The sequence below is a fragment of the Leptopilina heterotoma genome, unplaced genomic scaffold (genome assembly GCF_015476425.1).
Source record: "Leptopilina heterotoma isolate Lh14 unplaced genomic scaffold, ASM1547642v1 Lhet_26, whole genome shotgun sequence".
In the NCBI taxonomy this organism is placed as follows: Eukaryota; Metazoa; Arthropoda; class Insecta; order Hymenoptera; family Figitidae; genus Leptopilina; species Leptopilina heterotoma.
In genome coordinates this window covers 4,105,252-4,249,430 of record NW_025110969.1, presented here as the reverse complement: position 1 = coordinate 4,249,430, position 144,179 = coordinate 4,105,252, and the positions used below count along the sequence as shown (strand labels likewise).

Genomic DNA, 144,179 nt, shown 5'->3' with positions numbered 1-144,179 from the left:
TTCCGCATTCCACTTTTCAGGTTCCCTATTCTACTTTTCAGATTCCGCATTCCACTTTTCAGGTTCCCTATTCTACTTTTCAGATTCCGCATTCCACTTTTCAGGTTCCGCATTCCACTATTCCGATTCTACATTCCACTTTTCAGGTTCCGTATTCCACTTTTCAGATTCCGTATTCTACTTTTTTAAATTTCACATTCCGCATTTAACTTTTCAGGTTCCGTATTCCACTATTTTAATTCCGCATTCCACTTTTCAGGTTCCCTATTCTACTTTTCAGATTCCGCATTCCACTTTTCAGGTTCCCTATTCTACTTTTCAGATTCCGCATTCCACTTTTCAGGTTCCCTATTCTACTTTACAGATTCCGCATTCCACTTTTCAGGTTCCCTATTCTACTTTTCAGATTCCGCATTCCACTTTTCAGGTTCCCTATTCTACTTTTCAGATTCCGCATTCCACTTTTCAGGTTCCCTATTCTACTTTTCAGATTCCGCATTCCACTTTTCAGGTTCCGCATTCCACTATTCCGATTCTACATTCCACTTTTCAGATTCCGTATTCTACTTTTTTAAATTTCACATTCCGCATTCAACTTTTCAGGTTCCGTATTCCACTATTTTAATTCCGCATTCCACTATTTACATTCCGCATTCAACTTTTCAGATTCCGTATTCCACTTATTTCAGATTTCGCATTCCACTATTCCGATTCTGCATTCCATTTTTCAGGTTCCGCATTCCACGCGGAATCGAAATAGTGAAATACGGAATCTGAAAGGTTGAATACGGAATTGGAAAGGTGGAATAGAAAATGTGAAAAGTGGAATGCGGAATCTGAAAAATGGAGTACGAAATGTGAGAAGTGGAAAGCGGAATTGATAAAGTTGAATATGGAATGTTAAAAGTAGAATTCAGAATCGGAATAGTGAAATGTGGAATGCGGAATCGGAAAAGTGGAATGTTAAAAGTGGATGCGGAATCGGATTTGTTGGAATGGGGACTAGTTACATAATCGCCCCCTGTAAATGTTTTAAAAAAAATTCAAATCACATTCTCTTAGGTATAAGAAAAAATTTATTCTCAAATAGAAATATATACTTAGCACCTATTTTAGAATATTGGAAGTATGGGATGAAAATGAATTTAAGTACTGACTGCCAGTATTACAGTACTGACTCCAGTACTAAGTCAGTACTGGGAAAACCCTGGCTGGTAACGCTGTCCACCCAGGTGCGAATTTTGGTCGGCCGCCAGAGTTGGAAGGTCGGGCGCAGGTCGGCCCATCTATGGCTGCCAATAGGTCGGCAGCCAAAGTCGGGCCGACTTTGGTTACTGTTTCCACCCAAGTTTGGGCCGACTATGGGTGCCAAAGTTTAGAGAACCTAATTTTAGTTGGTCGGGCCGACTCTGGCCTCAGTCGGGCCGATGGTCGGTAAAACTATGGCAGCCAGAGTTTAAAAAGGTTAATTTCTGTTGGTCGGGCCGACTCTGGCCTGAGTCGGGCCGACGGTCGGTAAAACTATGGCAGCCAGAGTTTAGAGAACCTAATTTTAGTTGGTCGGGCCGACTCTGGCCTGAGTCGGGCCGATGGTGGGTTAAACTATGGCAGCCAGAGTTTAAAAAACCTAATTTCAATTGGTCGGGCCGACTCTGGCCTGAGTCGGGCCGACGGTCGGTAAAACTATGGCAGCCAGAGTGCAAAAAACCTAATTTCACTTGGTCGGGCCGACTTTGGCCAGAGTCGGGCCGATGGTCAGTTTGAAGTTGCAGCTTATAAAATCATTTTTGTTCTTAGGCTTTCATGTAAGCGTAGCGTAATGGTTAGCGTGTTAGACTTCGGTGCGTTAGGTTGCGAGTTCGATTCCTGCGAGCGTTAGAAATTTTAATTTGTATTTATGTGTAAGATTGCGTTTAGTGTTAAGATGTATACAATAAACAAATAAATAATGAATAATAATAATTAATAATAATAATAAATAATTAATAATTTTTTGCAATCGGTCGGCCGACTTTTGGCTGCCAAGGTCGGCACGACCAAGGTTGCCAAAGTGAATCCGACCTTCTTTCTCATGGTCGGCAAAGCTTTGGCACCCCTGGTCGGCCCGACTTTGGCAACCATAGTCGGCACGACCATGTCAGCCACTGGACGGCGGGTGTTACAATTCGCTAGTTCGGCCGACCTTTGGCTGCCAAGGTCGGCACGACCATGGTTGCCAAAGTCAAGCCGACATTCTTTCACATGGTTGGCAAAACTTTGGCACCCCTGGTCGGTCCGACTTTGGCAGCCATAGTCGGCCCGACCATGTCAGCCACTGGACGGCGGGTGTTACAATTCGCTAGTTCGGCCGACCTTTGGTTGCCAAGGTCGGCACGACTATCCACTTGGTCGGCGCGACCATGGCCCGACCAACTTTTCGCACCTGGGCAGTACTGATTTTTACCGGCGGTCAGTATAAGCTCCTTATTTAATTATTAAAGCATGGGGAGTAATTTATTGAATACTAATAATTATTATTAGTATTAATTATTATTAATTAATTATTAGAATTCCTTTTAATCAAATAAGTTTAAAAAAAATATTTTTCTTATTTTTTCATTATTTATTTAAATCTTATTTATTTAAATTAATGACTAAATTATTATTATTACTGGTTATTAATTATTTAAACTTATACTTTATGTAACACTGTTAAGAATTATACACAAAACACTTAAAACTAAGACGGAAAAATATCGCACGCACGGGGGACCGAACCCTAGACCTCGAGGACGCAAGTCGAATACACATACCGCATAGCCACGCAAGCTCGGGAGTTATCTCGCATAAACTTCCTTTTGAATTGTGGAACCGATATATACAGTGCTTTAATAATAAATCCACTGCATATTATATTTATTTCAAGAAAAATTATTATACATATATCTTTATATACATTTTATCAAGTCATTATGTAGTAATTAATAGATACATCATAATAATATGGTAAAAATTATTAATATAATTATTTATTTATTATTTATAATCTAATTATTTATTAAAATAATAATAAAAAAAAATTTATTTAAGAAAAATTTTTGTTAAATAAATAAATAAAAATATATATACAGCTTTAAAAAATAAAATGTTTGATTTTATTGTTGATGAATAATGTTTTTACAAATCTTTTCAAATATTTTAATTGTTAATAAATGAAACGATGTTTAATGTTTAATTACATTATAACAAATTTTGATTGTTTTTTTAACTCCTTCGCAGTACTGATTTAGTGTTAAGCCAGTTTTCTGCCAGTACTGATTTTAGAACTTTTCTAACTCCGACATAGTACTGATTCGGTTTTGGAGTCAGTATACTCCCAGTACTGATCGGGTTCCGAAAGTCAGTACCGACGGTCAGTACTGAGTCAGTACCATGTCGGTGTTTAACTCCGTCCTAACTCCGGACATTTCTACTTGGGTGAATGTTAAGCGTTAATATCAATTAAGAAGATACAGAATGACAGTGATTAAAATAAAAATGATTAAAAGTAACATAAATAATATTTTAGTAAAAAATTTAAATATTAACATAAGCATCAGTAGCGTAAAACGTTGAATCTCTCCGATTTGGCTCCCCGATGGGAAATTTCAATGAATACAAATATCGGACATTGACGATAGGATTTCCCGTGACCAATAAAGCGCGTTTCTCTCTCTCTCTCTCTCTCTCTCTCTCTCTCTCTCTCTCTCTCTCTCTCTCTCTGAATACTCCTGTCCAAAGGAAAAATTCGTACCGCGTTGTCACGGCGGTTAGATTCACATCAGCTTCCGCTTGTGCTTAATGTACTATTAAATGTAACCATTGTGTTCACCGTCCATCGCATTCACAAATTTACTTCCTTTTTGGTCCATGGTCCGAAATCTCCCCTCTTTGCAAGGAAGAAAAAAAACGTGGCGAGGAAAATAAAAATGAATCTACTCGTGTCGAACGTCCCTAAAAATAAATTCGAAAGTAATGCGATTCACCCCGCCTATGTTCTTTTTCGATTCGGTCAAGTGTGTGCGTATAAGTGCACTGAACTCACAAAAAAAAATTAATTTTTTACTTTATCGCACAATATTTATCTTCTTTTTAATCAACTTTGTTGACTTGTGTTATATTTCGTAATTTCTAAAATGAAATATTAGGTGTTTCATCTACACTTTTTAGCCTTTTTATTTTTGTCGCAACACTTTCGGAGAGTAGACTCTTTGAAATGTAGATATTTTTATGTGCATAAATTTTGAAAAATATATTATATTTCAGTGAGTGTTTACTAGATGGTAGCTCTTTGAAATTACGTCTACCTTTTACGGTGACGTTACTGGCAGTTTCCTGTGATAACCCCCGTCGAACATTATGCGTGAAGGGCTGCTCATGGAGATTCCACAATAGTTTTACAATGACTTGGACAACATTATGAATTAGGCTCGGTTACGCGTTTATTGCTGATTCCGGTACTATTGCATTGGTGTATCAACAAAAATTTTCATTCTGTCGGCAATTGGAAGAATGAAATTTTTCGCATATTCACAAACTCCGCCAATGCGGGGATGCGAAGTATTAGCATTGGTTAGCTTTATGGGGCGTTCAGTTCCGGCCCTCTCGCATGGCAGATCAATAAAATCTGTCTGTCTGGAAAAGTCATCCCAAATTGACTGGCTATTTCCAAATTTGCCCGATAAATTTTGCTCTTTATTTTTCTTTTTTCAAACATTTTTACTATACGGAAGTTGAAAAATTAAGCCATTTAACTAGCATAGGCACAAAAGCATAAAAAATCGTCTGTCCATTATACTATACCATATCTAGTAGACCTATCATATCTAGTATCTTCGGGCGATCCAAATTAATTCTGTTTAAGATGAATTTTGAGACTTAACTTATATTAAAAATCTTAATTACGAAAGAAGATTTCGACTTTATCAAAAGTAATTTTTAAATATTTTTGTAAGTAATTTTTTAATTTAAAAAAGTAGTTTAAAAATATTTAAAAATTAATTTTTTAAATATATAAAAATCTTATTTAGAAAAATTTAGATTTTACCGTATTGCAAATATAGTTAATTAAATGACTCTAAAATAACCATCTCGTAGTAAACGTTAATTGCTCTTTGGAAACAATAAATTATTTAAAGTTTCTGGGGTCACTCATTACGAATGTAATGTTAGATTTTCAAAATCCAAAATGTCAGATCCAATATGGCGGACGACTTTTTGAAAAATTCACCGTATTCTCTTTAAACTTGTCACTCGGGGGTTTTTGGGGTCTCTGAATACAATTATAATGTTTGTTTTTCAAAATTCCAAATAGCGGACGACTTTTTGAAAAATTTATGGTATCGTATTTATGCGCTACCTAGGATTTTAATTTTTTTCACTGTGTGGAACCTAATTAAAAAAATTAACAAAAATATTTCTTAAAAGTACACATTCAGGAGAATTATCTGTAAAAATTCCAAAGTAGTATCTCCAAATTAAGATCAAAAAAATTTTTTTTTTTTTGGTATTTTGTAGGCAAAATTTTTTGAAATTTTTTTTTAAATTCCTCTTATTAATTTATAAAACACGTATAAATTTCATTAAAATCGATCCAGTGGTTTTCGAGAAAAAACAAATTTTTGATTTTCCTTCCCCCCTGCATAACTCTTACAAAAATGCATTTTTTGAAAAAATGTTTGGTGAAAAATTTGGTCTTAATGCTGCCAACATGTAACAAGAATTTCAAATTTTTTTAAGCGGTGGCAGATGTTATATGCTTACTCCGCTAGGCCCTTTCTCTTCACGAATATTGGTTTAGTTCATTATCAGGGTTGCCTCAAAAATTTAACTTCGTTTTTCCCTGATTTCCAGACAGTATTTTAACTTTTTCCCTGACCCCAAAGAATATTCTAATTCGCTCTAAAAATTATTAGATAGGTACTGAGAAAAATGTTTCTCAAAAAAAAAAATCACTCCGAGTCGAAGACTCGGAGTGATCGATTTCTTCGTGTTTTTATAATAATTAAAAATAACCTAGTAATAAAATTATTATTTTATAATAGTGCTCCTAATATTAAATTATTATCTAAAATTTCAACCGAAATTCATTTTTAAATTAATTTTTATTTGAAAATTCTACGAGAATTCAATTATTTAAATACAAAAATAAATAATTTATTGAATAATTGAATAGTTCTTAAAATTTAATTTTTAATGAAGAATTTAATTAACAGATTTTGAAAAAAATTAATTTCTTTTAAGGAATTTATTTAAAATTTACTGAAATTTATTAAATTAAAGAATTTTATAACAATTTTTTAAAATAATAAATTGAAAACTTTTTGAAGAATTTTATTCAAATTTTAAAAAATACTTGAATTCCTGAGAAGAATTTAAATAATAATTTATGAAAATAATTGAATTCATGCGAAGTATTTTATTAAATTTTGTTTAAATAATTGAAATTTTGCCAAGAATTTTATTAAAATTTTTGACAATAATAATTGAATTCTTGAGAAGAATTTCGCTACCTATTTATATATAGTTAATTTAATTCTTGATGAAATTTTTTTAAAAAATTTGAAAAGAATTTAATTTTTGCAGAGTATTTTATTATTTTAAAAAAAAATTAAATACTTGTAATGAATTTTGATATTTATGAAAATAATTAAATTTTGGAAAAGAATTTTATTAAAATTCCTTAAAATAATTAATTTTATAGGGAGAATTTTGTTGTTTATCAAGATAATTGAATTCTTGACGAGATATTCGTTAACATTTTTTAAAATAATTAAATTTTTGTGAAGATTTTTGTTATTTATCAAGATAATTGCGTTTAAACTTTTGAAATAATTAAATAATATTAAAAAATTCATTCTGGTCAGAAATAGAAAAAAATTTTTAAGGTTTTCTATTAGAATTCATGTTATAGTTTCATAGTTTACGAGACAAACAAAAAAGACAAGAATTTTCTACTGAATTCTAAAAATTTAATTTTTCCCAGTACTTTTAATAAAAATCCCTGACTTTTCCCTGATTTCCCTGACCAATTCTACTTTCCCTGTCTTTTCCCTGACCTGTGGCAACCCTGATTATGCTCTTTTTATATCATTTTATAATGTGTAAAATTAACAATCTCACTCGTTTTCTTTTATAATAATTCAACTTATTTTACTTCGATTTAATTATTTTCAATTTATTTTATATTTAATTTTATAATTTTTTTAATAACTTCGTTGTTGCCAGGCAAGTTTTTCGCAAGCTTTCAAATTCCTAAGATGGTCTTAATTGCAAAAATTCTCAATTTTTAATGAATCTATATGGGTGATTCTACAAACGGAGGACGAAAATCAAGAAAATTTGGACACAACATTTTTTTCTCATTTAAGGTCTGAAAAGTATTTTACCTTCAAGTTAATGGTACTAATAAAGACATCCATAAGTGGCCAGACAAAATATTAAATTTTACAAAAGTTATGGTTATTTATAAACAATTTATCCAGAGAATTAAAATCGTGTCAAGAAAATTCACATTAACATAAAAATTAATAAATGGATTTTTATAAAATTGGTTACTCGGGGGTTTACGGGGTTGCTGATTAAGAATCCAATGTCAGTTTTTCAAAATTCAAAATGGCGGATCCAATATGGCGGACGACTTTTGAAAAAACTGATCGTATTCGTCTAAAAATCGTTACCCGGGGGTTTTTGAGGTCGCTGATTAAGAATCTAATTAAATGAATTTTAAAAAAATTGTTCGATTTTTATTAAATTTGATTTTGTAAAATATATTTAAACGTTAAATAAGTTATTAACCTAGAGGAAAAGTTAGAACTAACAATTTACAAGTTACCACCATTTTCGCAACTTTTGAATCAGATAGTTCAAGATTATTTAAAATACGGAATACTTGATGCATACGGAAATTTCCGAGGACTGAAAAGAAATCGAGTACCCGAAAAAATCGAATACTAAATACTTTGAGTACACCTCTATTTTTTAACGTTGAGTTTAATTTTGAATTTACTTTTTAATAATTTATTAATTTATTTTTATTTAATTTATTTAAGTAATTAATAATTAATAATAATAATAATAAATTGTAATTAATTAATTAATTATGGTTATTAAAAATTATTTAAAATTTATTTATTTATTTTTATACATCTATGAACTATAAATATAGTAGTAGAACTAAAAAACATAATTAAATTGTTTAAACAAATTGTAAAAACAATGGTTAATTTGAAAAAAAAGTTGACCTCGGATTGGTAATAAGCGAAACAGAAAATAAATCACCGAGTAACGATTTTCAGACGAATATGTTAAGTTTCTCCAAAATCGTCGGCCATATTGGATCCGCCATTTTGAATTGAAAAATTTTAAAAACTGACATTAGGTTCTTAATCAGCAACCCCGAAAACCCCCAAGTAACGATTTTTACGAGGATCAATAAAAGTCATCGGTTTAATTAATTTTGGTTGTAATTTAATTAATAATTGTTTATAACAAATTACGGATAGTGTATTATTTGTTTCTATAAGCACAATTTCACAAATCATAGAATTGTAAAAGTAAGTTCAAGTGTCTAATAATAAAGAACTACTTTGATTTTAGTGGGCTAAACTTTATTCATATAAAAAAATACTTATTCCATTTGTTTGTTTATGTCAATATAATTATTTATGCGAAATGAAAATTGAAAATTCAGTTATAGCAATTTCTTGCAAATTTAATTAGGATTATTTTAAGACCAGAAAATCGAACAATAGTTGAAAATTGTTAGTTTTACGCTATTTTTAGTGATATAGTATACATCCTATCTCAAAAGTGCCAGACGAATGAGAACCAGACGAATGAGAATTTGGCATTTTTTGTTTAAAAAAATATAAAAATAACATTAAATGAAAAAATCCTTCAGTACTATCTTATAGAGAATAATAATCTACAAAACATAAGTCTATAGAATAACCAAAAAATAAAATATTTTTTTAAAAAATGTATGCCAGACGAATGAGAATTTGTCTGGTCACAACACAATCTCCGTCACAAATTGAGAAATCTTGGTTAATAGATTAGAAGATTCAATAAAACCCGATTGGTATCACATTTAGTTTAGTTTGATTAACAACTACAACGAACAGTCACTTCATCAGAATGTTGATTTTTAATAATTTTTACATTTTTTGCACTGCCAGACGAATGATAAAAAATTCAGGGGACAAACTTCCCGAAGATATTTTATAAATAAGATATAGAGAAACGTCATAATTATTTTCATATTAGTAATCTACAACTATTCAAAATTACTAATTCAGTATGAAATTTCCGCAAAACATTTGAAAAGTGATATTTATTCTCAATATGAACTGTCATTCTCCCAAAGGGACATGCCAGACGAATGAGAATTTAGCACTATAATGTGTATTTTTTGCAAAAAAATATTTTTTTTCATCGGTTTTTTTTCTGTACCATAATAGAAACCATTAAGATTTACAATTTCCATTAAAAGTAAAATTATTCTTTCCAAAATTAATATACAAAACATGCTTCAGACATCAAAATTCCCTCTTTTGTAGAATCACCCATATATTATAAAAATTATTGAAAATAAAAAAATTAAAAGTCGTTACAAGATCATACGTAACAAATCCAAAGATAAAATTGCTACATCACCACCCATTTTTTAATAAAATTAAAAAAAAAAACATTGAGTTATAAAACTCTACCTCGAACAGTTACAAATTTTACTATATTAACGAAATTTTTAGCTGTTTCAGTTACACAGAGAAAAATATGTGTTAAATCCCAGTAAGAAGTAAGGAATTGAGAAAAATTGAACATTTTTAACTTTTTACAGAAAATGTTAAATTATCAATTTTTTTGAATTCCGTTTCTGTCCAATTCCTATGTATTCCTTTTTAAGGCAAAGATTTCTTGAAAGTGAATTCCAATCAATTCCGTTTTAATATTTCTTTAATTTTTTAATTTTTGTGAATTCCGAAATACTGTGTGATACTCGGTAAGTTCAATTCCTGTCTATTCCGTTTTAATATTTTGTAATTTTTTAATTCCTCTGAAGTTTGCAACACTTTGAGATAAGTGCTTCTAAAATTCGCTAGTCATAGTACAGTTTAAATAGCTGAGCGAACAAGCTGTTTGTCTCCGACAATGAAACTTGAGGGTTCAAATCTTCAAACCGACAAATTTTTTTCCGCTTAAAATATCAAAACGGTATTCAAAAGAATAAACTTAGTTTCTTTTCGGCTTCTCCAAATGAAAATGAAAAGAATTGGTCAGAAACGAAATTCAAAAGAATTAAAAATTTCGAATTCTTATTAATTCCTTACTTCTAACTGGGATTTGTTGCGTGTAGTTTTCAGGTGATGTTGTTTTAACACAATTTTGTTGTTATTTTAACCCCATTTAAAATGTTAATTTAACACATTCCAGTGTTATTTTAACACCAATGAAGTGTTAAAATCACACACTGTCGGTTAAAAATGTTGCGTGTAGTTTTAACAGTACTTTTAGTGTTATAATAATACTTCTTTTTTCCTGTGTAAGACTCTGGCTTTTCTAGAGAAACATATTGCCGCGCTAGGTACAACTTTCATTTGCGTGTCAGTTTATTTTTGAATGTTAATTATTATAATATTAATTCTTTATATATTAATATAATTATTATCATATTAAAAACTATCTTTAATGATAAATTTTTACTTTTAAGAGCACGTAAAATTTGTCCTGATTACTACATGCTTTACTTTATAAGAAAATTTATTAAATAAAATTCAAATAAATTCGGTTAGATATATACTACTAAAATGTTTCTACAGTTACCGTCGATGATCAACATCCAAACAATTGTTTGAGGTATTTAGAGATAGGAATGTCACCTAATTCCACTTCTTTCATTTAACCAGAGAGATACAAAATTTGTCAAGTTAAGCTTTTCTAATTCAAAGCCTTTGAAAAAATTGTTTTTCTACGCTCACTGTTGACGCCACTTTCAGACACTTCTTCTTTAGAATTAAATATTCTGATAAATTGTATTTATGAATTCTTGGATACTCCTTCATTATTTAACATGTCATTATTTTACAATATTGCGCAGAAATTCGTTTTTTGTATGTTATTCTATCTTAACGGAATCGGAGCGTAATTATTAATCTATAATACATTAATTGTTTTCTCGACGTCGGGTTAAGTGAGATGTTGTGTTAGGTTTCTGGCAAAGTATGAGCTGTACCAGTTTGGGTGTTGCACGGGAAGATAAATTACCCTTTGAGTCCTTTATAGATGTGTGTTTGTGTATATATATGAAAGGTAGCGAAGCAAAAGAGGTCAAAGGGTGTATTTTTTTCCTGTGCTCTTTTTGCTCGTTAATTTTATAAATGAGTTAATACAAAAATAAACTGCTCTTAAAGTTTTATTGCCGTTTTTGTATTGGGAAGCAAATTATAGAATATTTTTACTTAAAAATAGCAATTGATTTGACTGCCTAAAATCTATTCCTATGCAGTCATAATAACACAGGTATTGATGACAATGTTGACAAATGATTGGATTCGTTTAAGTACTCACACAAGCAAATTTTTTTCGCAGTTATAATTTTTTTATTGAATGACATCAGGGATATGTTCAGTAAACCTTATAGTGGTGGCGGGGCTTTTCACTAAAGGACAATCAAAACATTATAATGAGCGATTGTAAAACTAAGGAGTATCTGTGGGTTAATGCTTCGGCTGTGATCAGTGACCCAAGGATGCAGGGGAAAAAATGCGTTGTTAGTACCAAGAATTATCTTGGAGAGGGTAGAAAGACGAGGAAGTGCAAGCAGCGTGACAAGTGTAGTCAGCTGCATTTCTGTCTTCTGTAATGCTTCTGTGAATGACATTGCTAGCTTTAATAAAGATCGAGATGAATACATTATGCTGCAGGAGGGGAAGAGTCAGCTATCATTTTAAAAATGTCAGAAGAGGTCAGCGAGATGCTGAAGTCCTGTGAAGTCCAAAGAAATGTCCATATGACTATCAAGGATGGACTCAAAAGCTTAACATCGCTCATACAGGATGTCAAGGAGAAGCAAGCAGCGGCGAACAAAAAAATTCTACCAAGGATTAACTTGGTTGGAAGAAGCACGCCAAGACCGGAGGCTGGAATGAGATCGTTTTAAAGCTAAAAAAAGTTGTCTTGGAGGCTCAGAAGCGGAAGAGAAACAGTCCTGAGTTGACGAAGAAAGAGGAGGGACTTCCAAAATGATCAAACTGGCACCAAAGCCAAGTTCATCGAATAAGGGAAGAGAGCCACAACAACGATCTACGATGATAGTCAAAGTTGCTGAAGGTACGACGTACTCCAAAGACCTAGGGAAACTTTATAAAGAGGCAGACTTAGAGACCAGCCAGACAATAATTATGGGAGTGAGACTCACTAAGAAGCGAGACCTCCTTATCAAAATTGGAGAGTCTTCGAAAGAGGTATCATTCACCGAGGAGGTGACAAGGGTAATCAGAAAATTGGTAAGGTGCAGATGGTTGACCAACAGACTAGACTGGAGATTCGTGACATGGATGGCCTTACCGTCAAGAGGTGTCATAAATGCCTAAACTTTGGCCATATAGAAAGAGACTCTAAAGCTGTAGATAGTTCAACTGCGTGCTCCAAGTGCGTAGAAGCAGACCATAAGCTAGTGGAAGATCCGACGCTGCTTTTTATGCCAGGAGAAGTTCAACGACCAGGAGAATACCACGTCGCAGGATCAGAAAGTTGCAAATTCTTCAGAACTGCCCTACTTGTTAATGGGGGGGGGGGTATCAGGATTGCTGATTACGAATCTGATGTCATATTTGCCCAATTCAAAATGACGGATCTATTGTTTCAAAACTTAACGGATACGTTTGAAATTCATTACTCGGAGTAAGAACCCCTGTATAATGAATTTCAATCAAACTTGTAGAATTTTTAAAAAGTATGTCTGCCATATTGAATCACCTAAATAAAATTAGTTTTTTTCTAATTTTTACTTTTCTTTCTCATCAGTTTTTTTAGCGATTAATCAATTAAAATTTTTTAAAATAGCATTTACCAGTTTTTAACAGACGAATAAATTTTGGTATTATAGAATAATGTGCCTTTAGAAATAAAGAAACTATTGCAATAACTATCAACTTAAACTTGACCGTTATTATAATTCTTATATTCAAATACCTATATAAATTCTTAACATTTTCCTTGGAGACATCTGTGTCTCTTCTAAAATTTTATTCTTTTTTGACGATGTCTGATTCTGTAAGATGATAATTTGAACCACAGCTGAGTTACTTTCTTTCTGGTCTGTCAGCTTTTTGGTTAATGAATTCAGAGTTTATTTTTGTGAATGTGAAACAAAATGTCATGTCACCTTATAAAACTAATAATATATCAATATGGCCTACATTTTTCGTCACAATGTATGTTGTCAGTAGTCTTTTTTCTTGCCTTTTTGACATGACATTATAATTGGTTTTGATTACATAATACTAACAGTTTCTACTGTTATTACTCCTTTTGTTTGGCCCTAATAATTTTAATGTCGATTATTACTATTTTTCACACTTTTATTTGTAACAATTCCAATTTCTCTATTCGTACAAAAAATTGAGATATGGTTTTGTTAATATATGTATACTATATTTCTTCTATATTATTATTTCCCGAACGTAAAAGAATTTGATTTATAATTCTGTTAAAAGCTATATAAAAAGCAAATTTTATCCACAAAAAAACAGTTAAAAGATTTCACTTTGAACAGAGCAGATTTTATTTTTGAAGGGATTTGATAACGTGAGTAAAAGTTTCTTCTTTAAAAGACAAAAAAAGGGTCTCTCGCGAAATGAGATTAAGCTGGTACTCAGTTCTCAGCCACGAAAGAGCCAAGTTAGTTTTATTTTACAATCCATCGGCTACCAAGATGCAGAGGGTGTCCCACCCCAATCCTCAATTTATTTTTCTCTCTTTTTCTTGCTCTTTCACTTGCGAAGGGAATGGTTGGTGGAATACTTCGGGGTTGGTTCGTTGGTTATACGGAGAGAGAGAGAGAGGGTGGTCAGACCGGCTGTCAACTAGTGTTTTAAAAGTTTGCGACAGCCTACAAATTGACTCGCTCAGTTCTCTTTAAAAGCACCGTCAACCAACCACGGCGCCTCTTTTTATCACCCCTTCAATTCCCCCGTTCTTTAATTCCAATATAGCAAACTGCATATCGTGTCCGAATGTTGGAGTATATCTATGAATTTTGAACGACACTTATATCGATTCGAATAGGGAATAGAAGGAAAAACTCTAGATGAACTCCGATTTTAGTGTGATTGAAATCGATTGCTTTCTATTACACTGGAATGAATAATTAATTGCCAATGGTCGTCGAAAGGGGTCTTGGAATAATATCTGATATATAATTTATATAAAGTTAATGAATCATTAGTTTCAAACGCTCAAGGGTTTGGTTTATAAAGAAGATGTAATTCCTCACTACTTTTTAATTTATTTGTCTTAGACGTAGGGAATCAGCTTAAAACTATAAATTTCAGAAATATTCTGATGACTTTAAATTTTACCTATCAGGTCCATTTTCATCATTCCCGGAGTTACTAAAAAAGATATAAATTGATATTGATTATGTTGTGTAATGGGCTAATGATAATAATGGACAGGATCTCAACTCGGATAGGATTCAAGCCATGCTAATAATCTGAAAAATGTACGCGTTGATCGATTGCTTGTCCTTATTGTCATAAAAAGTGTTTGAAAAGTTCTATGTATGATATCATTATATCAAAACAAATCGATATAAAATGAAATTGATGAGTTTCAATTTAGATAGAAAATATGTTGGTTCAGATTCAAATTTGCCAAAGTTTAAAAGTATTTCGGTATAAAAAACGATCATTTCTCATACAGGCACGCGCCGTCGAGCATGCTTTGATACACACTGTTAGACTCATCCCTCCAATTTTTGATAAATTGGAAGATTTTACTTTACTATTTTTACAATTCTAAAAGCCAATCGTCATATACCACGGAAAATTTTCAGCTTTTAACATGGACATCCACTTTTTTCTCAAAAAAAACTTTATCATGACGTTCAATATTATCCAATAGATCACATGCAAAAGCTCATGAATGCATTCTATTCTTGTTGAAATATTTCAATTTTTCATAAGTAAAGAAGTTTCGTATACAATATCTGTGAATAAACGTGGAATAAATGAAAAGAAGAATAAAACTGTCAAAGAGAAATAAATGACCGTAATAATTTAAATTTACTTAAAATAAAGTATACCTTTTTGCATTTACATTTGTTTGAATAGCTTTTGACAAGCTCAAGACAAACGTCAAATTTAGGAAAATTGATGTTCAGCAACTTTACTATTAAAATTAGTGCAATTTTATTCAGCAATATTATGTCACACTTGATAGAAACTCATGTTATTTTTCAAAAGGAGGATTACGAAAGATTCAATGTAGTCTATTTTTCAGATAATTATGTAAGAGATTTTCAAATTTTTGTACAATTAAGGACTAAATTCTAGAAATAACACAAGTCTATGAAAATTAACAAAATTGCGCACGAGGGGAATCGAACCTATAACCTACGGACCTATATGCTATAGCGTTACATTGCGTGAGTGCCATTAAGAAATATAGATCTTATATCAAGGGATATAATGGATTCACGGCCATAACAATAGATTAGTGCACTAAGGTGTCTCAGGAATCTTAATGATTCGTCAGGTCGATTGGCTCGTTACCAATGAAATGTCACCGAAAAGATCCTTCGTTGTTGACAATCACCGGCAAAGAAGAGGGTTTGAAGTTAGTGCTCCCAGAGTAGCACCGAATTAAAGTGTTGAGGGATGTTCATTTCGAATTTGCGGTAGGACATTTTGGTACAGAGGTGATATATCGTCGAAGCTACTACAATACCGCGTTTCTTTAGAAATAGCCAATATTGGGATTTCGCATTTGCAGGTACATAAACATAAAGCAAATGTAGATGCGCGGTTTTGCAGTAGCTCAGACGATATGGTATGTGTGGTGGCCATGGAGTATTTTACTAACCATTTATTATGATGTCCCGAGGTTTGTTTGTGAGTATCCTGAATGTCAGCAATTTAAGATATGGCAAGAAGAACCTCAAGGTTTAATATGTCAGAGGAACACCCATCGGTTGTGGTTGCAGCAGACTGTATGGAATTTCCTTCCAGTAAAAATCAGTGTAAGTATTTGGTATTCCAGGGTTTGTTTTCACGCTGAATAGAGCTTAAACCAATTCAGTCTGATGTCAAGTACATAGTAAAAGTGTCTGAGGAATTGGTTGTGTTCAGATGGGACGCTCCTTATATTCTGTTAACAGATAACAGAAAAAAGTTTAACAACCATAGCATCTTCAATCAACTTTGAAGAAATACAGCTGCCTATAGTGCATATTACTAGTCAATGGAAATTAAATAATTTAACAAGTACTCACAATTCTTACGAAACGACAAAGAATTAAAAAAAAACTCAAGGGAAACTCCGCTGAGACCAACGACGCCATATGCAAAGACGCTGTGACGAGAGATTCCTAAAGAAATTACTCTTGCCAATTCAGAATATGTTCTCCTTCTTTCAACGGGATTTGAAAAGTCGCTAATCCTTCTTGATAGAATTCTTTACATACCCTTGGGTTGTGTAATTCTAAATAAATATTGGACAAATACACTAATTCGATTTATTAAGAACTCTAAACTGATAAAATTAGTAAATGAATTAATAAATTAATGCACGTCCCTGAAGTCCGCTAAATTTGACCAAATTAGAGACCCTTATTTCGTAGCCGGTATGCATGCCGACTCAAAAATTAACAAAGGAATGACTATAACGATTTCTTTTTATCTATACCAATAATACTGATAGTATTTCAGTCTCAATAGTAATTAAACATAAAATAATAGAATAAGATACAAAATATAAAAGAAACGAATTCATGAATAGTGGTCTTCCAACATGACCACAGGTAAGGAAAATAAGTACAATAAATGCCAATCTTAGAAATAAAGTAAACCAAACCAACTCATTATCGAACCCAAAACACTTAAGAGGAGGACGACTTGTGGCGAAGGCCCTCCAAAAATTGAATGCGGATTGCACTCGCTAATTCTTCCGGAACATTCTTTAAATGTTCATTAAGTTCTTTGAGGCGTTTTAACATTTCCAATGGGTCCAAATCTTCCGTTTGAGTTGAAATACTCTTAACAATTTTCGATGAGGAATCCGTCTGTTCCTTGGTTTGTTGCTGACCTTTGTAGAGGTTTAAATTGGATCCTAGTGAAGCACTTAAAAGTGTTCCTTTTGTCCACTGAGCCTCTTGAATTTTGGAGCCTTTAGAATTTTTTGAGTCCGCTTTACGTCGTAACCACTTAGGAAACACTCGGGCACACCTAGGACAACTATCTATGAGCACGTTCCTCCTTCCACAGTTTCGGCAAAATGTATTAAGTTGATCCGGGCAGTCTTTCAAATGATGCTTCTTTTCCCAACAATTAAAGCAGGACCCATGTGGTGGATCCAAATCCGGATCCGTAGCTATCTGGTCCAAGGAACCAAACATGCGACCAGATTTAATGATCGGACGCGTTGGTGTAGCCCCGGTTTCACCGTACTGGTGTTTATTACGGTCCACAATGGTCATGTTTGGGGCTATCAGTTGAGGCCCACTAGTACCAACCTTCTGAGTTTCATTAGCAGAATTTATCTTTGCCTGGGCTTCTTTCGAACGCTGACCCTCATTCACCAAATTTTCTAACTCATACTCGGCAGCACGGCTTTCCCAAGCCTGTAAACTTTCGCCTAGTTCACGTGGTGTCAGTGTGGAGTCATCACTGACATCGCTAAGGGCGGGTGTTACTCCACGATACTCCTGATTATCCGGAGCTCCGATTCCTATTTTGGGGATCGCTTCCAAGGACTTTTGGTCAATGACGGTGACCCGTTGGATTCTCTCTATCTGAGGATCGACTTGAAAGTCCTGTGACTTGATAACATTGGGTCCATCAATACGGCGCTTTAACATTACCTCCCGTACCATCCGATTCAATTGTCTCTGCTCGCCTTTGTCCGTCACTGGAGGCAATTTGGGAGGGCATTGTCCGTCAAATGAGAGGCGACTTGACCATCTTCGGCGCCACGCTGCGTTTACTTCACAATGTTTTGGCATCGTTCTATGATCCGTAGATTGTTGACTTTGACTGGTCCGTTCCGGATCTCCGATTGACCTCTTAGATGTATTTGGCATCGATCGCCCTGAAATAAACACATTTTAGTAATTACTCTTTAAAAGGACTTAATTACGAGATGTCAAATATCTTTTGAGATCTGACACATGTACTTTTTCTACATGATGAGTTGCATCAAATCCCAATTCGTAACTGACCAAGAGAAGTGTCTAACTATCTCATAGGGCTTTTCAAATTTAGCACTAATTTCGCTGAAAACTTCTGAGCTGCATTTGCAAGTTTATGTTATTTAACACATATCCCTCTTGCCCCAAAATCCCGTAATGCTTCTAATCTATGCATCCTATCACACTACACTTTCAGATTAATTCGTTAAACTGAAACTTTACTCTTAATTTCCCTACCTGAAGTCATAATCTGCTGAGATTGACGACCGTAATTCAAAAACCCTAGTGAAAATTTGGAAGTAGACTGAACCGCCCTGTTAACCGTATGACGAAACTCATGGACATATTTGTCCTAGTTCCGATAGTTCGCTCCTACAATCGAAAAGTTTTTAAGTTTTAAAAAAATAACTTTTTTCTTGTTGATCGATTAAGATAATTGTTTTAAAAAATACTCATAATTTTAAGAAATACTTTAAAGAAAAAAATAAGAGGAAAAAAACTTTTTTTGTCTGAAAACAATTTTTAAAAATTTTTTGAATTCAAAATTTGAAAAAAATTTATCTTCAATTTAAAAATTTTTTTTTGTAAAGATTTTCTATAAAGTAAAGAATATTTCCTGTAAACTTAATTAACGGACAACAATAACTTTACGAGAAAAAAATAAAATGCCCAACGCGGCGTGCCGGGACTCGTGCAGTATTCGCTTATGGTGGCGCAACTTTCGTTTCAAATCACTCTACAGGTCACAATTTATTATCAAAACGCTTTTTCTTTTTTTCCAAATCTTCGTAATTAAATTCTCTATCGATCTCTTGAGCCCTATTTTTGAATTTTTATTTTTAAACATTTCTTAAATAACAATAAGTATTAAAAAAAATCATAAAATCGAAAAATATGGGACATTTCACGTCAACACGGACAGAGCTCCAAACAAAAATTGCTTTGATGGATTTAAACGTTCTAGAGCTTGAAAGATTTGTATAGTCGTGTACTTTAAGATGCCAATGGGCGTTTTATGAAAAATTCCATTTCCGATGCCAATAGAGCTGTCAAAAGTCAAAAGATCTAAAAATCACTTTTTAAAAATTCAAAATGGCGGATCCAATATGGCGGAAAAAATGTTCAAATTTGATACAATTCGCTTAAGGGGGGGGGGGTAAAATCTAAACGGTGAAAAAAAGCATGTTTTTAAGAATTTTTTTGGCGATACGCAATAGAATCATCTAAAACAAAAAATCAAAGTTCATTTGTCCGTGTTGAAGTGGAATGTCCCATATCTTTTTTTAGCTTCATTGATTAAGAAAATTAATCAAAAAACCTATTAAAATAATGTTTGATCGATAAAAAATAAATAAATTAAACATTGTTTTAATAATTAAGGGGTTACGCCACCCTGAAATTTTCAAAAAAATTTATTTTTTTTTTTTGCTTAATTTCAAAGTTTATATTCTAACGAATATTTTGAGATGTCGCCGAAGACAATGTCTCACTAATTACAAAAGTTATGGTCATTAGAAGTCAGCGCGGTGGGGACGCGCCGAGAGCTGCTGGAAGCAGCGACTTTCTATTTTCGAATGGTCTAGGGGGCCCTTTCATGATTTAGGAAGGGTCCTTTTCATTGTATCCCTTCCATTCTTAAATAAAAAAAATTATGGCCCAGGAATTGCTGATTAAATAGTAAATTGAAAAATTTTCAAGTTATAATACACTAAAGTTCATTTTTTTCTTCTTTTGCGTTTTTCTCGAAACCACAATTTTCGAGACGATGTACACGATAACTCAAAAACTATTCAATCGATTGACTTGAAAATTAATATACATCTTCCTAAATAGATTTTCCACAGAGTGACGTGGGATTTTTTTGATTGAATAATTTGAAAATTTTTTATCCAATTTTTTATACGGTAATTTTAGCCAAAAAAAAAATGTCAATTTTTGAAGTGCTTCCATTTGCGTAAAAAATTTTTTTTTTTAAAATGGCTTCGTCACTCTGTTCAAAATTTATCACTTTTTAAGAAAAATATTGTTTTACTTGTTTCTGACAAAAATTGAACTGCCAATCATGTACACCATCAAGGAGTGCTCCGGAAAAATTGATCCACGCCAATAGTTATATCTCCGCCATTTTTAATTAAAAACAATTTTTTTTAAAATATTTATAAAGCTCAATATATGTACTAAAGCATCAATAAATGTAAAGAAGTCCTACCTGAAACAGTTTTATCAAAAAAATTCCTAAAAAACCATCCGATTTTCATGCGTTCAGGGTGGCGTAACCCCTTAATTGTTATTTTTTCATAAACTGTACTTAGGGCAAAAATTTTTAGTTTTTTCTCAATAGTGAAATTTTTCAGGAGTGCAACATCTATATACTATACTAATTATAGAAAATTAAAAATTAATTAATTAAATATTTGTTTTAACAATTAATTGTTGATATTTTTTCATAAACTGTATTTAGGGTTAGAAATTTCTAGTTTTTTCTCAATTGTGCAATTTTTCATAAGTAAAACATCTACTGATAATAAAAAAAATTATTAATTTTGAAACTGTTTAAACAATTTACCTATACTTTATTTTTTATTGCTTAGTTGCTGTGTTAACTTTAAAAAATGTTGCAAAGTGTCCGGTTTCCCCCACCCCCTGGGGTAAACCGGCCACCTAGGTTTTTTATCTATAATATTGCATTTGTTTAATCTATAATAACAACAAACATAAAGAATCATGTAAATAATGGTTGTAATAATGTAAATAATAATACAGGATTGAATTTTAATTAAATAAATAAATTTTTTTAATAACAAAACAAAAATGTTTGAAATTATCAGGGAAACAATATTAAAGGATCTAATTCTTATTGGAAGACATTTATTTTTCATTGAAAGTAAATATTTTAATGAAAAAAACATTCTAATTAATAATAATTTTCTTGAAGCTCTGATACAATGCAAATATCCTATCTATGGCCGTTTTGCCCCACAGGCCCATTTTGAGAATTAATATTTGTTTAAAAAAAACGCTTTGCAAATTCATCAAAGTTTTTGGTGGTAAATATTCCTGAGGTGTGAACCTTCAAAACCTAAGACCTAATATTTGGAAATATTACACGATTTCCTCAGAATTTCCTTAAGAAAAAATTTGTGAAAGTGTAGAAAAGAACTAAAAAAAACTTTTGCTCCCAGCGTTGCACAAACAGAAGTAAAAAATGTCAAATTGAAAAAATAAGGTATACCACACACGAAGTTGAAGTCCACAACGTTGATCAACGAAAACGCTTTTTTAATTTATTTGAATATTATATTTTTGTTAAATATACAACAATTATTATTAAAATATAAATAAAACTCTACTTTTTTAATAAATTTTTGTGGCAGCATTGTTGGTTTTTCCTTTTTTTTCTATTAATTACCACTTATTGAAAAAAATTTTTCGTTGATAAACGTTGTGGACTTCAACCTGGTTACTACACATGGAAGGAGTTTACACCGTAAGCCTTAAATATAAGCCTCCGCGCGCATAAACGGATATACCTCCAGGAGCATATATTTGCGCCTGCGCGAACACGCGGTCAAGGCAAACTCTTTCACAACACAGCTGCAGGCAAACACTTTGCGCAGACGCAAGTATATCCTCATGGAGGCATATCCGTTTATGCTCGCGGAGGCTTATATTTAAGGCTTACGGTGTAAACTCCTTCATGGTTGTTTCAAGTTTCTAAATAGCACTTTTGACAATTTCGACATTTCGGAGATATTGACACCTGGCCGGTTTGACCCACTCTCCCCTATAGTAGATTGAAAAATTAACAAAATTAATTGTTTAAACAATATTTAAATAATTAATTTTCAGTTTTTCTTATATACTTGACTGTTTTAGTTACAAAAAAATACACAATACAGAAGAAAATAGAAATTTCTAGTCCTAAGTACAGTTTATGACAAAAATAATAACATTTACTTGTTTAAACAATTTTTAAATAAATAATTTTTTATTATCAGTAAATATATTACTCATGAAAAATTGCACTACTGAGAAGAAACAAGTAATTTCTAGCCATCAAAAGTACAGTTTTTTAAAAAAATAGCAACAATTAATTGTTTAAACAAAGTTTAACGTTTTGGTATAAAATTGTGCCACCATATAAGTGAATACTGCACGAGTCCCGGCACGCCGCGCTGGACATTTTATTTTTTTCTCGTAAAGTTATTGTTGTTCCATAATTAAATTTACAGGAAGTATTCTTTACACTTGATAGACAATCTTTACAAAAAGAAAATTTTTAAATCGAAGATAAATTTTTTTCAAAATTTGAATTTTATGAATGAATGAAATTTTATGAATGAAATCCTTTAAAGAAAAAAGAAACTTTTTTTTGCCCGAAACATTTTTTTTAAAAGTATTTCTTATTATGAGTATTTTTAAAAAAAAATTATCTTGATCGGTTAACAAGAAAAAAAAGTTATGTGCTTCTTTTGAAAAACCAACCAAAATTTTGAGTAAGAGGTAACTCAAAAAATTTTGAAAATTTTTAGAAAACTGTTATACATTTTTATTCCATGTATAAAAAGATACAAATCCAGAAAGTATTTGTAATATTGCTAAAATCATCGAAAATTCTTGAGATCACTTCGCGTGGAATTGCTCAAATGTGAAAACAAAAAATTTAAACCACTGTCAATCTACGATGCCTGCACCATATAAGTGACCTTCTACATTAATATTTCCTTCATTTTCATTTTTTTTTCAATATTCTTGAGCTGCTACGATAAAAGAAAAAATAGCCGATAGCGCTAAAAAGCACTCGAAGCGCTCTTGGTCACCTTCTGCAGATATCGATTTTTTTCACATAAAATAACTTTGAAATCACTTCTCATGATTAGATATAATTTCTATTCTACACATCATAAAGTATCGTTTAAGTAAAAAAAAATAAAATCACTTTTTAGGGTCAATGGTGTCACTCCTCCTTAATTAATTTAACGAGTACTCACAAATCTTACAAAATGACAAACAATTAAAGAAAACTCAAGGAGACTGCTGAGACGCCATATGAAAAGACGCTGACATGAGAAAAGCATAAAAGGATTACACTTACCAAACCTCTGGATCAACGGCCGCTAATCCTATTCGATATAATTCCTTACGACCCCTTGACTTGTGGTAATCCTTAACAAATAATGCACAATTAGACACACTCGATCTATTAAAAACTCTAAATTGATACAAATAAACACCTAAGTAATGGACGTTCCCGTTGTGAGCTAAATTCGATCTAATTTGAAACCTACTTATTTTGTGTTTAATGCTGACTAAATACGCGCCTGCGACAACGTGACGATCGGGCCCTTCTCGCCAGTCGCCGGTAGCGTGGTCCTTGTCTGTTGACATCAAACCGCATGCGTCTTCTCTCACTTGTATTCTCGAACGGCAGAAACCTGTGGAAAACTTCGGAAAAACCCGCCAAACCTCGCGAATTTTCGTAGCTCACATGCGTAATTCATTTCTACTTAAAATCTATCTGAGACGCTGAGACCACTGGGACTAGAACAACCATGTCCATGAGTTCCGTCGTGCGGTTTGTATGGTCGTATGGTCGTCAAACAAGGTTTCCCCGGACTTTTTAATTCTAGCGATAGGTTACTTAATGCAACTGTCGTCCCAAGATCCACAAAATGAATCAACAATCATCAGCTGATATGTTGCCAGTGAGGATTATTGGGTTTTGGATAAGTGTTATCGGATCGACAATAAAATCAGGGATTTTGCTGGCATAGGAGGGGGGATTGTAATTTGCATTTCGTGATATAAACCTTTTATGACACTGTAATGTTACTGTAATATTAGGGTAAGTCCGGGAGAGATGGCCATAGTTTTTTAAAGTACTGTAAAAATTATAAATAAGCGATGTATGTCTAAACTTTTATTGATATAAACTGCACTGAATCCAATCTTCAATCAATGTCGTTTGATTTTAACTTTCGATTCAACCTACAAATATATCTCCATCTCTGGTGTCAATTAGATCAATAATTATTTTGTTCTCAGACATTTTTAATTTGTTTTTTTTAAATATTTCTTAAGTATATAACATTAACATAACAAATTTTAAATAAAAGTCAGTAATGGCCATCTCATCCAATAATATATGACAAAAGTAAACATCAAAATATTAAATAAATAAAATAATTTTTCCATTCATTTTTTGTGTATATCGAAGCGTGGGTTATGCTCTACTTAATAAGACTTCAAATTAAAAAATCCGTTAAAAGATAACAATATAGCAATAAGAAATCTGAAATTCTCAAATTATTTTGGACTCATGCAAAAAAATGTAGAAGGATTACGCTTTCATTTTCATTATTTTTCAACAATTTGTTGTTTACATTTATTAGTAGTCACAAAAGGTTGAAGAATAACCCATAATAAGTGATATTTATTAACAAATTCTGTAAAATATTTTAACTGGCCATCTCCTCCGGACTTACCCTAATACAGAATATTACTATATTATAGCGGCATCTTAAAGAAAAATCACTGTAATAAATGAAATATGAATGTCAATGACTATTCTAAAGTTTTTGGGGTCGCTGAATCCAAATCTTTGATCAAAATTAAAAAATTCAAAATGACGACCAAAAAAATTTTTAACGTTTACGAATTTACCCAATGGGAAATTTACAACTGGCGGAGTACTGCGCCAGCACTGGCAGTACTGGCAGCTACGCTGACAGACAGCACTGGCATAACTCTGGGATGATAACGCTGTCTAACGCTGGCGAAGTACTGCCTGCCAGTGCTGACAGTCAGCGCTGGCGCAGCACTGGACCAGTGCTGGCTGAGAATATTGCCGCAATAAATGCCGTATTGTTATTAATTAGTCGTAAATTCATAATTATAGATAATTTAACAACAAAATGGTAAATAATATTAATAAATAGTTATTATTCATAAAATATTTCTCTTCTTAAAGAAATTGTATTAAAGATGGAGACTAACAATGGATATAGTAAATGAAGTAGAAAAAAATTGTTAATAATATTTAAAAATTAAATAATAAACAATTACAGTAAGTGTGCATTAGATTTTCATATTTTAGTACCTAAAGATTGGAATCTAGAAATATCGCAAACCTATGAAAATAAACAAAATTGCTAACGAGGGGAATCGAACCTACAACCTACGGACTAACAGACTAACGCTCTAACCACTATGCTAACGACACATGTGTACAGTAAAGTATTAATATCTCAGTATCATTCAGACATGCAATTATTGAGTCAAAGATGAGAAAAAAATAGGGATACGTTAGAAATAATAAATTGAAATAAAATAAATTAAACTAAATTTTTAATAATTAAATTTAATTACTTTACTTATTGCATTTAACATTTTACGTAATTCCTAAATTACGTAGTAATTTTTTAATAATTTTTTATTCATGGTAAGAAGTATAATAGTATTTTAATAGGAACCAAATTATTATTGAGAATAAAGTTTAAATTTTCTTATAATTTTAATTTGTTTAAATAATTTATTATTTACAAAATTAGACAATTGTGTTAAATTGTTATTATTAAATTTATTAAGAATAAAAAATGAACAACTGAAAAGTAAAATATTAATTTTTTTCAATAAATTTATATTTATAAACATTCATAAACCTTTTTTATAATTTTTTTCAAGTTTATGTCAAAAAAGCAATGTTGGCAAAGAGCCAACATTGTGAACAATTTTTTGTTGTGAACAATTGTGAACAATTTTTCTATACTCAGCCAGCACTTGCCGCCGTGGCTTGTCCAAGCTTTGGCGAAACAAAAATTCTGTACTGCGCCAGCAGTAATTGTCGAGGCTCGGCTAGACTACGCCGAACAATCGTCTGAGTACTAAGCCAGTGGTGAACATCGGCACTACACTGGCATTTCCCATTGGGTATCTAAAAATACTCATTCGGGGTTTTTTTTTAACTTAAAAGTTAATTAATTTGACTGAAAATGCTCACCCCGCCCCCGAAGGTTTTTAAGGTTACTGATTTCGAATATTTGGTCAAAATTTTTAAATTCAAAATAGCGGTTTAAAAATGTAGACGAAAAAAATTTTCAACTTTTCGAATTTGGTTGAAATTATTTTCTCGTGGTTTTTTTGAATCGAAAATTGAAATCTTTGATCAAAATATAAAAATTTAAAATGGCGGCTTTAAAACGTTGACTAAAAAATTTAAAGTTAACGGAATCTGAATGAAAATGTTTACTCGGGTTTTTTGGAGTCGCCGATAACGGATTTCTGAAATTAGTTTTTAAAACTTAAAGTAGAGGATCTAATATCAATTTTGATCAAAGGTTCGGATTCAGCAATTCTAAAAACCCCCGAGTATAAGTATTTTCATACAGATTCATAAACTTTTAAATTTTTTAGGTCGCCACTTTGAAATATAAAATTTTAACCAAATATTCGAATTCAGCTACCCCAAAAACCCCCAAGTGAGCATTTTTAGTCAAATCCATAAACTAAAATTTTTTTGGTCACCACTTTGAAACCGCCATTTTGAATTTTCAAAATTTTGATCAAAGATTCGGATTCACTTGTTTTCTGGATAAAGAATTGTAATAGAACTTTTTCTCTGAGAGTGTTAATGTCCTACTAAAGCACTGAAAAAATTTATTTGGTTTAAATAACCGATTACTTGAATATTATTATCAATTAAATATTTACTTGGGTCAAATAATTGTTATTTGAGTCAATTAAATGGTATTTGCTTTAAAGTACTGAAATTGTTGGTTCTAATACCATTTAATGGTTTTAAAGAAAAATTATTTTGATTCAAAAAATATTTATTTGATAACACAGGAGAACAAATTTGGGTCAACTTTTAGACCCGAAAAAGTAAGAACTTTTTTTAACTTATTAGGAACGGCTAAACTGCAATACGCCATCTGGTGAGAGACCGATCTCTCCCTCCATTTTCTTTTTTATCTCTCTTTAATTAACAGGTTAGAAAGAGTAGAAAAAACAAAATGGAGGGAGAGATCGGTCTAAAGTCACTAGATTGTTAATAGACCACCGTTCCCAATTATTTATGCTGAATTCGAATCAGTCGTTAGATTTTCTCTAACACGTCAAATTTAAAAATCGCGGATCCAATATGTCGGAAAAATTAAAAATCAATACCCCTAGTTACTAGGGGGTTTATTTTTTATGTAACTTCAGATTTGTAATTATAGGAAGCCGAAAAATATTCGAGTAACAAATTTAAAGCAAATTCGTTTGATTTTTTTTTTTTTTTATTCAATTAATTGCATCTGACATTTTTATTTTTTAAAATCTGACTTCAAATTCGTAATCAGCAACTCTAAAAACCCCTGAGTAATTAATTTCTAGCAAATCCGTTAGATTTTTAATATATGTGGACGTCCGCATGAAAAGGGACCACTTTGGCACTATTGGACTTATCTATATGGGCGAATTCCTGACAAAATTTGGAAAATTTTGAGTGGTCTTACAACCTTTTTGGTGAAAAATTCGATGAGTTACAGAATTTTAAAGTTTGGAGTATCAAATACGTCATTTCAAGAAAAACGAAATCAAAGATTGTAATATGAATATCTGTGGTTCTTCTGGGAAGTTATTCAGATAATAGTTGTTTTAAGTCTAGTACACCCTTAAGATTGAAAATCAATAGGTTTCGAATTCCCCCCCCCCCCTCATTTTTTAACAATGACAAAATAATGGATCTCCGACAAAGTGGTCCCTTTTCTAAAAATACGGTTATTAATTAATAAAGTGGAATATTTAACGAATTTAAAGGTTCGGTGTTATTTTTTAAAGTTATTTCAAGCAAAGAAAAGAAAAGTAGCCTAAAAAAATTTTTTAAGCGACTTTATTATAAAAAATCTTAGAAAAAATTAAAAATTCCTTTTCCAAAAACACGAAATTAAAAATTGTAACGCGAATTTCTCCGGCTCTTCTGGGAAGTTATTCAGATAAGAGCCCGAGTAAAAAAGTAGCGTGGGCTATGTATAGCCTACATACAATTTAGATAGGTTTAAAGTCGTCCTCCTATGTAGACCATTTAATATACATACGAGGTACATACTATGTAGGCCTTTCCTACATAAGCGTTTTAGATGTAGGATGTATGTAGATCTCAAATAGGCCAGCCTATGTAGGTCTGCTTATATAATACCTATATACCATCTACATAAACTATCCTATATATACAAAGGACATAGGTCATCCAATGTAGAATCTACATAGAATTTTAAAAGACCAGCCCATGTAGGCCTGCTTATGGAAAATCTATGTAGAATCTACATTGACATTCTTATATCAAAGTGATATAGGCCGCCTAACGTAGACTGTACATGGACTTTTAATAGACCAGCCTATGTAGACTTGTTTATACATAGTTCCTATTACAATTGGTCTACATAGAGTGGACTTAAAGTTCCTATATAGAAACTATAATATCAAGTCTGCATAGGAATTATGTATAACCGTAATGTAGATCATACATCATTTAACCCATGTATAAATATAACGTACGAATTCTATGTAGATTCTACATAGACTGAACGACGTAGTGAGTATGTACACCTTCTACGTAGGACCAACATCTTTTACCATACATAGAACAGATGTAGATGAGCGTTACATTCTTATGTACACTGTTAAAAAAGATTGTAAATTTACAATACTTTCATACAAAAAGTGATTGAAAATTTACAAATATTGTATATGAAATAATTTCAAAAACGCGTGTTTGAAAGATTTGTAAATTTACAATATTTTCAAACAAAAGTGTTTGAAATTTTCAAAAATTTTTGTATGGATTAACTTCAAATACATATGTTTGAAAGGTTTGTAAATTTACAATATTTTCAAACAAAAGTGTTTGAAATTTTCAAAAATTTTTGTATCGATTAACTTCAAATACATATGTTTGAAAGATTTGTAAATTTACAATATTTTCAAACAAAAGTGTTTGAAATTTTCAAAAATTTTTGTATGGATTAACTTCAAATACATAAGTTTGAAAAATATGTAAATTTACAACCTTTTCATAAAAAAGTGTTTGAAAAATTTATGTGTAAAATAATTCAATACACATATATGTTTTAAAATATTGTAGGTAAATTTACAACTTTTTCATTGAAAAGTACTTAATTGAAATTTTTTTGAGTTTTTATACAAAATTGCTTCAAACATATGTGTTTAATAATTCTCTAAATTAGTTTAAAACATTATTTATAAGTAAATACATTTTCAAATGTTGAAATAACTAAAATTTTTTTAATCAGTTTAATTAGTTAAATTTGACAAAACTTGTTAAGAGAATAAAACATTTTGGATGATATAATATAATTAATTAATATAGTTAGTTATTTTGTACAGATTAAAATTTAAAAACTGCTGAATTAAATAGAAAAATATTTTTCCATAAAAAATCTTCTGTGTATAAAGTATTGTTTAAAAATTTCTTAAACATCTTAATACATATCATAAATTTAACAGAAACGTAAAGAGAAAAAAATTAAAGAATACTATGAATCGGTTGGTGAAGAATTTTAAAGATATTGAATCTTTAGAAATATAGAAGAAGTAAAAAAAAGGGAATGGTCCACATGTTTCTCACTACTGATACTTTGCAAGAGATTTTCATAGCCTCCCTTGGTCGAGCGCGTCTAGGCGCAGCTCCCAAGGTTGATGGCTCCATACAAGACACACTATACACAGACAACATTATATACGACTAAGGGTTCAAATCGTAGTGTCGCATTTCCGTAAAAATGCTAATGAAACTTTTTTTTTAATTAATTTACATTTATTGTAACATATCAAAACACAATATAAACAGTTTAGATTTTTTATTTTAATATTTAAATCGTTTTCCAAAAGTCCAAAAGTTTTTTGTATAAAATTTGGAACAAAAATTTTTAACAGTGTAGGTAATACATCGTTTGGCCTATGTATAATCTACAGTATGAATCCTATGTAGATTCTACAAAATCGAGCCTATGTAGAATAGATGTCGAACAGCGTTACATTCTTACGTAGGCAGAATGTAGGATTTGAGTCGCAGGCCTATGTCGCCAGGTAGGCTGGCTGACATAGGCCCTATATAGAAACGACTTTAAATTTTATTCGGGGTTGTTTTAAGTCTAGTACACCCTTAAGATTGAAAATCAATAGGTTTCGAATTCCCCCCCCCCCTCATTTTTTAACAATGACAAAATAATGGATCTCCGACAAAGTGGTCCCTTTTCTAAAAATACGGTTATTAATTAATAAAGTGGAATATTTAACGAATTTAAAGGTTCGGTGTTATTTTTTAAAGTTATTTCAAGCAAAGAAAAGAAAAGTAGCCTAAAAAAATTTTTTAAGCGACTTTATTATAAAAAATCTTAGAAAAAATTAAAAATTCCTTTTCCAAAAACACGAAATTAAAAATTGTAACGCGAATTTCTCCGGCTCTTCTGGGAAGTTATTCAGATAAGAGTTGTTTTAAGTCTAGTACACCCTTAAGATTGAAAATCAATAGGTTTCGAATTCCCCCCCCCCCTCATTTTTTAACAATGACAAAATAATGAATATCTCCGACAAAGTGGTCCCTTTTCTAAAAATACGGTTATTAATTAATAAAGTGGAATATTTAACGAATTTAAAGGTTCGGTGTTATTTTTTAGAGTTATTTCAAGCAAAAAAAAGAAAAGTAACCTAAAAAAAATTTTTTAAGCGACTTTATTATAAAAAATCTTAGAAAAAATTAAAAATTTAATTTCTAAAAACACGAAATTAAAAATTGTAATGCGAATTTCTCCGGCTCTTCTGGGAAGTTATTCAGATAAGAATTGTTTTAAGTCTAGTACACCCTTAAGATTGAAAATCAATAGGTTTCGAATTTTTCCCTCCCTTCGTTTTGAAACAATGAAAAAATAACAGATTTCCGACAAAGTGGTCCTTTTTCATTTTTTTTTCTAACAACGAAATAAAATACTTAGAGTGTCAATAAATTAATAAAAACTGCATGAATCGACGTGGTAGACCCTGTAGATTAAGAAAAAAAGATAAAAACAATTTCGATATTTTTCTTCAAAATTAGTAAATTGCGAATATCTCGGAATCTAGAACCGACAAAGTGGTCCCTTTTCATGCGGACGTCCACATATGCTTGCACCGTTTATAGTTACAAATGTTCTGGTTTTGGTTTAGAGACAAATTGTCATAGAAAAAATTAATCCAAAAATGGATTATTTTAATCTTTATTCGTGTTATTTTTATCATTATATCTTCTTTGTATATATATAGAAATAAGGAAAATTACTGATTTCGGTTATAAAATTTAAGTATTTATTTGGCGTTAGTGAACGAGCTACTTTTTCTTATCAATCAAATTTTACTTTTGTTTGCAATAATAAACTAATTTAAGTTAAACGAAAATTTTTTATTGTCTTTTTAGTAAATTTTGATAGTTGTCAAAACTCTGTATATCTCGACTTTTAATTCAAATTCAAAGTTAAAGACTGACATTTTATAAGATAATTTTCGGAAATATATTGTGTGGATATTAAATATCATTACTACAAATTTTATCAAATATTTCTTGTAAACTTTAATTATAAAATATATAAATTTGTTTATCCTCTCAATAACAATTTGTCTACAAACAATAAATTAGTTGTATATTATACAGTCAGTTATAAAATTTTTTTTCGTCTTAATTTATGAGTCTACAAAAAGTATACATTCTATATAGTCTTTTAAATGTTTTTTTTGGTTATATATCTTCGTATTTTGCTGGTATCATTTGCTTTGGCAAATTCATGTAGTTTTGTTCAGCTAAATATGATGGTGACTTTGGTAAATTAAAACCATGTTGTACTTCCTGAGATCTTGTTATCGTTGAAACGTGAATTGTTTGTTGTGAATAATCGAGCCAATGTTTTCTAGCCGACCTGACGATTATTAAAAAATAAGCGCTCAACACTGGAAAAAGTAAAATTTACAAATATTTTAAATTAGTAATATAATAACATAGTGTTTACATCTTATTGACTTTTTTTTTATCTATTTACAGGTTTGTCACCTATTTTTAAAATTTGTTATTTATATTTTTTTTCTTGATTTGATTAATTTTTTAAACTCTTTTTTTAATATTTCAAAAATTTTTGAATTCACAATGTAAAAAAATATAAAAAATGTTCCAGAATGATAAGAAAAATTCATTAGATTATGAGAAGAATTTTTTTCAACTTTTCTGGGCTTAAATTAATTTAAGAGAATTTGAGATATTCACTTTTTGTTTTTATAAATAATTTAATTGATCTAAGCATCAATTTATCAAAATGTTTGGTCAATTTAAAATTTATTTAATTCGAATTCTAATGAATTTTTTATCCCACATGCACAAAAACGGCGCTTTCTGATAGCAGCCGACAGGGAGGAAAGTCATTCATTTCTTCGACCGTATGAAAATGGCGGCCGTGTTCTCCCAAGGGCAAGAAAATTAGCTGTTCACATGCATTTTTCTTGCCCAAGGGAGAAATCGGCCGCCATTTTCATACAAATCGAACAAGTGAATGACTTTTACTCCCTGTCGTCTGCTATCTGAAATCGCCGCTTTTGTGCATTAGGAATAAAAAATATCGTAAGTAACACGAGAATAAAGGCAGCCAATTTCTTTACGATGATTTTTGTGACACTTGTTCCGGTCTCGGGGCGCCTACGGCGCCCTCGACCTCCACTCGTGTCACAAAAATCACCGTAACGAAATGGCTGCCTTTCTCCTCTTGTTGCTTAATATACTATTAATTTCCATTACTTGAAGTATTTCTTGATTGGAATTGTAATATATATCGACAGAAGTATAAATTTCTTCCTCTAATGTAGTAAAAAAAAAATTTAATTAAAAAAATTAGTTTTTTCTTGACTCTTTAATTTATACTTACACAAGTAAGAACTAGATAAAGGCATGCTCCAATCAGATTTTTTGAAAAATTTTAAATCCGAATTAAGTAAATTCATAACAATAGCAAAACTTTGGTCAATTATGCTAATGATTTGTATGTAAATCCAAAGTACAAGGTAATTTGGTCTTTTCTGTAACAATAATACATGATTATTGAAATATCAAAAAGTGCGTGCTACATTCTTTGTTGCATTGTCATAAAAATTACATTCGTTTCACTGATTTTATTTTAATCTATTTTCAAACATTTTGTTATCAAACGATGTCATAATTAAACAATCTTATCGAAATAAATAGTACAAAAAATTTAATATAATAGATATAAAAACACAATCATTCCATAAAATTTACTAATTTCTTATATTTTCTAATTAAAAATGTAGTTTATTTTTATTTATATTTTTGGAAGATTAACATTTAACATTTTGTAATCCATAATTAAGATATTGTTTGTAAATAAATTAATACCTAATATTTGTATTAAATATATTTATACATTTATTTATTTACAAATAAAAACAATATTAATCTACTTTTTTATTTATTTTATTTATTATTATTAAAATAAATATAATTCCTATGTATTTCTATTTTATTTTTATTTAATAATAAATTTTATAAATATTTCATTAATTTATGTTAATCACTTTGAATTGATTTACTCACCGATATAGAAGCTAAACATAACATTGTATTTGCTACGAAAGAGCATCCAGCGTAAAAAAGAACACAAAATAAGAGTATTTTGGCTGAAAATTAATTTATCAAATTTACTTAAATATATTATATTCTTGGATTTGATATAAATAAAATTAAAATGCTCGCTTGTTACCTTGATAACTTTTATGTACATTTTTCACGAAATAAGTCCAATTTAAACCGAAAAGTGTCCAAGATTCAACAGTAATTGAAAACTTGTCGGGCTCTTCTGCCGAGAGAAAGTCAGTCACTAATATATTTATCATCAATATTGAAACTGTCTGTAACGTAAAGCCAAAAGGGAAAAGCAAAACCAATTTTATTTTAAGGGACAAATTTTAAATTGAAAAATTATAAATTCTAGCACTTTTTTTAAAATTAAAAATGAAATAATAAATGAAAAAAAACAATTAAAAAAATCGTTGCTAAAGAATCAGGTGAGTCCCTCCAAAATCGCTTTGTAAAATTAATATAATTCAGATAAAGAATCCTACTGAAAATTACTAATTTATATAGGAACCCAATAAATTTCCAATATGGGATCCTAGAAATCACTACGAAGGATCGTATCTGATGTTAAGGAATGTGGAAACCAATATGGGTTCCCATTTTTATTTTTTTGGAATTATACATGGGAACCCATATGAGAGTCTGTATAGGAACACACATATATGTAGGTTCCCACTTAAATATATAATAATTCATATGGGAACCTATATGGGTTTCTATTTTAATTATATACTGGAAACATGAATATCAATATATTATAGCCTTTCTGTAATATTTTTATTAAAGTTATTTAAAAATTTAATAAAAATAATCATTATAATAGTTATTATTAATTAAATTATATAAAGAATTCATAATAACGCCAAAAGTGTTAAATTTTAATATAATTATAATACTAAATGTTAAAATAAATTAGACGTTATTTTATTTATAAGCAGATATAATTATAAAAATTTAATTTCATAAACTAAATATAAAAATTATTAAGAAAACTATTTTAAAAATAAATAAAGCAAAATATTTTTAATTAAATTAAAAAAAATAATATCTAGTTATTGTATTTGCAGGGCTTGAACTAGGTCCGTAAATCCCGTAAAACTCCGTTAATTTGCTTGAAGTTTTTTTTAGTTTTAGTTTTTTTTAAGAAAGCTCCGTGAAGTTCGTAATTTGATTGAAAAAAGACAAAAAATTCATAAATTTGTACGATATAATTTGGAGAATTTTAGAGAAATTACAAATGATTGCAGAAATTCAATTATTTTCAAAAGTAATAAAATTCTTCGCAGAAATTCAATTATGTTCAAAATTTTTTTTATATTTTCGTCAAAATTTCAATTATCTTTAGAAATAATTAAATTCATCTCCAAAATTCAATTATTTTCAAAAATTTCCCTCAATTTAATGTTTTTTAATAAAATTTTCCAAAAGAATTCAATTATTTAAAAAAAATTCAATAAAATTCTAAGCAAACCTTTAATTATTTTCATAAAATAATAAAAACTTCACAGGAATTCAATTATTTACAAATTTTTTATAAATTTCTTTGCAATCATTCAATTCCCTGGTAAAAATTTCGGACTAATTCCGGATTAAATACGGACAGAATATTACGGATTAGTCCGAAAATTGTACGAAAAAGGTCCGAAAATGATCCGCGTTAGTCTGATATTAATCCGAACGAAAACCTGAATCCGAAAACACTCCGATGTAATCCTAAATGTCTACGAATTGAGTCCGTAATTGAGGCTCCGGATCTTAAAAGGGCACACGCCCCAGTAAACGAAAACTAATTGAAATGAATTAAAAAGAATTCACAAAGAGCTTTCGTGAATCCCGCTTTGTGACAAATACGAATTGGAGCCATGATGCAATTTTCCTGAATTCGTGAAACTGTATTGAACTTCCGAACCTTCTATCCGTACCAATTCACTGGACAAGTTTTGAGCCTTTAATTTTTTTCAATTCGTTAGCACGAATTCAATGCATTCCTTGGCCATTTCTTTCGAATGCGAATTCGTTTGGACAAATTGGTACATATTGAATTAAATTCAATTGAATATACAAAGAGCTTGAGTGAATCCCGCTTTGTGACAAATACGAATTGGAGCCTACCAAAAATGTTAATTCGTTTCAATTCATTTGAATTAGTTTTTTTTTACTGGGGCGCGAACACACGGCAAATAATTTGGCCCCTGGAGATAAAATTTTGAAGTTGTTCAAAATGAATTTTAAATTATTGTTTCTTGTACAGAATTTCAAGGCGAAACTTTTTTCCTAATAAAAATTTTTTATATAATTTCTCGTTTTCACGTAAATTGAAAAAAACGTGATTTTTTAAGTTAAGAAATTTTAATGAATTTTTGACTTCAACTCGTGATTACTTCGTTAAATATTAATATTTTTCCACGAAATTTACACACAATATTCTTCAAACTATTCCAAGAGTGAAACAATATTTGGAAATTTAAAAAAAAATTGTATGTCAAAGTAAATAATTATTTAAATAATTTTGTTGGAAAAATGATTCTCCTATTTTCAATTGAAAAAGTTGAGTGACGAATTCTCGTTTTCGGAAAACTTTCAGCGACAAAAATGTTCATTAATATGTAAGGAAGTTTTTTGGAAAATATCTCGCCATTTGATAATAAATTAAAGACAATAGAGCAATTTTAACATCGTCGCGCTCTGCTGTAAAATTGCGGCGTGGCGGCACACGTGTAGCATGGCCGCCATTACAAGACCAATGTATATATGTAGTTAGACATTGTTTACATTTACAGCAGAGCGCGACGATGTTAAAATTGCTCTATTGTCTTTAATTTATTATCAAATGGTGAGATATTTTCCAAAAAACTTCCTAACATATTAATTAACATTTTTGTCGCTGAAAGTTTTCCGAAAACGAGAATTCGTCACTCAACTTTTTCAATTGAAAATACATAGGAGTATCATTTTTCCGAGAAAATTATTTAAATAATTATTTACCTTGACATACAATTTTTTTTTAAATTTCCAAATATTGTTTCACTCTTGGAATAGTTTGAAGAATATTGTGTGTAAATTTCGTGGAAAAATATTAATACACACTAAAAAAAAAGTTTTACTTTCAGCCTATTTTTGAGGCTGAATTTAAGGTGTAAACGGAGTCAGCCCCGTTAAACAAGGACAGACTTATGTGAAATACATGGGCTGAATTTAAGGTGTAAACGGAGTCAGACTTTTTTTTTCCTGTGTATTTAACGAAGTAGTCACGAGTTGAAGTCAAAAATTCATTAAAATTTCTTAACTCAAAAAATCACGTTTTTTCAATTTACGTGAAAACGAGAAATTATATAAAAAATTTTTATACCAGGAATTGACTAGGTTTCCTAGTTACGAGAGAGCCAACTATAGAATCCTAGTCAAAGTAATAAAATTCAAGCATAGTTAAAGTGACCAGGAAAATTAGTAGATGCAATCAGGAAAAAATAGTCAAATTGACTAGGATAATAATATTAGATTTACACTGTGTATCATAATTATTTGAAATTCTTAATCAAATTCTTATCCTTTCTTAAAAAAGACATGGAGTGGAAAGGTCGAATGTATCGAAAAGTATCGAAGTAAAGAATGGGCAATGAGAATGTAAAATCTTAATAGAAGGGTGTTTTTAAAATTGTTTGTACATGTGAAGGTGGCGCTGCAGTCGTATGTTATTTAAAAAGAGCGCGAATATATCAATTTTATTTTTGTTAAGAGAAAGTACTTATAATAAATCTTATTTTGCATTGTCAAAAAATACGTCAACATTTCAAATATAAATAAGCAAATTATTAACTGAAAAAATTTGAATATTATTATTAATGAAATAATGGACTTGGACAATGGACATATAAAAACTAGCACCGTAGACGGCCGCTTGCGGCCGTCGGAGGAGCTAGTTATCCAATAAAAGAGAAAAAGTAAATATAATTAAAAAAAATAATTAATTATTTTATTAAACATATTTATATTTTACTTTGCATTTATATACCTTGGAATTAATTTAAACTTATGAACCTAACGAATACGCACTTTGAAACCCGGAACGATAACCACTACACTAAACACGACTTGGTATTTTAATTTTTTAATAGACACTAGATTTTCGAGTCAAAATACAATACTTAATCAGATGATGTTTTATACATTTCGAGTACACAATTTTATACACTTGTCAAAAACTATTTATTTTTAATTATTTATGACATTCAAATGAAAATAAATTTAAATACACAAATTATTGCAAAGGTAAATTTTTAAACACACTGCGCGATTAAAATAGTAAAAATGTTGTCACCACGTGCGTAAAAATTTCGACGATTTATATTGAAACCTAACCAAAAAAGTCTGAAAGAATTGACTAATATAATTTATTTAATTATAATAGTCTAAAACATGGACTATCTATATTTCCAGAGGTTCTGAGAAACCAGCAATTTTTATGTATGTAAGAACTCCATTTTATGTACAAAGAATAGACGCGAGTAATGATAAAAAATCGTTTTACGAAATCACGATAAATGACGCGAAAGATATAGAGGTAAACACTGTCAGAACAGAAGCAGACGCGTGCGCATTATGGAAATAGGCAAAATTACTAAAATCCTAGTCAATTTGACTAGGATTTGCAGGGTTGTTTTTGCCAGGCTTGAATTTGTTGAATCAACCTAGCGATCCTAACCATAATAATTAGGAATCCTTATTACTTTTACTAGATTAAGATTAACTATAGGGTCATAGTTAATAATACCATCGAGATTTTTTTCGGTGCAGATTAATTCCGGACTTAATCGGACTATTTGCAAGTTGCGTATTACCAGACTAACTTCAGACTAGATCGTACTAATTCCGGATTCACTGGCTATACACAAACCTATTGAGTTTGGATTTATCCGAACTAATTCTGACTTCTGAGTGACGAAAACCTGACCATAAGCAGACTGTTTCGGATTAGCTGCGGATTCACTGGTTAAACCAATCGGATTACTTCTGCATTTACTATAGTTGCATATAATCTGACTAACTTCGGACTAAATAGGACTAATTACGGATTCAATAGTTATAAAAAACGGTATTGATTTTAAACTTAATTCAGGGTGAAAAACTCCACAATAAATCGTACTGTTGAGGACAAATTCCGGATTAGTCCGAAATCGATCCGACTTTTTTATTCAGGGTATTTACTTATGGTAAATAAAATATTTACTTTTGCAGTCAATTTTATTTTACACTAGTATTATTAGTTATCTTTATTAATATTATAATTAACACTGATGCGTTAGTTTTTTGTCATTTCTTAACCGCTTGGCTGTCAACGAGATTTCTACTGTTTGGGCCAAAAGTGTGTTGAAAAAATTTTTAATGGATTTTTATGAAACTTGGCACCTTAAGGTTTCTGGGGTCGCTGATTACGAATCTGACATCAATTTTTCGAAATTCAAAATGGCGGATCCAAGATGGCGGAAATTTTTCAAAATTTGTCGAATTTGATTGAAACTTGTTACTCGGGGGTTTTAAGGGTCGCTCATTACGAATCTAACATTAGTTTTCCAAAATTCAAAATGGCGGATCCAATATGGCGGACAATAAAATAAGAAATTGATCAGATTGGCTTGAAACTGAATACTTGAGGATTATCAGGGGCGCTGATTACGAATCTGAAATCAGTTTTCAAAATTCAAAATATCTGGTTCAATATGGCGAAAAATTTTTTTAAATTTATTGAATTTGTTTAAAACTGGTTAATCTGACATCAGTATGGTAATTTTTGGTGAAATCAAATTTCGATAAATACCCTGAAAAAATAATGATAGATTCGTAATCAGCGACCCTAAAAACCCCCGAGTATTTAGTTTCAAGCCAATCTGATCAATTTTTTATTTCGTTGTCCGCCATATTGGATTTGACATTTTGAATATTGGAAAACTAATGTTAGATTTGTAATCAGCGACCCTTAAAACCCCCGAGTAACAAGTTTCAAGGAAATTCGACGAATTTTGAAAAAATTTCTGCCATCTTGGATCCGCCATTTTGAATTTCGAAAAAGTAACAGCAGATTTGTAATCAGCGACCCCAAAAACCCCCGAGTACTACGTTTCAAGTCAATCTGATCAATTTTTTATTTTGTTGTCCGCCATCTTGGATCCGCCATTTTGAATTTTGGAAAACGAATGTCATATTCGTAATCAGCGACCTCGAAAACCCCCGAGTAACCGGTTTCAGGAACATTTAAGAAGTTTTTAATCACCTTTTTTAAGATGCGCATATATGCGTCATGAACCACTTTTGGCCAGTTTTGTTTTGCGCATAATATATGCGTCAGCGACAGTCAACGGGTTAACGTGGCACTTGATAAATTCTATTATTAATTTGAAATCCCATGCGAGCGTGGTATAGTGGTTAGTGTATTCGATTTCGGTGCGATATAATGTTAGATAGGTGTAGGTTCGAATCCCCAAACGTTAGAAATTTTAAGTTAATGTAAATAAAATTGCGATAGGTAAATCGAAAAATATGTTGAATGTACCATAAAGTAATGATAATTAATATGTGTAATAATAATTTTTTTATTAACATTCACTAAATTGTCCGGTCTAATTTTTGACTGTTTCGGACTAATTCCAGATTCACTAGTTAAAATTAACTGATTAATGTCGGACTTCATCGGACCAACTCCGGATTTACTAGTTGTTCACAAACCGTATATAGAGTTCGGATTTATTCGGATTAATTTCGGGTGCCAAAAACCTGACCATAAACCGCACTGTTTCGGACAAATTTCGGATTAGTCCGAAATCTGTCCGGTTTTTAACCAGGGTTATTTTGATAAATAATAAAATTTTTACAGGGGTTCAATTATTTTCTTAAATAATAAAATTCTTTTTCGGAATTCAATTATTTTCATAAATAATCATTTCAATTATTTTTAATACAATTTTAATCGAATTCCTCAAAAAAATGTAATTAATCACAAATTTTATTAAAATTCGTCAAAAGAATTCAACTATTTAAAAATTTATTCATAAAATTCTTTATGAGAATTCAATTCTAAGAAACATGCAATTATTCAATAAATTGTTTTTCTGTAGGTATTTATATGATTTAATTCTAGTAGAATTTTCTAATAAAAATTGATTAAAATGGATTTCAGTTAAAATTTTAGATTATTATAATTGAATATCAAAAGCTTTGGAGCGTGAATTTTTAGTAATAATTGAATTTTGAAAAGGTTTTAATTAAAATCTTTGAAAATTTTAATTTTTCATATTTTTAACTAACAATTCTGTGGAATTAATTTTTTTGAAAAAGTTTAATTGCGGTTTTTTTATAGAAATTATTTGAAGTTTTTATTTTTTAATATATATTTAATTGAAGAATTCCGAAATAATTGAAATTTTGTAAAATTGATTTGTAAACAAATAAATTTAAAAATACTCAAAAAACTTTTTCAAAAATTATTAAATATAATTTATTAATAATAATTAAAAATAATAGTTTATATACTAAATAAAAATAATGCATTTATAGAAGAAATTTAGCTAAAAACACGAAAAAAAATTTAATTTTGAAAAAGTTATACAAATTATTGCAGAAATTCAATTATTTTCAAGATTAATAATATTCTTTGCAAAAAATTCTACAAAATGCACTAACATATTTGATTCAAATAACCGATTACTTTTGTCTATTATCAAATAAATATTTACCTATTAAATCAAATAATTTTTAATTCAATAAAATAAATTGCATTTAAACCTCGACTTAAACTAATAATTTCTGAACTTTAAACAAATACCATTTAATTGATTTAAATATATATATTTTAGATATTAGACAAGTAATCTGTTATTTAAATCAAAAAAATTTTTTTGCAGTGAAAAAAATATTTATATGGTGACCTAACACTTTTTTAAAGTAAAATGTTTTTTCTTAAATTTTTAAAAAACTTCAGAAATATAACAATTTGTTAAGAATTGTCCCCAAAAGAATCCTTCAAATTTGTAAAAAAATGTTATTATAGCTCTTATAGTTTCGGAGATATAAGACAAAATGTAATGTTTACATATATACACACAAATACCTACATATATATTATATTATCTATATAAACATTGGGACATTTTTTGAATACACGATTTTTGAGTTCCTGAGGTCGAAAAAGATATAGAAATTAATAAGAAAAAATGACAATATTGAAAATGATCACTAAAACAAAGTTTTCTATGAAGAAACAAAATGATAATACTATACTACCAATAATAATAATAATGATAATAAGAACATAAAATGTTCTTTTAGGCAAATTTTTTAAAATAAAAGCAAGCCTTCATATTATAATTTTAATACATGAAAAAATTTTCAATACGACTTTTTTATATTAAAAATATTATTTAAAAGAGAATGTAAAATTTATTTTCCACATTATGAAAATTTTTAAAACATTTTTTCACCTAAAAGATAAAAAATATACTTACAATTCCAAATGAACCGATAAGTTTAGTGGCTAGAGAATAACTAATGCACAATTGATACATAATAAAATTATCAGTCAATATTTTAAGAGAGATATATTGAGAAAATAATTATTTATATACTTTTAGGTACGTTTACTGCTATTAAAATATATGTATATACTTTTAGGTACGTTTATTGCTATTAAAATATAAAATTCAATGTTTATAGTACCGAGTTAATTAATTATACTTATTAACGAATGAACACTCGTTCAGTAAATGTAAATAAATTCAGAGCTGTCACAAGTAGTTTTGTGACCCTTCTTTATATATATATATACATTATAAGTATGAATATCGAAATTTTCGTGTTACGTAAAATCTTTATTGAAAAACACTTGTGATAACAAAATTGTAAAACTGTTCTCTTTCCTATTAATTGCATGTATTTTTATTTCATTTTACCCACTATATTACGTATACTTACGTAAAAAATTATGTCTATAGAAAAAATTTTTAATTTATTTTTATTTTTATTGTCAAAATATTATCATTTTCTCGACTATATTCATATATCGCGAATGTAGGAAATAAGAATTTAAAATCGTATATATTTGGAAATTTTTTTTTCTTTTAATTTTTTTAATAATATATAAAAAATGTATAAATAAAATAATTTTTTAGGGCGTCCACAACATAATTAAATTTATCTATTTCTTTAAATTTTGTATACCATTTTCAAAACTAAATTAATTAATTTTTTTATTTAAATAAAAACTTTTTACAAATTAAAAATGTTTCTTTATTTACCTAAATAAACAGTTAATTTAATTTATTATTATTTTTATTATTATTATTTATTATTATTTATTATTATTTTTTATTATTTTTTATTATTTATTTATTATTTTAATTAGTTTATTGAATATTATGAATGGATAAATATTATTTTATAATAATATAAAATAATATTAATTGAAGGAAGTGAATTTATCATTCGGTGATTAAATATTAAATTTGAAGAAGTTAACAATTTTCCCGAATCAATCTACACAAATAAATTAAATATCTTAAATAAATCTCGATAAGCTCATGGGCTTCAATGTATCGACAGCACAGCTGCCCTAATACAGAAACCTGCTTAATTTGAAAAATATTTTCGAAATTAATTATTAATTTCAAAATTATCAAAGAACTCAGAAAAAACGGTAGCATGGTGGGATACCAAGCAGGTTTCTGTATTAGGGCAGCTGTGCTGTCGATACATTGAAGCCCATGAGCTTATCGAGATTTATTTAAGATATTTAATTTATTTGTGTAGATTGATTCGGGAAATTTGTTAACTTCTTCTAATTTAATAAACTAATATTGTTATTATTATTTTTATTTCCTTTATTTCTTTGCATACTTTTTAGATGCTATTTATTTTATATTAACCCTTTATTTGGATATCTATATATATTAATATTCCGGTCAATTCCGGTAATCTGTTCGTAGTGTGAAGTTAGTTGCTGTTGGCTTTTTTGTTTCCTAACTTTTAAAATAATTTTCCTTTTTAAATGTTTTCAATTTTAAAATTAATGTAGTGAAAATAATTGAATTCTTGTTAATTATTTTAAAAAAAAAATTGAAAATAATTGAATTTTATGACTAATTCAATTATTATTTTCAATAATTGTAATTTTAAATTTTAGTCAATTTTTAAATAATAACAAAATTTGTAAAAAATTCAATTATTTTTATATAAATAATTAATTCCTATCATTTTTCACAGGAGTTCAATTAGTTAAAAAAAATTTTAATATAATCCAATTCAAGAATTTAATTATTTTTAAAAATAATGAAATTTTTACTGCAATTCAATTATTTTAAATAGAATTTTAATAAAATTCTTCTGAAAAATTCACTTATTTTTTAAAATTTTGCAAAAATGATATATTTGCAGCTAAATAATAAATTTTTTTGTCTGGGATTCAATTATTTAAAAAAGTTTTAATAAAATTCAATTCAAGAATTTAATTATTTTCAAAAATAATGAAATTTTTGATGTACCAAAAATCATTGATTTCTTGTAAAATATTTATTAAAAAATTTGAATGTAGGTAAATTGAATTCATTTCAAGAATTTTATCAACATTTTTTCAAATAATTGAATTCTTTCGAGAAAATGTAATTAAAATTTTATTGCAAAAAATAATGAAGTTTTTTTTAATAATTTTTACTGAAAATTTTGAAAATAATTTAAATTTCAAGAAGAATTGCTTTCAAGCTCAAGCTCTAAAAAATTTTATTATTTATGAGAATTAATTGCATGTATGTATTTTTATTTCATTTTACCCATTACATTACGTAAAAAATTATGTCTATATATAAAAAATTTTTAAATTATCTTTATTTTTATTGTTAAAGTATTATCATTTCTTCGACTATATTCATATATCGCGAATGTATGAAATAAGAATTTAAAATCGTATATTCGGAAAATTTTTTTTTTTCAATTTTCTTAATTTATTTAATTTAATTTATTATTATTTTTATTATTATTATTATTATTATTATTATTATTATTATTATTATATTAATAATATTAATAATATTATTATAATTATTATTTCCTTTACTTCTTTGCATGCTTTTTAGATACTATTTTTTTGTATTAACCCTTTATTTGAATATTAATAATAATATCTTAATTTTTAATATTATTTTTTACATATTTGAACTAAATTTAAATCAAAAATAAAGAAAAGATTTAATATTTGAATTTAAATTTTCGAACCAACAACACAAGAAAGTAACGCATGCGCAGAATCGACTTCCTCTGTGCATTGATTTCCCAGGGAACTTCACACGTGTTGCAATTCTCGTTCGTTTAACATTGAAAGGTTATGTTTATATATCGAAAGTGAATGTTGTGACAGTGTTTTATTGTTAATATTCAATTATTTATTTTTTGTTTCAAGTGAATATTTGTAAAATTGTTACAAATGACTGTTCCGGAAATGGATATTTGTTTAAATATCACTACAAACGTGGTGAACAATACAAATGTAAGTAACCTCAAATTTTATTCCAATTTTTGACAAATTATAATATTTGCCATTAAATTCTTGCTATTTTCGCTCTAGGATAATAAAAAAAAGAAAAATACTTCTTCTCAAGTAAATGCAAAAAATTCAAAAAGAGAAAAATTGTCAAAAACAAATCGTTCATTACAGCATTCAGATGGTTTGATAAATAAACCAAAAACAAGAATTAAACAAAAATCACTTGCTGCAATTGTTGCAAAACAAGTAGGACATAATTTAAATAAAAAGAAAGTTAATTTTTTGATTGATAAAAAAAATTCCATTGATGTTAATTCAATAAAAAACAATGAGAAAATTACTTCTCAATCAAATGTCAGGAAAGAAAAATTAGATTCACAAAATATCGTACAATTTGTTAAAAATAAAAATGAAAATGAAATTAAAGCCACAGTGATAAGAAAAAAAAATGTCAATTTAAATAGTGAGAAGAAATCTCTCAGTGATGTTTTTTCAACGAATTCAGAAAAAGTAGATTCTGATAATAGTTCGATATTCAAATTTGGTAATTTATCAAAAAATAATAATGACGATTTGCAAATTTCCGCTTCAAATTTCAATGAAAACGAATGTTTCAAAAATAAAAAGAATTTTCACGAACAGAAACAATTAAAGTTTGACTTTAAGAGAAATAAACAACAAAATGACAGACAGAATAAAAAATTCAAGGGAAAAGACGAACGTATAATGCACAAACCAAGTGGTAAAATTTCTTCTCTTTTTGGTAATAATCCAGAAGTACCAAATATTGGACAAAGATATGTAAAGCCAGTTCAAGAAAATGTATTTTCTGGTATCAATTTTAGTGATCTCGACATTCATCCATATTCGGTTTGTATTTTTCCTTATTTTAATTTTTACTTTTGTAAAATCTTTATTTTTTATTTGCTTTTAGTTATTAAAGTTTTAATTTTAATTTTTAATTTTAACTTTTAATTTTTTAACTTTAATTACAGTGATATCTACGTTTAATTTCCTTTATATTCTAGAATCACAATGAGAATATTTTTTCTTGATTATTTTTTTATAAGAATATTAAACGTCTTAAATAAATTGAAAATTAACGTTCTACATAATCTGTTTATTTTATAATTTTTTATTTCACAAAATTTCAGTTTCTAAATAATTTAAGCAGTCAATTTTTGTTATAATTTTACAGGGTTGCCACAGGTCAAGGGAAGTAAGGGATTTTTATTAAAAGTATTGGAAAAAATTAATTTTTTAGAATTCTTAAGAAAATTCTGAATTTTGGTGACTTTTTCTTTGCCTTTTATAAAATTACCAAGAATTTTAAAAAACTTTAAATTTTTTCTATTTCTGACAATAATTTCTGTTTAAGTAACTAAATTCTTGAAGAACTATCATCATAAAATTATTACTTAGAAATTATTTAATGAATAATGTTACTTAAATATTTCAAAATTAATTAAATTTTAAAAGATGAGTTGCGTTTTACAATTTTTATAAATAGATGAACTTCAAAAGGTTTTGAAATTTTATAAAATTTCAATTTTGAATGAATTTCATTTTAGAGAAAATTTAAAAGAAATTAGATTTTTGAAAAATTTTAATATTTTAAATTCTTCTGAAATTATTTCAATTTTTGAATATATGTTTAATTTATTATTAAAACTAATTCGATTTATGGAAGAATTTTAGTAAAAACACTAAAAAATTTGAATTTTGGAGAAGTTACAAATGATTGCAGAAATTCAATTATTTTCAAAAGTAATAAAATTTTTCACAGAAATTAAATTATGTTCAAAAATTTAAAAAAAATTCTCATCAAAAATTCAGTTATCTTTGTAAATAATAAAATACTTCTTCAAAATTATTTTATTTCCAAAAATTTCCCTGAGTTCAATATCTACTATTTTAATAAAATTTTTCGCAAGCATTTTAGATAATAATTGAATATTTAAAGCATCTAAAATTTAGAAATAATTGAATTTTTTAAAGATTTCAATTTAAAAGTTTTGAAAATTTGAATTTTCCATACTTTTAATTAACAATTCTGTACAATCAATTTTTTTAAAAAAGTTTAATTTAATTTTTTTTTAAATTATTTGAATTCTTTATTGTCTAATGTATAGTTAATTAAAGAATTTCCAAAGAATCGAAATTTCACGTAAAATTGAATTGTAAACAAATGGATTTGAAAATTCTCAAACAACTTTTTGAATAATTATTAAAAATAATTGATTTATGCAGAATTTTAGTTAAAAATTCTAGAAAGTAATAATTGAATTGAAATGATGAAAATATTTTTGATGAAGTTACAGTAACAATAATTCAGGCCTCGGTTATTATGACTTTTTCGACTTTTTTCGACTATTTTCCAAAAATTGCTACTTTTATCAACTTGTATTAAAAAATTGCGACTTTTTCGATTTTTCTTCCAAATATTGCAACAAAATACCATATTTTTAGTATAAATTGCACATTATTTCGATTTTTCTAGTGTAAAAAATAACTATAGACAAAAATCATTCAAAAATTAGTTTTGAATAATTTTTCTAATTAAATTTTCGAAATATACAACTAAAATGATTTGGAATAATTGAAATTTTGTAAAATTTAATTGAAAATAATTGATTTTTTTCAAGTATTATTATTCCAACTTTTGAAAATCAACTTTGAATAAATTTAATTATAAATATTTTGTGAAAATAATTGAATTCTCAAAAAAATTTAATGAAAAATCTTCAAGTGTAAACTTATGAAAATCAAAATTACAGGCCTCGAACTGAGTAGGGTAACTGTACCAATTGTCGAGGGTTTTAGGCAACATGTGACTTTGACATTTTTTTTCTCGGAAGTAAATGCACTTAAAAATTTGATTTTTGTATATTTGGACGAAGGATCTAATAATGTTTAATATTCATATTTATTTTTTTAATATAAACTAAATTGTTAAGCAAAAAATATATTTAAAAGTCAATCGAGCAAAAGCACCATTTGTCGATGGTCTTGTGCTAATTTCTCGAGGGTCTGTTCCAATTGTCGAGGGTATGACATTTTTAAACATATAACCCAATATAACCTAACAATTAACCTGTACAGATATTAGAAAATCGAGTAGATATTTATTTTTTCGATAAAAATATTATAGAACATTACCAGAAAACAAATATATTTATTTAACTATAATTGAATAATTTATAATATCGATATAAAACATTTTTATAGTAGATGATACAGGACAGAAAATTATTTAACTGTTTTTTAAACTTTTATAAATATAAGTTAATTAAATTTAATCAATTTTGTTAATCAGACATTAATTAAAAAAATAAATTAATTTAAGTCACATTAAATTTGTAAACGAATAAAATAAACTTTTATTACGAACTGTAAATATAATGGTTAATTATAATTAAACTATAGTACAAAATTTTTTAGTTTTAAATAATGCATTTTTTTATTAATTTTTTTTCGGTCTTCCTCGTTTTTTTGGTTGATTATTTTCTGTTGGTTGTAAATTTTTGGAGCATTTTTTTTCTTTTTCTCTGTACCTATAAATGTTTGGCATTTATGTTTGACGTTTAGTAAATAAACACTTAACCATCGATAAATGGTGCATCAGCGAAAAAAGTGACTACACCAATTTTCGAGTCATTACCTCGAAAAATGGAACTGTCAAAAAAAAGGAACCAAATACTGATGATTTGCTTTTAAAAAATATTAAATATTTTTTTTTAACAAAAAAACATGCATACAAAATTAATTTAGTTCGTGTACAAAATTATAATAATAATTTTGTACCCAAAAAGTCATTATAAATACGTTTAATTTACATTTCTAAAAATCTGTTTTAATCAACCTGAAGTATTAAGAAAATGGAGATTCGTGTAAATTTCACAGCAGTGAATTATAATATTAATTAAATAATTATTTCAGTAGAATTGCTACGAAATTTGTATATATAAATATACAGTTGAAAATACAAAGATTATTTAGAAATTTTTTTTGTTCTTAAATATTATATATTATACTATTTATCTAAAAAAGAAAATTATTATCCTCGACAATTGGAGCACCCTCGGCAATTGGTGCAGTTACCCTACATAAATTAAGGAAAAGTACGTAATTTTGAATTTGGTACCTAAAAGTACGTAATTTTGACAAAAGGTCCGTAAAGTACGTAATTTTGACCATTTCGACTAAAAATCAAAATATGTATACAGATTGTGAATAAACATTTAGTTATGCCTTCTCTATTTTTATTCACATTCACTTTCCGATCAATCCGCTGACGGTGATCATTTTCAGAAACAGTGATTGGTCGAAAACAAAAGTCATATTTTGTTAATAAAGGGTTCATACCACTATTCATGCCTCAAAATTTAGCTTTTTTGTAGAATTTTTTTACGATCCATGTAAATTTTATTGATTTAGGTCTTTTATAGTTTAACAAAGGCACTCTTTAACTATATGAAAACGTCGTTTTATTAAAAAAAATATTGTTTAATTATTTAAAATTTAACAATAGAATACACAACATGAAAAAATGTGAATTGAGTTACTTATAATGTAAAAATTTACTGATTCAACTAGTAACTATGTATAGCCTTTGTACGCGTTCAAATGTCACCTAAAATAATATATTTAAAGTGCTGAGATCTTTCTAAAATTTTACACAACATTTTTAAGATATTCTATACTTTCAAAATCCGTAAAAAAATTTAATTTTTTGAAGTTGACAAAGTGGTATGAACCCTTAAAGAATTTCAAAAACTTCTTAATTTACAGTTCTTAAGTAAAATTTTATCATAAGAACATATAAAATATTATTTCAATTTTAAGATTTTCTAAACTAATAAAAATATGTTGATTGAAATCCATGTAATTATTTAAACTATATCATTCTATTTTGCGATTTAAAGTTGGCACTTTAAATAAAAAATTACAAATTTTGGTACGTGGTCACTAATTTTTCCTTTTTTGGTACGTAAAGTACGTAATTTTCAATGCCAAAGGCAGTTCGAGGCCTGAAATTAATAAAAACCAGCTTCTAAAAACTAAAATTAATTTTTTAAAAAAAAGTAATTCTTAGAATTTTTTTATTATAAATTTTTAATATTTAATTAGGTATTTTCAATATTTTCAATAATATAAAATTCCGAAAATTCAAATACATAGGTACGAAAAATAATACGAACATTAAAATTTTTCCGATTTATTTTTAACATTTTGGAGAAAACAACCATTGGGAAAATTTTTAATTAAAATTCTTCAAAAATTTGATTATTTATTTTATATTTTTCATAAATTCAATTATTTTTAAAAGATATTTTTATAATATAAAATAATCATTTTATCATATGGACTTCTTTAATGATTATAAAACATAAAGATATCCATAATTCCGAGTCGAAGACTCGGAGTAATCGATTTTTTCATGTTTTATAATAATATTCTTATAATTGTTGTTGAATTTCAAAAAGATTTGAATTTGAAATTTTTTTAAATCTTAATTTCTATAGGTAGAAAAATAATAAGTAATAATAAAATATTTATTTAAAAATAAAGTTAAGCTTTGGTAATAAAAAAAAAAAAAAAAGTTAAAGTTAAAGTTAAAGTTTAAAAAAGTTTTTAAAAGTTTTGGAATAATTTTGCAATGAAAAAAAATCGTAAATAAATGTAATATAACGTTTTTTGAGTATCTAATTATTTTTAGAGTGAATCAGAATATTCTTTAGGGTCAGGGAAAATGTGAAAATCAGGGAAAAATAAATAAAAAATTTTTGTGACAACCCCACTTTTCTTTCAAATTCATTTACTACAATGTTTAGGACAACAAAATTATAATTAAATTTTTCACTTCTTTTTATTTAATTTATTTATTTATACATGAACAGTTTTGCGTAAAAGCAATAAATTCTCAATGTGCGTTAAAAAATGTATTGAAAATGATCAAAATGATTCATGGATCTAAAAAAGTACATTTTGTCAGATAATAATATAATCTTTTATTGATTATTATTAACTGTTTTTTTTAAATTAAAATTATTGGTGAATTCTTAATAATAAATAGTTATAATTTTAATAGTGTTAATTATTTTTAATAATAATGAATAATATTAGTTGCTTAACTTAAAAATAACTTCTGTGGTAGACATTTAGATTGCTTTCTCATAAAGAAAGGATTGTATTTATGATTTAATTTGAAGAGTCAAGAAAAAATATTCTTGAACAGAGAATGTGTATTATACTATTGGATTTTTAACAGTTTTAATTTTATTACTTGCTATGAATATTAATGATTTTTTATATTAGGTTTCCAATTTAGAGCAAAATATGCAAATAACTAAAATGACCACTGTGCAACAAAAAGGAATTCCCGTGATTCTTTCCGGTAAAGATGTTTTAATCAGATCACAAACAGGTTCTGGAAAAACGCTAACCTATTCTTTGCCTATTATTGAATTATTGCAAAAAATTACACCGAAAATTACAAGAAACAGTGGATTGAAGGCACTTGTTGTTGTGCCAACAAGAGAACTCGCTTTACAGACTTACGAATGTTTTCTAAAACTAGTAAAAGTAAGTTGACATTTTTATAAAATTAAGAAAAACTAAAATTTATCAGTTTCAAATTTTTTAAATTGAAATTTAAAAAAAATAAAATTTTCAATTTTAAGAAATATATAATTATTATTCTAGTAAACAAATTTTTAAACGTTTTGAAATTTTTAAAAATTTACTCTTAAATCAATTAATATTTGATAGAAAAGGATCAATTTTGACTTGCAGGGTATCTACTAACCGGGAAATTCGGAAAATAGCCGAAAATTAAAAATAGTTTTATTATTTTAATTTGTTTTTAAAAAATCGCTTTTTATTTCATTTTTTATAGATATTTATATTGTTCTGTAAATTTGAATTAGTTAAAAATAATTAATTTTACAGTAAAAAATCAGTCACTGATTCAAATATAGTATGTATTTTAATTTAATAATTGATAAATAATTGAATTTTATAAAGAGTCACATTCTAATGTATTCATGTTTCTTAGCGCGAAGATAAATAATTAAAATTTTTTTAAGCTAATTTAAAAAAAGATACACACTTAAAATCTTTCAACTAAAATTAAATTTTCGCAAAATTTTTTTGAAAATTCTGAAAAATAAGATTTTTGAAAATTTCCAATTCTATTGTTTCAAGATAATTGAATTTTTATAAACAAATAATTGAAATCTCTTTACATTCTATTAAAAATAATTAAATTCTTTTAAAGAATTTAATTTAAATTTTTCGAAAATAGTCAAGGGAAGTTAAATTATAATTTTATTTTTTAAAATTTCTTCGCAATATATTTAATTATTTTCATAAATAGTAAAACTCACTGCAGAATTTCAATTATTTTTCATACAATTTTAATCAAATTCCACGAAAAATGTAATTATTCTTAAATATTTTATTAAAATTCGTCGAAAGAATTCAATTATTTCTAGAAACTGTAAAAAGAATTCTTTTCAAGAATTCAATTATTTCCATAAATAGCAAAATTCTTTAGATTTGCTAAATTCTTTTGAATATTATTTATAAAAAAAATTCTTAATAAGAATTGAATTATTTTCATAAATTTCCATAAAATTCTAAAAAGTAATTCAATTATTTGTTTAAATTAAATTCTCAAAATTTCAATTATTTTTATAAATAATTAAATTCTCCTCAAAATTTCAATTGTCTTTATAAATAATTAAATTGTTCTCCATAATTCAATTATTTTCTGAAATTTTAATAAAATTCTACGTAAATAATTCAATTATTTTTATAAGTAGTAAAATTCATCGTAAGAATTCAATTATTTTTCATAAATAATCAAATTCTTCTCAGAATTCAATTATTTTCAATACACTTATTAACAAATTCGATTGTATTCAATAAATTAAAGAATTTTTTCGAAAGAATTCAATTATTTCCTAAAAATTTTAATAAAAATCAAGAATTAAATTGCTTAATTTCAATTATTAAGAAACACGATTATTGTAAAAACTTGAAAGAAATTGTTCATATAAAATTCAATTACTTTGAAAATTTTCAATTAAAATTATTAAAGAAACTCCATTATTTTAAAAAAATTCAAAGAAATTCATCAAAAGAACTTAATTAGGATTATCATAAATTTCCATAAAATTCTAAAAAACAATTAAATTATTTTCAAAATTAATAAAATTCTTTGCAGAAATTCAATTATGTTAAAAATTTTTTTTAAATTCTCCTCAAAATTTTAATTATCTATGAAAATAATTAAATTGTTCTCCACAATTTAATTATTTTCTAAAATTTTAATAAAATTCTAACGCAAAAATTTCATTATTTTTATAAATAATACCTAACATTCTTTTGAAGGATTCAATTACTTTTATAAATAGTAAAATTCTTTGTAGAAATTCAATTAGTATCAATACATTTTAATAAAATTGAATCAATCAAATTTTCATTTTTTATTATGAACAGCCAAGATTATTTTAAAAAATTGAATAAATTCTTAGTTTAGTAATTCAATTAATTTCCAAAATTTTAATTAAAATTATTAAAAGAACATTATTTTCAAAAAATTTAAAGAAACTCGTCAAAAGAATTTAATTTAATTAATTAACGTCAAATCTACAAATTTAAGCCATTTATAGATTTATTTATGTTCGAAATCAAATTTTTAATTTGATGAGAAAAAAAAACCGGTAAAAATTAGGACAAAGTCGGGAATTTTGTTGAACGAAAATAGTAGACATCCTGACTTGTTTTATTGAAATTTTTATTCATTTTAAAATTATTACACTTATATTTTTAATTTATTTTCAAAAGATTGGCAAAATATGAATTTAATGACTTTTAATGATTTTTGATGGTGGGTTAAATATTTTTTTCAAATGAAAAAAGTAAATTAAATTTCTTATAAATTACAGCCTTTTATGTGGATTGTACCTGGATATTTAGTTGGGGGAGAAAAACGAAAAGCCGAAAAGGCACGATTAAGACGTGGATGTAATATTTTAGTCGCAACACCTGGACGATTATTAGATCACATTAAGCATACAGAAGCTTTAAAATTAAACGATGTCTCTTACTTCGTCCTGGACGAAGCTGATCGCATGCTCGATATGGGATACGAAAAAGACATTTCCGGGTAATTTAATAATACCTCAAATTAAATTATTATTGAACTAATTAATTATATTTTTTGTTCAATTTAAAAAAAATTCAAAATCGAATAAATTGACCTTTATTTTTTACTTAAACTTTGCAGCGTGTTTATTTTTTTATTATAAATTTATTTTATTAATAATTTTAATTTTTAGAATCGTTAGTGCCTTAAAAATGAGTTCATCTGATCCAAAAGAGACGGGATACGATCCTCTAAAAATGTTGCGTGAAAATGTTATAAAGAAATTTAGTGATGATACGGAAGAAGCAGAAGAGGAAAATGTGGATTTAAAGAATATGGATGATAAAGAAGAAGAAAATGTTGATGTTAAAAGAGTTTATAATTCTGGATCAGAAATGGATTCTGAAAATGAGGATTATTTTGTGGGAAAAAATAGAAAAACGATTAAAGAAAAACAATCAAATTTAATGTCAATAGATAATCGAGAAATTGTTGATGATTCGCCTTCTGATTTGAATCAATCAACAAGACAGACAATTTTACTTTCTGCTACTTTAACACAAGCTGTGGAAAAACTCGCTGGTCTTACAATGAAAAATCCCACTTTTGTCGACGCTGCGAAAGAGAATTTGGAATTATCTGGCGATAATTTAAGTGACATAAATGAAGATCTAATTGTTCCCCAAAGTGTCGTTCAAAGTTACATTATCACTCCTCCAAAACTGCGACTTGTCAGTTTGAGCGCTTTTATCCGGGGGAAATGTTTGGTAAATTTATTTCTTCTGCTTTAATTTATTTATTAAAATAAATTTCTATTTTAGTATTTCACTTAAATTCTCTTCATTATATTAAAATTCCAATTAAAAAAATTAAATTTTTAATTAAAAAAAACATTTTTAGAGTTCTGGACAGCATAAAATACTTGTATTTATGGCAACACAAGATATGATTGACTATCATACAGAAATTTTAAATTTGATTTTATCGAAACCAGAAGACGATGATGATGAAGATTCTGATCCACTTGTGGATGTTGAATTTTTCAAACTCCATGGAAGTATGTCTCAAAAAGAAAGAACTGAGGTATTCAAGACGTTTAAAAAGGCAAACAGTGGCGTCCTATTTTGCACAGTAAGTAAATTTTCAATTTTTTTTTGCTTTCTATAAAAAATCAGGGTTGCTACCAACCTGAAAACCTGGAAATGTCAGGGAATATTATAAATCTTGAAAAAACCTGTAAAAGTCAGGGAATTTTTATCGAAATCCTGGAAAATTGTTGTTTTCTAAAGTTATTGTGTTTATTCTTAAAATCTAATTTCACTTAAATATTTCAAAATTAATTCAATTTTTAAAGAATTGCGTTTACAATTTTTATAAGTAGATGAACTTTAAAAGATTTTGATTTATAATTTAGTAAAATTTCAATTTTAAATGAATTTAATTAGAATTATAAAGAAACTTAGATTTAAAAAAAAAATTTTTAAACTAAAATTCTTCTGAAATTAGTTAAATTTTCTAATATATATTTAATTCATTATTAAAAATAATGGATTTATAGAAGAATTTTAGTTAAAAACACTAAAAAAAATTGAATTTTGAAGCAATTACAAATGATTGAAGAAATTCAATTATTTTCAAAAACTTTCCTCAATTTAATGATTTTTAAAATCTACTACTTTAATAAAAATTCTTAAATCAATCCAATTAGTTAAAAAAATTTTTAATAAAATTCTAGGCAAACATTTCATTATTTTCGTAAATAATAAAAATTTTACAGGAATTCAATTATTTACAATTTATTTTTATATATTATTCAATTATTTTCATAAATAATAACATTTTTAACAGGGATTCAATTATTTTCATAAATATTTATGAAAACTCATTGCTGAATTTCAATTATTTTTAATACAATTTTAATGGAATTCCTCGAAAAAAGTTATTATTGTTAAAAGTTTTATTAAAATTTATCAAAGAAATTTAATTATTTTAATAAACTTTGTTACAATTTATTTATTAGAATTTAAGTATTATTTCAATAAACTTTTAATTAAATTTCTTTAAAGAATAAAATTATTTTCAAAAAATTTAATGCAATTCTTTGCGTAACAATTCAGTTTTTTTCAAAATAATTTTCATAATAATAAAATTTTTTGCAGAAATCTAATTATGTTTAAAAATTTACGAAAATTCTCGTCAAAATTTCAATTATCTTTATAAATCATAAAATCTTTCTCCGAAATGCATTATTTTCAAAACGTTTAATAAAATTCTTGGCAGAATTTCAATTATTTTTAATACAATTTTCATCAAATTTCTCGAAAAATGCAATTATTCTAAAAATTTTAATTAAAATTTGTCAAAAGAATTCAATTCTTTTAAAATTTGTTGATAAAATTCTTTATGAAAATTCAATTTTAAGAAACATTCGATTGTTTAATAAAACATTTATTTTTATAATAATAAAGTTGAAATTATCGATCACTCCGAGTCAGGTTGAAAAAAAATATAACAAATTTTATATTTTTTTTATTTTACCTTTCAACGTAATAAATATTGTTTATTTTGTAAAACATTTTTCGTTTTGTTTATGTAATTTCTTTTAATAATTGTTTATAATAAAATTTTAGTTTCTGATGAGGACGGCTGTGCCGTTGAAACGTAAAATAAAAAAAATATAAAATTTGTTATATTTTTTTTCAACCTGACTCGGAGTGATCGATAATTTCAACTATATTGTTATAAATATGCCGAGTGATAGCTTCAATTATTATTTATTTATTTTTATAGTTAAATAATTTAATTTTCGTAGAATTTACTAATAAATATTGATTTAAAAATAATTTTCAAATTAAAATCTTTGAAAATATGAAATTTTTATACTTTTAATTAAGAATTCTATAGAATTAATTTTTCTCAATAAGTTTAATGGAATTTTCTTTAATTATTTGAAGTTTTTAATTTCTAATATATTTAATTAAAGAATGTCAGAATAATCGAAATTTCGTAAAATTAAATTGTAAACAAAAGAATTTGAATAGTTTAAGTAGCCAAATTATATATTTAATTTTCTTATTCATTAATTAGAAGATATATTATACAAAAATTTAAATTTACAATTTAATTTAATTTCTTCAACCATAAAAGAAAGAATAATAATTGTTTTTGTTAAACCAAAGCTGAAAATAAATAAAATAGTCATATCGTTTGTACCTTTGGCTGTGATGTCTATTCATTATAAATAAAAATTTTAAAATCATGGCTGAACTAATAAAAAAAAGTTAAAGCTACTTTACTTAGTATTGAACATTTTTTTTATATTATAAACATTCGTGCACGTGGAATAAAACGTGCAGAAGATCAAATTTACAACATGGTATCGGAGCACATTTTGCAGTCCTCGGATATTATAACTTTTTCGACTATTTTCGACAAAATACCACATTTTTAGTATAAAATGCAATTTATTTCGATTTTTATAGTGTGAAAAGTATTTAACTATAGACAAATCTTTGAAAAGTTATTTTTGAATAATTTTTTTAATTAAATTTTTGAAATATACAATTAAAAAGATTTTGAAGAATTGAAATTTTCTAAAATTTAATTGAATATAAATAATTTTTTTCACGCATTTTATTACAATTTAAAAAAAAAATTACTTTTAAAGAATTTAAATTGAAAATTTTTGAAATCATTAAATTCTCAAAAATTTTAATGAAAGTTAGGTTATAAAAATAATGTTACAATATTTTTGAATAAACTAATTCTCAGGATTTGTTTATTCTAATTTTTTAAAATTTAATTATTTTCAATATTTTCGATTACATATTTCCGAAAACTCAAATGCATTAAGGTATATCTTAAGTTTTTCTTTTTAAATAAAATTTTTACTTAAAAATCAATTTAAAATTGGTAATCAGCAATGTAGAATTGTGAATAATTCTAATAGGTATTAGTCAGGTTTAATAGAAAAATTAGTCAGGAACTTTTGAAAATATTATTTTGTGGCTATAGGTACCCTGTAATTAATTTCATTCGTTAATTTTTTTAATCATACAGGGCTCAAACAATACAATGTTAATCAAATTCCTCGAGAAATGTAAATATTCATAAAAATTTTATTAAAATTTGTCAAAGGAATTTAATTATTTAAAAATTTGTGGATAGAATTCTTTAAGAGAATTCAGCTATTTAGTTTTTTATTTAAATAATTAAATTCTCGTAGAATTTTCTAATAAAAATTGATTAAAAAATAAATTTCAGTTAAAATTTTAGATAATAATTGAATATTAAAAGCATTATAGCGTTAATTTTGAGAGATAATTGAATTTTGTAAAGGTTTCAAATTAAAATCTTTGAAAATTTTAATTTTTTATACTTTTTAATTAAAAATTGTTTAATGAATAATTTTATTGAAAAAATATAATTGATTTATTTTGAAGTTTTTATTTTCTAATACATATATTTACCTGAAGAATTTCCGAATAATCGAAATTTTGTAAAATTGAGTTGTAATTTAGATACAAAGTGGATTTGAAAATTTCCAAAGAACTTCTTAAAAAATTATTAAAAATAATTGATTCTTTTTATATTTTTAAGTAAAATGTTCTCCTTTTTTACTCGGACTGGTTATATTTTAGTCAGTAATTGGTCCGTAATTTTTTATTGTTGGCCCGTGAAGTTCATATTTTTAAATACTTTTACTGGTTCGAGCCCTGAATCATATTTAAATGCTATTTAATCGAAATAAATAAAACTATCTTTAACCATTTCAAAATATATTTTAATCAGAAACCATTAATACAAATAAATAACACAACCATATCACAAATTATCAACATGTGTTGCAACAAAATACAGAAGCATACACAATTATGACTAAGTTCAGATGTGTACAGAATGAAAGAATAAATATTAATTATTATTGTAAAATTACCATCACCTGGATATTAAATTATTTATTTATTGTAAACGGGACATTATTCGGATTGTTTCACTGCAAAAAGAAGCATCTTAAAATATATTGTAGTCACTTTTAAGATATTTAAAACATCTCATATTTTCGAACCTCCAACTTAAAGTTCAATGTATTTTAAGATGTTTTTGATAACTTTTTCAAAACAACTTAGAAGTAACTATAATAGTATCTTAAAATAAGATGTTTCCTTCTCACAGAGATACAATTTTTAGTTACATTTTTTGTTAATTTAAATAATTTTCAAGTTTAAAAATTGTTTAATAAATTTTTCAGTTTTTTATAAAGTTTTCAGTTAAACTGACGACTATTATAATTTTTTCCTTTTCTTCCTGATTGTTGTGTATTGACATTACCTCCTTGTCCACCTTGTTCTATATTCTGCGAGTACACAATGTTTTGAATAATATTATTAATTAATATTATATTTAATTAATAGCATAATTAATATATTATAATGTAATTATTAATAGTAACATAAATAACAAATTATATAAATAGTACATAATAATATTATGTAAAAATTTAGACAATCATATTGATATTATCAAAATATTATTTTGATAATATCAATATGATTGTCTATATTTTTTAAGTTGTCGTAGCATTAGAATTACGTAAATATTTAAAACTTTTAAATAGAAATTTTTTACTTATATTAAAAAAAGAAACGGTTTCCAAATTTTTTTATTTTTATTAATTTGCAACTTACCGGTGAATTACGGTTTGAAATAGCAAATTGTCTCTGATCAGAAGGAGATGGTATTACGTTTCGATTGGTAGCATTAGACTCATGATTAGTTCCACTATAATAATGAACTAATCCTAAACCAACCAACATAAGAGTGCCAAATATATGTGCTAATACAGTCATTTTTACTCTTTAACTAACGGCAATGTGATGCAATTTCTAAGAAAATCTTCTTTAAATACAAAAAATGTCAGTTCAACATAGAAATAAAAGATTGACATTTGTCATAAACTTATTGGTCGAGGAGAACTTAAAATATTTTCAAACAAAATTGACGAATTTAAAACATGTTCTTGTACAGTAAATAATGCAATATTTAAGCAATTAAAATTATTTACAACGCAGAAATTTTATATGTTTTGTTTTAAAAGAAAGATATTTTTTATTTTAATTTCGTGTTTTTCTGTTTCGAGAATGTCATAAAAAATTTATATTTAAATGTTTTGAAAGTCATAGATTAATATTAAAAAGTTATAAAACTCTTCATTCTAAACCTTTTTACTTTTTTTATAAAATAATAAACAACTATGAGATTAATAAAATTCTTAGCAAAATTTCAAATATTTTCAAAAATTTTCCTCAATTCAATCATTTTTAATATCTAATAGTTTAATCAAATTTTCCAAAAGAATTCAATTGTTTAAAAAAAATATAATAAAATTCTACGCAAACCTTTATAAAATAATAAAAATTCCACAGAAATTCAATTATTTACAAATTTTTTATAAATTTCTTCGCAATCATTCAATTATTTTTATAAATAATAAAATTTTTACAGGGATTCAATTATTTTCGTAAATAATAAATAATAATTCCAGAATTTCAATTATTTTTAATGCAACTGATACAATTTTAATTAAATTCCTCGAAAAATGTAATTATTCTTAAAGATTTTATTAAAATTCGCCAAAAGAATTAAATTGTTTAAAAATTTGTTGATAAAATTCTTTATGAGAATTCAATTTTAAGAAACATGCAAATATTCAATATATTGTTTTCTTTTATATAATTGAATTCTATTCGAATTTTCGAATAAAAATTGATTTAAATATTATTTATTAATTAGAGCGTGAATTTTTAAAAATAATTGAATTTTGAAAAAGTTTCAATATAAAATCTTTGAAAATCTGAATTTTTCATATTTTTAACTAACAATTCTGTGGAATTAATTTTTTTGAAAAAGTTTAATTGAATTTTTTTTATATTTTTTGAAGTTTTTATTTTGTAATATATTTATTTGAAGAATTTACAAATAATTGAAATTTTGTAAACTTGAATTTTAAACAAATAACTTTGAAAATTCTCAAAGAACTTTTTCAAAAATTATTTTAAATAATGCATTTATAGAAGAATTATAGTTAAAAACAGGGAAAAAAATTTAATTTTGGAAAAGCTACAAATTATTATTGCAGAAATTCAATTATTTTCAAGAGTAATAATATTCTTCGCAAAAATTAAATATTGTTCAAAAATAATAAAATTCTTCTTAGGGATTCAATTATTTTCACAAATAATAAAACTCATCGCAGAATTTCAATTATTTTTAATTAAAGCAATAGAGCGTTCATTTTTAGAAATAATTGAATTTTTTTTATATTATTTTTTAATATTTATTTAATTGAAGAATTTATGAATAATTGAAATTTCGTAAAATTGAATATTGTCTATTCAAATAATTGATTTAAAGAAGAATTTTAGTTAAACATTCTTGAAAATAATTATTGAATTGATACCTACCTTATGATTTTATCACTTGGTCATCTTTAATTATTATAAAACATGAAGAAATGGATCACTCCGACTCAAAGACTAGAGAGTTATCGATTTTTTCATTTCAAAATAAAATTTTTAGAATTCATAAGAAAATTCCTAATTTTTGTATCTTTTTTGTTTGACTCATAAACTATAACATTACCACGTATTCTAATAAAAAGATTGCAGAAATTAATTTATTTTCAAAAGTAATAAAAGTCTTATCAAAAATTCAATTCTGTTCAAAAATTTTTACAAATTTTCGTCAAAATTTTAGTTATCTTTATAAATGATAAAATTCTTCTCCAAAATTCAATTATTTTCAAAATTTACAATAAAAAATTCTTCAAAAAAATTCAATTATTTTTAAAAATTCTGATAAAATTTTTCAAAAGAATTCAATTATTTTTCATATTCACTATTTTAATGAAAAATTTCCAAAAGGAATTCAATTATTTAAAAAAGTTTTAATTATTTAAAGAAAATTGTTATAAAATTCTTTGCAAACATTCAATTCAATTTTATTTATAATAATAATACACGGGCAATAAATACCCATTATATATATTCATAAAATAATAAAATTCATCGCAGAAGTTTAATTATTTTTAATACGATTTTAATCGAATTTCTCAAAAAATGTAATTAATTTAGAAAATTTTATTAAAGTAAAATTTGTCAAAAGAATTCAATTATTTAAAAATTTGTTGATAAAATTCTTTATGAGAATTCAATTCTCGTAGAATTTTCTATAATAAAAATTGATTTGAAAATTAATTTCAAGTAAATTTTTATATAATAATATTGAATATTAAAAACATTAAGGCATGCAATTTATAAATAATTGAATTTTTAAAAGATTTTACATTAAAATATTTGAAAATTTGAATTTTACATACTTTTAACTAACAATTCTGTACCATTAATTTTTTTGAAAAAATTTAATTGAATTTTTTTTTAAACAACTTAAAGTTTTTATTTTCTAATATAGCTCCTCCGACGGCCGCAAGCGGCCGTCTACGGTGCTAATTTTTATATGTCCATTGTCCAAGTCCATTATTCCATTAATAATAATATTCAAATTTTTTCAGTTAATAATTTGCTTATTTATATTTGAAATGTTGACGTTTTTTTTGACAATGCAAAATAAGATTTATTATGAGTACTTTCTCTTAACAAAAATAAAATTTATATATTCGCGCTCTTTTTAAATAACATACGACTGCAGCGCCACCTTCACATGTACAAACAATTTTAAAAACACCCTTCTATTAAGATTTTACATTCTCATTGCCCATTCTTTACTTCGATACTTTTCGATACATTCGACCTTTCCACTCCATGTCTTTTTTAAGAAAGGATATATACCGACAGATTAGCTCGGTCGGATAGATGCCTGGCTCGGTGGGCGGACCAAGGGTACTTGGTTCGCGCCCATTAGCCTGGGATTTTTCCGGCACGTGAGATAATCTGAGCGGGAGGTTTGACGTCGAAGTATAATGATGTTGCACCGTCGATTATTGTCCGGTACACACCATTAGAATTCGACTGTCGATAAACCGGTTGTACTCGGAGAGGTTTTCTACAGTTTCCCTCTCCACTGGCGAGAAAACCCATTGACGGGTGGTCTAGGCAAATGCGAGTACTCCTAACCTCAAAGTCGTTCTGTAGAAACGCAAAAACAAGTTGGTATATAAGAGTGTGTGTTCTGACAGTTGGCTAAGCCTGAAGTCATTTAAAAAAAAAAAAAAAAGAAAAAAGAAAGGATATACCTATACCTACTTAATTGAAGAATTTCGTAATAATCGAAATTTTTTATTATTTAATTATTATTATATTTTTTTAATTATTAAAAATAATTTATTTATCAGGAATTTCAGTTAAAAATTCTAGAAAATAATAATTGAATTGAAATGATAAAAGTAGTTTTGAAGAAGTTACAGTAACAATATTTTTAGAATAGAAAATAATAATTTTATCACTCCGTCATCTTTAATTGTTATAAGTTGTTGATTTTGAAGAAGGTTTGAATTTAAAATTTTTGTAAATCTTAATTCTCATGGAAAATTAATAATAATTAAATATTTATATTTAAAAAAAAGTTATTGTTTTCGAATAATTTTACAATTAAATAGATTCGTAAGTAAATATAATAGAATGTTTTTTTGAGTATATCTAATCATTTTTAGAGTGAATTAGAATATTCTTTAAGGTGAGGGAAAAAGTCAAAAATTTCTTTGGAAGTCAGGGAAAAATAACCCTGGCGGGCGGGTTTCACTGAATATCTACTGAATTCGGTAGACGTTCGGTATACGTTCGGTAATTGGTCGAAAAATTCAATAAAAAAGCATAGAATGTTGAAATAAACTATTGAAAATAATAAATGGAGTATTAAAGTGTAAATTTATCCAACATTTAGGGTAAATTATGTTGTAAATAATTAAATATTAATGTGTAAAGTGTAAAAGTGCTAATGTGACAGTTGAAATAGTGTGTGAAATTTATTAATTTGTAATGAAAATAAGAATAGAATGCTAAAAAAAGCAATCAATATATATTCTTTGATATGTAATGTATTTAATTCATTATATAGTTTTGTTAATTGTTGCATATTAACAATAAAAACATTAATTAAAGTAATAATTTTTTCTACCAATGTAAAGTGTCGATAACATGGAGTGTAGAGAAAGGTAGCCGCGCTCAACACACGCTAGGTGGCAATACTCACGATTTCCTTGTCTGAATCGTCTGAATATTTAATTTACAATTTAATTAAATACTATTAAAATAGACCAAATTATCAAGAAAACTAAAGAGTCAATTATAGAAAATATTGATTTAATATTCATGATTAACATTTATGCACGATTTATTATAAAACTTTTTGAAAACAATTATAATTCTTTGTATATGGGCAATTCCACGTAAAATTTCAGTCGACCTTTAGAATCGGCAAAACATACTTTTTTCTTTTCTATATTGAAAAAAACCGGAAAGGTATTTTTCTTCTAAGACAAAACTTTTTATTTTCTTTTCACGGGGTTGAGACTAAATTTCAAATTTTTAAAAAATGAAATATATTCACCATTTTTTTAAATAAGGCAACGAATCAAAGAATTGCTCTTTGTAAATAGGAGGAGTTTAAATATTATTTTTATTGGCCAAAACTTTTTATTTTCTTTTCAGGGGGTTGAGACTAAATGTTAAATTTTTAAAAAATGAAATATATTCACCATTTTTTTATTAAGGCAACGAATCAAAGAATTGTTTTTTGTAAATAGGAGGAGTTTAAATATTATTTTTAGTGGCCAAAAGTTTTTATTTTCTTTTTAGGGGGTTGAGACTAAATGTTATATTTAAAAAAAAATGAAATATATTCACCATTTTTTTAAATAAGGCAACGAATCAAAGAATTGCTCTTTGTAAATAGGAGGAGTTTAAATATTATTTTTATTGGCCAAAACTTTTTATTTTCCTTTCAGGGGGTTGAGACTAAATGTTAAATTTTTAAAAAATGAAATATATTCACCATTTTTTTATTAAGGCAACGAATCAAAGAATTGCTTTTTGTAAATAGGAGGAGTTTAAATATTATTTTTATTGGCCAAAACTTTTTATTTTCTTTTCAGGGGGTTGAGACTAAATGTTAAATTTTTAAAAAATGAAATATATTCACCATTTTTTTATTAAGGCAACGAATCAAAGAATTGCTCTTTGTAAATAGGAGGAGTTTAAATATTATTTTTATTGGCCAAAACTTTTTATTTTCTTTTCAGGGGGTTGAGACTAAAATTAAAATTTTTTAAAAATGAAATATATTCACCATTTTTTTAAATAAGGCAACGAATCAAAGAATTGCTCTTTGTAAATAGGAGGAGTTTAAATATTATTTTTAGTGGCCAGAAATTTTTATTTTCTTTTTAGAAGGTTGAGACTAAATGATAAATTTAAAAAAAATGAAATATATTCACCATTTTTTTTTATGAAGGCAACGAATCAAAGAATTGCTTTTTGTAAATAGGAGGAGTTTAAATATTATTTAAAAAAATAAAATAATATTTATATAAAAATAATATTTAAACTCCTCCTATTTACAAAAAGCAATTCTTTGAATCGTTGCCTTATTTAAAAAAATGGTGAATATATTTCATTTTTTTTTAAATATAACATTTAGTCTCAACCCCCTGAAAATAAAATAAAAAGTTTTGGCCAATAAAAATAATATTTAAACTCCTCCTATTTACAAAAAGCAATTCTTTGATTCGTTGCCTTAATAAAAAAATGGTGAATATATTTCATTTTTTAAAAATTTAACATTTAGTCTCAACCCCCTAAAAAGAAAATAAAAACTTTTGGCCACTAAAAATTGCTTTCCGCCTTAGAGAGGTTTGCCTGTAATTGAATTTTAAAAATGTTTTATATTAATTTTTTCAGAAAGAAGCAATTATTAATTCGTTTAAGAAGTAAATAATTTTTTTTATAACAAATATAATTGTTTGTGCTAATAAGTTTTTTAAGTTTTTGAGAGAATTTACATATGTTTTGAATTGTTTTCCATGGCAATGGAAAAAAAGGAAACATTATTTTTTCTACAAATATTCTTATTTGTTAACTTTCCAGCATTTTTAGGTATGTTTTTTAAAGAAGAAAAATTTGTCATACCCAAAGTTAAAAAAAACCTAATTTGTTTATAAAAATTTTTTATTTTTTTAATAAAACATAAAAAAATATTGTTATCATTATTGAATAGTACAGGGAAGAACAAAACTTTTTTCTCTTGTCAAAAAATAAAAATAAACAATATTTTTTAGTTATTCGACATTAAAAATAGATCTGCATTTAAAAAACGAAAATTTTGAAAATTCATAACTCAAAAATTTGTCCTAGAAAAAGATACCTCTCCGGTTTTTTTCAATATAGAAAAGAAAAAAGTATGTTTTGCCGATTCTAAAGGTCGACTGAAATTTTACGTGGAATTGCCCATATACAAAGAATTATAATTGTTTTCAAAAAGTTTTATAATAAATCGTGCATAAATGTTAATCATGAATATTAAATCAATATTTTCTATAATTGACTCTTTAGTTTTCTTGATAATTTGGTCTATTTTAATAGTATTTAATTAAATTGTAAATTAAATATTCAGACGATTCAGACAAGGAAATCGTGAGTATTGCCACCTAGCGTGTGTTGAGCGCGGCTACCTTTCTCTACACTCCATGTTATCGACACTTTACATTGGTAGAAAAAATTATTACTTTAATTAATGTTTTTATTGTTAATATGCAACAATTAACAAAACTATATAATGAATTAAATACATTACATATCAAAGAATATATATTGATTGCTTTTTTTAGCATTCTATTCTTATTTTCATTACAAATTAATAAATTTCACACACTATTTCAACTGTCACATTAGCACTTTTACACTTTACACATTAATATTTAATTATTTACAACATAATTTACCCTAAATGTTGGATAAATTTACACTTTAATACTCCATTTATTATTTTCAATAGTTTATTTCAACATTCTATGCTTTTTTATTGAATTTTTCGACCAATTACCGAACGTATACCGAACGTCTACCGAATTCAGTAGATATTCAGTGAAACCCGCCCGCCAGGGAAAATAAAATTTTTGTGGCAACCCTATTTTTTCTTTATTCAGGATTAAAGCTAATTAATTAAAATTACTTATTCTTTTAAAAACTTCTTTCATTTTAATTTACTAAATATACTGTATCAATTTCTAAAAGACATTTTCCAAAGAATGATATAAAATGTTATTACTTCCTCCACGAGGAAGAAAATTTTTTTGCTGATCGTAAAAAGGAAGCAAAATGTTAATGTAATGAACTTCACCCATCTTGTTATTGTGATATTCGCCATTATGTTGTGAAATGACCAGATCTATGTGTAAATTTTTCCTTAATTTTCTCCTGCAATTATATATTATTAAAAATGTTAATAAGTTGTTTAAATTTCTTAGCAGTATATTAAATTAAATATTTTTAAATTTTAAACAAAAATTTTTTCGTGTTCATATTACCTTTAATGCGATACATTCTTTTATTTTTTGTAATCTGTTGCTATGTTCTCCTGAATTACTGAGAATATTATTTTTCAGTTCCAAAATACTCTCTAAATAGCATTCACTATATTTAGGATCATCGTATTCATTTGGAAAATTTCTATAATATTCTTTAAATACTTGATTGTATGTTTCAAATATTTCTTTATTTGCATTCAGTTGTGGTTCACAGTTTAATGGCATTAATTTTAATATTTCTGTAGCTATATTTTGTGGCTTTAGACTTTTAAAAAAAATATAACCTTTCTGAGATACATAATAATTAAGTGCACTGTCACTAATCAAAGTTAGTACTCTTGTAAAATTTGATTCACTAGTTTCTAAATTATTGCTATTGGGTCTTTCATTGCACTCTTCGAGGTTTAAAAGTTTGTCGAAATATTCAATAGCAGTTTTCAAATGATTCTTGATATTTATATCTTGTGGATATGTCTTATTATTAACTTCATTTAAGTTATTATTTTTTGGAATTGTTTCATTTTCTCTTGATATTGTACTTCTCTCAATTTTTGACTGCAATAAAATAATATTGTAAATATTAATATTACTGTTTCCCAATTTTACATAGAAAGCGACCAAAAATTTTTAAAATTAGCCAAATTTGCTTCAAACTCGTTAGTCGGGGATTTTTTTTAGATTTTGTAAAGTAAAGTCCATAATTTGATTGAAAAAGAACGAAAAGTTCGTAAATTGTACGATGTATATAATTTAGAGAATTTTAGAGAAATTACAAATAAATGCAGAAATTCAATTATTTTCAAAGGTAATAAAATTCTTCGCAGAAATTCAATTATGTTCAAAATTTTTTTTTTAATTTTTGTGGAAATTTCAATTATTTTTAGAAATAATAAAAATATTCATCTTCGAAATTCAATTATTTTCAAAAAATTTGGTAAATAAAATTGTTGGCAAAATTTCAATTATTTTCAAAAATTTGTCTCTTTTCAATGATTTTCAATATTCTATGATTTTAATAAAATTTCCCAAAAGAATTCAATTATTAAACAAAAATTTTGATAAAATTCTACAAGTATATCTAATTATTTTTCAAAAAAAAATAAAAATTTCATTGGAATACAATGATTAAAAATAGAATTTGCATACATTTTTTCGAAAGAAATCAATTGTTTGAAACTTTTTTATAAAATTCTTCGCTATAATTCAATTATTTTCATAAATAATAAAACTCATTGTTGAATTTCAATTATTTTTATAACATAATTTTAATCGAATGGATTTTAAGAAACATTCAATTATTCAATAAATTATTTATTTTTGTATTAAAATAATTGGATTTTAGTAGAATTTCCTATTAAAAATTGATTTAAAAACGAATTTCAGTTGAAATTTTATATTATAATTGAATATTAAAAGCGTGGATAAATTTGAAAATACTCAAAAAACTTTTTCAAAAATTATTAAAAATAGTGTTTAGAGAAGAATTTTAGTTAAAAACAGGAAGCAAAATTTAATTTTGGAAAAGTTACAAATTGAACCGCCGGATCGTAGAAGGGCATATAGCCCATTTGAATTACATTGGCTATATGCCCTTCTACGATCCGGCGGTTCAATTATTGCAGAAATTCAATTATTTTCAGAGGTAATAAAATTCTTTGCAGAAATTCAATAAAGTTCAAAATTTTTTTTATATTTTCGTGGAAATTTCAATTATCTTTAGAAACAATATTTTCTAAAAATTTGGTAAATAAAATTGTTGGCAAAATTTCAATTATTTTCAAAAATTTTCCTGTTTTCAATGATTTTTAATATCTATACTATTGTAATAAAATTTTTTAAAAGGATTCAATTGTTTAAAAAAAATTTAATAAAATTTTACGCAAACATTTAATTGTTTTCATAAAATAATAAAAATTTCACAGAAATTCAATTATTTACAGATTTTTTATAAATTTCTTCGTAACAATTTAATTATTTTCATAAATACTACAATTTTTACAGGGATTCAATTATTTTAGTAAATAATAAAATTCTTTTTAGGAATTCAATTATTTTTATATATAATAAAACTCATTTCTGAATTTTAATTATTTTTAACGCAATTTTAATCGAATTTCTAGAAAAATGTAATTATTCTTTAAAATTCTATTAAAATTCGTCAAAAGAATTCAATTATTTTAAAATTTGTTGATAAAATTCTTTATGATAATTGAATTTTAAGTAACATACAATTATTCAATAAATTATTTCTTTTTGTATTAAAATAAATAAATATTTCTCAAAAATAATAAAATTCTTCTTCGGGATTTAATTATTTTCACAAATAATAAAACTCATCGAAGTATTTCAATTATTTTTAATACAATTTTTATCGAATTTCTCGAAAAATGTCATTATTCTTTAATTTTTTTTAAATTCGACGAAAGAATTCAATTATTTAAAAATTTGTTGAAAAAATTCTTTATGGGAATAGAATTTTAAGAAATATTCAATTATTTAATATAATTAAAAAATGAATATTAAATATTAAAAGCAATATAGCTTGAATTTTTAAAAATAATTAAATTTTGAAATTAATTTTTTTGAGAAAGTTTAATTGCCGATTTTTTATATTATTTGAAGTTTTTATTTTGTAATATATATTTAATTGAAGAATTCACGAATAATTGAAATTTCGTGAAATTGAATATTGTAAACAAATAGATTTGAAAATTGTTAAAGAAATTTTTCGAAAATTATTAAAAATAATTGATTAAAAGAAGAATTTTAGTTAAAAATTCTTGAAAATAATAATTGAATTGATAATGATTTTATCACTCGGTCATCTTTAATTATTATAAAACATGAAGGAATCGATCACTCCGAGTCGAAGACTCGGAGTCATCGATATCTTTATGTTTTATAGTTAGGAAAAATTTAATTTTTAGAAAACTTTTTTTTATTGTTATTTTTTTCTTTTAATAAAAATTGATAGTTTGGTTTTTTCTCTTTTCAAAGATATTACAGTCATATGAGGAGTGTTTTTTGGCAATACTGAAGAGAGAAAATAAATTTTTTTTCTAAATTTGGATGATAAAAAGTAATGGTCCTTGAAACGTTTTTAAATTGAAAGGTATTAATTTGTAATTTACTGTTTTTCGATAAATCTTCGAAGTGTTAGAATATAACATTTCTGACTTTGGAACTTGGTTCGGATCAGCAGTAAAAGTAGGTGTCACATTTTCATCAATGTAATTAGAATCATCAATATAATAATTAAACAGTCCCACACCTAATAATATAATAGTACCAAAGAGGTGAATAAATTTACTAACCATTTTCACAAAATTTTAGTCTAACAAAGAAAAAAAAATAAAATTTTTGTTAAGTAAAACAAATATAACATTTGACATTATATCATACGAAATAAACTTCATAAAAAACTGAATTATTTAAGCCATTAAATTTATCTACAGCGCAGAAAATATAAGTATTTTTAGATTTAAAAAGATATTTTTTATTTTAATTTCATGTTTTTCTGTTTTAAGATTGTCATTAAAATTACGGTTTAAACATTTTGAAGAAAAGTCAGTCACTGATTCAAATAGTAATATATTATTAATGAAATAGTTACTAATTAATTTGTTTTAAAAAAAACGCATTTTATTTCAATTTTTATATAGATATTTATACTGTTCTCTAAATTTTAATTATAGTTAAAAATAATTAATTTGACAGTAAAAAATCAGTCACTGATTCAAATACAGTATGTAAATAAATTTTTAAAAAAACAATCGAATTAATAGAAATTTTGTGAAATTCAACCGAAAATAATTCAATTTGTTAAAGAATTTAATTACCTATAAACTTTTTAACAAATCAAATTTTCAAAGTATTTTAATTTAATAATTTGATGAATAATTGAATTTTATAAAGAGTCACATTCAAATTTTTTAATAAAATTAAATTTTCGCAAAGTTTTTTTGAAAATTCTGAAAAATAAGATTTTTGAAATTTTTTGATTCTATTGTTTCAAGATAATTGAATTTTTATAAACAAATAATTTCAAATTTTTGAAATAATTGAAATTTCTTTGCATTCATTCTATTAAAAATAATTAAATTTTTTTATAGAATTTTATTTAAATTTATCGAAAATAATCAAGGGAAGTTAGTCACCGAAGTTACAATTTTATTTTTAAAATTTTATTCGCAATATATTCAATTATTTTAGTAAATAGTAAAACTCATTGCAGAGTTTCAATTATTTTTAATACAATTTTAACCGAATTCCTCGAAAAAATGTAATTATTTTTATTAAAATTCGTCGAAAGAATTCAATCATTTCTAGAAACTGAAAAATTTCTTCTAAAAAATTCAATTATTTCCATAAATAGCAAAATTCCTGAAATTTACTAAATTCCTTTGAATATTATTTTTAAAAAAAATTCTTAACAAAGAATTCAATTATTTCATAAATTTCCGTAAAATTCTAAAAAAAAACAATTTAACCCGTTGACTGTCGCTGACGCATATATTATGCGCAAAACAAAACTGGCCAAAAGTGGTTCATGACGCATATATGCGCATCTTAAAAAAGGTGATTAAAAACTTCTTAAATGTTCCTGAAACCGGTTACTCGGGGGTTTTCGAGGTCGCTGATTACGAATATGATATTCGTTTTCCAAAATTCAAAATGGCGGATCCAATATGGCGGACAACAAAATAAAAAATTGATCAGATTGACTTGAAACGTAGTACTCGGGGGTTTTTGGGGTCGCTGATTACAAATCTGCTGTTACTTTTTCGAAATTCAAAATGGCGGATCCAAGATGGCAGAAATTTTTTCAAAAATCGTCGAATCTCCTTGAAACTTGTTACTCGAGGGTTTTAAGGCTCGCTGATTACGAATCTAACATTAGTTTTCCAATATTCAAAATGGCGGATCCAATATGGCGGACAACGAAATAAAAAATTGATCAGATTGGCTTGAAACTGAATACTCGGGGGTTTTTAGAGTCGCTGATTACGAATCTGTCATTATTTTTTCAGGGTATTTATCGAAATTTGATTTCACCAAAAATTACCATACTGATGTCAGATTAACCAGTTTCAAACAAATTCAATAAATTTTAAAAAATTTTCGCCATATTGAACCAGATATTTTGAATTTTGAAAAACTGATTTCAGATTCGTAATCAGCGACCCTAAAAATCCCCAAGTATTAAGTTTCAAGCCAATCTGGTCAATTTTTTATTTCGTTGTCCGCCATATTCGATCCGCCATTTTGAATTTTAGAAAACTAATGTTAGATTTGTAATCAGCGACCCTTAAAACCCCCCGAGTAACAAGTTTTAATCAAATTCGACGAATTTTGAAAAATTTCCGCCATCTTGGATCCGCCATTTTGAATTTCGAAAAAGTAACAGCAGATTTGTAATCAGCGACCCCAGAAACCTTAAGGTACCAAGTTTTATAAAAATCCATTAAAAATTTTTTCAACACACTTTTGGCTTAAACAGTGGAAATCTTGTTGACAGCCAAGGGGTTAATTATTTTCAAAAGTAATAAAATTCTTCGCAGAAATGCAATTATGTTTAAAAATTTTTTTAAATTCTCCTCAAAATTTCAATTATTTTTATAAATAATTAAATTTTTCTCCACAATTCAATTATTTTCAAAAAATTCAATAAAATTCTACGGAAACATTTAATTATTTTCATAAATAATAACATTCTTTTAAAGGATTCAATAACTTTTATAAATAATAAAATTCTTTGCAGAATTTCAATTAGTAGGTATCAATACATTTGAATAACATTGAATTAATCAAATTTTTATTATTAACAGACAAGATTATTTTTAAAAATTGAAAAAATTCTTTGTTTAATTTAATTATTTTCCAAATGTTTAATTAAAATTATTAGAAAAAAACATTATTTTCAAAAAATTTAAAGAAACTTGTCAAAAGAATTTAACTATTCATAAAAAACTCTAATAAAAATTTTGGAAGCCATTTGTAGATTTAATTATGTTCGAAATCAAATAAATTTAAATTTGATGAGAAATGAAACTGGGAAAAATTAGGACAAAGTCGGGAAATAACCGGGAATTTTGTTGAACGAAAATAGTAGACACCCTGAATTTTGTTAGCCTGTGAAATCATTGCAAAAATTATGTCTGACATTTTGAATTAGATCCGCCATTTTGAATTTTTAAATTTTAACATCATATTTGAATTCAGCGACCTCGAAAACGTTAAAGTACTAATTGTAAGTCTTGTCGAAATCTAATAATTGTAAAAAAAATTTCGTCCGCCATATTGGGTCCGCCATATTTAATTTTTTAACTTTACCATCATATTTGGATTTAGCGACCTCAAAAACATTAAAATACCACAATTTGAATAGATCAGAAATTTGTTAAAAATGTTGTTAATTTAGTCCGCCATTTTGAATTCGATATTCTATAATTTTCCTCTATTCTATATATCTATTTATTTTGTTTTATTTTGGTTCAGGGTTCATTCAATTTGGTCAATTTCTTCAAAAGAAATTAGGTTTTGGAAATGAAAATAGAAAAAAAACATACTGTCAGGGTGACCACATGCCAGGAAAGTTATTGAAGTCAGGGAAATGTCAGTAAAATAAAATTTTTGTCAGTATAGTCAGGAGAAAATATTTTTTGTCAGGGAAATTTAGAAAATTGAGATTTTTTCGACTTATTTTCAAAAATAGCGACTTTTTCGACTTTTCTTCCAAATATTGCAACAAAATCTCATATTTTTTATTATTAAATGTAACTCATTTCGATTTTTATAGTGCAAAAAATAACTATCAAATCTTTCAAAAATTATTTTTGAATCATTTTTCTATTTAAATTTTCAAAATATACAATTAAAAAGATTTTGAATAATTGAAATTTTGTAAAATTTAATTGAAAATAATTAACCTTTTGAAAGTATTTTGTTAGAATTTTTGAAAATCAACTTTTGAAGAATTTTAATTGCAAATTATCAAAATAATTGAATTATAAAAAATTTTAATGAATAATCTTTAAGGTTAAATTTAAAAATGAAAATTAGCTTCTAATTTTTTTAAATTTAGTATTTTCAGAACTTTCAATTACATATTTCCTAAAATTCAAACAGATACAAGAAAATAATAACATTTTAGAATTATTTTTATCATTTTGGAGAAAAAAATCATCTTCAAAATATTTAATTAAAATTCATCAGAGAAAATTAATTAGTTTTTTTTAAATAATACAAAAACTCTTTTAAGAAATTCAATTATTTTCGAAAAATTACATTAAAATAGTTTTAAAAACTACTTAATTCTTAGAATTTTTTTATCATAATGTTTTAAGATTTAGTTATCTTCGAATAAGGCAAATAAAAATGTACTATTTTGGACTTATTATTAAAATTTCTGAGAAATCATGGTCATATTTATAATCAAAATTCTTCTAAAACTTGATTATTTTTTGAAAACTTTTATAGGGGAGAGGGCCCTAAGGTGGTCACCCATCTTTTGAACGACTGTAGATTTCAAATGGAATTATATATAAAGGTCAATAATACGGCGTTTGAAACTTTATCTTATTACCTAACTTCTTATCATAAAGTTTTTTTCATTTCATTAATAAAAAAAAAGTTATGGCACTTTTTAAAAAAAGTTGAAAATTCGACTTTTAAAAAAGTGGCCCCGTGGTCACCATACAAAAATTCACTATAAAAAAGTTTAAAAAAAATGTAAAAAACGTATTACTAAGTTGTTTATATTTAATATTAATTGTTTTTCAGGATCACAGAAACATATTACATATTTTTTTTTGCACTTTGTCCTTTCGTCAAAAATGATCCTTTTTGTGTATGTATTAGATAGGTAAAATTTTGAAAATAATTCTATTTCATTATTATTCATCATAAAACTTAAAAATTGATAAAATTCACATTCACAGTGATAAATGTTGATAAATATGGCGTATAAACACATTTTCGTAAAAAATCAAAAGTGACCACCTTGTGGCCAAAAAAGTGTCCACCTTAGGGCTAAGACAAAATTTTTTAAACGTTAATGAAAAAATTTTTTAAAGCACAATCCTTATTAATAAAATCAGATGTCTGTCTGTACATTGCTTAAAACTTCAAAATGTTAACATGATTAGTTATTATGGACATCAGAGATTCCAAAAATGTTCTTAAAAAATTTAATGTATGTATGTATGTATGTATGTATGTATGTATGTATGTATGTATGTATGTATGTATGTATGTATGTATGTATGTATGTTTGTCTGTCACAAAAACTTTGTACCCCAATCACACAAAAACATGTGAATCGATTTAAGTCCAACTTGGTAGGTTATTAGGTATTGACCCAAGGAAGGTTTATAAATTTACAGATTTAAAAAATATTAATTAGAACGGGAGATATTCAATTTTTTCAAAAAATTCAAAAAATCGAAAATTTCAAAATTTTTTATTTTTCATGGATTGCTTTTGAAGTTTATATACTTGAGTATTAAATTTTTCACACAAATTTAATTCTTTTTAAACATTTTAATAAAATTTTTCGCAATAATTCAATTATTTTAAATAAATAATATAAATTTCTCAGGAATTCAAATATTTTCGAAAATTTTAATAATTTAATTATTTTTAATACAATTTAATTTCAATTCCTCGCGAAAATCAATTACTTAAAAAAATATTTTTTTAAATTCTTTGGAAGAATTCAATTATTTACAAAAATATTAGAATTTTTCACAGTAATTCAATTATTTTCAAATATTTTAATAAAATTGTTCGAAAGAAATCAATTATTATAAATAAAATTTTAATTACATTTTTTTTAAATAATTCATTATTTATTCTTTTACATTTTAATAAAATTCTTTGAAAAATTCAATTATTTTCATAAATAACAATATTCATTACAAGAATTCAATTATTTTTAAAAGTAATGCATTTATTCTTGGAAATTCAATTATTTAAAAAAATTTTTATTAAATCGTTCGAAAGAATTCAATTATTTTCATAAATAATAAGAATTATAATAGAATTCTTTGTAAAATTGAATTATTTTTAAAAACTTTTCGCAATTCAATGTAATGTAATTATTCTTAAAAATTTTATTAAAATTCGTCATCAATTGAAAAATTTGTTGGTAAAATTCTTTATGAGAATTAAATGTTGAGAAACATTCAATAATTCAATATTTTAAATTATTTTTGTATTTAAATAATTGAATTCTAATAAAAATTGATTTAAAAATTAATTTCAGTTAAAATTTTGGATAATAATTGAATATTAAAAGCCGTATAGCGTGAATTTTTATAAATACTTGAATTTTGAAATTAATTTCTTTGAAATATGTTAATTGAATTTTTTTAATTGAAGTTTTTATTTTCGAATATATATTTAATTGAAGAATTTACGAATAATTGAAATTTCGTAAAATTGATTAAAAGAAGAATTTTAGTTAAAAATTGTTGAAAATAATAATTGAATTGATAATGATTTTATCACTCGGTTATCTTTAATTATTATAAAACATGAAGAAATCGATCACTTCGAGTCGAAGACTTGGAGTTATCGATATCTTTATGTTTTATAGTTATGAAAAATTTAATTTATAATTTTAAGTAAAATGTTCTCTTATTTGACTCGGACTGCTTATATTTTTGTTCGTAAATGGTCCGTAATTTTTCATTTTTGGTCCATAAAGTACGTATTTTTAAATACTGTGTCACTGGTTCGAGCCCTGATAATTTTTTTAAAAATGTTCATTTTATATTTATAACTAGCTGTCGTACCCGTCTTCGACGGGTTTTAGTTTCTACCAATACATTTAAGTTTCTACCAATCTGGAAAATCAGGAAATAGCTAGGGAATTTAATTTGACCGGAAAAAAATAATAATTAGTTACCATTATAGCTATTTTAGTAGGAAAATATTACTATTTGAATCAGTGATTGACTTTTTGTTATCAAATTAGTTACTTTAACCAATTCAAATGCAGAGAACAATATTTATCAATTTGTAGTACTTTAATTAATGTATTAAAAAAATTAAATTTTCCATACAGTTTTTGGAGTTATAGTAGAGTCTAATTGGAACTAATTGTATCGCAAGTAGACCCTACGTTACGACTGCTAAAACCTAACATAAGACCTAAATTTTAGGCTGAAAGTAGGGCTTAAATTTTGACTCGGGTCTGTTTTCATAAATATTATACATCAATAAAAATTGAAGTAAAAAGCAATTTTTTAAAAGCGAATTAATATAATGAAACTTTTTCTTAATTTGATAGGAAAATTCCCGGTTCGGCATATTCCCAGCTTTTTACAGTTTTTCCCGTTTGGTAGATACCCAGTTAAATGTATTAGTATAAACAGAAAACTGTACGACAGCAAGTAATACAATCTATATTTATATGAACTTAAGAAACAGTATTTTCATAAAATAAGTAAATTTTTATAGCCATTTGTAGATTTATTTATGGATAAAATCAAGTAAATTTAAATTTGACAAAAAAGAGATAAACCGTGAAAAGTTTGGACAAAGCAGGGAATTTTGTTAAACAAAAATAGACACCGTGTTAACTTTTGTCTTTACATTGCTCAAAACATCTCTTAAAGTTAAATCTAGAGTTAAAATGAAAAAACGTTTTAACATGTAAGTTTTTGCCTAGTGGCATAATATGCTTGTATTGTATCACAGGTGACTTACAATTCTTGACATCCTGCGAAATCATTTTAATCATAAAAAATTTCCATTTTCAATATTTCTGAACTTCTTGAAAATATTAGATTGATTTGATAAATAATTTTGAATTGCACTATTTTGACATCAAAATATTAATCAGAGACTCCAAAAATACTACTGAATTATACTTCATATAGTAATTAGTATCGATTTTTTGATATATTGAAAATTTTTTTATATTTCTTGTAGGATAGTATTTTTTGCAAAATTATGATAAAATCTGACTAAATAACATATAATATTCATTTTTAGAAAGTTTAAAAGCTATCCATTAAAAATTGTGAAATTTGGAAATTTTCCATTTTTCAAGTTTTTGAAAATATTTTTATATTTACATCTTAGTTGTAGAATAGTATTTTTTGAAAAATTATGCTAAAATGTGACCAAATAACATGTAATACTCAAATATAGAAAGTTTAAAAGCAATCCATAAAAAAATTTAAAATTTTTAAATTTTCGATTTTTTGAAAACATTTTTATACTTACATATTAGTTATAGGACTTTATTTTTTGCAAAGTTATGCTATAATGTGACTAAATAACATATAATACTCAAGTATATAAACTTCAAAAGCAATCCATGAAAAATAAAAAATTTTGAAATTTTCGATTTTTTTGAAAAAATTGAATATCTCCCGTTCTAATTAATATTTTTTAAATCTGTAAATTTATAAACCTTCCTTGGGTCAATACCTAATAACCTACCAAGTTGGACTTAAATCGATTCACATGTTTTTGTGTGATTGGGGTACAAAGTTTTTGTGACAGACAAACATACATACATACATACATACATACATACATACATACATACATTAAATTTTTTAAGAACATTTTTGGAATCTCTGATGTCCATAATAACTAATCATGTTAACATTTTGAAGTTTTAAGCAATGTACAGACAGACATCTGATTTTATTAATAAGGATTTATAACGTTGCTGACGTTTACAATGATTTAGAAGAAAAAATAATTTTCTCTTCAAACTTTTACAATGTTTCTTGAACAAAAAGTTAAAAAAGGAAAATTTTGTAAACGTAAAATATTGTTTTCTGAGTGAAAAACAGTTTTTTCCTTCAAATCGTTGATGACAAACGTTGTGAATATTTCTCCCACGTCATTTATAAGTATTGTCAAATAAAATTTAAGCAATGTATCTTTTATTATGTCGATTCTTAAAACCTGGAAAAAAAATTTTAGAAGGCCTGGAAAACCTGAAAATTCCATCTATTACAATAACTTTGGAAGTTTGCTACGCTTAATTTTATTTAATTAATTAATTATTTAATAATTAATTAATTAATATTTTTTTAATTAATTTTTTCTTTTGAACACCGAGAAGAAATTCCACAGGACCTCTTTTCAAAAATTCTCGTCTGAATATTTGACACCTAACTTGGAAATTCTTAGGTTTTTCTTTTCTTCTTCTAATTTCTCTCTTATTTTCACGATCCTCCTATAGAAGGATCGGAAAATAATCCTCAGTCAGGATCGGAAATTCTTTCATCTATTCCTAATTATGTTCTTTCTTCAATTTCACTATTCTCTATGCAGGATCGGAAATCATTTAATTGAAAAAAGAAAAAAATGACTTGGACATTTCGTTCAACATCATCGAGGAATAAATATTCTCGATAACAAGTTAAGCTAATTCTGGACACTACTTATAAGTTAAAACTCATTTACGCTTGATAATAAGTAACGGACAAAACGGTTCCGTTCTGAAATATGCAGTCAGTCATAAATAAAATTCATAGCACAATTCTTGGCTTCCGTGATCATAAAAATTAATAACAATATTAAGAATAAAGAAGAAATGAAAAAAAAGATACAACACAGGGAGCTAAAGAAAAGAGTACTTGTATATATCCGAGGAGAGTCAGGGCACGCCCAGAATTGTAAATTAGAGCGTAGCTTATTTTTTCAAGCTTGGAATTTAATATCTTTTGACCCACGCTGAGACCTAAGGTTAAAAAATAATGCGCGTATGTGGCCCGTCGTTATGCGAGTATAATTATTATAGCCATGGTCTAAATCAGTGGTTATTATCCGCTACAATGTAGTGTTCCTCTTATTGCTCGACTCTTTTTTAATATACATTATCATCTTATAAAAAAAACATGCTAAAAACAAGATATTTCATTTCTTGTTTATGCACTAGTACCTTTATTTTATTGCGTATACAAATTGAAAGCGAATTATTAGAATTTGTAATTTTCTTACACAATTGTAGTTGGGTAGGTTCATGCTAAATGGAAGATTATTTTATTTTTCTATATGCAATTGTTTATATTGTTGTCAATGATGTTGAGAGAGACAGAGAGAAATAGAAACTTTGAAGCGGAACTAATAACATGAGAGTGGCAATTAACAGAATACACGATTCTGAGAATTAGAAATTACAGGTCATTCCTCATATATGTATATTGAACCAATTTGCAAATTGTCTCAGCGTGTTTTCAATCATCTATAAATTGCTTTATAAATGCGTATAGTATTGCATTGCGGTAATAGCTTTGCAGATCGTTACAGATAAAAGTGTTTCGACATTTATCGAAATAACGGATCGAAGGAAAATTATTCTGTGGCGATTTTTTGCAAATTCTTCAATTCTATATCTAATATTTTAGAAATCGTTTATTTAAGGGCAGGGACAAATTTGTTTGCACAATAAACATGGTTTTATGTAGAATGGGGCTTTTTTTTTAAAGAAAGGTTTGAAATAACTGTTGGCGATTCTAATTTTTAAGAGATCACCTCGATGTTATTAATTTTCTCGATGAAATGTTGGATCAGTGCTCGGATTTCTGCACAGCAGGCTCAAGCGGTGGCGAATTTCGTTTTCAATGATCTATGGCCCGAGTGAGATGTTTTGAGTGGCTATCCGTTCACGAACCCTAGTTCTCTTGCCGTCTCTTAAACGATCGTTTGTTTTAATCGCTGCTATTAATCGCCTTCACAAATGTCGGATATCGTCGACCCAAATCCAGTGGCAAAGTAACCGGTTCAATGCATTGACTAATTGTATTCGAATCTTTCGATCGCAATATACATTGTCTAGTTTGTTTCGTTTTGCAATTTATTTTCTTCTTGGAATTAGTTTTCAATACCTAGAAAATTATAAATTCAAAATTTATAATTGTTTATCTAAATCAAAATTGAAGAAAGAATGGAAAAGAAAAAGTGATTTAAAATGCATTATAAATTTGTTAGTTAAGAAAGAAATTAAAATTGAATGTAGAGCATGACAGAATACATTTTTCAAATCTGAAATTGTGAAATTGAATCAATTAATCTGATGAAAAATTTGTCTTCATTGATACATGGGGATGTAAGCATGAAATGAATATTTTGCAAAAACAATCTTTAAAAAACGAAAATGTTTGGTGAAAAAATGTTTTGCCACCCCCCACTGTTCTTGGGGATTCCTGGATCATCAAGTGTAGAGTATTTCGACTGGTTGCACTACTAAATCATTGGCTAGCGAAAAATAGTCGAGTGGACTGCAGAAACCGATGGAGTTCAACTCAAACGTTCGCCGTCGGGGTTCACAGCGGGCATCATTACAAGCCAGGCACGTGTATGGTCTTGGGGTACTCATTACAAAACGAGAAACCTGTCCGGTTTTGTAAGACATTTGTAGGAGGAAAACCGCCAAGACTTCTGACAATCTCCAACTCTCGATCGACGGGAATTAGTTCCATTAATTTTTTTATTTGCAATTAAATAGGTTTCATCAAAATAATTAGACATATAGCAGAGCTCATGCACTTGAAAAAAAATGTAAATTGTACTTATGGGGCATTCCTCATCAGACGAGAGACTCCTAGAAATGGTTTTGACGTAAAGAGTTGTAATAAGGCTTTAAATTTAGTTCTCTCCGTCTGCTTTTCAATGCAAAGTAGAATATGAAAGTATTCAAGATGACTGATTTAGTATTTAGTCACTAATTATGAATCTGATAACAGATTTTTAAAATTCAAAATGGCGGATCCAATATGGCGGACGACTTTTTAAAAATATTATTGATTTTTTTTATGAAACTTCGTATCTGGGTGTAATTAGGGTCTCTGATAACGAATCTGATATCAGTTTTTCAAAATTCAAAAGGGTGGATCTAATAGGAATGAAGATTACAAATTTAAAATGAAATAAGAAAATTTCATTGTGTGATTATTTCTTGTTCATTGCAATTAAATATTTCTTAATCGTAAAAATAAGCGTATAAAATTTACGCGAAAGTAATGTAAGAATTCTTACGAAAAATTTCTACTAACTTTAATTTATTTTAATATATTTGTTCTGTAATAAGTTGAAAATAAAAATTTTTAATGCTATGAATTCTAATAAAAACTTCGTTAATAAATGAAAAAGTTTTTAGTTTAAAAATCGTTTAAAATAAGAAGTTTAGAATATTTAAAATTGCAATAAACAAAAAAAAATCAGAGAATTAAATTTTCCAATTTTATTTTAGATCTGTAATCTTCACCTTTATCAGATCTGCCATTTTGAAATTTGAAATTCTGACGTAATCAGCATAATCAGCAACCCCAAAAACTCCCTGAAAATCGAGTTTCAGACAAATTGAATCGATTTTTAAAAAAATTGTCCGCCATATTGGATCCGCCATTTTGAATTTTGAAAAACTGACATTGGATTCGTAATCAGCGACCCTGATTATGATTATGATCCGACAGGGTTGCCACACAACCTGGAAACCTGGAAATGTCAAGGAATTTTATAAACCTTGAAAAAACCTGGAAAAGTCAGGGAATTTTGATTGGAATCCTGGAAAATTATTGTTTTCTAAAGTTATTGTGCTTATTCTTGAAATCTAATTTTTCTTTAATTCAATTTTCTTAATTCAAATTTCCTAATTCAATTTTAAAAAAATTGCCTTTACAATTTTTCTTCGCAATAATTCAACTATTTTCATAAATAATCAAATTTTTTACAGAGATTCAATTATTTTCATAAATTTAATAAAAATATTTATAGATATACAATTATTTTCATAAATAATAAAACTCATCGCAAAATTTAAATTATTTTTAATACAATTTTAATGGAATTTCTCGAAAAATGTATAATTATTCTTCAAAATTTTATTAAAATTCATCAAAGAAATTCAATTATTTTAAAAATCCTTCCTATAATTTATTTATTAGAATATAAGTGTTATTGTCAATACATTTTTAATTAAATTTCTTGAAAGAATTAAATTATTTTCAAAAATTTTAATGAAATTCTTTTTAATAATTCAATTTATCAAAATTCAATTATTTTCAATATCTACTATTTCAATAAAATTTCACAAAATTTCAATTATCTTTATAAATATTAAAATTTTTCTCCAAAATTCAATTATTTTCAAAAATTTTAATGAAATTCTTTTTAACAAATTCAATTTTTTTTTCAAAAATTCTCCTCCAGTCAATGATTTTCAATATCTGGGTGATTCTCCGCGTAGCGCACGATTTGGTTTATGAAATTAAAAAATTTTTTTATCGTTATGGTTATTATCAATATATTTTTTTAAAGATAAAGCCTTTAAAAAGAAAAATCCATAGCGGGCCGGAAAAATTATTTATAATTTTTGTTGTAAACAAGTGCAGTAATTAACTAATTCACTGTTTGGACACATTCTGTCAAAAAAAATTTTGCGGTAATTTAAACAATATTATAGCGTAAATCTCATTTAAAAATTATTATTTTGGTAATTTATGGAAATTTATCGTAATTTATGGAAATTTTTGGAAATTTTCGCGATAATTCATAAAAATATGTAAAATTTCAATTATTATTAAAAATTTGGATTTTGGTAATTTATGGAAATTTATAAGGTAATTTATGGCAATTTGTAAGGTAATTTAAAGAAATTTTGTCGGTAATTTTTAAAAATATGCAAAGTAGAAATCACAGTTTAAAATTTTTATTTCGGTAATTTATGGAAATTTTTGCGGTAATTTATAAAAATTTTCGTGGTAATTTATGGAAATTTATTTAATTAATTTATGGTAAATTTTTCTGAGCAATAGGTTTTTTTATTCCTTATATATGTGGCACCATAACACTACATTTGCACTAGGTTCTTCGTAATACAAAGGTCGGTGGAAATTCTGATGCCGGTGGAGACTAAGGTCGGTGGAAACTTTTTTCAATCGCCTTCAGTTATTTTTATTTTTTAAAAAAAAATATCATTAATTTTCAATCGGTTTCAAATGGACTTCATTTGTATTGACTAAAACAATATAACTACGCTTTATTTAACCTTTTTTTATAAATAATTGTTTAATTTGTAATAAAATATTTAAGGGTCGGTGGATGCCGGTGGAGACTATTTTGTGATTCCCTTTTCAAATTCCCAACATATAATGAGTGAAAAATGAATAAATCAATTAGAACATTGATTCCTTTCCTGAATTAACTTAAGGAAGTTATTTTTGTGTTTACAAAAGTAATTTTAAGTTAGCATTTGATTTTCATTTAAATAATTCACTGTTTGTTAATAAAATAATAAATAGCATCCAAATTTGCTATCAAGCATAAACTGAAAAAAAACATATATAAAATGAATTTTTAAAAAAAAATTTTTTTTATTCAACTGTACTAAAGTAGACAATACTAAAATGTCAATAGTAATTGTATTTATTATTGCATATTACTAAAATTATTAACTTTTTTTTCTAAACTTCATGTGGGGACAGGTAAAAATTTGACGTTTTCAGCCTTAAAACCGCTTATTTATGAAAAATTATAATATTAGATACAAAAGTAATTATTGGTTTTTGTTTCTAAACATATAAATAACCTTTTTACGTTGGAATTGTAAAAATATATGAAAGTTATTTATTATTTTTCCATTACAACATGAAAAAAACCAAGTTCTGCGCTACGCGGAGAATCACCCAAATATGTAATATAATTTTTTACAGGGATTCAATTATTATTTTTATAAATAATAAAACTCATTGCAGAATTTCAATTATTTTTGATAAGATTTTAATCGAATTCCTCGAAGAATGTAATTATTCTTATATAAAATTCTATTAAAATTCGTCAAAAGAATTCAATTATTTTAAAATTTGTTAATAAAATTCTTTATAAGAATTCAATTTTGAGAAACATTCAATTATTTAATAAATTATTTATTTTTGTATTAAAAATAATTAGGTATTTAAAAAGAAATATTATTAAAAAATTCGTCTCAAGAATTCAATTATTTTCAAAAGTAATAAAATTCTTCGCAGAAATTCAATTATGGTCAAAAGTTTAAAAAAAGTTATAGACAAAATTTCAATTATTTTTATAAATATTAAAATTTTTCTCTAAAATTTAATTATTTTCAAAAATTTTAATAAAATTCTTGTCAATATTTCAATTATTTAAAAAAAATTTAATAAATTTCTTGACAAAATCTCAATTATTTTCACAAACTTTTCTCAATATTCAATCAAATTTTTTTAGAGAATTAATTATTTTTAATACATTTTTAATCTAATTTCTCGAAAAATGAAATTATTCTTAAAAATTTTATTGAAATTCGTGAAAAGAATTTTAATTATCTATTTAAAAATTTGTTGATAAAATTCTTTAAATGAGAGTTCAGTTTTAAAAAATATTCAATTCTTCAATAAATTATTTTTCATGTATTTAAATAATTGAATTGTCGTAGAATTTTCTAATAATAATTCATTCAAAAATGAATTTCAGTTAAAACTTTAGATAATAATTGAGTTTTGAAAAGCAGGCCTCAAATTATAATCTTTGAATGTTTGAATTTTTCATACTTTTAACTTAAAATTGTGTAGATTTAATTTTTTTGTAAAAGTTGAATTGGATTTTTTTAAAGTTATATAAAGTTTTTATTTTCTAATATATATTTTATTGAAGAATTTTCGAATACCTGAATAATCGATGAAATTTCGTAAAATTGAATTGTAAACAAAAGGATTTGAAAATGTTCAAAGAAATGTTTCAGAAATTATTAATAATAATTAAAAATTTAAAGAAGAATTTTAGTTAAAAATCCTGGAAAACAATAATTGAATTAAAATAATGAAAGTAATTTTGAATATGTTACAGTAACAATATTCTTATAATATAAAATAAGGATTTTATCAGTCGGTCATTTTTAATTATTATATATATAAAACATGAAGATATCGATTGCTCCGAATCGATATCTTCATGTTTTATAACAATTTTTTATAAGTTGTTTAATTTCAAAAAGGTTAGAATTAAAAATTTTGTAAAATATAAATGTAGTTTTAAAAACCTGGAAAAATTCCGTTTTTTAGCCTGGAAAACCTGGAAAAGTCAGGGAATTTGAAATGAGCAAAAGCGTGGCAACCCTGGAATTAGTAAAAAAAGAAATGATCAGAATTTATAAACATAAAATTAATTTCATTTTCGATTATCTTAGGCAAAGAATCAGCTATTGTATCATAATCAAATATTGTAGTTATAAGTCTGATTTGAGCGAATCCTAACATAGTGATTTTAGTTATTGTAGCGTTTGAAAGGATAATATAAAAAATCCAAAAAGCTTTTATTAGTGGTTTTCAAGAGCCAAGCTTAATTTTTGTCGCCATTTTCATCATATACCAATAATTGTTTGAAGCTCATTGTCTTTAGCATAACGTGCTTTTCTTTTATAGGCCATCAAAATTTTTTTGTCAAAGTCATCAGGCTTTAATTATTTTTTTCCAGGATGTTGCAGCACGAGGGCTTGATTTGCCAAAGGTGGACTGCGTTGTTCAGTACACAGGACCATTATCAGCTAGAGACTATGTTCACCGAATTGGCCGAACAGCACGAGCCGGTTCATCGGGAACGGCGACAATATTTCTCACACCACCAGAAATTGAATTTGTCCGTATGCTGGAATCACGACGTATTAGAATCAAGCAGGACGATATGAATGATGTGCTGGCAAAATTATTGGGTCATCTATCAAAATATCGTTCACAAGAAGCGGCGGCCATTGCACTTCAAAATGAATTTGAAAATCTTGTTCACGAGAACAAAAGATTACACGAAAAGGCCTGCAAGGGTGAGTCATTGTTCCATAACAATTCTTTATAACGTTGATCATTTTCATAATTGAATTTCGACAAATTTTTTGAGACATTTAATAGTCCTGTTCGATGAAAGACAACGAACTTGATTTAGTTGGAGAGAAATGGGTGTGGGGCCTGACTTTGAGGAAGACTAAACCAATTCGAATGGCACCCTAGTAGCATATAAAGTCACCCCATACGGTGTGTTATAGGCTTTCACCACTCTTTTCGTTTCTCTCCTTCTCACTTCCTTTTTTACTCATCCGCTTATCTCTTTTTAGTTTCCTTCACTCTAGTAGTCGCGTATTTACATAGTCTATGGAGGAGGAGGGATGATCTTGTTTGCCATGCTATGGTTACTCTATTAGGGTCGTTATGGGGAAGAATTTATTTTCAACAATAATAAATCCATTATGATGCGACGACTCGTACTTGGTTCATTGGGGTGTTATGCGCCCCTTCAGAGATTTCTCCTCCTTCCCTTATGTCATCAATAGCCAGTGCCTTCTATAAAAAAAATTCCAGCATTTATCTATTTTTATTGGCACTAATGTACGAAACGTTTTATTGACAGTATTATACAGTAATTTTCTCTTTGTTTGTAATGTTTTACAATTATTTTCTTAATTCATTGCAAACAATTCAAAATTAAATTAAGTTTTCCTAAATTCTTTTATGTTAAAGTTACTAGAGCTTCACTTATTTAAAGTCTCAGTTATTTGAAATCGCACTTATTTTAATAATTTCCAGTCGCTGATTACCCTGATTACGAATATGAAGTCAGATTTTAAAAATTCAAAATGGCGGATCCAATATGGCGGAATTGTTTTTTAACCTTTAAAGTGCTAAGTGTTGAAAAATCACGCTCAGTGCTAACCCCGGTCTGTCAGACCGCTATTCCCTTTTGACAGTTTTTTAGTCATTTATAATTTTTAAAAGACAACTATTATAAATATTTTTTACTTTTTAACAAAAAAAGTCATTTCTGTATTATGCATTTATTTATTTTATTTATTTTATAAATGCAGTCTATGAGAACTATCAGTAGAACTAGCTGCGCGTCAAGTTGCGCAGACGTCACTCATGGGAATATACTGGAATATACTTTCACTTAAAGCTAACCCCGGTCTCACAGACCGCTATACTTCAAATATTTATTTATATTACAAAATTTAACGAATAAAAATTTTTGAAAAAGTTGTCTCCTAACAGATTTTCATAAAATATGAAGCTACTAAAAAGTTCAAGTTCTTATTATACTTTGAAAAAAAGTTACAAGCAAAGAAAATTTTAATAGCGGTCTGTCAGACCGGCATAGCACTTTAAAGGTTAAAATTGCTCAAATTCACTTGAAACTTGTTACTTGGGGGTTTTTAGGGTCGCTGATTACGAATATGAAGTCAGATTTAAAAAATTCAAAATGGTGGATCCAATATGGCGGAATTGTTTTTTAAAATTGCTCAAATTCACTTGAAACTTGTTACTCGGGGGATTTTTGGGATCACTGAATACAAATCTGGAATCAGATTTTCAAAATTCAAAATGGTGGATCCAATATGTCGGACAATTTTTAAAATTGATCGAATTTACTTAAAACTTGTTACTTGGGTTTCAAGCGATTTCGATCATTATTTAAAAAAATTTCCGCCATATTGGATCCGCCATTTTGAATTTAAAAAATCTGACTTCATATCAGGGTTGGCACGCAACCTGGAAACCTGGAAATGTCAGGGAATTTTATAAACTTTGAAAAAACCTGGAAAAGTCAGAAAATTTTGATCGGAATCCTGGAAAATTATTGTTTTCTAAAGTTATTGTGCTCATTCATGAAATCTAATTTTACTTAAATAATTCAAAATTAATTCAATTTTAAAAAAGTTGCGTTTACAATTTTCATAAATATAGGTGAACATCAAAAGGTTTTAATTTGAAATTTTAGAAAATTTCAATTCTGAATGAATGAATTAAATACTAAAAATTTCACAGGAATTCTATTATTTACAAATTTTTTTTATAAATGACTTCGCAATAATTCAATTATTTTCATGAAGAATAATATTTTTTACCAGGAATTCAATTATTTTCATATATAGGTTTTCAAGTATTTTCAAAAATAATAAAAATCATCGCAGAATTTCAATTATTTTTAATACAATTTTAATGGAATTTCTCGAAAAATGTAATTATTCTTAAAAATTTTATTATAATTCGTAAAAAAAATTCAATTATTTTAAAAAGCCTTCCTATAATTTATGTATTATTTCCAAAAATTTTAATGAAATTCTTTTTAACAATTCAATTTTTTTTCAAAATAATTTTAATAAAATTCTTCGTAGAATTAAATTAATTGCAATAATTTATCAAAATTCAATTATTTTTAATATCTACGTATTTTAATAAAATTTCACAGAAGAATTCAATTATTTAAAAAGCATAATATATCATTAAAATTTGTCTCAAGAATTCAATTATTTTCAAAAGTAATAAAATTCTTCACAGAAATTCAATTATGGTCAAAAGTTTAAAAAAAATTTCGTCAAAATTTCAATTATCTTTTTAAATAATAAAATTATTCTTCAAAATTCAATTATTTTCAAAAAATTTAATAAAATTGTTGGCAAAATTTCAAAAACTTTTCTCAATTCAATCTAATTTTTTACAGAGATTCAATTATTTTTATTGCAATTTTAATTTAATTTCTTGAAAATGGAAATTATTCTTAAAAATTTTATTAAAATCGTCAAAATAATTTTAATTATTTAAAAATTTGTTGATATAATTTTTTATGAGAGTTATATTTAGTTATATTTGTATTTAAACAATTGAATTCTCGTAGAATTTTCTAATAAAAATTGATTTGAATATGAATTTCAGTTAAAATTTTAGATAATAATTGAATATTAAACTCTCAATTTTAATTACTAAAAATGCTTTCTAATTTGAATTAGTGACTGACTTTTTGCTTTTGAATTAGCAAATTTTACCAATAAATAGTCGTTTCTACTAATTTAATAGTAAAATTTACTAATTCAAAAGCAAAAAGTCAGTCACTAATTCCAAAATAGTAAACATTTTTACCAATTCAAATTTAAAGAGAAATAGTATTATAGCGTGAATTTTTTTAGAAATAATTGAATTTTGAAAAGGTTTCAAATTATAATCTTTGAAAGTTTGAATTTTTCATACTTTTAACTGAAAATTGTGTAGATTTAATTCTTTTAAAAAAGTTTAATGTAACTTTTTTGAAATTATTTGAAGTTTTTATTTTCTAATATGAGGCATTCCATGTCAAGTGATCCAGGTGTCTTACGGTGTAATGCTTATTTCGATAATTTTTTACTCTTAAACTATTAAACATAAAAATTTGGCAAGGTACATTTTGGAAAGGTTTTTTCATGCTCTTTCGATTGAAAATAAGCATTTAAAAAAAAAAAATTTTTTTGACCCAAAAAAATCAAAATTAAAAATAAATTTTAATTTTTTGGAAAAAAGGTCCCATTTTTTTTTTTTTTTTTTTTTTTAAACGAAAGCTGAGGTTTTTTCCTAAAAAGACATATAAATGAAAAAGTGGGACAAGAATGTTTAAACATTGAAAAACAGACGTTTCTACTCTCTAAACCCGGTTTTTAGCTCTGTTTACGAGAAAATTCATTTTTTCAATGTTTAAACATTCTTGTCCCACTTTTTCATTTATATGTCCTTTTAGGAAAAAACCTCAGCTTTCGTTTAAAAAAAAAAAAAAAAAAAAAAATGGGACCTTTTTTCCAAAAAATTAAAATTTATTTTTAATTTTGATTTTTTTGGGTCAAAAAAATTTTTTTTTTTTAAATGCTTATTTTCAATCGAAAGAGCATGAAAAAACCTTTCCAAAATGTACCTTGCCAAATTTTTATGTTTAATAGTTTAAGAGTAAAAAATTATCGAAATAAGCATTGTACTGAAAAACCCAAAAATTTAACCCCCTCCCCCTCGGAAAATATTGGACTAGGTAAAAAAATATTTTCACGAAAAATTACTATCTATTAGTACTACAAAAGCCCCAAGTTTTGCTACGATTGGAGAAAAATTTTTCTCCACCCGGATCACTTGACATGGAATGCCTCATATATATATATTTAATTGAAGAATTTCTGAATAATTGATGAAATTTCATAAAATTGAATTGTAAACAAAAGAATTTGAAAATTTTCAAAGAAATTTTTCAAAAATTATTAAAAATAATTCATTTAAAGAAGAATTTTAGTTAAAAATTCTTGAAAATAATTGAATTGAAATGAGAATAATTTTTATGAAGTTACAGTAACAATATTCTTATAAAATATAAAATAATGATTTTATCAGTCGGTCATTTTTAATTATTATTTTAAAACATGAAGATATTGATTGCTCTGAATCGAAGACTCGGAGTGATCGATATCTTCATGTTTTATAACAATTTTTTGAAAATTGTTTAATTTCAAAAAGGTTTGAATTTAAAATTTTTGAAAATCTTAATTCTTATGGAAAAATAATAATGATTTAATATTTATTCAAAAAAGAAGCAATGGAACTTTAACGTAACATAAAAATTAATTTAACAAATATTGAATGTTCGATTTAATTAAACACACGAAGTTGTAATTAATTAAAAGTAAATGCTCAACATTATTAATAATAATTTTTTACTGATAATGAATATTTAGCACTGATTTTTAGTTGAAATATTTTGTAAATAATTGAATTAAACGATTATAATTATTTAATCAGTGATTATTTATTTATTGAAAATTAAAATTATTGTCGAGGGATTAGCATCAATTTTCATTGTAACAATTAAGCATTTTTGAGTGACGCTATACACAACTAACCACTTGACCACACCTTCAAACTCGTATTGAAGTGATTGATAGATTAATTGTCGCACCAATGCAATTTCGGACCCTTCGAAAAATCTTTACGTTCAAGCTATTTGTCATGGTCCTCTATTCATGTCCTTTTTCGATCAATAGAATTTATTTACCGTGTCAAATTTTCACTTAAAATCTAAAATAGATTGATTTAGTAGATTTATGTGTAAGATTTTTATGTCTTCTTTTTCTTAATATCAAGATGCATTCAATTATAAAGGGGCGTTTATTATTAAATGAAAACTGAAAGTTTTTACTTTTTTATTTATAAAATTTTTCTATAATATTTTGTACATAAAATTATAAAATATTCGTTAAATATTCTTGAAATATCTTCTAAGAATAGTTTTGGAATACTGAATGCAATATTTTTCGAAAATATCGAAACATTAAAAATATATTCTGTTATTTATATTCTAAAAAATTATAATCAAATTCTTTAAAACGATTCAATTATTTTCAAAAAATATTCAAAATTCAGTTATTTTCAATATTTAGTATTTTCATAAAATTTCGCAAAAGAATGCAATTATTATTTTAAAAAAAAATTTATAAAATTCATCCACAATTTATTCAATTATTTTCATAAATAATGAAATTTCCACAGAAATTCAATTAATTTAGAATAGCATTTTCAAAAAAATTTCGAAAAATCAATTATTTAACAAAATTTTTATACAATTTTTCGCAATAATTCAATTAATTTCACTAATAAAAACATTTTTCATGGAAATACAATTTTTTAAAAAATTTTTGATAAAATTCTAATAAAGAATTCAATTATTTTCAAAAATAATAAAAATCATCGAAGAATTTTAATTATCTTAATACTATTTTAAATTATTAATCGAAAAATTCAATTATTTTCCCAAATAAAGTTTTCCACAAGAATTCAATTATTTAACATAATGTTTATAAAATTCTTATTAAGAATTCAATTATTTTCCCAAATAAAGTTTTCCACAAGAATTCAATTATTTAACATAATGTTTATAAAATTCTTATTAAGAATTCAATTGTTTTCAAAAATAAAATTTTCCGCAAAAATTCAATTCGTTTTAAACATTTTAAAAAAAATTTTCGCAATAATTTAATTATTTTCATAAATAATAAAATTCTTCTAATGAATTAAATTATTTTTGGAAATTTTAATAAATTTCTTTGCAACTTCACTACTATTAAATTATTATCATAAATAAAAAAAATTTATTGAAGGATTTCAATTATTTTTAATTATAAATATTTTAATTTAAATGTAATTATTCTTAAAAATTTAATTTCAATTCCTCAGAAAAATCAATTATTTAAAGAAATGTTTTTTTGAAATTATCTGGAAGAATTCAATTATTTACAAAAATATTAGAATTTTTCACAGGAATTCAATTATCTTCTAATATTTTTAAAAAATTGTTCGAAAGAAATCAATTATTTTAAATACAATTTTAATTAAATTATTTTGAAATAATTCAATTATTCTTTTAGGTTTTTAATAAAATTCTTCCTAATAATTCAATTATTTACATAAATAATTCTTCGAGAGAATTCAATTATCTCGACAAATAACAAAATTATTCCTGAAAATTCAATTATTTTGAAGCATTTTAATAAAATTCTTTGCCAAATTCAATTATTTTCATAAATAACATTATTCATCACAAGAATTTGATTATTTTTGAAAGTAATAAATTTCGTCTTGGAAATTTAATTATTTAAAAAAATTCTAATAAAATAGTTAGCAAGAATTCAATTATATTCATAAATAATAAAATGCTTTTTTGGAATTCAATTATTTAAAAAAAAAATTAATAAAATACCACACAGATATTCAATTATTGTCAAAAATTTTAATAGAATTCTTTGTAAAATTTATTTATTTTTAAAAACTTTTCGCCTTTCAATAATTTTCAATAAATCTACTATTTTAATAATATTTTCCAAACAGAATTCGATTATTTAAAAAAAAATTTTGTAAAAGTCTTCGTAAGAATTCAAGTTTTTTCATGAATAATAAAAATGTCTCAGGAATTAAATTATTTAAATTAGTCGAAAAAAATCAATTATTTAAAAATTATAATAAAATTCTTCGCAAGAATTAAATTATTTTTATAAATATTTAAATTCTTTTATAAATAATAAAATTCACGTGGTATTACCAAATTCGTTTTGGGAATTCAATTTATTAGCAAGATGAGAAAGAAGCTTACTTCTTTTAAGTATTTTTAATGGAAATTAGAAAAAAGTAAGGAAAATAAAATATAGAATGGAATTTTTGTCAGTTTTGTGAAGTGTCTAAAACGAATTTGGTCGTTTAATATTGACATTATCTTAATATTGGAAACGTTGAAGAAATGTTGTCAGTATTGTTACAAGTTTTTCTTCTTGCTGAATAATGGATAATGAATAATGAATAAATATTGGTTTCACTTAAAATATCCAACTTCTAACGTTTTAATAAAAATGGTTGTACCATCCAACAAATCGGATTGATAATGTTAAATAAAAGATAAAGATTTAGCCGTAGCACTTATTTTAAATCTGAAAAAACCATAAGTATATCACAGATTTCAATTAGCGTATATTCGCTGTAAATTAGTAAAATATCACTAAAATAAAATTTCAGTGAAATTCAATAACAAATGTGCTAATTGAAATCTGTGGTACACATATAGCTGGGAATCAGTAAAACTTTGCTAATTCAAATTTAGAGAGCTAATTGAAATTTATTATAATTTTCTGGCACATCCCAGGGAATTTTGTTCCCAAGTGGGTTAAATGAAATATTTTCTCGTATTAAGTAAAACGATGTTCGTGTTTAAATGAAAAACACCCATTGAATGTTGAATCCATTGTTGGAGTGACACTTTAGTTGAACTTTTAAAGTGACTTTCATCCCTCCTTTTGAAGATGTGTTTTTTTTTATGTGGTGAACCTGGTGGTTTTATAGGAGAGAATTTGGAAAAGATCAAAAAGGTCAGATGCGAAGCACGTGATGGAGATATATACGGGAATAACGGTTTCCATTCGTTGGCTACCGCAGAAATTTATTTAATTCGTGACCAAGGAAGGGAAAGAGCGGTGAATTACAAGGAGAAGTGGAAATCTCACTAATTCGTAACATTATCACCCTAATAGAGCTGAACAGCCCTCAATAGCGAATACGACTTCATATAAAACGACCCCTCAGACTCTCCAAACCCTCGCCACTATAAGTAAGGGATTCATCCACTCTGTTTCGTATATACACACACACACATTCACAAATGCCGACTGTCGTTAATACTCTTCTCGTTCTAACTTTCAAACTTCGAGATTTAACTATACACTTTCAAATTTTCAATAGATCCTATGTTTAGTAAATTTTCAAAAAAAATTTAATTAACCCTTTGCTGTATGGTGGTTATCCAGATTATCACCTTTTCAATTTTCGAATTTTCTCTTTAACTTCAATCTTCTTTAAGTAAAATCATAAAATCTGTTTTTAACGTACATGCTCCGTTTATTATTAAAAAAAAAGATTTTATGATTTTAATTGAAGAAGATTGAAATTAAAGAGAAAATTTGAGAATAGAAAAGAGAGTAAAATTAAGGATAGTAGAAAGCTACATTTGAACCGCTTACTTAATATGTTAGGGCTAACGCTCGTGATTCTGTTAAAACACCTATAAAAAGCAAGTCCAATGTAGATGTTTATAGATTCGTTTCACAGTAAATCGTGAGGTGTTAAAATAACACCAGAATGGATTAAAATAATCTGCAACAGTTTAATCCCTCTAGGATTAAATTATATAATATATAATCGTGAGTTTTCGAAGAATGAGGCCAAAATTCGAAATACTTCTTCTTTAGTCATCACATTACTTGATGAAAAACTTTTTATATGTCCGTATGCAAAAATTTTATCTTTTAATTCCTCTAACAACGACTCTGCCAATTTATCAATTGAATGACACATTAATATCTCATAATGCCAGAAATAGAATCGTGCAATGCATAAAATTGTCCAAGTATTGATAATGGCATCGATCGTTGGTGGGTCTGTCAACTTGTTTAAAATTTTCCTTTGATAGGCAAACGTTAACATAAAATCTGTTTCTGCTTTCTGGGACTTCTGTTCAAGTGTAAAATTTCCATATTCTTTAGTATACTTTTCCATTTCTTTATTTTTAATTATTCATAATTTGTCGCTTGCCAAACTGTGAAGAAGTAATTTTTTCTTCTTAAAATTTTCCGATGATAATTTTAATTCAGACTGCCACTTCTGACAACCAGCTGCAGCCATTTGGCTCAATCTAATTGTCTTCGTAGAAATCCCCAAAGAAGTTCTTAAAAATGGATGCTCATTCGATCAATTCAAATTATTATTTCGTTGTCTTATTTTTTCCGCCGTTGAAGTGAAACCATTTCCCATACGTTCTTTTTTTATGGTTTCTATCCTCGAATATTTCTGGATATTTATCCATTAATTGCTTGGCAGCCATTTTACAAGCAAAAAATGGAATATCCTTTTTTAATAATCTTAACTGATCTGTGGCTTCATTCACAATATAAGTGGTGAGACGAGATGACTTAACCCCTTCTTCTAATTCATTTATTTTAGATTTATTCAAATACTTTCAATCCATTTCAAAATTCAACCAATCATTTTCGGTACTGGTACCTCTTTGAGAATGTGGGTTTAATGGTTCACTAATGTCCGATTCAGTTCCGTCGTGTGTTGCCTTCTCGATAGTATCTGTTCCTTCACTATTTTCAATTAAACCTGCACCATCTTGCAACGAATCAACTGCGGGAAGATTAGAAACTGGCTGTTGAATAATTTTGTTTTTACCGTTTGAAGATTTCTCGTTATTTTCATGTGCTTCCGGTTCTTTTTTATTTGTTGTTATCGGATTCCATGATTCGTTCTCCTGCAAAAGCATAAAAGCTTCTCCATCATCTCGAAAGGCTTCCAAAACCAAGTCATCGTCTATTTTAGTCCCATCTCTTGCCAATACAACAATCTTCCCAACAATATTCTTTAGAACGGAACCTTCTATGTCATGGTTTCCTAAACTATCACCTTGTATCTCGCAGTAAAGACTGCTTGAAGGTTGACTTTTAATTTTCTTGACTGAAATATATATTTATTATATTATTTTTTAATAATTCATCATGTAACGAATTGATTTGACTTGAAATATAAGTAACAAAATAAAATATGATAATACAGAAATTTTAACGAAATCAAACGAATAAAAAATATTAAAACAATTATAATAATAAATTCAAAAAGACATGTCAAAATAGACGAAATTAGAACACAAAATTAAATACAAGATTTTTTTTTTTTTTTTTTATTGTTTATACTCCTGCCCTATTGGCCTTACGCACTTCGACAAGAGTCCCCGAGAAATACTTTTTTGGATTAAGCATAACCATTCTACTTTAGAAATTTTTCTATATATTAACCTAATTTTGCGTCTACAGCCGACTTTATTAGGAGTACTCGCATTACGCCTGGACCACCCGTCAATGGGTTTTCTCGCCAGAGAAGAGGGAAACTGTAGAAAACCTCTCTGAGTACAACCGGTTTATCGACAGTCGAGTTCTAATGGTGTGTACCGGACAATAATCGACGGTGCACATCATTATACCTCGACGTCAAACCTCCCGCTCAGATTGTCTCACGTGCCGGAAAAATACCAAGCCAAGTGGGCGCGAACCAAGGGTACTTATACCCTTGGTTCTTAAACGACCACCAACGCCAGGCATCTATCCGACTGAGCCAATCTGTCGGTTATTAAATACAAGATCAAACGTTTTAATAATAACTCAGCAATTATTTGGCTACAAAATAAATCGCGTGTCCCGAAACTCTTATTCACACATACACAAATCATAAAATACAATCGACAATAGAAATACAGTTATAATGTTAGAAATAATAATCAGGAGAATGAATTCAATTGAAGCAGGATTTTATGTATAAAGATATGTGATATTGATGGGAATGAATTATTAAGATAGGTAGCGATAAGGATAACAAAAAAATCACTAGGGTAAAATATCGGGATATCGTTGATTAAAATAAGAACAAGGTAAGGAAATTTAAACAAAAAAAAGGAAAACAGAAACAAAAATAAAACTTATCATTCGGCGTGATGTTGCATGAACGAAAGCAGGAAAGGGTCGGTTGAAAAGCCGGGGATATTGCGGAATCTGGACTCCCTTTAAACCGCCCTCTCAGGATGTTCGTATTACCTCCAGAGGTTGATATTGATTTAAATTAATAAAAGAGATGTCCAAGAAATTATGGGAAAAGATTTTATTAGTTTCCGCGCGGCAGAAAACCCCACCCGGCGATCCTCCCCACGCCTCGAAATCCCTTTTGGCGCCCAACTCCCAAGATTACACAATTTATCGGTAGAGTAAAAGTTTAAAATTCAACCGATACTTTCCCGCTGGATTTCAAACATTACAATATAGTCCTTATCCCTTCAATCAGTATATTCTATATACCATAATTATTAAAAATATCTTTTTATTTAACATTAATGACGGGTTCCACGTTAAGTGACCCAGGTCAAAATTTTAAATGTTTGGGATCGGGTAAAAATTTTGCAGAAACAGTAGTCCTATTAGATACAATTAAAAATACCAAAACGTGGGACAAGAACTTTTAACTGGTCAAAATAAACATTTACTTCTGCAATCCACCGCCCCTGCTCGTTGTTGGGCTATATATTGTTTATAACAATTGAAATAAATTATTTTATGCTTTATTAATTATCTGGTGGTCATATTGGATGAATTTAAATTTATTTAGATCATGTGCATCAACGGAATAAGAAAATAAACCTCCTTTTTTAAAAAAGTGTATTAATTTGTTAACTTTGATTTAAAAAAAATTATAAATAATTAAAATCTCTAAAATCGGCCTCGAAGGATGTCTTAAGAATTTATTCCCCTTTAATTTAAGACAAAGAACACTCAAATCGGTTAAAAATTGTAAGCTATAGACATTTTTTAATAGTAAATTGTAAAAAAAATTCCACTGTGGGACGGTGCACGGCAGAAGTAAATGCTTAATTTGACCAGTTAAAAGTTCTTGTCCCACGTTTTGACCTATACATTTTTTTAGGAAAAAACCTAACCTTTATGATAAAATTTTTTTTAAAAAAAAAAAAACTGCCCATTTGATAAAAAAATGAAATTTTATTTTTTAATTTAATTTTTCAAGGTCAAACAATTTTTTTTTCTCTACATTTGTTCACACTATTAGAAAGTGTTGAAAAACAGCAGCAAAACCCAAAATAGAAAACGTATTTTCGTTTTGTTTTACAGAAACTACAAATTTTTCAAATATTCCATGTAAATTTTTTACCTGGGTCACTTGACGTGGAACCCGTCTAATATGCATCTCTCTCAAAATATTTTTATTTATTAATTACTTCAGCGGTATGACGTTCCATTTGGATAGATAATAAAACAATATATGTATATATGCATATAAATTTACTTACCTCGATATGAGATTTGTCACGCACTAGGCTTTTCTTAAAAAATGATTTTCATGAAGAATTAATAAATTATAACCGAAGCTTTTCCACCTTACCTCTCTTCCAAATCTAAGCCCCGAAGCATATAGAAAAAACATGCGACATGTTATTCTACACTCCCGTACACGGTAAATATACGTAGCGATGCTATTCCTACGTAGCTCTGGTAAAATAATGTATATCAACAGTTCAACGTAAATCTAACACTTTGAATATGTGACTTTTTTGTGTATTGGAATATTGCCTTAATTTTTTGTTTCTTTTCTTGATCTTTGCGAGCACATTGAAAGGTTAACGAATTGTTTTGATCAAAGCTGGAATTTTAGGCAAAAAAGATGAAAAAAAGCATTTTTTCGAAATTACAAAATTGCTCGAAAGTACACACACACACTTTAGAACAAATGTAAAAACGAAACCAAAGGAGCAAATGTGTGTTTTAAACGTTGCTGGTATCGTCAGTTGAGGTCGATGATGGAGTCACTAGTCGTTTTTTGTGACTTGTCGGTCCCAACACTCTTTTACAATTTCGAACCATCTATGAACACTAAAATCCAAATTAGGTGATAAAAAAGAAACTACGAAATACTTACGTTTTAATAAAGCACTTTAACAATTTGGAAGAAAGAATTGTGTTCCTTATAGCCCCGCCGTTTGTGAATTTGGTATTTGTCTCATAAATCTCATTGTAAATACAAAATAAACATATTTTATATATTTATTACTTAGTAAACTCAATAAAGTTTCCTATAAGAAATCACTTTGAGAAGTTAAAACAACTTACCTCGGCAATCAAATGTTTTCTACGTCTGAAACTTCACTAAAATACATTAATTTACTTACAAGCTACTACTGCTCACAAAATAATTAACCCGTTGACTGTCGCTGACGCATATATGTATGTATGCGCAAAACTAAGATGTTCATGACGCATATATGCGCAACTTAAAAAATGTGATTAAAAACTTCTTAAATGTTCCTGAAACCGGTTACTCAGGAGTTTTCGAGGTCGCTGATTACGAATCTGACATTCGTTTTCCAAAATTCAAAATGGCGGATCCAATATGGCGGACGACAAAATAAAAAAATTGATTGGATTGACTTGAAACGTAATACTCATGGGTTTTTGGGGTCGCTGATTACGAATCTGACATTAGTTTTCCAAAATTCAAAATGGCGGATCCAATATGGCGGACGACAAAATAAAAAATTGATCAGATTGACTTTAAACTGAATACTCGGGAATTTTTAGGGTTGCTGATTACGAAACTGAAATCAGTTTTTAAAAATTCAAAATGACTGATACAATATGTCCGACGACAAAATAAAAAATTAATTGGATTAGCTTGAAAGTGACTTGGGGGTTTTAGTATTACGTAGCTGCATTGAACGACGCGTCTAGTATATAATCTAGTATATATAAAAAATAAAATTAATAAATATATATATAAATTTAAAAAAAATAAAAAATGGAATGTAAAATCCTATGGCAGCTTCCTCGTGGTACATTCTGGAGTCGTGAATATAAAAAATTTAATAAAATATAAAAATTAAATTCACCAGCTAATGTTAGGGTATTTAACGAAATTTGATTTCACCAAAAATTATTATACTGATGTCAGGTTAACCAGTTTTAAACAAATTCAATAAATTTAAAAAAATTTTCCGCCATATTGAATCAGATATTTTGAATTTTGAAAAACTGATTTCAGATTCGTAATCAGCGACCCTGATAATCCTTAAGTATTCAGTTTCAAGCCAATCTGATCAATTTTTTATTTCGTTGTCCGACATATTGGATCCGCCATTTTGAATTTTGGAAAACTAATGTCAGATTCGTAATCAGCGACCCTAAAAACACTCGAGTATTCAGTTTCAAGGCATTATAATTAATTTTTTATTTTGTCGTCCGCCATATTGGATCCGCCATTTTGAATTTTGGAAAACTAATGTCAGGTTTGTAATCAGCGACCCTTAAAACCGCCGAGTAACCAGTTTCAAACTGTTAATTTTAACTAGTGAATCCGGAATTAGTCCGAAAAAGTCAAAAATTAGACCGGACAAAAAAAATTAGACCGGAATGTTAATAAAAAAAATTATTATTACACATATTAATTATCATTACTTTATGGTACATTCAACATATTTTTCGATATACCTATCGCAATTTTATTTACATTAACTTAAAATTTCTAACGCTTGGGGATTCGAACCTACATCTATCTAACATTATAACGCACTGAAATCGAATACACTAACCACTAAACCACGCTCGCATAGGATTTTAAATTCATAATAGAATTTATGAAGTGCCACGAAAAGAAATTACAAAAAAGTAACGCATCAGTGTTAATTATAATATTAGAAAAAGATAACTGATAATACTAGTAAATTTGTAAAAACAAATTGACTGCAGAAGTAAATATTTTATCTATCATAAGTAAATCCCCTGAATAAAAAGTGGGACCGATTTCGGACTAATCCGGAATTTGTCCGCAAGAGTACGGTTTATTGTCGAGTATTTTACCCTGAATTAAGTTTAAAATTAATACCGTTTTTTATAACTATTGAATTCGTAATTAGTCCGGTTTTGTCTGAAGTTAGTCAGATCATACACAACTAGTAAATGCAGAAGTAATCCGATTGGCTTAACCAGTGAATTCGCAGCTAATCCGAAACAGTCTGCTTATGGTCAGGTTTTTGTCACTCAGAATTAGCCCGGATAAATCCAAACTCCATACGGTTTTTGTATAACCAGTGAATCCGGAATTAGTCCAATCTAGTCCGAAGTTAGTCTGATAATATGCAACTTGCAAATGTGCAATTAGTCCGATTTAAGTCCGGAATTAAGGGGGAGTGACACCTTTGAGGTGCCTTTTGAACCTGTTTTTCATGAATTTTTTTAAGACACAGGAATAAAGTAAACAAAATTTAGTTTCGAGGACTTTATTTATTAACTTTTTAAGTTTACGAAAATATATTTATACTTAAAAAAAGTTTCAATTTGTTGCCTACAGAGGGCGCCAAAGTTGGTCTCGTTTCTATGCAGGGTAAATCGGTGGGCAATATTCTGGTTAGACCGTTTAATCAAAAACCAAAATTCAAAGTTTTTCTGAATCTGTGATAGATTTAGCTTTCGAGTACGTAGGATATTTTAAAAATATTAATTTTTGTGTATTTGGCAGCTGTTTGATGAAAAAAGTCGATTTTTAGAGCGAAATTTTTTCAAAATATTTATTGCCAAAAAAAACAAACACACAAAAAAAAATTCGCTACGTACTCGAAAGCATTAGCAAATGACGAACAAAAAAAACTTTGTCCGAAGTCAATCCGATCAAAACTGTTCTGGTTAGACTGCCCACCGTTTTGAAAAATGTCATTTCGAGAAAAACGCATTTAAACTTATGTAATGTGAAAACATGAAAAATGAAACCACTGTTAATCTACGATGTCTGGACCATATAAGTGACTTTCTACATTAATATTTCCTTCATTTACATCCTTTAGAGCAATTTGAAGCTGTCTTCAGTATTCTTGAGCTGCTACGATAAAAGAAAAAATAGCCAATGGCGCTAAAAAGATCTCGAAGCGCTCTTGGACACCTTTTACAGATTTCAATTTTTTTCACATAAAATAACTTTGAAATTACTTCTCATGATATAATTTCTATTCTACACCTCATAAAGTATCGTTTAAGCAAAAAAAAAAATAAAATCAATTTTTTTTCGGGTCAAAGGTGTCACTTCTCCTTAATCTGGTTATGGTCAGGTTTATGTCATACGAAAATATATTTACAGTTTAAATTTATCTGAATTTAGTACAAATTGTTTTTAACCCCTTAACTGTTTGAGAAAAATACAACATGATTGTCCTAAAATGCCCAGCGGAATCTGATACTTTTTCAAATAGTATAATATATTTAAATTATAACTAATTATTCAATTATTGTAAAAAATATCATTAATGACCCTTATAATGTTTTATAATATTGATATAAAGAAAAATATATATCAATTTATATACAAATTATATTTATTTTGAGTGAAAATGAACACGGCCCACGGGTGGGTCGGAAACAGTTATAGCCAAACTTTTCCACGACTCACCCGTGGGTCGGAAACAGGCAACGGGTTAATATACAAATTCAATATTATACCAAAATCTTTGCATACAGATTTTGGATTGTTCCATACTTGTTTCGGATTAAATCTTTCAACTGAATTACTTTCGGATTATTGCCGACTGATTTCGTATTCTTTACATATTGATTTCGCATTATTCCGTATTTATTTTAGATGAATTTTTTAACGGACATAATTTCGGATTGTTGCGTAATAATTACAGACTTAATTTATAGACATTCATGATTACTCCAGACTGATTTAGGATTCATAATTTTGCTCGGATTAAGGTTAGATTAATGCGGATCATTTTCGGATATTTTTCGTATATTTACACAGCCCCACAAAAAAAGAAAAGTACCCTGCGCGAAAGTCCACAGTACCATACCCCTATGTAATTTGATGCACTGAACACGAATCCGAAGTCAGATTTGCTCCATCACGTCAGGATTTTTTTCTAACCTCAAAAAACATGTCAGACTTTATGTAATTTATGTAAAATACAAAATTTTTAAAAAATTTATTAGATTTGTTTGAAACTTGTTTCTCGAGGGTTTTAAGATCGCTGATTACGAATCTGCAGTCAGTTTTTAAAAATTCAAAATGGCGGATCCAATATGGCGGACAAATTTTAAAAATTTGTTGGATTTTCACTTTACTTGGTATATAGGGGTTTTCGGGGTCGCTGATTATAAATTTGCAGTCAGATTTTAAAAATTCAATATGGCGGATCCAATATGGCGGTCATTTTTTCGAAAATTGATTTATTTTGCTTTAAAATGGGTACCTGGTAGTTTTTCGGATCGCTGATCACAAATTTCAAATCAGACTTTAAAAATTTCTAACAACTGGTCCAATATGACTTGATATGCAAGCATTTTGGGAGTCGGTGGATTTAAAAGTTTCGAAAAGTTTGTTGGTAAACATTTATGCAGCAGGAAATGCAGATTTTTGGTAACCTGAATGCCTAAATTAAAATGTATTTATCGAGACGACATCTAGGAACATTTCTAGAGAATTAGGCATAATTTCTGGATGAAGTTCAATTCAACAATTGCAGAATACTTTTCTCTTGGACACAGGCCTTCTAGGACATAATACAGTAGGAGAGTTCTGACATTGAAGGACTTATAAATGAATTGAAACCAAACGTATATGAAGATCAACATTGCACAGGAAAAAAAAAGTCTGACTCCGTTTACACCTTAAATTCAGCCCATGTATTTCACATAAGTCTGTCCTTGTTTAATGGGGCTGACTCCGTTTACACCTTAAATTCAGCCTCGAAAACAGGCTAAAAGTAAAACTTTTTTTTTAGTGTGTGGATGTTATTCATTGACTCTACTAAAAGAAGTCTAAAGGCAGTGCTAATTCATAACACTAATGTTTTTAATATGTAAGATGTTGTAAACTATCGATCACTCCGAGTCAAATTAGAAATAAAATAAAGATGTTTACGTTTCGACAGCGCAGCTGTCCTCTTCAGAACGCAATTTCTCAATTAAGATATTTAACATAATTTTAAAATATATATATATATAAAGACAGTTCCATGGGGAACGTCTTCGTCGTAGCGATAACAATTAGACACTCAACAATCTTACATATTATTAATTTGACCGAGTGATAAAATCAAGAGTTCTATACTAATGTTTTTACTTCAATTCCCGTAGCCCATTCCACTGAACTTAAAGAAGATTATGAAACTGTCAAATTAGTTTTGGAGAAAATTAAATATAAAGAACACAATTGGCAAATTTGTGGAGATTTTAAAATTATAAGTATCATGTTGGGCCAACAAGCAGGTTTTACGAAAACACCTTGCTTTTTATGTTTGTGGGACAGTAGAGATCGAAAAAAACATTACGTACAAAAAGAATGGCCCAAAAGAACATCCTTTACACCAGGTTCCAAAAATATTATAAAAAAACCTCTAGTTGAACCTACAAAGGTAATTCCACCACCTTTACATATTAAACTAGGGGTAATGAAACAGTTTGTAAAGTCTTTAGATAAAGAAGGGAAATGTTTCAAGTATCTGGAACAAAAATTTTCAGAGATATCTGATGCTAAATTAAAGGAAGGAATTTTTGTTGGGCCTCAAATTCGCAAACTAGTAAAAGATGAAAAATTTGTCGCAGTAATGAGTAAAAAGGAGAAAGCTGCATGGCTTAGTTTTAAGGGAGTTATTGAAAACTTTCTTGGCAACCATAAGAGCGAGAATGGGAACTAATAGTGAATGGTATGATCAAAAACTTTCAAAAATTGGGATGCTCGATGAGTTTGAAGGTCCATTTCCTACATTCACATCTAAGTTACTTTCCCAAAAATTTAAGAGACTACAGCGAGGAACAGGGAGAACGGTTTCATCAAGATATTAATGAAATGGAGAGCAGATATCAATGCAGATGGGACGTAAATATGATGGCTGACTATTGTTGGATGCTAAAAAGGGATATTGTTCCAGGAAGAGTAAACTTAAAAAGAAAACCACTGCACAGGTCTTTCGAAGACAAACGAGTCCGTTACCATAAACAGACATAAATAAAAATTACATTTTTAAACGGACATATTGATTTTTCAAAATCTAATTGAAGATTTGTTATCAGTGATCCGAAAAACCACTGAGTACCCATTTTAAAGCAAAATAAATCAATTTTCAAAAAAATGACCGCCATATTGGATACGCCATATTGAATTTTTAAAATCTGATTGCAAATCTGTAATCAGCGACCCCGAATACCCCTATATACTAAGTAGAGTGAAAATCCAACAAATTTTTTAAAATTTGGCTGCCATATTGGATTCGCCATTTTGAATTTTTAAAAACTGACTACAGATTCGTAATCAGCGATCTTAAAAACCCCCGAGAAACAAGTTTGAGACAAATCTAATCAATTTTTAAAAAATTTTGTATTTTACATAAAATACATAAAATCTGACATGTTTTTTGAGGTTAGAAAAAAATCCTGACGTGATGAAGCAAATCTGACTTCGTATTCGTGTTCAGTGCATCAAAATACATAGGGGTATGGTACTGTGGACTTTCGCGCAGGGTACTTTTCTTTTTTTGTGGGGCTGTGTTATCGTCCTAATCCACAATAATATGTCCGGATTTAATCCAGATTAGTCCGAAATTTTTGCCAAGGATATAATATGATTCGGGTGTCCGACTATTTCCGGATTCTTATCATACATATTTCGGATACGAACTTTTTTTAGCGTGCGGATTAAGTTTTTTTAACTAGATCAAATTCGGATTGTTGCGGACTGATTCCGTATTCTTTACACATTGATTTCGGATAATTCCGTACTTATTTTAGAAGAATTCTTCACCGGTCATAAATTCGGATTGTTGCGGACTAATTACGGACTAAATTCGTAGACATTCTAATATCAGACTAACGCGGATCATTTTCGGACCTTTTTCGTACAATTTTCGGACTAATCCGTACTAATCTGTCCGTATTTAATCCGAAATTAGTCCGAAATTTTTCCAGGGATATTATATTGGAAAACATGGGATATCCATAGTTAAGGTTGCTGCGTCCATATTCTATGGCTGGCTGTATATTGTTGGAGCAGCAAAAGATCTATGGTTGGGTGGTCCATAGTAATGGAAATGGGAAACAAAAAATTTGAATTACTCAATTAATTAAATTCAATGTCAGTTGAGATATTTTATACCCATTTTTGTTAATTAATGCACACCACTTATTGAATAACCGCATATTTACGAAATAAATTATTAACCGATGGGGGAGACACGAACCCTAGACTTAGCGCATACTAAACACTAACGCTATCCACTACACTATACACGCAACTACAATATTTGAGCACACAATATTCCTTATATACTCTACACATATTTCATGAAAATAAATTTACATAAACACTAATAGACAATAACAATAATAAATAATAAACAATTGTAACACTATTTATACACAATAAACTCACAACGCGATTATATAGACGCGACAGGAGACCGACGCGACGGACAAATTGAGACGACCATTTTTTAATGGATGCCATGATAATGAATTGCGCGCAACATGTATCGAAATTTTGAACTAACTATGGATCTCCCAACCAAAGTTTATATGGATGAGGCAGCCATATGTGAAAATCCATAGCATGAATTGTAAGCCCAACCATGCTTATGGATGTCACATCCATATTTGATTCAACAATATAATATGGCTCCCTCATCCATTGAATATGGAATGTGCTTCCATTCTAAAAGTTGTCTCTTCCATTGAATTGGATAACACAACAATATTCTGCTCAACAATATTTTTATGGATATCTCTTCCAGACCTTTTCTTTCCGTGTAACTAACTTACTAATTATTTAACTTAGTTACTCGCTAACTAACTAACTTACTTACTTAACTTATTTACTAACTAACTAGTTAACTTAGTTATTAACTAACTGACTCGTTAACTTAATTACTAACTAAATAACTCGTTAACTTAATTACGAACTTACTAACTAACTAACTTTAGTTACTTACTACATTACTAAGTTAGTAATTTAATAAGTTAGTTAGTGAGTAAGTAAGTTAAGTATGTTAATTAGTAAATACGTGTTTGTAAGTTAGTTAGCTAGTTTGTAAGTAAGTTAGTAAATTAGTTAGTAAGCTAGTTAGTAAGTTAGAAAGTTAGTTAGCTCGTTAGTTAGTAACTAACCATTGTCACCGGTGAAGCTAAATCGTCGAATTTTGACAAATTATTGACTTGGTGTTTGATTTAAAGTAAAATTTCATTCTTAGTCAAAAATAACACAAAAATGGGTTATTGTAATCCTCATTTCTGGTGTTAATTTAATCCTAAAGGGATTAAACTGTTGCAGATTATTTTAATCTATTCTGGTTATATTTTAACACCTCACTGTCGTTCCTCACTCATCTGTCGTTAAAATATATTATTCTACACGAAAAATAAAGATACACGTATTTTTTTATTTTTCAAAAAAGCTTTTTAACGAAGTTATGCCACATTTGAACTTTGAGTGGTAAAACTCGAATGAACGATGAAAAAAAATGGTTTTGCTTGTCATTCTTTTTCTTTTGAGTATAATTTAATTTTCTTTTTTGGGTCTTGTAAATGGTCTTGTCCTTTTCAAAATTCCGTTTGAAATTTGTAAAAATATTAAAAATTACCAAAATAGGAGATGATTTTCTGAAAATAAATAAGATCAATTTTCTCAAAAACACCACCTTTTTTAATTATCAAATTTTTACCACAAATTCTTAAAATAATGATGAACAATTCTTATGAATTTCAAGCGGGCTAAACCATTCTGGCATTCAGGAGAATTTTTTTTTGAAATATTTATTTTCACACATTTTCAAATTGTTGACGTGCATTTTTAATGATAGATCGTCCAACGTCCTTCCGGCAGGACGAAAAAGACTCAGGTGAGTCCCTCCGAAATCACTAAAGAAAACTAACATGGATTCAGATAAATAAAAAATGAAATATATCATTGGAAAGGTAACGAAACAAGCTTTCAGCGCATATAAATATCGAGCTTGTAAGTTCAAAACTAAGGGCTGGGTAGTTTGAAGAAGTTCAGTTTTCCAAAAATTCACATAATTTTTAGTCACAGAATGACGAAGCCCGGTCCTGCCGGCAGGACGCTTTTCGTCTTATTTAAGAGACTACCTAGCCCAGGTTTATAAATTTAAAGACTCGATATTTACATCATTTGAAAGCTTGTTTCATTACCTTTCCAACGATATATTTAGTTTTATATTTATCTGCTTCCATATTAATTTTATAGAGCATTTTTGAAGGGACCGCGCCTGAGTATTACTCAGATATACTGAACAATATTAAAAATGAATTTTTTTTTAATTGAACAATTAGGTTTCATTCTTTGAACGTTTTTGAAGAGAAAGAGACTTGTCCGATCAAAAAATATGGATTTTCGGGGATTTTACATTAAATTTACGAAAAAATGTTTTTTTCACTGTTTAGAAACATAGCAAGTTTGAAGGCTTTGAAAAATAGTTTAATATTATTATTTTAAAAAGTCAAAAATATGTATTTTTTCGTCTTTTCGTCTACTTTAATCCCAAGGAGTGCCAGAAAAGAAAAGTTAAATTCCCTTTTTTTAAAAGCCTTTTTTTCGGAACGTCCTTCCGGCAGGACGGGCGCTTGGACGATTTATCATTAAAAACAAATGAATCATTATATATACTAACTAGTATACTAACTTATACTAGTAGCTAACCTAGTTTTTAAGTGAAGTCATAATTGTATTAACAATTTTGAAATTTGTACAGATTTAGATATTATAAGTTAAGAGTACTTATGTCATACAAAACGACAAGACCATTTTTTACAAGACCCAAGAAAGAAAATTAAATTATACTCAAAAGAAAAAAAAATGACAAGCAAAACAATTTTTTTTCACCGTTCATTCTAGTTTTACCACTCAAAGTTCAAAATAATGTGCATAACTTCGTTAAATTAAGCTTTTTTTGTAGAATAATATATTTTAACGATAGGTAAATCTACAACTAGAAGTTAGTTGACTTGCATAATTTGAAATGGATTCAGTCTTTAGTAATAACTTTACTAACAATCAGGAAAACGAAAAAACATGTATTGCAATAGAATATTTCACAGTAATATTAGGAAAATATTATTGCACTGGTTGTGTTATTTTGTCAGTTTGTTTTTTAAAATCTCTTTTTCCGTAAATTTTTAAAAAAATAATTTTTCTAAAAGGTATAATAATCGTGAGTTAGTTGCTCGTTGAGGGTGTGTGCTCACACGCCTTTTCTGAAAGAGGGTGGTCATGGGGGACGATACAATCCAGCCACTGAATGTGGCTTCCGCCAAAACCACTTACGCTTTGTGGCGAGAGACTCTTAACAATACGATACAGGATACAAATACAATAAGACGCAGTTACATCACTTAGGAACAATGCCACCCTGCGTGGGACTCTCTCTCTCTGTTTCATTCTTCTTAATACTCACCCCCAATAGTATATATGTGAGTACGAGCAACACACCAGCCTCTCAATGGATTTATGTGTTAAATGGAGAAAAACATTTCTCCCCTTTTTTCTCCAGTGGCATTAGCTTCGTCCACGTCGACATCGCGAGTTTAAGAAAGATCGTTAGCTTGTTTTCTTCGTCGAGAAAAAGCCGGAAATGCGCAAAAAAAATTGACTGAAGTTAAGAGTGAAAGACAACTCTCTGTATAAAAGATTTTCTCATTTTCACCAACTTGGAGAGAGATTCTCCGAAAAATGCCCTCTAGAGATTCCAACAGAATTGTTTCGGAATGGCGTTGCAAAAATCCAATGAAATTTCCGATTATTCCTAAGAAATCGGAATTCGGAGGTGTTCTACCGAGACAGGGCACTTTCCGGGGAATCCTTCCAAGTGGACAAAAGCTATTTCGAAATTGAAAAGCGTGAGGTGGGGTGAAAAATTTTCTAGACGATTTACTTTATTTTATACTCTAAGTACTATAGGGAATAATTAATGATGCGCTTCGAAATTTGTTGATCGATTGACATCAATAAGGTCAATGTGTCTCCCGCCTCTTGGAAATATTACCACATTATATTCGCAGTTTGCGTCCGATTATCATTATTATAGGGAATCTAGATGCGTGAAGGGTAATTTTTTAAATCTTAAACGAAAGAGAGTGAGAGAAATGGTACATGTTTTTCGTCAAGAGTGATTATATTGAAAAAGCACATGTTGAGTTCTCTCAGAACCATGAAACTCTCGACTTTCTCACCCGTACGGAAATCGAGGGTTAGTATTAGCCGCAGCACTTGACTCGACCCCTATAGCCTAATGCCCTTTAATAGAGCACTACAGGATACCCCATAGAAATTTGTTCCTACCCACCGAGGTACCTAATGGAACTGCGATTAATAAAAGCGGACACGTATCTCAAAATGATTATTTATGATCATTTGCATCACGTGACCTTTAACATGTATGTATATAAATGACCCTTTTGATCATAATTTTCGTGTATTTTAAAGCAAACTAGCAACAATTCGCGCGCGGCTAACTTTTTACTCACTTTTTTTAAATAAAATTATCAATTTTCAAAATAATTGAACGTAACAATTTTTTATTTTCATAAAAATAAAATATGAATTGGAATATTTATAGTTTTAATGTTATTATAACTATAATATCATATATTCTGACATAGGTAATTCAGGGAAAAGTCAGGGATTTTAATTAAAGGTATTGAAAAAAATTAAATTTTTAGAATTTATAAGAAAATTCTGAATTTTTGTGTATTTTTTGTTTGCCTCATAAACTATGAAATTACCACAAATTATAAAACAAGACATTCAATTTTCTAATTTTTATAAATAAGTACCTAAACTTCAAACGGTTTTAATTTGAAACTTTATAAAATTTCAATTTTAAATGAATTTAATTAGAAATTAAAGAATTTAAATTTTTGAAAAATTTTAATAATTCGAAATCTTCAATAATTAGTTAAATTTGTCAATATATATTTAATTAATTATTAAAAATAATGGATTTAGAGAAAAATTATAGTAAAAAACACTAAAGAAAATTTTATTTTGAAGAAGTTACAAATGATTGCAGAAATTGAATTATTTTTAAAAGTAATAAAATTCTGATCACAAAATTCAATTATGTTCAAAATTGAAAAAAATTTCGTCAAAATCCCAATTATTTTTATAAATAATAAAAATTTTCCAGGAATTCAATTATTTACAAATTTTTTGTAAATTTATTCGCAACAATTCAATTATTTTCATAAATAATAATATTTTTACAGTGATTCAATTATTATTTTCGTAAATAATAAAATTCTTTTTAGGAATTCAATAATTTTCATAAATTATAAAATTCATTGCTGAATTGAAATTCGTCAAGGGAGTTCAATTATTTAAAAATGTTTTTGATAAAATTCTTTATGATAATTGAATTTTAAAAACATTCAATTATTTCTTTTTGTTTTAAAATAATTGAATTCTACTAGAATTTTTTAATTAAAATTTAAAAATGAATTTCAGTTGAAATTTTTTATTATAATTGAATATTAAAAGTATTAGAGCGTTAATTTTTAGAGGTAATCGAATTTTGAAAAGGGTTTAAATTAAAATCTTTGAAAATTGTTTGAAAAGTTTAATTCAGGATTTTTTTAAAAATTATTTCAAATTTGTATTTTCTAATACATATTTAATTAAAGAATGTACGAATAATTGAAAATTTGTAAAATTGAATTATAAACAAATGAATTTGAAAATTCTCAAAGAACTTTTTCAAAACTTATTAAAAATAATGCTTATAGAAAAGAATTTTAGTTATAAAATCACAAAATTCAATTATGTTAAAAATTGAAAATTAATCTCGTCAAATTATTATTATAAATTATTAATTATTATCTTTATAAATAATAAAATTCTTCTTCAAAATTCAATTATTTTCAAAAATTTTAATAAAATTCTAGTTAAAATTTCAATTATTTTCAAAAATTTTCCTCATTTCACGAATTATCAATATTTCTACTATTTTAATAAAACTACTCAAAAGAAATCAATAAATTATTTTTTGAAAATTTTAATAAAATTGTACGCAGCCATTTAATTATTTTCATAAATAATAAAAATTGTACATAAATTCAATTATTTACAAATTTTTTATAAGTTTCTTCTCAATAATTCAAATGTTTTCATAAATAATAAAACTCATCGCATAATTTTAATTATTTTTAATACAATTTTAATCGAATTCCATAATCAATGTAACTATTCTTAAAAATTTTATTAAAAATCGTCAAAAAATTAAATTATTTAAAAATTTGGTAATAAAATTCTTTATAAGAATTAAATTTTAATAAACAGTCAATTATATAATTTACTTTTGTATTTAAATAATTGAATTCTCATATAGAATTTTCTAATAAAAATTTATTTAAAAATGAATCTTAGTTAAAATTTTAGATAATAATTGAATATGGAAATAATTTTGATGAAGTTACAGCAACAATATTTTTATAATATAAAATAATTATTTTATCTCTCGATCATTTTTAATTATTGTAAAAAATGAAGAAATCGATCACTCCGAGTCGAAGATATCTTCCTGTTTTATAACAAATATTTTTAAAGTTATTTAATTTCAAAAAGGTTTGAATTTGAAATTTTTGAAAATCTTAATTCCTATGGAAATATAATAATAATTAAATATTTATTTAGAACAGAAGTTATTGATGTTTTTGAATAATTTTGCAATTTAAGAAATTCGTAAATAAATGTAACAGAACATTTTTTTTGAATGAAATATTTTTCTTTATTTTCTAAAAATTCAGCAATTTTCAATTTTATTTTCAATTAATTAAGAAATAGAAATGATGTAAATTATTTCCTTATGAAAATTGAAAATTTCCTACAAAAATATTAACCCTCTGCTGATGCTATCTTATCCCCACTCTATCGCCAAAGCAAGTAACTCCCATAGTCCCCACCAGGCGTCCAGAATGACGATTTTTGACGATAACGGTCGTTAGCATCAGCAGAGAGTTAAAATGCATATTGATTCAAATTAAGAGAGTGTTTATTCATTGGTATAGTTACCCTAATTATAATTTTAATTAAGGAAAAAAAATGTTCCACTTTATGTACTAAATGTATTTCTTTAGAATTTTTTCAAGTATTAAGTTAGAATATTTATTAATTAATTTCTTAATTACTTAAAAAGAGTTTTAAGAAAAAGTGTATTCATAAATAATTTTAATGTTCCGGGGTTCCGAGATATAATACAGATTCGATGATATTCGAACGCAGATATTTATTATTCGAATGAAAGAAAGAAATAAAAATTCTAACCATAATCTATATTTTTATTTTTATTAAATTGGACATTATTAAACAATTTTTATATATACATGTACAGTAATCGGTTAATCTTGATGACCGCTTTTGAGTACAATGTCACGTTTGCACAAAGCATTTCGTTTCGCGTGATATAAATCTTTTATGTAACTCTCGATATTCCCAGCAATGTTCATAATATAAAAAATTCCATTTAGCAAATTTATTTCATTAGTTTAAAGTGAAAAAGATATTTTCTATTATTGTGTATATTTTTTCATTCAAATGAAGCTTTTTTGATTTTTTCAATTTATAATTTCCATTGGATGTTTATCTTTATTATTTGTTTAGAGTTGTCAGATTGAAATATATAATTTAATTAATTTTTTCTATTGTTAATTATTTTTGAGTATTATTAATAAATCATTATACAAAAAGTTTGTTATTATTACTAATATATAAATAATTAGTAATATTATAAATAAATAAAATAAACCGACGGATTAGCTCAGTTGGATAGATGCCTCGCTTGGCGGACGTTTTAGGACCAAGTACCCTTGGTTCGCGCCCATTTGGCTTGGTATTTTTCCGGCACGTGAGATAATCTGAGTTGTACTCAGGAGAGAGGTTTTCTACAGTTTTCCCTCTTCTCTGGCGAGAAAACCCATTGACGGGTGGTCCAGGCGAATGCGAGTACTCCTAATAAAAGTCGGCTGTAGACGCAAAAATTAGGTTAATATATAGAATTTTCATATGTAGAATGGTTATGCTTAATCCAAAAAAGTATTTCTCGGGGACTCTTTTCGAAGTGCGTAAGGCCAATAGGGCAGGAGTATAAACAATAAAAAAAATAAAATAAATTAAAAAAATTATAAATATATAGGAATCATCATCTTTTTGTAAACTCGATTGTTAATTTTTTTTCAGCTTACATTTCGTGGATACGATTTTACGCAAGTTATCCACGTGAAATGAGAGAAATTTTCGATCGTAAGGAACTTCATTTGGGCCATTATGCGAAGAGTTTTGCTCTAAGGGACCCACCACAAAAAATTAGTGGAATTGGAAAAACTATTCGCGAAAAGGAAGGTACAAAGCAACAACACAACAACAGACTGGCGAATGAAAGGTAAATTCTATACGTTTTCACACTTTCATTTATATATATTCGATTGTACGGGAAAACAATTTTAAAAGCCATTGTTGCATATTACATGGTATGCAATATCATTAGTCAAAAAAAGTCTTTGGGAATATCATCAGATCCTTTACGAATTGAAAAGGAACTATATCTTATTGTATTTCTCTTTTATTTTTCGTCCTCCTATTCAATATGCGGGTGAAAAAGAATTTAATCTCATCGCGAACAAAACGTTCAAATTTCTTTTCAACTCTCTCGAAACAACTATTTTCAATTTTGTAAATGATTCCTTTTTAAAAATATCGGTGTTTTTTTGTGTATAAAGTCAAATTTCAATTGCAATATTCAACACATTTTATAACATATTATAGGTATCAATTTAAAGTTCATAATCTAATGTTTATTTTTCACTTATATTTGTTTAAAATAAGGTAAAAAAAATTATTTAAGTTATTAGTTAAAATAGTATTATTAATGCGAGTAAAAATTCAAATTCATCTTCGAAGCCTCATTTTCTAAATAATATTATCTTTTTAAACGATTTAAACATAAAATGTAATCTATGTAAAAATATTTAAAGATTAAACCTAAAAATATTGTTTACATGGATTGTAATATTTTTAAAATTAGAAAAAAGAGAATTTTCCATGAATTAATTATGTAATTCATTTCCGAAGCCTTTTTTTATATTTGGTAGGCGTTTTGTTTTAAATTTTTGAATCATCGTTTTGAAATATCTAACCCTCAAATTATATTATTTATTTTAAAGAAATAAAATATACAAGCTAAAAGTGTAATAAATTAAAAGATAACAATTTATTATTTAAAAAAAAATATTCTTATTGAGCTTTTTTTACAAAATTATTAATTTAAAAGTTATAATTAATTATATTTAACCGCTAGAACACGTGATAAAAAAATGTAGCTGGAGGTCGTATTTCTGGAAATTAATTTTGCGCAACTTAAATTTTAATCTTTAAAATGTAAATTTCGTTTAAATATTTTTTTATTTTTGTTGGTTATTTATATATATTTTTCCACAAATAAGTGGATAATTTAAAAATTAAAAATTAATTAATCAATTAATTAATTAAGAATTAAAAAGGTCCGTAGAGTCCGTAATTTGATTGAAAAAGGACGTAAAGTTCGTAAATTGTACGATATAATTTGGAGAATTTTAGAGAAATTACAAATGAATGAAAAAATTCAATTATTTTCAAAAGTAATAAAATTATTCGCAGAAATTCAATTATGTTCAAAATTTTTTTAAAATTCTCGTAGAAATTTCAATTATTTTTAGAAATAATAAAATTCTTCTACGAAATTCAATTATTTTCAAAAATTTTCCCCAATTCAATGATTTTCAACATCTACTATTTTAATAAAATTTTCCAAAAGAATTGAATTATTTAAAAAAATTTAATAAAATTCTACGCAAACATTTAATTGTTTTCATAAAATAATAAAAATTTCAAAGGAATTCAATTATTTACAAAATTTTTTATAAATTTCTTCGCAACAATTCAATTATTTTCATAAATAATAAAATTTTTACAGAGATTCAATTATTTTTGTAAATATAATAAAATTATTTTTAGAAATTCAATTATTTTCAAAAATAATAAAACTCATTGGTGAAATACAATTATTTTTAACACAATTTTAATCAAATTCTTAGGAAAAATGTAATTATTCTTAAAAATTTTATTAAAATTCGTCAACAGAATACAATTATTTAAAAATGTTTTTGATAAAATTCTTTATGATAATTGAATTTTACGAAACATTTAATTATTTCTTACTGTATTAAAATAATTGAATGCTACTAGAATTTTGGAATAAAAATTGATTTAAAAATGAAATTATTTCAAATTTTTATTTTCTTATATATGTATAGGGGAGAGTGGGGCAAAATGGGGTAGGCGGGTCAAATGGGGTACCTCTGTTTTTCCATGATAGGTACTTTTAATTTTTTTATCCTCGACATATATCATTCATGTTGATAAGAAACTGTTATTAATTATGAAGACACTCCAAAGAAAATTTTTTTTTGAAAGTTATACAACTTTTAAGTTTTAAGCAAAAAAAATATGAACTTTTTTCAAAATTAAAGTGCTTACCAAACTTTTTGGGATAATGCATTTAATTTGGCAAGTGTGGGATCTTTTTCAGTACTTATTCTAGAGTAATTTCCAATAAAATAGATTGTTTAATTGTTTACAATAACTTGTAAACATTGCATTTTGTTTTAATATGCAGTGTGGGGCAGAATGGGGTACCTAAGTGTGGGGCATGCCGGAAGCTACGCCGTTTCATTAAAACTATTTAAAAACATTATATTATGCATATTTAAAGGTTTCCTGCAGAAGAATCGATATTTTTGCTTCGAGGCATTTATACTATCGATGTTTCATTATCGGTATATCGATATTTTGCAATATCCATGTTTTTTTGTTAAATTCTATCAAATATTACTTGTTTTTTCATAATAATGAAGAATCCTACTTTGTGTTTGTATTTATAATCTCATACAACAAGAATTTAATGAATTTTGAAAAAATATTCAATGTTTTGTATAGTTATTTGATGACACCCCATTTTGCCCCACGGGTGGGGCAAAATGGGATTTTAGCACTTTCTCAGAAAATACGATATAAGTTCTTTCAAAAATTTTTTTCTCCGCTATTATCATAATTTCCTCAAAGCTAAGTGTACAAAGAAGAATTCTGAAGTTTAGCTGAATCGATTTATTCGTTTGGTTCTCTGTAAACAGCCAATTTCAAAAAGGTACCCCATTTTGCCCCACTCTCCCCTATTTAATTAAAGAATTTACGAATAATTGAAATTTTGTAAAATTGAATTTTAATTGCACAATTTTTTTCAAGAGTAATAAATTAAATATTATTTAAAAATAATAAAATTCTTCTTCGGGATTTAATTCTTTTTATAAATAATAAAACTCATTGCAGAATTTTAATTATTTTTAATGCAATTTTAATCGAATTAAAAATTTTGTTAAAATTCGTCAAAAGAATTCATTTATTTCAAACATTTATTGATAAAATTCTTTATGAGAATTCAATTTTAAGAAACATGCAATTATTCAATAAATTGTTTTTTTTATTCAAATAATTGAATTCTAATTGAATTTTCTAATAAAAATTAAAAATTGATTTAAAAATGAATTAGAGCGTGAATTTTTAGAAATAATTAAATTTTGAAATGGGTTGAAATTAAAATCTTTGAAAATCTCAATTGTTTATAATTTTCACTAATAATTATGTGGAATTAATTTTTTTGAGAAAGTTTAATTGCGGATTTTTTTTTTGACATTATTTCAAACTTTTATTTTCTAATACATATTTAATTGAAGAATTTATGAATAATTGAAGTTTTGTAAAACTGTATTGTAAACAAATGAATTTAAAAATTTTCAAAGAGCTTTTTCAAAAAATATTTAAAATAATGCGTAGGTATAAAGAAGAATTTTGGTTAAGAAAACAAAAAAAAAATTTAATTTTGTAAATTTTATTCAAATTGGTCGAAAGAATTCAGTTATTTAAATTCTTTATGGGATTCGAATTTTAAGAAATATTTAATTATTCAATAAATTATTTATTTTTGTAGTTAAATAATTTAATTTTAGCAGAATTTTCTAATAAAAATTGATTTAAAAATGAATTTCAGTTAAAATTTTAGATAATAATTGAATATTACAAGTAATATACCGTGAATTTTTAAAAATAATTGAATTTTGAAATTAATTTTTTTGAGAAAGTTTAATTGCGGATTTTTTTATATTATTTGATGTTTTTATTTTGTATATATCTAATTGAAGAATTTACCAATAATTGAAATTTCGTAAAACTGAATATTGTAAACAAATGGATTTGAAAATTGTCAATGAACTTTTTCGAAAATTATTGAAAATGATCGATTTAAAAAACAATTTTAGTTAAAAATTCTTGAAAATAATAATTGAATAATGATTTAATCATTCGGTCATCTTTAATTATTAAAACATGAAGGAATCGATCACTCTGAGTCGAAGATTCGAAGTTATCGATATCTTCATGTTTCATAGTTATGAAAAATTTAATTTGCATTTTTATGTAAAATGTTCTCGTGTTTGACTATTTTTTTGTCAGTAATTGGTCCGTAATTTTTCATTTTTGGTCTGTAAAGTCCATATTTCAGATTATGTGACACAAAATACGTAAAAAATGACTATTAACTAGAATTTTTTTTTTGAAGGGCTGTGTAATAAAAGTTTGTTTAAATTTTACTGGAAATATATTCAAACAGCACTCAATTTTCTTGTCACGAGGTATGTCCTCAGTCACAAATTTAATTCTCGAGTTGTCATACATTTTTTTTAATACAGAGTTGTAGAAGCGAGATTTCTAATCTCGACAATTATTGTGGCCACCGGTTATTATGCTATATACTTTTCAAGTTTTCATGTGGTTTTATCACATTTTGTCGTTTATCGAACACAATGATAAAATGCATAAAACGCATATATATATTTGTATGTACTGGTTGCTTATTAATTCTTTATGTAACTCTAATACATACAGGCTAACCATTAACCGTTTCGAATTACAAACGAGAAATTATCTCTAATTACGAAATTTATATTTACCGTACCGTTTACCTTAATCAACATATATATATACGTACATAAAAATATCTTCTCGATACTTGGAAAAAATTATTATAAAGTGATTATAAAATACATCTGATGGATTGTTAAAAAGAAATACAAATTGTATTTCTTTTTTTCTTTTATTAAAATGCGAAATATACGTTACTTACAAAACGTGAGAATAGAAAATATACGCATATTCCATACGCCTCGGAAAGATAATTATCGAAAATTATTACCGATTGTCTACACGAGAAAACCTATTCTTCTAACAAATCTTGACTTGACTTAAGTGATTGTTTCTTTTTATATTCTTAGGAGATAAATTTTTATATTCAATTTGCAAACACAATTGCTTCTAAATTTACTAGTTCACTGTTTTCTCCTTTTAATTATATTTATATTTATAAATACTGCTCGTGATTTATTGAGTGACTTTTATGTTAGTTTTATTACAGAAAAGATTAAAGTATTTAATGTTATTTATTCTTTTAATCCCACCTCGTTTATTATTTCATTTATTATTTCAGTGAAACTCTACATTTTTTATTGTTTGTCTTATTATAATTCCAAAATTGTCTAATCTCCTAACTTTAAATTTAATAACAATTATAGAAACTGTTTCTAATATTCATTAAACATGAAAAATAATTTCTAATATATATTCAACATTAAATTTAAAAATTCTAATATGATTAAATAATAAATATTACCAGGGTTGCCACAAGTCAGGGAAATGTCAGGGAATTTGGTAAACTGATGCTTGACCTATAAATAATTTAACTAAAATTCATAGATTCTAGGAATTTTAGTTAAATTCTAGTTAATTTCAGTCAAAAATGAACATCACTTTTCGATTTTTAGAAAAATGGGATCAAAGTGTTAAAAAATGTCATTTTTTGCATTTGTTGAAGTATTACAAAGAAAAAAACATAATGTTGGAAACAGTTCAAATGCGGCTTAAATGAAAGTTAAAACCTTTAACTTTAATATCCAAAAGTAAAATACCATGTAGCAATAACTCAAAATTGTCGGAAACAACTTTTTACGGCCTGTGCACGCAGCAGATGTTGTTCCCGCGACATCAAGGGGATAAATTGACAAAAACGTGGTCACAAATCGAAGATCTATTTATATTCGCTTGAAACTTATTGATACTCTGGAGTTTTCAAGGTCACTGATTACAGTCTGTAACAGTAAAAAAAAATTCTTATCTAACCTATTGGTTGAAGGTCTCAAAAAACTGAAAAGAATGGGGTTTATTAAATTGCCGAAACATTAAATTTCCGTTTTAGAATCAAAAACCGTTTTTTCATACATTCATGTATAAAAAAACCTCATAAAATGTTTATTTTTGAAACAATTTCAAAAAATTTTGTTCTCATTCTAAAGCTGAAAAACTGAATACTTACTATTAAGAGCTTTTTTGTTAAATGTGGAGAAATTCTTTTCCACATTTCAGTTATAAAATGAAAAATGTTGAAAACCATAGTAATAAATAAATTGTAAATAGTATATTAAGCAACAAGGGTATAAAGGCACGAGTGTCACAAAAATCACCGTAAACAAATTGGCTGCCTTTATTCCCGTGTTTCTTACGATATTTTTTATTCCTAATGCACAAAAGTGGCAATTTCAGATAGCAGACGACAGGGAGTAAAAGTCATTCACTTGTTCGACTTATATGAAAATGGCGGCCGTTTTCTCCCATGGGCAAAAATAACGCATGGGATCAGCTGTTATGTTTGCCTCTTGGGAGAAAATGGACGCCATTTTCATATGGTCGAACAAATGAGTGACTTTACTCCCTGTCGTCAGCTATCTAAAAGCGCCATTTTTGTGCATGTGGGATAAAAAAAATTTTATATTAAAGGCAGGTGAGAGAAAAAGCGGTTTCCTTAATTACTTCCCCAGGTCTCAGATCGACTTTCAGGCCCAAAAAGTCGCTTTAATCGATTAAAAATAAAAAAGGTCGTTTATTTAATTCAGTAATGTCACAAAAATTTTATTTTGTATTTCGCTAACATTTCACTGAATTCTAAATTCAATCATTCAAAACTTGAATTATTTTGTTAAATAGTAATATAATTAAATACTTCTTATTTGCTTTTCCAAGGGAAGTAAAATTGAAAAAAATTTCAATTGAAAACCTTCTGAAATTTAATAATTTCTAAAAATTACAACTATAACCCTTCTAAACTTTAATGGTTTCTTACAATTTTTAGGTAACTAAACTGCATCCCCTAAATCAATTATTTTCAATAATTTTCCGAAAGTTCTTCGAGAATTCAATTCTTTAAATACAAAATTCAATTTTTTATATTAATAGGAACTGTAATTGTACATGTTTCTCTTTAATAGGTATTAAGGTATAATAGTTTCAAAAATTTATTATAAAGAAGTTCATAAAATTAATCTTTTTAAAAATAGTTTTTAAAAGATAATAATAGTTTCTCAATTATGTACGATTGAAATTTTTTTTAAAATAATTGAAATTTTGAAAAATATAAAAAAAATAATGAAATTTTTAAAGAGTTCCAATTATATAAAGCGAATTGGATCAAATTTGAAAGTTTTTTCAGCCATATTGGATCCTCCGTTTTTAATTTTTTTAAAGTGACTTCATATTGGTAATTAAGTATCCTAAAAACTCCCGAGTAACAAGTTTTAAGCGAATCTGATTAAATTTTAATTTTTTTTCTCCATATTGAATCCGCCATTTTGAATTTTTTAAAAGTGACTTTAATTTCATAACCAGCGACCCCAAAAACCCCCGAGAAATTAATTTCCGTTGAAACGCATCAATTTTAAAACAGTCTATTTATTTTGTTTGTTAGCATTTATTTATTTACAACGTTGTATTGTCTTATAATATTTTTAATCAAAAAAGGCCATATGGCAAAAGCAAGAATTTTTGTTGAAAATTTCTCGCAGCTAAATGCGTTTCAAAATTGATGGAAATTCCTTAAAACTCGTTACTCAGGGGTTTTAGGGGTCGTTGATTACGAATCCGATGTCAGTTTTTGAAAATTCAAAATCCCGAAAACCCCAGAGCGCCAAGTTTTAAGCGAATCTAATTAATTATTCAAAAATGTGTTAGCCATACTAGATCCACCATTTACAATTTTTAAAAACGAACATCAAATTCTAATTCAGCGACCCCAAAAACCCCCGAGAAACGAATTTCTATCGAATAGCATCAATCTTCAAATTATCCGCCATAATTGGATCCGCCAGTTTAAATTTTCAAAAACCGACTTGAAATTGATAATCAGCGACCCCGAAAACTCCCGAATAACGAGTTTCAAGCAAATCCGATGAATTTTTCAAAAAAGTCTTCGCCATGTTGGATCCGCCATTTTGAATTTTCAAAATCGGATAACAGATTCGTAATCAGCAATTCCGAAAACCCTCGAATAACGAGTTTCAAGCAAATCCGATAAATTTTTCAAAAAAGTGTCCGCCATGTTGGATCCGCCATTTTATATTTTCAAAAACTGACATCAGATTCGTAATCAGCAACCCCGAAAATCCCCGAATAAGGAGTTTCAAACGAATCCGATGATTAATAAAGTCTGTAATTTAGGTTCTGTGTAATGGAAATATACCATGGGTAACGGAGGGGAGTTTTCTTCCATTATACAGCTTCAAAATGTTTTCATTATAATTTAAAAAAAATAAATATTATTATAAATAAATTAATGACAGCATTCCTTTTCTTTGTTTTTAAATAAAACAATGTTTTAAAAATTATTAATAATTATTATTATTATTTAGGGTCAATTGGGGTAAATGTAAACGGAATATCTATTTTTCACGAAAAACGCATTAGTTTTTTTTTGTTAAAAGGTAAAACGGCCGGATTTCTTTTGCATGAACTTGTTACTAGAGTTCCATAGAAAAATTTTATGAGGTACACAAAAATATTGATGCACCTGAATCGCCTAAAACTGACTGTTTACATTTATCCCAAGATTTTGAAATTTTCCTAAAATTCGGGGTAAATGTAAACACCACAGTAGTTAAGCGAGGTTTAAGAAACAAGTTATTTCAAGTATACTACTGTTTTAAGGGATGGAAGAACTGAAAAAAAATTCTTCGTAGATGTGTAGTAAATCAACTAGTTGACTGATAATGTATCATATAAAATAAACAATCAACCATTACAAAATTAGTAATGTAACAACTTGAATAACTTGAACAAATTTTAATAGATTTTCATTCAACGTGGCAAAAAGAAGTTTTTAAGGTTGTTGAATAAGAATCTAAAATTGATTTTTTAAATTTCAAAATGGTGGATCCAATATGGCGGATGAACCTAAAAATAATATTTTTAAAAATTGATCAAATTTGCTTGAATCTGGCTACTAGGGGGATTTTAAGGTCGCTGAATACGAATTTGACGTCAAATTTTAAATTTTCAAAATGGCGGATCCAATATGGCGGATGAACCTAAAAATATTTTTAAAAATTGATCAAATTAAAAATTTTTTTTTATCAATTTTTTTTTTTTAAAGACCTAATTTCCTTTTCTATGTAATTTTACATTGCCAAAGTGAATGAAAAAAACAATGGAATTGTGAAATAAAAGCAAATTTATTCAATTATTTTCTTTTAAAATGTAGTTCAAGTCCTGTTTACATTTACCCCGAGTTTTCGAATTCTCGGGGTAAATGTAAACACTTAATTATTTATTAACTAAATTGACGAAAATCAAAAATCAAAGTCAATTTTTGTTAGGGCATTAATAAGGAAGAATTACATATTTTTGTTTGATTTTTAAATTTATTTTTATGCAAATGCGAGACAAAATACTGAAACAGTAATTGTCAATTGTCAAAATAAATTATTGGCAATACTCAGAACATCTTGTAGGTGAGCTGAGGTAAAAATATTGACGTCGTACTTATTTTTAAATTTGTAAATTTAGCTGAAACATCTACTGTTTACATTTACCCCTTGTTTACATTTACCCCAAATGACCCTACTTCCTAAAAACTAAATTTACTGCGGTAACGGAGGGAAGTTTTTTTTGTGTCGATGGACACTGACAAACTAAAGATCCTTTTAAAACTGATTGTTTTTTTTATTTCATCATTTAATGCAATAACCATAACTATAATGACACTACAAAGAGTTTTGATGTATTTATTTCTATGTTATCGTTTTTGTTTATATTTTATAATTATATTTGTGAGCGGTAACGGAGGGGAGTGTTATTTCTGCACAAAACTAATTTAATTCTAGAAAAAATACCTAAAAAATATTTTACCTTATTCTTGATGAATCAATTAGAAATAAAATAATAAGTAGATATTACCCGGCAAAATATTTTTTTGTATTGCAGAATTAATATAATACCTCTTCTATAAATGAAACTTACTTGTATGTATTTCAATAATTTTTTTGACAATTTAAAAAATTTTTTAATTTTTAATTTTAATTAATTTAATTTTAATTTTTAATTTTAATTAATTTAATTTTAATTTAATTTTTGTTGGGATTTTAAAACTTTTTGCGTCATCTCAACTTTTTAATAAATGCATGAAGTAATTACAGGGGAAATTGTTTAGAAAATTCTTTTCTTTTTCAAATTTTTTGGAGAAAAATCTAAATATTTTAAAAAATAAGTAAAGTATTGAAAATTCATGAAATATGTATCGAGAATTTAACCCAATTAATTACATTCCAGAATATTTTACAAATCCGTTTAGAAGTTTAGTCTCTACGTTTGTCTGAATTTCAAAAAAATCTATTTTTTTTTGGAAAAATCCAAATATTTGTTGAAAAATGTGTTTTTATCGTGTAGAAATCATTTCAAATACCTACATATTGACCCAATGAAAAGCAAAATTGAGAATATGTTTAAAGAAATTGGTAATGAAAATCATGATTGATGACGAAATCGAGTGCATTATTTTAGAATTATTCGCGAGTATTTGAGGCAACAGAACGTGACCAAATAGACCAATTTGGAACCGTTACTTTCCACAGACTAGATATGATTTATCCATTAATCCCGTATATATGGTAAATTGCCGTGCGACTGATGTGATATACATTTGTACGTTACAATTGGCGAAGCGCATTATTATTTATTTGCGACTATACCAAGACCTATCATCAGATTGGATTTTTCTTTTTCTAACGCAGATTGTAGGTATTCATCAGATCTTCTTTACGTTTACAAGGGTTTAACATTCTTTCCGTTCGCTGCGGTTCCATCCAAATTCTAAAATCTTTTCGGATTATTGGAATTTCAAGAGAATCTTCAGGGGACAGTGAAATTTTTCCAAGTGGGACTAAAATGGACTTTGTTAGGAATTGGGAAATTAAGGGAAAACTTGGCAAAGGCTAGAAAGTAAATATGTTCGTAATCATAAAAGAGTCATTATTTATTTAAACTTGAACAATCTTCACTGAACTATTTTGTATTTATTTTCACGTCTACAAATAACGAGAGACGGACCCAAAGGGAAACTTGGAAAAACATAAGGTCCTACAACCTTTCTACGTTCTCGATATTAGCGCTATTTTTCGGAGTCGATGTTTTCATGAACCTTCAAATACTCGTAATATTATGATAAGACAGATTTCTAACAGACTTTTTGAAAAGAGCGTAGGGAAGTAAAAAGAGTGAAGTTTTGTTATTATTTGCTTGATAACGGATTCACGCCTCGTTTCTTACGATAACAATTTTTAGGAATAAAAAAATGATATACTACTGCAGTGGCGTAATTTGATGATGTTATACTACTTGCACAATTTAGACGAAGGCAGTGCATTGAAATGAACATTGAAATGATGAATGTGATAGGAGAAGGAATAGGTCGTGAGGGGAAATGAATTTCATTGTGAGATGAATCATTTTATGTGTTACGCCAGTGGAGAGAAATTAACTGACTCATGTTATGGGCCCAACGTCAAAACTGTCATCCAATGTCATTCGTCACATAGGACGGAACGGAGTGGACATGTCCACGGTGCATAGTCGTCGGCCATGAGCAATACGCTTCATATCTACTCGTCTCTCCCTCCCACCTTTACTTCCCTAACTCCTGTTTATCCATCCACCTCCTCCTCCTCCTCTCTCCCACTCTCATCTCTTTGGCTATATCTCTGTTTCTGATTCTCTCTCGCCATCTCTCTTTGGTCCTCACTGCTCACGGTTTACATTTCACATGTGCGGCATTCGCGAAACATATACTGACATCCCCCTTCTGGTTCCTCGCTATTGTTCATAATTATACAATACGGCTATTAAACAGACTGATGCGACCGCCACTTCCGGCCACTTACGGAAGCTAGCACGAGTCCTGAAACTGACGTTGAGTCAGGTCCACCTTTCTGATTATGGCTGAACTCAATATATGCGTCGGCCCCTTTTGGCTCATGCTCAAACACGCACCAGAACAAACTCAGGCCACGAGGTCAAGGGTGTCGCGTGCGATTTCCAGTCAAAAGGGTGGAAATAATACGATTGGTAACACAATAGACGTGGGGATAGATTAAAAATGATGAAAACTTGCCTTTTGTGGTGAGAAACAGTCACGGGATGAATAAAAGTTGATTTTTGGAGTTTTTTTTTTGGTTTTTGTATATGAATGAAGGAAGCCTTTTGTTTCGACATGACAAATTCGTCCTGGATCTGATTGTTATCCGATTTCGTGATTGTAGTTTTTACTTCTTTCTTTTTGGTTTTAAGTACTGTAAGGGAAATTCAGATGATTATTATTTTTCCATAGCACGAAATTCTATTATTTACTTCATTGAAAAGTGAAGTCATTTATCTCACTTTTATTACAATGAATTCACACAAGGTGGATTGGTTTATGATTCCCAAAGGTGGACATCATTTAACTAAAAATTAAATTTGTTAATCTTATTCCGTCAGCTTAAAATGTTAACTTCAGTCGCTAATACTTTAAAGTCTTAAAACTATCATTTATCATAAACGAATTAATAGAATTTTTAAATTTAGTTGGCTTAAGGTAACAAATGAATTTAACGGAAATTTATTAAATTAACAAGTTTTTTATTAACGGTTTTAAAAACACAGGGAAACAAATTTGGGTCAACTTTTATACCCTGAGAAGTAAGAACGTTTTTTAACGTATTTTTGGTCAGATTTGTAAAAGTTTTTAAATCCAGTATGGCGGATAAAAAATTAAAAATTATTCAGATTTTTTTGAAACTAGTTTTCGGGGTCGCTGATAACGAATTTAGTGTCAGAATTACAAAATTTAAATTGGCTGATTCAATATGGCGGACAAAAGAAAATTTTATATCACACGGATATTTTGAAACTCATAAATAAATACATGAAGTAGTACTGAAAAACTTTAGATTAATATTCAACGAGAGTTAAAACCTGCAAGTAACAAATTTTATGCAAATTTATATGACCTATTTTTCTAGTCCATTATATTAAATATGCTGATTTGAATTTTGAAAAATTTGCAAATTTGGCACCATTGAATGATTCAGGTTATTTTCATTGTTTATGAAGACGAAGTTTTTGGTAATGTTTAGACGTGGATAACACAGGCACACAAAATAAAAAAAAAGTCAAAACTCAGAGGTCACACCCTCCTATCCCCATGTTTTTGGGATCGCTGAAACCGAATATGACCATGAAAAATTTTTTTCATCGCCCATTTTCCCGCAACCACCCCCTTATACCTGCTCCCGGGGGTTGGGATTTCAGTTTAAAAAAAAGTCGAGTAGGGTGTCTATTCCTATGTTTTTCCGGTCGCTGAAGCCAAAAAAGACTACCAAAATCAAATCCTTTCCACCGTCAACCCCCTACAACCCCCTTAACACCCCCAGGGTGGACGTTGCAATTTAAATTTTGACTTAAAGTCGAGTGCGGTGTCTGATCCTATATTTGTGAGGTGCTGAAACTAAAAAACACCACAAAAAATAAATTAGATTCACTTTTCATGCAATGAACATGGAATACTGAGTTTAATGTTTTTGTAGCGTGAAGACTTTTTTACCATGAAACGTCATATGGTGGATTCCACGTCAGTTCAACACACTTATTTTCATGACTTGTTGGGATTTGGCGGTACTTTTGTAAATTTATTACTTTTATAGTGATAAACAACTTCACCAAATATTTTTTCAAAATTTTGAAAATTACCAAAAATATGGCATTTTCAAAATTTTTGTCTTTTTTTTTAAAGTGCTATAACTTTGGTTCTAATTAACCGATTTTGGATTTTAAAAAAAGGATTTCTTTGGTTTTAATTTTTTTTTTAAGTTAAAATTAATATAAAAAAAATTCAAAATTTTTTTTTTTGAAATTTTGAAAAATTAAAAATCCGTTTTTGAAAAAACATCATCTTCGATTTTTTTCAATATTTTACTAAATGTTAGGGCAAATGTGCTTTACATGTCCTGTAAGTTTCATCTTGGGATCTCAAAGGGATTCGGAGTAAAAAAATAAAACGTTACCACAAATTACGAACATATGGGGCAAAATTCCTCAACTGCCCAGGTAAAAAATGAATTTTCTCTAAACTTTGCTAAAATGTTACTATTATCAGTAGAAGTGTAAATATAAATTTTTTTGAATTTGATAAAATACTTTTTGAGTTATGGAGTTTCAAAATTTTGATTTTTTTGACAATATCTTTTTTTCGATTTAATATATTGATAAATAAAATTAATGAAATTTGAAGTATGAATAGTGATTTTTAAAGGGGTTTTCACGGGATATAAGCTGGTGATCTTTTTTCTATGATCCATGTAAACATCAGAGTGGGACCAAGAGAATTTTTGAGGAAAATAATAATATTTATCATTATTTTACATAGAAAATGATGATTTATAATTAATTTCTTCAAAAAGTTCCATGGTCCCAGTCTGATTTTTACATGGCTTATATTAAAAAAGGTAAGCTTTCGATTGGGATAGGTTACAAAAAAATAAAAAACACTGATTTTGAGATACAGTAGAACTTGATTAACACGATTCTGTAGGGACCGCACTAAGAATGCGTCTTATGCGGGAAAACGTATTAGACGGGATATAAAATGTATGTCTTTAATTGCAAGGACCACCAAAAATGAGCGTCTTAAGCGGGAAATAGTATTAAACTGGATCGTATTAACCGGGTTCTAGTGTATATTGAAATTAAGAATTTGACCTTGAATTTCAAGGTCAAATTGTCAGAAAACAACTTTTTTTTCATCACCAGCTTATAGCCCGTGAAAACCCCTTTAAAAATCACTATTCATACTTTAAATTTCATTAATTTTACTTATCAATAATTATATTAAATCGAAAAAAGATATTTTCAAAAAAATCAAAATTTTGAAACTCCATAACTCAAAAAGTATTTTATTAAGTATTTTATTAAGTTGAAATTTAAACTTCTTAAAAAAAATTGAAACTGGGGGAATTTGTTGTTCTATCATTCAAGTAGAAATGTAACCCAAAAAACATTTTTGACTTTTTCGAAAATTTGGAGGGGGTAAAGGGGGTAGCAATTTTGCTAACACCGGATACTTTGTGAATTTTTCTTAACATATTTCTAATGGGGAAAATTTTGTAGAATATGTTTCTGAATGGTTTTTTCGTTCTCATTCCAATGGTAAATTTTATTTTTTAATATTTTAAAAATTGACACTAATTTTTTATAATTAACATTTAATTTTCAATTACCCAAAAATCGGTCCAATTTATTCCCAAATAATTTATTGCAAACGAAAGCTGAGGTTTTTTCCTATCGGCATGTAAATTTGCAGAATGCCCTTTTTTCTGTTTTTGAGTTATTAAATTTCAAAGAATAAATTGCTGCGCGCTGCGACTCTGCTTTAAGTAAAAATTTAAATTGCAATATTCACCCTGGGGGTGTTAAGGGGGTTGTATACCATTTTTAGATAACTTTTAAAAAATGTCGTCCTGGCCCTAAGGTGACCACTATGCATTTTTATGTAAAATAACTTTTGAATTTTTTTACGATGTAATATTTATCAAAATATATTATGGAAAATGTAAATTTTATCGATTTAGAAAATTTTATGATGAATAATAGAATAATTTAGTTCTTAATGTACGAAATAGGGTAAATAATTAACAATATTTTTAGATTGGCTTCTTATAAACAAAAAAAAAGAGTTTGCAACTATTGATTCTATGATTATAAGCCAAAAACAATACATTTCAAATAAAATTACCTTAAATTGATTTTTGCAACTATTTTTTTTTTAATTTTTCAGTGAATTTTTGAATGGTGGCCACCTTGGGGCCATTTTTTTTAAAGCAAAATTTCAGCTATTTTTCCAAAGTCGTCAAAGTTTTATTTTCCTTAGTAAAATAAAAAAAAATTTTTTGCTAAAAAAGTTAGCTAAGGAGATACAGTTTCAGGGCATATATTATTTATTATGTTATATAATACCGTTTAGGAATTACAGTCGTTTAAAAAATGGGTGGCCACCTTGGGGCCCCTTAACCTACTAATTATTAGTAGATTTTACTAATTACTTAGTAGAATTCTACTAATAATTAGTAGAACTGTTTTATTTTTCGTCGATAAAACGGTTTTACTAATTCATTTAGTGAACTATTCATTTTGGTGACTTTCAATTAGTAGAATTTCACTAAAAAGTTAGTAAAATTTTACTAAAAATTAATAATATTCTACTAATTGAAAAGGGGAAAAGTCTTTCATGAAAACTTACTAAATAGTAAAATTGTACTATTTCTAAGTAGAATTCTACTAATTCAGATTTAGAGAGAAAGTCACCCAAAAAACATCCTACTTAGGATGTCCTTAGGATGTCCCAGTGTATTCTAATATGACCCAGTGCCCACAGATCTGTTATGAAATTCGTAATCAGCGATCCCGAAAACCGAGTATAACTTAGATAACTTAATACTTAGATAACTTAACCGAGTATAACTTAGATTTCACTTTGAAGCAAGTTAAATATGAAATAAATAGTTGACGCATAAATGCGTCAATGCCAATGAAGGGGTTAAATAGTAATACTTCTTCAGTTAAAAATGATGATTCAGTAAATTTTCTTAACTGATTTAATAGTCAGGTTTAACTAATTTTTCAGTTATTTTTCACTGAAAATCAGTCATTTTAGTCAGTTAAAGCCATAATTTTTAACTGATTCAAATTAAGAGAGTCGAAAAGACATTTTCATACACGGAACAAAAAAGGTTCGAGGATTATTCGGGAACTTCGTTCTAAACTCTTGTATACGGCGGGTAGTACACAGATAACTAAAGGTTGCCTCGTTTAAATATGTAATTTACTATTTCTCTACAAATTATAACTATTTCACCACTTCTCGGCAAACTGTTCTTGAAAAAGTCGGGAACTGTTCAAGAAAATCGAAAAGTTAGGCGAATGCAAGAAAAAATGGATTCTGCTTCCCCCCTCCCACTTCCCCTCCTTGACACGTCCGCACACACACACATTTATCCTTGAAGGTCACATACAATTTTTATTTTTTATTAAGTTTCTGAAATAGAAAAAACCATATGAGAGAAAAATCGACGGCGGCTGGAACAGAACTCGCGTACCTGAGAATAGAAGTCCGGCGTCTTATCCAGCTGAGCTAAACAGGCGAGTTAAATACCTCAGCATAAAATAAATATATAAGGCACGCAAGTCTTACTGACGGTGAGACTTGTTGAGACTGGTGCGCACAGTTTCTGCGCACCAAGATTCCTTGACGAGTTCCCGAAAAATTCGGAAACAGTTGCGGCCAGTGCCATGAACTTTACATGAGAAAGTAATGAAAAAGAGACTAATGGACTATTTATAGCTTTTTCTAATACAGTTCCCGAATTTCTTTCAAACATTCATTGATTACCATTGAATGTTCGTCGCTAGTTCAGAGCTGTTATCACGTATCCAAGAGTTAGGAAATAATTCCTGAAATATCTGGGAACTTTTTTTTCCGTGTAGTGTCTAATTTTTTCTAAGGCATTTAGAAGACACATGTTTAGTGTTAGTATTAAAATTTTTTACAGTAACGGCACAAATTCATAAATTTAAAGCCCTCTCTTTACTGATCACCAAATTCCTAAGATTTTCAGTTGAGCTTTGCAGATGATTATACTTTTTATAACGCAAAAAAATGCCTTGTGCGTGAGGATGAAGTATTTAAAGAAGTGGAAAAAAGAATAAAAAGTTAGAGACCGAGTAACTTTTAATGAGTGAAAGGCGGGCAGTGTATATAAATCCAATAAATTGAGAGTAGAGATCTCTCTCAAATATGTGAACCTGTTATACATCTGTGACTGTCCACGAGAAAACACGGCTTTTAGGTCCATAAAATCAATTTTGAGTTTTTTATGGTAATCGACAGATTTTATGTTGCTTTTTCAAATGCAAAAGTTAAAAGTTAAAAATATCAATTACTTTCGACAATATATCGTTTTAAAGATGGGTATGTCAAGCGTAGTTAACTTCAATCGCTCGCCCTGTGAAATTCACGTTTGGGAGCTAAGCCGCGTTTTCTCGTGGACAGTCACATCTTTCCCAGTGGGCACACTTGTTCAAAAGACGTCCTAAGGATGTCTTTTTGCGGACGTCTTTTGGACTTGTACAAAAAGACGTCTTTAAGACGTCTTAAAGACGTCCTATTCATGTTTTATGTCTTGGCCATTAGATGTCTTTAAGGTGTCTAAAAGACGTCTTTTTTATTCAACATTTGAAAATAGAAAAATTTTCATAAATAGAAAATATTATTTTCTAAGTTCAACTTGGACTTAGAAATTTATGAGTGTGAAATTCATTGGAATTTTTCTAAGTTAAATTCATTTCATTGACAAGTGAGATCGTTAACTTTGTAGAGGTTCATATCTGTCTTGAACGGCTGAGGTGCTTAAGGCGCAGTGTTTCAAGCCCAAGGTATCCGAGTTCGATCCCAGCTTCGTAGGAATTTTTTCATTATTTCTCCACATTTTAGAAAAAATAAAATTAAACTTAAAATAAATTTAATACAATGTTACTGAATTTCAACTTAGAAAATGTTATAAAAGAAATGTTTATTTAAGATCTGAAGGAATGTAAAAAGGACGTCCAAAAGACGTCTTAAAGACGTCTTTTAGACGTCCCTTTTATGTCTTTTAGACGTCCAAAAGACGTCTTTTAGACGTACTTTAGACGTCCTTTCTTATGTCTTTTAGACGTCTTTTGGACGTCTTTTGGACCAGACATAGAACGTCTTTTAGTTGTCTTTTTGATGACTCAGAGACATTGCCATCATTGTCCCCGAATCGTCCGCGGACAAAAAGGGACGTCTTTAAGACGTCTTTTAGACGTCCCTGTGCCCACTGGGTTGTTTGCGTCGATGCGTAAGCTCGTACCTTTATATTATACGTCTGCGTGCACGTGCTTGCATTTTTATAGGGTGTGATTTCATTTTCTGTTTCATGGCAGGTGACAATACAGGTGCATTATTATTGATACTCCTCATTCATTGCAACATTAATTCCAATCGATAATAAAGTATTCTTCCTAATTACTTCCAGGAAACACATTACTTTTCTGCCTTGAAATAGCTGAAAAGGTGCATTATTTTCTTGAATATTCTAAAAATAGCAATGTAATATTTTAACAATATCTTTTAATAGAATATTCTTATATTATTCTAAACGAACGTATGAAATATCTCGGATTTTTAAAAATTCCTAAAATATAGTTGAGATATTTCCAACATTTCTATCAAATGTTTTTGCAGGGTGTCTACTATCTGGGAAATAGACGAGAATTTAATTTGACCGAGAATAAGCCAGGAATTTTATGCCGTACCAGGAATTTTTTCACCAAATTAAAAAAAGTTTTACTATTTTAATTTGTTTTTAAAAAATCGCTTTTTATTTCAATTTTTATAACAAACAAATTATTGTTTTTTTCGAAATAGAATTTATTGAAATTAGAATTTTTTCAAAATACTATTTATATTTATTCAAACTATTATTTTTCTAAACTAAAATTTGTTTAAAATAGAATTTACTTAAACTATAATTTTTCAAAGCACAATTTATTCAAACTATTGTTTTATCGAAATAAAATTTATTGGAACAATTATTAGTTCGAACTAGAATTTATTCAAATATTTTTTCAAACTAGAATTTACTCAAACTATTATATTTTTCAAACTTGTTACGTATTTAAAATCACTTGGACATTACGTTCGAATGTGATTATTTACTACCAATTTGGCAATAAATATACATTTTGAAAAAAATATAACATTGGAAAAATTTTTTGGGAAAATTATTTTTTGGAAAATCCAGCATTGGGAAAAAAATATTTTGGGATAAACTGTTTTGGGAAAATTTTTTTTGGGAAAATTGTCCACCAATCATTATTTTAATTTGTTTTTAAAAAATCGCTTTTTATTTCAATTTTTATAGATATTTATATTGTTCTGTAAATTTGAATTTGTTAAAAATAATTAATTTGACAGTAAAAAATCAGTCACTGATTCAAATATACTATTTAAATAAATTTTTAAAAAATTATCGAATTAATAGAAATTTTGTAAAATTCAACTAAAAATAATTAAATTTGTTAAAGAATTTCATTAAAAACTTTTTAACAAATCGAATTTTCAAAGTATTTTAATTTAATAATTGATAAATAATTGAATTTTATAAAAAGTCACATTCTACTATATTCATGTTTTTTAGTGCGAAGATTAACAATTACAATTTGTTTAGCTAATTTAAAAAAAGATACACACTTAAAATTTTTTAATAAAATTGAATTTTCGCAAAGTTTTTTTTGAAAATTCTGAAAAATAAGATTTTTGAAATTCTTCAATTCTATTGTTTCAAGATAATTGAATTTTTATAAACAAATAATTGAAAATTTTTTAAATAATTGAAATTTCTTTACTTTTTAATAAAAATAATGAAACTCTTTTAAAGTATTTTATTTACATTTTTCGAAAATAATCAAGGGAAGTTAGTCACCGTAATTATAATTTTATTTTTTAAATTTTCTTCGCAATATATTCAATTATTTTCATAAATAGTAAAACTCATTGCAGAATTTCAATTATTTTTAATACAATTTTAATCAAATTCCTCAAAAAATGTAATTATTTTTAAAAATTTTATTAAAATTCGTCTAAAAAATTCAATTGTTTCTAGATACTGTAAAAAAATTCTTCTCAAGAATTCAATTACTTCCATAAATAGCAAAATTCTTCAGATTTACTAAATTCTTTTGAATATTATTTAAAAAAAAAATTCTTCACAAGAATTCAATTATTTTCATAAATTTCCATAAAATTCTAAAAAAAAATTCAATTATTTTTAAAAGTTATAAAATTGTTCGCAAAAAATCAATTTTGTTTAAACATTTTCTTTAATTCTTCTCAAAATATCAATTATCTTTATAAATAATTAAATTGTTCTCAACAATTCAAATTATTTTCAAAAATTTTAATAAAATTCTACGTAAACATTTAATAATTTTCATAAATAATAACATTTTCTTTGAAGGATTCAATTACTGTTATAAGTAGTAAAATTATTTGCAGAAATTCAATTAGTATCATTACATTTTAATAAACTTGAATCAATTAAATTTTCAATTATAATTATGTATGAACAGACAAGATTATTTTAAAGTATTGAAAAAATTCTTTGTTTAATTCAATTATTTTCCAAATTTTTCATTAAAAGTATTAAAAAGACATTATTTTCAAAAAAGAAAATACTCAAAAGATTTTAATTATTCATAAAAGCTCTAATAAAAATTTTTGAAGACATTTATTTATTTTAATGTCTCGTTCTATTTAGAATCTAAAAATAAATTCTTAGAAATTTCGTATTACTTTTGATTTAATTAGTTCAAAGTTTTTATAATTTAAATTTGTTTTGTAATAATATTATTGCAAAAAAAATTTATAAATTTTTTTTTAAGTCTTAAGTTGGACAACAAAATTTATAATTTTCTTGTAAATTCCAGAAATTGAATATTTTTATAGTACTTTTGATAAAATTCCCCGACAAAAGAAAACGATTTTTTATACAAGATCATTCAATATCTTTTAATGAAATATAATTAATAAGTCTTAATATAAATATTTCTATTTTTCTCACAAAATAGTCGGTGTGTTTTAAAAAAAAAATATTTTTTAATAAAAAATTTTAAAACTTTTGGTCAAGATCAAAATTTTCTGACATTTTCCTGTTTCTCGGTCGAGTGAGACTTCTTAAAATTTTAAAATTTATTAAATAAACATTTCTATTAAGTTTTGTTTTGTAAATCTCGTAAATACGATTTTTATAAAAATTTGATAATATTGAGATTGAGGAATAATTATTAAAAAAAAATTACCTAAGGCAATAAAGAATTCGGCACGCCAGTTGGTAGTCTCGAGTGATATTTTACTGCAATGGGGACTATTTAGAGGGAATAATTTTTTTTGTCAAATTTTAATTAACATGTCTTCACATGTTCCTGGACACAAGTTGTTTGCGAGAAATTACCAAAAATTGCGGGTTACCTTAATGTGATGATTAAGTAAGGTTTTTTGCTTTTCAGGCCTGCAAGGATGCCGCAAAGGAAGCAAACTGGAGGAATTGGCACTAAAACTGGATCTTTAAAGAAAGTCCGAATGCTCAATACATCCGAATTCGACAGCGGACTGCCACCTACTAAAAAATCAAGAAAATCTTAAATTTACTTCATCAAATTTTCTGGGTACATGTTTTTATAATATTTATACACTGAAAGAAGTCTAATTTTTTTTTCATCTCGATGAAAATTTAAAAAATCCGAAAAATGTCTTTCTACTGCAAATAATGAAAAACGATTTCTATTTTAAATTCTAGAATTCTAGTACCTATTTTGATTTCTAAAATTATACAAATCATTGATTTATGTGTAAATAAATTGAGTATGTAATATTTCATTATTGAAGGGGAGAAAATATATATTTATGAAAAGAAAGAGTCAACAAACGGAAGAATTTTATTACAATGGTATATATATATATAATTTTAAGAATTAGAAATTGCTTTAAACGAAATGGCTTTTACGATTAGCTTCACATTCATGGGACAATGGAAAATAGCTAATTGTATTTTTTTTAACTACTTTTCCTAGTTCACAGATAATTTTTCAATTATTTCGAGAAAATTTTCACAATATTATTGTTACCGTTATTTCTAAACAATATAAAGTTGGGAGAGCAGAGATCTCGATTTTGATTAGAATGCTTTTCAGTTCGAGATTAATTGGATTTGATTTCTTTAAATTATAGAATGACATGAAAACTCATATTTTTATAAAATAAAAAAATTTTTTTTATTATTTTTATATTTCGATATTTTATGGAAATTGCAAAAATATCTATTGAATATTAAAATAAAATACCAAATTTGTATTTTAATCGTTAATTAAGAATTTATAAAATCAAATATGACGGTATCAATTTGTAAATTAAATTCCAATAATTAGTTTATGTCACGCATTTTTTCAATATTTTCAAACTCTAATTCTGCTTTCCCCCTCCTTGTTATTCACTTTTATGTAAGAAAAATATATTGTGTTGATAATTTTCAACATTTATATATGAGTTCTAACATGACCAACGATAAAACAATAGTTTAAATTCGAAAATTTCTATGTTTTGACTATTATGGTCACAATCTAGGAAACCATGGCGAACGATAAAAACACTAAAAATCCGAAAACTTGTAGATTTTAAACATAGTTAAAATCAAAATATATTTAAAAAACATGTCTAATGACAAAAATAATTTAAAACCTGAAAATTTGTGTTTAAAATCTGGCGAAAATATTTTAAATATATTAAACCCTCAAAATCCTTTCTAAAAAAAGACATGGGCTAAAAGAATCGAATGCACTCGAAAGTGTAAATCGAAAAGTATCGAAAAGAATAAGCATCGGTAATATGAATACAAGGGCGAACTCACGTTTCCAAATGAAATTGTAGTGCCTTAAAAATTCACATATACGTAAGAGATGGAGCTACAGTCATTGAAGCAGCCGGCCTGAATTAGGCGGAAGATTTAAATTCAAATTAAATGATATTTTTTTATGATTATTAATTTAATTATTAGGCGGAAGATCAAATAATTTAATTAATAATAATAATAATTAGGTAATATTATATAATGAAGTGCTAAATAAATTAATCTTTTAATGTATAAGATACGGTCCCATAAAAGCTAAATTCAAAAATTCAAAATATGTAAAATAAATAGTGCTTTATGTTTATTTTAATAAATTAATCGAGTGTAAAAAAATTAGGGATTGTAGAATCGCCTTAAATGATAACAGAGCAAAATTAAATAAATTCAAAGGAATCAACAAAAATTTAGTTTTAACACAAACTTACAAATATGTAGTAAATTATTCTAAATTATAAAATTAATAAAATTAATTTTCGGTCTCAAAAATAAAAATTAATTACACGAATGCACATCTTCGAAGGAATTCCATTTGACAAGTAAAAATAATGTTACATTAACAAATGAGCAAAAAAATCATTAAACAATTCATTTTAATTATATTTATAATATAATTTTGTCATTAACCAGCAGTGGAACAAAAAATGTTTTGAAAACTTGATTTTTTTATTTAACATAACCTCACTTTTTCGAGTTTTTTCTGGCTTTGAAGTTTCATAATTAAATATTAATTATGTTTAAACTAAATGTTTTTCTAGAAATGTGTTGAGGAGTAAATTGTCGAAAGGTATAGAAACTGATTTTATTTTGCAATGAGGAAAACAAAAGTTATTTTGCAGTTAAAGATATTTAAAAAAATGTATTATAAACATATATTGGAGTTTCAATTATTTTTAGACTAAACTAAAATATTTTTTGGGTTTGGGAAAAAGTTAAAGTTTTGTCTAAAAATCAGGGAATTCTTTCAATCTTTCATGGAATAATTTATTTTTAGAGTTATTCTTTATGACCGGGAAATGACCGTGAATTTTTTTTTTATGAAAAAAGTGGCCATCCTGGTCCGTGTTTTTAAATACTTTTGCTGGCTCGAGCCCTGCTATATAGTCACATTCTTTGGCCCTACACTATTTTTGCCTTCGGTCATAATTTGCTAGATATTTTGGAAATTATCGAAATATAAAAATTTTTAGGTTTTAGGCCATGGTTTCTGCCATCTTCAAAGTTTTTTTTGAAAATGATACGATTTGTAGTCCCTTCGGACTTTCTATCATTAAAGCCGATTTTGTTGAAATGACAAGGATTGTTATTATATAGTCAAAACATTCTATTTATTATTTGTATCATGATTAAATGCATTTTATTTCGAGTGATATTTTCCAGAAAAAAATTTATTTACATATGTCGAAAATTATAGGCCCTTGTGGTAATTTAAATTTTCTTCATATATCCCGAAGATTATAAAAATGCTTTTATAAGAGACTTAATTTTAAGCAACTATGCAAAATGACTCTATGCGAGGTAATTACTTGCGGTCATGCACATATGCGCGTGCATATATTTACTCCCGTAATGCAAAATATTGTGGTGTATGGTTAAAGAGAGGGGGGTTTTTGCCATGAGCGTCAGTCAAGGGTGCCAAGGAATATGATTAATAACTGGACATTATTTTCAAATTTTTTTTCCTTTTTTCTTCCATTCGCGCGAATTACTTGCAAATAAAGCCGGAGCAACTCTTGAGGATGAATTGCAGTCAATGTTCCCCCAAGTTCTCCCCACCCTCTTGTTCCACCTTATACTCTCGAGAGGTTTAATCTAATTTAATTATGCCTTCTTTCTCCGTCACACGCTCAAGAGATAGATGACGTGCACAGCAAGTGCCCTTGGAATCGTTCATGCTGTGGAACTGAAATATTCGACTTAATGTTTCTCTATAATGTACTCGTCAAAATTCGACAAAGTTTTTTTTCCCACCCAAATATTATATTTTTTTAATTTTCAAATAATGGGCTTTATAGACTGGAAATTTAATTTATATCGTTTTGAAAATAATTATTATTATGACATAAGCAATATTTTCCTTTTTAATTTTTTTTCACTTAAGTACACACAATTTTAATTAATTAAGTCATTAAGTGTTAAAGTTAACGATCAAAATTAGGTACCAAAAAAAATCTTTTTAATCAACAAGCCAGAGATCGTAAAATTAAATAATTTCATAGAGTACCTTCATCTTATATTTCCAAAAAAATGTTTGAAAAAATCCCAACCTAAAATATTCTTTTGTTTTTAAACGAGAAAAACAATACGAAACCACTATTTTCTCCCGAATGCCCTTAAGAAAACACTAAAAATTTCTGTTGAAGAAAAAACTATTTTTTTCCGCTTCAATTGTTGTCAATTCTTATTTTGTTTATAAAATTGTTTATTATATTGTTAAATAATAATTTTAAATTATTTTTATCTTCAGCATTCATTGCAACTATAAAAATAAAACGGATTTGTTTATAAAAATTGTTTAAAATATTGTTAAACATTAGTCAACTAGCAACAATTATTACATACTTTTTTAAAATAAAATTAACAATTTTAAAAAAATAAAATTTAAAAATTTTTAATTCAAATTTACTTTCATAAAAATAAAAAATATGAATTGGAATATAGATTATTACTATTATAACCACAATAATAAATATAATCTGAGACAGGGGATTCAAGAAAAAGTCAGACATTTTTATTAAAAGTACCGGAAAAAATTAAATTTTTAGAATTCATATACAAAAATTCTGAATTTTGGTGTCTTTTTTGCTATGAAATCACCACGAATTGTAATACAAAACTTTTTCAAATTTTTCTATTTCTGACAGTTAGTTTTTTTAAATAACTTTATTCTTCAAAAACTATCATACAATTATATTGCTTATAAATTAATTAATGAATAATTTTACTTAAATATTTCCATATTAATTGACTTTTAAAAAAATTGAGTTTACAATTTTCATAAATAGATAAATTTCAAAAGGCTTTAATTTAAAATTTTATAAAATTTTAATTTTGAATGAATTAAATTAAAAATTTTAAAAAATTTAGATTTTTGCAAAATGTTAATAATTAAAATTCTTCTTGGAATTAGTTAAATTTGTCAATATATATTTAATTAATTTGTTAAAAATAATGGATTTATGGAAAAATTTTAGTTAAAAATATTTTTAAAAATTAAATTTTGGAGAAGTTACAAATGATTGCAGAAATACAATTATTTTTAAAATTAATAAAATTCTTCTTACAAAAGTTCAATTATGTTTAAAATTTAAAAAAAATTCTCATCAAAATCACATTTATCTTTATAAATAACAAAATTCTTCTCCAAAATTCAATTATTTTAAAAATTTATACTGATTTTAATGATTTTCAATATCTACTATTTTAATGAATTTCCTAACAGAATTCAATTTTTTAATAAAATTGTACTCAAACATTTACAAATTATTTTCATAAATAATAAAAATTGCACAGGAATTCAATATTATTAACCAATTTTTTTTTATAAATTTCTTATCAATAATTCAATTAATTTTGAAGAATTCATTTTTTTGAAAAAGTTTAATTTAATTTTTTTTTGTAAATAATTTGAACTTAAATAGATGTTAAATGGAAATTTTTCCAAATATATGAATTTTTCAAAATTCTCAACAATTTTCCTATATTTTCATAAGGAAATTTTCCTAAACGTTTAAGAGAATTTTTTCAAACTTTTGGAATTTTTTCTACTCTATTTCATATGAGAATGTTTCTAAATTCATAGAAAGTTTTCGATAATTTTTTAGAAAAATTCTCTTATCTATGTTAGTAAATTTTTCTAAATAATTAGCTGAATTTTCTTCCTAAAATTTTTTGGGATAATTTCCAATATTTTTCTTACAGTGCAATTAATTGAAGAATTTCCGAATACTCGA

At 26.9% G+C, this 144,179-nt stretch overlaps 4 protein-coding genes across 5 annotated transcripts; 1 reads left to right on the top strand and 3 right to left on the bottom strand.

Moving 5' to 3' along the window:
• Window positions 1-16,977: 16,977 nt before the first annotated feature.
• Window positions 16,978-23,817, bottom strand: LOC122503348. Its single transcript, XM_043613852.1, has 3 exons — window positions 23,716-23,817; window positions 23,523-23,593; window positions 16,978-18,327 (listed from the first exon to the last, which is right to left on the bottom strand). Exon 3 carries the CDS (start codon window positions 18,317-18,319, stop codon window positions 17,120-17,122), a length of 1,200 nt encoding a protein of 399 aa, XP_043469787.1. The 5' UTR covers window positions 18,320-18,327; window positions 23,523-23,593; window positions 23,716-23,817; the 3' UTR covers window positions 16,978-17,119.
• An 8,191-nt stretch (window positions 23,818-32,008) lies between these two features.
• LOC122503343 lies at window positions 32,009-42,882 on the bottom strand. Of its 2 annotated transcripts, none has more exons than XM_043613846.1 (5): window positions 42,593-42,882; window positions 34,222-34,383; window positions 34,056-34,138; window positions 33,370-33,520; window positions 32,009-32,407 (listed from the first exon to the last, which is right to left on the bottom strand). In XM_043613846.1, the coding sequence occupies exons 2-5, from the start codon at window positions 34,352-34,354 to the stop codon at window positions 32,199-32,201; spliced, it is 576 nt and encodes a 191-aa protein (XP_043469781.1). In that variant the 5' UTR covers window positions 34,355-34,383; window positions 42,593-42,882; the 3' UTR covers window positions 32,009-32,198. The 2 variants fall into 2 exon arrangements, with proteins under 2 accessions (XP_043469781.1, XP_043469780.1); XM_043613845.1 differs by having other exon boundaries at window positions 34,222-34,369; window positions 42,593-42,881.
• Window positions 42,883-45,406: 2,524 nt separating this feature from the next.
• Window positions 45,407-139,242, top strand: LOC122503398 (probable ATP-dependent RNA helicase CG8611). Its single transcript, XM_043613916.1, has 9 exons — window positions 45,407-45,621; window positions 45,700-46,488; window positions 51,937-52,203; window positions 54,573-54,793; window positions 54,966-55,539; window positions 55,673-55,903; window positions 87,771-88,113; window positions 116,435-116,636; window positions 138,833-139,242. Exons 1-9 carry the CDS (start codon window positions 45,559-45,561, stop codon window positions 138,966-138,968), a joined length of 2,826 nt encoding a protein of 941 aa, XP_043469851.1. The 5' UTR covers window positions 45,407-45,558; the 3' UTR covers window positions 138,969-139,242.
• LOC122503399 lies at window positions 66,470-71,693 on the bottom strand. The gene is made up of 3 exons (XM_043613917.1): window positions 71,441-71,693; window positions 68,310-68,864; window positions 66,470-68,199 (listed from the first exon to the last, which is right to left on the bottom strand). Exons 1-3 carry the CDS (start codon window positions 71,624-71,626, stop codon window positions 68,149-68,151), a joined length of 792 nt encoding a protein of 263 aa, XP_043469852.1. The 5' UTR covers window positions 71,627-71,693; the 3' UTR covers window positions 66,470-68,148.
• Window positions 139,243-144,179: the final 4,937 nt, after the last annotated feature.

Excerpts from the sequence above, each read along its gene's own strand:
- LOC122503348 (XM_043613852.1), bottom strand. The coding sequence starts at position 18,319 with ATGCCAAATACATCTAAGAGGTCAATCGGAGATCCGGAACGGACCAGT.
- LOC122503343 (XM_043613845.1), bottom strand. The coding sequence starts at position 42,652 with ATGTATCAATTGTGCATTAGTTATTCTCTAGCCACTAAACTTATCGGT. Across the intron at positions 34,370-42,592 it reads TTATCGGTTCATTTGGAATT|ACAGTTTCAATATTGATGAT; the intron begins GTAAGTATATTT and ends TTTACGTTACAG. Across the intron at positions 33,521-34,055 it reads TATGTTTAGCTTCTATATCG|AAAAGACCAAATTACCTTGT; the intron begins GTGAGTAAATCA and ends TTATTGTTACAG.
- LOC122503398 (XM_043613916.1), top strand. The coding sequence starts at position 45,559 with ATGACTGTTCCGGAAATGGATATTTGTTTAAATATCACTACAAACGTG. Across the intron at positions 55,540-55,672 it reads TTATCCGGGGGAAATGTTTG|AGTTCTGGACAGCATAAAAT; the intron begins GTAAATTTATTT and ends AAACATTTTTAG. Across the intron at positions 88,114-116,434 it reads ACACGAAAAGGCCTGCAAGG|CTTACATTTCGTGGATACGA; the intron begins GTGAGTCATTGT and ends ATTTTTTTTCAG.
- LOC122503399 (XM_043613917.1), bottom strand. The coding sequence starts at position 71,626 with ATGGTTAGTAAATTTATTCACCTCTTTGGTACTATTATATTATTAGGT. Across the intron at positions 68,865-71,440 it reads CGAAGATTTATCGAAAAACA|TCAAAAATTGAGAGAAGTAC; the intron begins GTAAATTACAAA and ends ATTTTATTGCAG. Across the intron at positions 68,200-68,309 it reads AAGAATGTATCGCATTAAAG|GAGAAAATTAAGGAAAAATT; the intron begins GTAATATGAACA and ends ATATAATTGCAG.